Below are 136,075 nucleotides of genomic sequence, written 5' to 3'. Positions count from 1 at the left end.
TGCCCCAGGAATACCCCAAAGGCTGTGGTGAGAGTGAACCCCGGAATGTCCCATCTGCATTATCTGGGTGGACAAGACAACACTTTGGGCCATCATCTTTCATAGGCCATGGAATTGTTGCAAGTACAACTTTTCACTTTTAGTCCTCAAGACGCAACCTGCCCTCATCTATCTCCCAGCTGGTCTCCTGGGATGTATTTATGAATGACAAGCAGCCCATATTGATTACTTAATCTATGTAAGTAGCTGAGCAGACTTAAAAATAGAATCTGAAATACAGAAGGCATTTTCTGTGCTTTCCTTGGCTCCAGTAAGAACACTAACCCACCAATTCCTTTGTTTTGAGAGACCAATAAAAGCATCAGATGGGTTATGATTAATCACTAGAGGCATATCACATACGTACTTCTGAATACAACTAAAATCCTTAGCAATTGCCTCTGTGTGTTATAAACAGGTATATCATCAAAAGAATTGTTCACACACAAAAATATGTTCGGTAAAATTCAAAATAAACTGACGTCTCTATGTTCCAGATTAATTTAATACACAAGGTGTCAACTGAAAAGCTTTATCCTCTTTACAAATTAGAAAAATTAGAGTGCATAACCTTAAATAGTAAAAAGATAAAAAATATTCCTAGGGAGCTACATTTTCTGCAAAGGCTCCCTGAACTTCATCAGTCCTGCAAATATTTTGTCATGATATCTGAAGAGATTAGATACATGAAGAGTCTGAAGATGCTGTGTTTGTTCAGAAACAAACTTAAAAATCTTCCAGATGTGAGTAATGCTGTTTTATTTTTTAAAGCTTTTTTATTTTCTTTTGAAGAACAATGTTGTCTTACAAAAACATTTGAGCAAAATATCTTTTTTTGAAATTATTATATAAGTCATGAAGATGCACTTTAATAATTGCATTCTGGAAGGTATTTGAATACTCTTTCGAGGAAGCTAAGGATGTGGAGATTTTAAACTAATAATTCTTCCTTATATACATATGTATCCTATAAAACTCAAAATGTGAATAAAACCTCAGCAGTATAAATAGGCAATAGTTTGTCGTTAAATCCTAATAAGGCTCCATTGAGTTGGGAAAGAGCGAGGGACAAAAGATGGCATATCTCATGAAGAACTATTTTTCTCTTAGCTGTATGCAGAACGTTGGAGCACAAAAAGCCAAGACTCAGGCTAAGGAAAGTTGTTGTTAGCTGGGGGTACCTGAATGAAATGCACAAAAATATCAGGGCTGAGAACAGTGAGGCGAGAGAGAATACAAACGTGAGGGCTGGAATAGCTGTAGGAGTAGCCAAGCAGAGAGACGGCAAGCTAAGCTAGGAGCCTATTTTCCAGAAACAAAACTTAGGTGTGTGTGACTCCATGGGATCTGTTCTTATGCAAAAATATGTTTCTGAAAGGGGAAAGAAAAGGAGGTATTTGCTGCTTTTTCTAGCTCATAATTCACTTAATAATATGAAAAATATCGATGTACATCTTTGCACAGGTCTTACTTACGCGTGTCTTTACACCTCGTGCTTCTGAAGAATTGCACTGTATAACCAGCAGTCTCAAACGTTCGGGGTTTGGTGAGCTGCCCGAATGAGAGAGCTGTTTTGTAGCTTCACTGGCAGCCGTCATTGCACCTTCTTCACTGGTTGGTAGAACTGCAGATTACTTCAATGGATTTTTAAAAACTTAAATTTGTTTTAATCTCTGATACATTTATCAGTATTTGACATACTGTGTTTTATGTCACTGAGGTAGTTGTGGTATTTGCTGGCTGCTTGATCTGCTGCTTGAGTATGTTATCCATCTGCTTCTGAACGTTTTATCACAATTTTTGCAGACAACTGTCGACATGGAGATCTTTGAGAAAACCTACATGGGACAAGAAGCTGGAGAATGTAAAGAATGCTTTAAATACAACTTGAAAAACTCTGCTGTTCGGTAAAAACAATAATGAAAAGATTCTTAAGGAAAATTACCCTGCTGATATTCCAAACCTTTACATTTTAGTTTTTATGTTTTAGTTGTGACAATCAAGTAAATGTTTTGTTTGTTTGTTTTTAATAGAGAAAAAACTGGATGTCACACCTCTGATAGCGTACTCAGGTTTTGCAGATTCTGTTATTTCTAAAGGAATGGTAGCTTTCCCCGACATAACAAGTGATATTCCCCCTCTAGTGCAAGGACACATTACAAAAATTATGATAAGGGTCTTTTTCTAGTTAGACCATTTTGAGCTTCTAACATTTTTCATGAAACATCCTTGATGCTATGTGTAGGAGTAGAGCTGTTCAGGTTTTTTAGTTTAAAAAAGTGCCTTTAATGGTGGGGGTCTTGGGGGGGACAGGAAGGACACAGATTGCCTTCCTGAATTAGGTAATATTTGAACTGAGACATTTGGGCACTATGTGGGCAAATTGAGAAAACTCTGTATTTAAAATCTGTATACCAATATATCTGCTACATTGTAGGATATGTGCTGACTTGTCCCACATGATAGCCCCTTCAGAAAAAATTTCCTAGCTACAGAGTTTTGGCACTGGACCTGAAAGTCTGTGGACTGTTGCAGATCTAGGACATCACTGGGAATAAAAAGAAATGTGGAATAGCTTGCATGACTGGAGTGGTGCGTTGAATGGATACAGGCTCTTTAGGAAAAACAGGCTGGGAAGGTGAGGAGGAGAGGTTTAGCTTAGTGCTCGGCTGTGGGACAGGTGACAGGTCTGTTCATAGCTTATGGGTCAGGATCGGAGGGGTGGCCTATGTGGGGCATGTTGTGGTAGGTGCCTGCTACACACCAACCAACGTATTTTTACTAATTTTACTAATAGTGGGTTTTTTGCACAGTTTGAGTTTCCCGGCCAACTCCAGAGCCTGAATCTAAAAATAAGACAAAGCAGGCTAAATTTGAAAACTATTGCTTAGTAAATACATTTGATTATGAAGTACCCGTTAAATCCTGTGTATGAAACTCAGTGTCTTTTCCCTGCAAGATTTATTTATGTATTTTAAGAAGAACACACAAAATAGCCTATTTGGACAACAGGTGAAACCAGGTCTCAGTAGAGGCTTTCGTGTATTCTCGCTTACTTCTCATAATGTATGGTACATACCACAGTGACGCATGTAATATCAAAGTTTGTCAGATGCACAAACTAAGGTATTGTCTTCAAAGAGTGGGCTTTCCAAAACTGACAACAAATGTTACATGATTTAAGAGTCTTGAAATAGTCTTTATAAATTTCAACTCCATTGGTATGCAACATTTTCCAGATCAGAGCACTTATAAAAGATAATTTCAAGGACTGCAATCAAGCATTTTAGTAAGGGGAAAAAATCCCACCCTGTATTGTGCACTGTAAAAAGAGATGAGAACTGCTTACTACTATTATAACAGAAGCTAAGTAAACAGGCCGAGAAGAGAACAAGCAGGATCTCTCGTAAATGTGTAAGCTTAATTTTATAACAGAATTTCTTATGCATAATCACTTATGCATAAGATGCATAAATAAAACACATTTTGTGGGCTAAAAGTTATTGTAGCTAATTAAAACCATCACCTTAATTAGGAAGGCATAATTAGGTTATAATATTAAATAGAAAAGTAATTCCTGAAGTTTCTATAATTAAATTTTAAAAGAAACTTAGCAAAGATCTCTAAAGCCATTTGCCCATTTGTCAGAACTCCTTTGTTTCTCAAATCACTGACACGAGATTTTTGATTTCATTTACACCAATGGGTTTAAAAAAAAACCTGTAACTGACCACAGTACATTAAAAATGGTGCAAAATGCACCTTTAGAATGATGAAAAAATGAACCTCCATCCAGTTGTCTACACATCTCTGCTCTATTTGTGGATGCACTCCTACTAATCAGGTGAGTGAACATAATCAGAAAAAATAGCACAGAAGTACACAATAAAGATAATCTGAAGTTTCTTAAAATGCTCTGTATTATTGAAGAATTCTTTTAAATAGTTGGATTTGAATGACTTTAGTTATAGCAAATGGAATATTTGAATTATCTCATTACTAGTCTTCAGAGGACCAATCTCTTCTTTCAAAATGATACTGATGGGTTGTTTCTAAAGCAGTGCATTATTCTTACAGTGTAATTCCCTTAACCTAAGGTCCTCCTTTATTTCAAAGAAAAGTTTGCAACAGTTAATAACTAAGCAGTTTTGCTGCTTCAGTTTACATCAACTGTTTTACAAATTAAAAAGCTATTTAAGGATAAAAAAATAAAGACAGGTGCTCCATGCAGTATACTAAGTTAAAGCTCATCTTCCTTTGCAAAAATTTGGGAGCACATAGTTCCCTCATGCTTCTAAGAAATAATTCTCATGTTTTATCAGACAGCTAATCATCATTTGCTCTACTAGATTAATCTTGCCACTTGAGTGATAGTTTACTGGAGAGCTAGAAATTGTCAAACCGAGCCCGTTTAAGACCCAAAAGACGATCAGAATATCTGAGATTAACACATAAAAGTGTCTTCTACTTGACTGATTTTAGATGTACTTTAATTTTGTCTTCTATAAGTGTGTCAGTGCAAATCGCAGAGCAGTTCTAATAGTAGACTCTCAGCAGTGAAACACTTCTTTTTTTCAAATGAAAGTTGACAAATTATTTATTAAAGCACTGTACAAATTAATTATATATTGTCAAGAATGAAACTGTCAGTAAATCTTAATTGAAGAGTCTTAAAAATTATAGAAGCAAGTTCACTTCTAATTTTGCATAAAGTACATCTCTCAAACATTTGCTTTTGAAATATAGATGCCTGGGAATAGATAACCCATAACTATACCGAGTAACTTAAATTATATTTTAAATTATGAAACTATGATTCTGCATGTTGCTCATCTGCCCATGGACATATAAAAATGTATAGACATACGAAAAAAAAAATCCACATATTTGGTACTACTTTTTTGTTGTTGTTGGTTTCTTTTCTAAAGTAAAACAATAGTTAAGCAAATTTCTGGAGTCAGTGCTGAACACATTACTGGCACACAAAGCACATGACATTCTGTTCATTCAATTAATGGCTTCAAGGATAGTTTAATCAAGTATGTGAAGGACAGTACACCAAGATTAGAGATATGTATTAAATATCCTTTACTTTTTATCTCTTAAGTATTATAACCTGTTTTTAAAATAGCATAAATCAAAATGCAAAGTGGTGGAATGTGGAGTTGGAATGTGGGTCTCGAAGTTGGGCAAAAAATTCTTGACAAGGTTTTCAGTGGCCTCAATAACACGTTATTATAAAACTGAGCAAGTACCTTCCAACTGTTGATTTGCAAAATGTCAAAATTTGATAACACTTTTCTAAAACGCAGTGCAAACCAGATAAGTAAATATGAAGCACGATTTTTGTAGAATGTTTTAGTTTTAAAGTGATCTCTGGTGGTCCTCCAGACTGACATCCATCTCAGAGCGGCACTAACTTCAGATAGATCAGATTATTCTCTCTTTCACTTTATGAGCACCGTCCTTCTGTATTTGGAAAAAGGGGAGAAAAGGCTACTGAGAACTCTGTAGACATGGACAGAAGAGAAGCACTTGTTCTGTGTGTTTGCTGGCGGCTGCAGATCCCTTGTTCCTGCGGCCATGCTGGTCAAAGGGACCACACCTCTCAGAAATTCTGAGGATTTTCTCAGTTTGAGCTGAGTTTTACAGCTTCTTCAGGTTCAGCCTCCTAGTCATAGCGAGGCAGACATTTGTTTGGGATTTTCTGCTCACTTTGGCTTTGTTAGTGCCAGCTAACAGACCAGAACAGCTTTAAAGGTATTTCTGGTTATTCAGCCTATTTACGATGCTGGTGTGTTGTATTCAGTAGAATTAACTCACCTGATGCTTATTCCTTTAGAGAAGTCTTCCATTCCATTCTTATCCTTAGTCGCGAATTTCTCATATGAGCTATCATACTTAGGGCTTTTCAGATAAATCATCTTATTGGAAAATAGCTGAAGCATTGCAGTGACGGACTGCAGTCTCTTTCTGCTGGGGCTGGGGACTGTTGAAGTTGTTACTGAAGAACCTCACCCGGTTGACCTCAGTCCTTGCTTGAGACTCCCGGAGCTCTCACCTGTATATCATGGCGGTTGTGAACACACCGCATGCAAAGAGGTCTTCTTACCACATTTGGGCAGACAGTGAGCGATGCACCCTTTGTTTTCCACTTGAATTTCAGTTTGTCATTTTTCATTTGTATTTCCAAGGATCTTTTTATGATTGCATCTCCCTCCAATTTAGCAGCCTCTGCACACCTCATTAAAGCATTTTCTACTTCTTGCACCTCATTAAACGAAGGCTATGTAAGACTGGACTGGACAACAGTAATGGTCTTTGTCACACAGCATTAGCTACCTCACTCAGCAGAAGCCTTGAACTTTTGTAATTCACCCTGAGTCTGTCTACGTTATGGAGCACCAGTCCCAATGAGTATGCAGTGTTTCTGGCAGACTTTGTTATGTGACATCAAATACTTTGATATCTGGATGTAAACTACACCAACTATTACAGAAATCACTCATTTCATATGCCTTTCTCATCTTTCGAAAAGACGACTTCTCGATCTCAGAGTAGGTAATGATTTCTCTGCACGTGCAGCTATTACTGCCTCTGCTGCGACTGCCAGTAAGAGTCCCCATCATATGATGATTTTTTTCAAAATCTGGACTTCATCCATGAGTATCTGGACTCAGGTCAGGGAGCTAATGTCAAATAGTTTGTAGTAACAATTCTCAATTTTTACTCATAGAGTACATAATGAAGAGAGTGACTTGGAAATGGAAGGTCCTAAATTCCATTGCCATCTCCCTCAGCCATCCAGTCCTCCAGACACACTTTCATATATATTTACTTTCTGTAGGGCTGATAATCCCAGCTTTTCCCTAGATCCTCTTAAGGTTACAGAGTTTTGGGGGTAAACGATTTGTGTGTTGGATAATGAACTTTCAACCCCATATTAAATGATGTAATGCGGTTAAAAACTGCTCTTGAAAGAGACTGAGGTGGATATGCCTCATTCCAAATGTGTGTGACTTAAAGGGTCCCATTATGGAAAAATAAAGGCAGCTTCATAGCCATAATTACTTTAGCTGACATGTTTAGCTGAGCAGCAATAAAACACACATCATATTAATATGTATTGTTAATCTTGCCAATGATTTATATCATGCAAGCTAAAATTACCTCACCAGGTTAGATAGAATGAAGTCAGTGAAAAGCAGCTAAGCTTGATAATTAAGCCAGACAAAGTAGCAAGTAGGTTTTTTACTGCTTAATATATGTTATTGTGATTTATTTAAGTACTAAAAGACAACATGAAATTCCTTCCTTTTAGTTACGATTGGTCCTGCTGTGGATGTGTTCAAACAAAATAGATATTTCAGATATTTCATAACAGTAAATAGACAGGCTTTTATTTCATTTGGAGAGCTGCATTGGAATGTGCTAAGATTTTAGGTTAAGAAATACCTCCAGCCTTGAAATTCTTCTGATAACTCATGGGAGCAACAAACAAAGAGCACTTCACTGTTTATCGGGGTGTTTTTTAATACGTTTCTGTCTGCACTGCTTGGGAGAGGACATTTTTGGTTAGGTGTTTTTCTTGCTATCTTTTCTTATCTGAGGGAAGTCAGCATGGTGGTGACAGGAACTGGCAATCTTTGTAATAACAGAAAAACCAAACTGTGTATTCATCTACTTTTTCCACTTGAAGATAATTATTATTTAGATAAAATGTACAGCATTTATACTTACTGGGATATTTTCAAGCACTTTAGCATAAAATGAGATAATTATATTTCATCAGCCAACAATATCCTTCTTTTCAATTTGGCCTTTGGGACAGTTTTTGTAGCATCATTGTGCAAGATGGGCTTATCAGTTTGTTAAATTTTTTTAAGCATTCCATAATGGAAATCAGATGAGCAATTTCATTTAAAAAAATAGAAGCAGTAATTCAAACCTAAAATTTGGAAAAAAAGGAAATCCATATGTTTTTAAATTTTTTTTTGTCGTTGTTTGACATTCTGTAACAACTTGGAGCAATATCTTAGTTCAAGATTTCAAAGAGAACACAGCTGGCTTTTTAGTCATGGCTACACAGTCGCTTAAGGGCACTAGCACTTACGTTCTGTACGCCAGGGAATATAGGAAAAGACAAATGTCTTCAAAACAAAGGCCTGATTTGATAACCTATTTGCGGTTACTCTTAGTTTTTGTTTATGACTGAGTTGTAAAGGATGTGTTCTTACGCAAGCCTAATTTTTATGAGGTGTTGTGAATTAATGGTTGCTCTTTCGACGCTATCAGTTGAACGCAGGTGCATCTTTGTGCTCGTTATACAGGCCACCGATTTGCTATGGTAGATAAGGTCATAGAGGTTAAATGGTTTGTCTGTAATATGATGAATCGTACAACAGGAAAGAGAATTGGGTTACAACATGGATGTGGGATGAGAAATTGAGATGGAATTGTAAATCTCTAGGAAGCATTTGGATGTGCAATACTGAGAAACAGGAAATCCTGAACATGCGCTGTTCAGCATGAGCACAAATTTCTATGGAAGTAAATTAATTTTAAAGTGCCGAAGTATTTGGATTTTAAAGCTTTGCTGTTTTTCTGGTTCTGGATGATCCTAGATAAAAGGACTTGCAGTACTTTTCACTGAAGGACTTAATATTTGGTTGGTTTCTTATACAGCTGTCTAATCAAAGCCCTTACTCGGTTTTATAATTTATAGGTTTATAAAGCATTTTCAAGATGTCAGATATGAATGCATTTTGGGTCCCAATGTAGGTGATGGAAACAAGGATTGAAGATGGTCAACACCTTGGAAAAACGAATCTCTTAAGAGCCATTTGAAAGTGGAACTGCTCCCAGCCAACAATAACAGCTGGATTTCACAACAGCTTAAACAACTTCCCAGCTGGATGTTGCTTCTGCTCCCATTTCTGCGGACACAGGTAACATTATAGAAAAAGAGTGAGAAACTTGAGGATCAGTTTATGGCATATCTATAGTGCTTATTTCATTATTACTGGCAAGTCATCCATTTCATGGAGAATTGCAGAATCGTCTTGGTTGGAAAGGATCTCCTGAGATCATCCAGTGTAACCCCCTGCTCAGGCAATTGAAATCTCTTGGTGTGTTAGCTATGGATAGAAATGGAGTTAGGTTTTTAAAAATGTTAAACTGAATATTGGATAGGGAATAGTATTAACAGGATCTTGAATTTTGAAGTGAGGAGTTACCAATCTGCTGGCTCCATCACACAGCTAGACCTTGACGGGGGAAGCAGGGAAGCAGGCTGCTGCAGCCCGCTGCTGGGAGTCAGTGTGGTCTGTTGCCACTCTGACTGTCTGTCCATCCTGTCTCTTCAACCTTAGGCTGTTCAGAATCGAAACTGCCTCTAGTTATACGGGTAGTCAGCCCCTGGCCGTGAAGCCAAGTGGCACAGGCTGGCTGGTGTCTGTGATGCCTGTCCGACGCTGTGCGGCACAGCAGTTGGCTTTGGGTCTCTGCTGGAGCCCGTGTGGTGTGCCCATGGCTCTAAGAAACAGCCGTTATTCTTTGTGTGCTCCTCTCATTTTAAAGTTTCTGAAATAAACTGAGGGCAGTTTGTCCAGCTCACCAGGGTGATGTTTTTATAGGATGGAACTGAAGGTATGTATGCATGTTTTAAAGTGCATCATGAGGAATTTTAGGGGTTTGTGAGGATGGAAAAGCTTCTAAGATATAGCATTGAAGGACTGGGTATGCAGAAAAAGACATGTATCCTTATCCATACTGCCCTTTTGGCCGTGTTTTTTGAAGTGAACCCTCCTCCAAACTTTGCTCAGTTAGCTGGAGCAGCCCCAAAGATCCAGGGAGAGAGCGAAAAATGAAGCAGTGTGGACACTGAAGGGTCTGATGCATAAGTTCATTTTCTGGCTCTCAGTTTTTTATCGGTGTGGATGTTTTTCATGAAGTCCAATCCCAGTTAGTACTGTACTGCCATACAAATAATAAATTAATTCCTTCTTCCTAAATTAAAAATAATCTAAGTTGCTTTTGTGGTGTCAGAAAACTTCTGTTTTCTGCAGCAATATTACTGTCTACGCCTCGCTCAGCGTTGCATGTGACACAGAAGATAACAGTGGTCCCTGTCCCAAGGATCTTTAAATTTAAATATTAGTCCTGAAGACAAAATTTGAGTATAAATTGTGCCTTTCCAAGCCTTTGTGCCTTGTAAATGGTTTGAAAAAACTAAATTTACAGGATGTTTGAGAGAATAAGGATTCAGCAGTATTTGGGGTACAAATTTGTGGAAAGTGATTTTGAAATACTTGTTTTACAGCTTTTCTTCAAGAAGTATGTACGTATCTCTTATTTTCAGGAAAAAAAAAAAGAAAATAAGCTGAAATGTACACCTGCTACCTATAGGGACAGTGCTGTGCTCCTACTCGGTGTGGTCATGGACGGTTGCTGTTGCTGTGCCATAGAGCAAGCAAGGAATGCACTCAGTAGATCAATCAGATTGCTCTCTTTGGTATTGTTTACAATAATTGTTAATTAGTTTCCTAGGCTAGCACCTCATTTGTGGTCAAAATAAAATGTGCACCAGATGGAGAGAAAATTAATTCAGAAGTAGCAATCTATTCATATATGTAATTATTCCTTGTAACTCTGTAATGGTAGTGTTTTTAGCTGTTTAAACACCAGCAACAGATAGATCAAGCAGATGACATTGCTTAAACATTATTCAGGGTTTTATTGGGTAAAGGGTAAACTGTTGATATATGATTGCTTTTTGACTGGCTTCTTCCATGTATTTTAATGTGATATTGTGATTAATATTTTTGGTTTAGAGACTTTGAGTTCAAATTTTAAAGTTGCAGAAAATATTTGGATGTGGATAAAGTGTAACTTCTAATATGTTTCAGCATTTTCATTATAAGTCCTACTTTTCCTAAGTTTTGAAATTAGCTTTTAATATTTGGTGTATAGATGTCTTAATGTAAACAGATACATTCTTAAAAATGAAGAAAAAAGATCAGGTTTGAAATGTTTGGAGATTTTTGTTTTTTTCTGGAACTTTCTTTAAATGTAAAGAGGCTCTTATACCTCATGGAAAGCATTGAGAAAGCATGAATTACTTTATCTTTAGAAATTCTATATTTATACTCTGCCTTTGTTTTTATTCCTATGGATGATTTCATGTGGAAGCAAGATTATTGTTACTTTCTTTTATGCTAAGAATTTGATTATTCATGTCTTTTCTCTCTCCCCTGAAATTACAGTTGTTTGTTATTTCTCACCCTTTTGAAATGATCATGATGTTACAAAGACAAAGCTGATTCAGGAAACATATTCCTAAACATAAGTACATATTTAGTAATTTCAGTGGGATTCTCAATGTGCTTGAATTTAAGGATGTGCTTTGTAAGCTTCTCCAAGTGGTCCAAAGTTACTTATTTTGAAATAGTTCTACTAAATCTATTACTTCTATAGTAGATACTTGCAAGGCTTAAGAATAAGTAAATAAAAGTTCCATAAAGAGGTGCAGATTTTTTTCTATAGGTTTTCTGTTTAGAATAAAGGATCGCTGGAGTGCAAACATTTCTGGAGACTTTTGGGTCCGTGATGGAGCCAATGGAGACTTTTGGCATGTTCTTTTCACTTTGAATGATAGTAATAGCAAGATAGTTCAGTACAACTATTTGTTGTGTGAGTTTTCGGAGGTTGCTATCCTTTTTAGTAGTAAAGTTGTTTAGAAAAATAATGTTCTTATGCCTCTATATATTTTTCAGGCTTATTTCTGGAACCAGTAAAAGCTGATGTTACAATTCATATTATTATTAGCAGAGAAGTTTTTGTCTTCTCTCTAACTCCTTAGCCACGAGGGTAGCATTGTGTACAATACACCAGATTTTCACGTGGAAGGGACCCACGCTGGAGCAGTTCGTGAAGAACTGTAGCCCGTGGGAAGGACTCACGTTGGAGAAGTTCGTGGAGGACTGTCTCCCGTGGGAGGGACCCCATGCTGGAGCAGGGGAAGAGTGTGAGGAGTCTTCCCACTGAGGAGGAAGGAGCTGCAGAGACAACGTGTGATGAGCTGACCGCAACCCCCATTCCCCGTCCCCCTGTGCCGCTGTTGGGGAGGAGATAGAGAAAATCAGGAGTGAAGTTGAGCCCGGGAAGAAGGGAGGGGTGGGGGGAAGGTGTTTTAAGATTTGTTTTTATTTCTCATTATCCTACTCTGATTTGATTGGTAATAAATTAATTTTTTTTTTCTCCAAGTTGAGTCTGGTTTGCCCGCGATAGTAACTGGTGAGTGATCTCCCTGTCCTTATCTCGACCCACGAGCCTTTTGTTATATTTTCTCTCCCCTGTCCAGCTGAGGAGGGGAGTGATAGAGTGGTTTCAGTGGGTACCTGATGTCCAGCCAGGGTCAACCCACCACATATGCACTGTGCATCCTTCATGTGAAACTTTCTGTAAAGTATGCAGACTACAAGGTGGTAGTGTCATAAAATACCTTTTCAGATGATACTTTAAATTAAAATGAGGAAACAAAAGACTATGTGAATTTGTTAATGCTTTTAGATCTGTTTTTTCAAGAACTGTTTTAGCTGTCCCACAGGCTTCATGGAATTTGCTTCTCTGTGGCCCTGGAATTCCATCGGTTTGCCATCTCTAAGAGCAGCAAGATACTAGCTATTTAAATACTGAATTTTAATTATTATAGTTCATAGACTTTCCTTTTTGAATGGCGGTATTTTCTGTCATATGTTGTAAAATCTATTACCACTGTGATTTATATTATGATAGATCTGGATTAACATGCTGCCTTATAAATACACTGTTAACTTAAGTTTCCTCAGTGATGTGACTAAGTATCCATTTCAGCTGACTGAAATTAAGCCAATGAGTAAAGCATATGGACACTCTAAAACTGCAGGTTTTTCTAAGACTTGCACCGAATGATGTGATGTGTCTCTGTAAAATACTTAGCAGCAGCACAGTGCATCATAAGAGTGGGTAGAAACAAGGCATTTAGAGGCTTTCACACAGAAGAAAAGGAGTGTGATAAGATTATCATGGGATGCAAAAAAAGGGATTTTATCTGCTGAAGGGTCTGGAGGCAAGGTATTGCTGATTATTCAGGTAGTGGTATCTTCTCTCTAAGAGTGTCAGAACAAAAACTTGCTATTGAAGGAAGGCTACATAAATTGGGATAATCTTCTATTTAGTATCCATTCCTCTGCCCTAAGATGATGTAACACTTGAGAGAGAATGTGAAAAACTTTCTACATTGCCCACAGTGTTTAATGTAGTGTATGTTTTTGGGAAGAAATGGTAACCCAGAAGATGCTACGGGAAAGTGATTCTCTCTGCACCAGTTTCAAAGCAAAAAGACAGTAATACTACATTTCAGCATTCTTTTTCTCTTACTTGAAATTTGTTTTATTGATCTATTATATGACTATTAAAACTATTCTTTTTCATGATCCTGATGGTAGCTAAGGTTTTCCTGTTTTCAACATACTCACAGGAAGTAGAGTTACTTGGCACAGGGGTGGCTTTCTTTTTAGTCACACATTGCTATTGCTCCACTAAAGTGAAGTTTGTTGCACTTACTGTTAATATACTTTCTGTGTCTAAAGGCTTGGAATCAACTTATGTTGTCTATTGATATAAAAGACAATTACCATTTTGATCAGCTTCATGTGTGGTTATTTTTCTAACAAGACTGCCTTATTTTTTGAGTCCACTTGAAAGTGAAGTTAACTGAAGCAAGGGAATCTCATGTCTGGGAAACAAGTAAAGGAAGGTAATAAAGAAAACAGAACCAGCCTGTCAGAGGTGAATAGCAGAAGGGCAAGAGGCGATGCTCACAAGTGGTAGCAAGGGAAATTCTGTTTGGATACACGGGGCGGGGGGGGGGGAAATGCAGTGAGGGGTGTTAAGCACAAGAATTCTTTGTTCCCAGGGCTTGTGGAAGCTCATTCCTTGGAGATTTGCAAAATGCTCCTAAGCAAGGTCCTGAGCAACTTGTTCTGGCTTTGAAGTTATCCCTTCTTTGAGGAAGTGTTTGGATGAGATGATCTTCAGAGGTCCCTCTCCTCTTAAATTATTCTATGATTCTAAGGGTATCTGGAGATAAAGTTCTTCAGGAATACTTGTTTCATGATAGTTGTTCCCAAATAATTCTCTCATGAGACGAATCGTAATCATTGAGCACCTAAATGTTCTGTGGTTGACAAGAACATTATATTTTTTCAGGTAAAAAGTAACTTGGTGTATGAACCCTTTGGTGGCTTGGGAACAGTGTGTTGCACTTTTTGAACATAGTTACATTTTAAACCTATCTGCTGTTTGCCCAACTCACAAGCCTGTTGCACCTGAATTCCAGGAAAAATGGAGCCCTGTCATGGGAGTTCAGGTTTGGTCTTCCCAGCTGCATCAGTGCATCAGTGCTCAGTGTCCCACAGCCTTTGGTGGGCCGGGTCTCAGCACCGTTGTTTACAGATTAGGTCTCAGACACAGACGGATACTTCTTCAAGATGTGTTTAAATGCTCAGTACCCACCAGTTTGAAACAAAAGGAGATCTGGAGTGAGCAGAGGTTTTGAACTTCATTCTCCAGTGGTCAAGGCTAGAATTGAAACCAGTGAAGAGCTCTTTCTGCGGTATGGCTGCTCCCTTCCACAGGCTGTCAAGCGCTCGCCAGCCATGAGGTATGCAAAGCAAGGGGGTCACTTGAGTTTGGATCTGTTGGTTTCCAAAGTTAAAATGGTTTCCTTTCATTGTCTGCTTATAGGCTGGTTTGTGCACTCTGAAAATCTGGTTTATGCACTCTGTCTTAATGTTTGGATAAGTGAAATAATACGAAGAAACTGATGCTTGTGATTTAAACATTTCTTCAACATGCATTTTTGATGTTGAGACCTTAAACAGCATCTCTCTTGCACAGATGAGTCTGTGTCAAGGCTAAGGGTTACCACAAAATATTTGTGTTTAATGTCAGTGTATGTGTATATAAATTTATGTATTTTGGCTATGAAGATGCGTTCTCACATGTACAAGTTCATAAATCTCAGTTTCCAGTCCATTCTGTGACACTAATCCCAGTTTAAACAGAAAAAAACTAAGCTTTTTTTTACTTATTTTAAGGTAAATTTGAAGGTAGCCTTCAAACAGCTCTGAGAAACAACCTTATAAGAGAGTGAAAAAATAAGATTTTCTTTACAGATATTTTCCCTAAGAGATGGACACTATTGGGTTTCTTATGCTCATTTTAGATGTGCTAAAATTATTTAATATAACTTCCCAATAATTTAAAATTTTTTTTCTTCATTAGCACCTGTGTGGCAATTTATTAGCAGACAGCTGTAGGTATCTCAACAGGAATGGAGTTTAAGAGGATGGTTGCATTATCAGATTTTTTTTTTCCTTCCTGTTCTGCACCTGCGTTTCTCATTCATTAGATGAGCTGAGAGCAGACTGTACCTGAGGATTAGGAGCTCCCATGGTTCAGTACCTTGCTAATCTATCAATCAACCTCCTATCTTAGATTTCTAACCAGTAAATACATTTGAAATGTAGTGAGTAAACCTTTTATTGATGCTACAGACCTTTGATTTTTAACATACTGTGTTATTAAACTATGTAGTTAATATTAGCCCGTTCAAACACCATCATGTCATGAGACAGTGCTCTTGGACCCTACAATAACCGAAGAAAAATACCAAGCGAAGCCACTCGATGTCAGTGTTGCTTCACAGAGTTTTGTGCAGCACAGCATCATCAACGGTCCTGAAAAGCCCATTTACAGAGAAGATGTTAAAGTCGAGCCTAAGCCATTTGAGTCAGGTCTGACTTCCGTGTTGCCTGGATGGTCACCTCTATCTTGTGATGATTCCGATTACTCTGTGGCAAAGGAGGTATTAATGTCACCATAGTGGCTCCTAAATGTCCGTATCATGAAGGGATGGAGATTTTAGCTTAACCTGTTTTGTGAAGGCCAAGAATCATACCTTTTTCAATTTAGGTCCACATTTAAGTATTTGATGATAGAAATCAGGAGTACTTTTAAAGTTAGGTATTACTGAGAATAAATGCATTGCATCCAACTGTGGAAGATATATTGGCAAGCTGCGGAGTTTGTGAACTATGTTTGGTTTTGATGCACCAGAATTTCAGGGGAGGGAAGTTCCTTAAATTTCCGTAGTAAATAGTTTACATACTTAAACATATGCTTCTTCTGTAGCCTAGTTTAATATTTTATGTAATACATGTGATTGATAACCTATTTTTTTTGCAAATTCTCAAAATTCAGCAATGCTTTTTTTGAAGGTGTGGATTTTTGTCACTGTTTTTGTGTTGTTCCATTTGTCAGCCCTCTCTTATCATTCCAATAGCTTGTATAATATTCTCGTGTGCTGTGTTCTGCGACGTACGAACTGCACAGTTTGGTCTCTTTGAACTAGTACCTATCACCCCTTATTTTAAATCTGACTTCCATTCTCATCCAGCTGTGCTTTGTTAAACATACTTGGAATTTCTCATAAGATTTCTCTTGGAATTTTAGCCATCTTTCCTAAAAGCACAAGCTTTGTGTGACCAAGATTTTTGCCTGTCTTTTCTTCTTAAGTCTTTCATCTAGTATCCCCTTAATCCTTTAGCCATTGTTATCTGTATTTGACAGAAAGGTAGCAGTATCAAAACTGAGTTCATAGAAAGTGTTGGTCAGGATAGAGGACAAGGATGAACGGAAATTAGTTTCCCCACTGAAGAAAAGGTGAGGAAAGCTCAATTATTATATATTCATATATACATATTCTGGCAGTGGCCAGCCAGCCAGAAAGGTGCATGTAGCTTTGGATTAATGATAGCACATACTTTCTCTTGCCCGGTGAGGGTAGATGGGAGAACATGGGGAAGTGGCTTGGATGCACTGGATGTTCTTGGGGAGCAAATGATGTACATCAACAGGAATACGGGTTTAGTTAATCCAAATTGGTTTAATATTGGATGTTTGCAGATATTTAGCAAGTGATCTGTCTTCCTGAGAAAACTTACAAAGAGCAAGTCACATTATTTCCATCATGGCATCTATGCCTGCATAGGGTACGAACAACTTCATTTAACTTCTATGAGCATATGTAAACGTAAGTATAGTTCTTGAACTTTCCTTTCAGTTTATGTGAAGACTAAAAGTTCTCATGCAAGAGTCCAGTGATTTCCTACAAAAGCTGCTTCCATATGAAGTGGGGATTAGGGCTTCTATCTCAGAGTTTGCCAGAAATTTTTCTTTTTGAGGTTTAGATTGGAATAAAGTGTTAGATTTTTTTTTTTGTAATCCTTTGAGGCCAGAGCTAGAGAATCAAACCTCCTACCTCCATGTATCCACCGTGTATGTAAATATCCAATGTACATAAATGTTAGGGGAGCTGATGAAAATACAGACTGCTCCCATAGATGTTATCCCAATTTTATGGAACCAATTATAAACCAGGTTTGAAAAGCCCACCAGATCTGATCTATGATGCAATAATTCTTTCCTTTTATATACTATCTGTATTCTAAATTTTGACTTACGGTAGTTGTCTTTTTAGCATTGTACACATGTACACTACTAGAATCATACTTTTGTGTATTTCCCAGGAAAAAACAACTATCTAATCACTTGAAAATGGGCTTTAATTATATAAGATCATCAAAAGAGCTAATTGTAAAAAATCTAACCTTACAACAGTGTGTGTGTGAATACACTGACTTAAATGTATAAAAACAAAGATTCCTCATGCTTATCCTTTGGTGTTCCAGAAAACTGGTGTTCCAGTTTTATACGCCTGTTTCAGGAAAGAAGAGGGTCTCATAGTCCTGATAGCTCTGGTACATCGTGATACAGTTTGAAGTATGACAAGTCTGCATAGTCTGGGAGTTTATAGATTATAGCTTTATAGGTTAATGAAAGCCACTAATGGGAAAATGTTTAAATATCGTGTGTGTGTGATATGATATGTGTTTCAGTTAGGATATTGATGTGTTTTAGGAAAGTGTTTTTTGAAGTTTTTTAAGATTCAAATGTTGGACTACCGTGTAGTGGGGTATAGGCTTGCTGTTATGCATACCTGTACATCTGTTTTCCCTTAAAAATTTTGGTTTCTTTGTCTGGGGGGTTGTAAATGATATGTTGCTTTGTGTCATTGCCAACTAAGAGTCCTTTATTAATTTCAAAGTTACAACAAGGAACAATGTTTTCAAGACTAGTGATGATGTTATCAACTCTAGATTTAAAGATAATGCAATTTTTTACTCAGGACAGTAATTGTTGGAATAAAACAAAATTTCCGCACAAATTCCACATGAGCACAGACATCCCAAAGACTTTGCATGTGCAGTTCTGTCTGCGTCTAACAGGGCTTATTTTCAAGTGTTAGTTGTAAGATGTTTGCACTCACGCATGCACACACCCATAGAGAGAAACTATCCCTTGTTGTTGGTGAGGGACAAAAGTCTGTTGATATAGCTAATCCTAAGAGTTCAGATACTAATCTGGGATTGATGAAGACTGTCCAGATTTACTGACTCTGCAAATATGAGGTGGGAAAATTTCAATTACAGACTTTTTCAAACAGCTTCAGCATTTTGATGCGAGAAGTTTGAAGAATGGAGAGTATGTTCTTGTGTGTTTAGTGATGGTTCTTTGGTTTCATAACAGGGTTTTTTTGACTGTTTCAGAATATACAGAGCTTCTAGCAAACCATGATTTTTTTTTTTTAAATATGGGACTAGTCTCTTTTACACAAGTACCCATATTTGAGTACATTTCTGTACATACATATCTATGTGTAGAAATGTATTTTGACTTTTTTTCCCAGTAAATGCTATTACACTTTGAGTTACTGAACATTTTATCAAAACTAAGCAGCCCCTGACAGCTGAGTAACTCTCACTGTAGCTAGAAGGATTCCTGTCCACTTCTGATCATTGAAAGTAGGGAAAGGTCTGTGTTGTGAAACACTTGGCAGCCATAAAAGCCTTGATTATGAAGTCCTTGAACTGCATTTTCAAGCAAAAAGCAGAGACACAAACACACACAAAACCCAAAACACAAACATTAAAAAAAAAAAAAAGGGAAAAATAAATCGATGCTTAGAAGTTTATTCCACTGAACAGAAGTAAGATAAACCTACCTCGTGTTTCTTCTGTTCTTTAAAAAGTGTACATGGTTAAAGGATGGGCAGGGCAAAGGATAAGTATGCCTGGAACAGATAAACATGAGGGTCTGTCTTAAGCAATCTTTTCCTGCTATTTGTTTTCTTCTTTTTTCCATTTGCACTTCTAAGGGGCACAACAGTGGACACCACCTGAATGTCACACAGTAGAATGAACTATGGTGCATTTGCCCTTACGCCTTTCTCCCTATTGCGTTTGGGAACAAAGTCTCATTTTTCTAAAGTTGTTTTGGATGGACTATGCTTCAGTTTTGTTCATCTTAATCTAAACAATAAAATGTAAATTAATTTATATAAATAAATTGGAAATATTTTTAAAAAATATTTATTTTTCTTGCCTACTGCAGAATAGTGATTGGGAAGACACTTCATGCATATGATGGATCTTACTTTTAACTTAAATTTCTTTGCTGTCCAGAGATGATACAAAAAACTTAGTGGAAAACCACTGTGTCTGTGCTCCATATTGAACAAGGCATTTAAATGTCTTGACATTTAAAGATCTTCCATGCTCTTCTTACTTTGTGTCTGAGAACTTTGTATCATACACAAGGTGCATGATGTTATTTTAAGATCAAAAGTTACTTGGTGAACTGTCTTCATTGAGAGAGCCTTTGCTGGGTGGACTACCAAGAGCAGAAGGGAGTAGCTTTGAAGAAGAATGATTGTCACAAGCGTTTTTGGCACTTCCCACGTGGAGCCAATAGCTTGCAGCCTTTCACTGCACTTTGAGTTTGTTACGCTTAAGTCTGAGGCTTCAGCCTCCAGAGAGAATCTGTGCATGTTTTCAGCAGGACTTATTGCTACCTGATGTTCTGCATTTTCTACATAAATAACCTTTTTACTGTCACTTAGAAGACAAAACATTGATGGAGTAAAACAAGTTTGCTAGCACCAGGTTACTGAGGACTTCATGCCTTCCAACCGTGGCCAGAAAAGCTACCCCCAGGAGAGGCAGGGCTGCTCTCCTGGGCTTGGCAAGGAGATGCCTGCTCCGCTGGACACTTCCCACTCATATTAGCATAGCCCAGCCTATATCACACACACACCCAGTAATACCTCATTTTGCCACTGGACTGAGGCCAAAAGCACAAGCATTACAGGGAATATAAAGCGGGAGGTTACTGGAAAGAATCACAAACTAACGTGAGACTAGACCAAATTTTTGCAAAGAGCAGAAAATGTGATCTTTGCTATAAACGGTTCGTGCATTTCATGTAGCTGTTTATATGATTGAAGTGTTTAGTAAGTGTTTTTATTGAGTATAGTTAGAGAGCAGCTGCAGAAATCTTAAGTGCTTCTGTTCATTTTTTTTTTCTCTGTAGTTTTGGAACTGCAAAATCTCAGAAGAAAACTGGAGACTGACACAGATCAGGGTGATTCCTCAACTGTGCACACTTCTGAAAGAGGAACTGCTTTTGGGAGGTGGGAATGATGACAGGAGCAAAAAGGAAAAGAAGTGCAGTCTGGAGGAAGATCCAGGCTGTTCGCTTTGAAGATATCAAAGTCTGGTGTATGAGAAGGCTGCCCATCTTGAAATGGGTGCCTGTCTACAATTGGAAGGAAAATTTGATTCCCGATACGGTTTCTGGGATGATGCTAGCCATCCAACAGGTGACTCAAGGTACAGTTAACTCATTTCAGATTCATGTTTTGAAATCTGGTCATGCTGAATTGGTCTGGTCGTCTTTTTCTTTTTTTTTTTCCTTCTTTAATATTATGGTAAAGCTTTGGTTAAAACAAAGACATGCTTACATATCTAATGTTGATTTAATCTAAATAAAAACATAAGGAAAAATTGTATAGTCTTACTCTTACATGTATATAGTGGATGTGCAAATGTGGATAGAAATGCTTTGTGTATTGTAGCTAATTTCTGTGAGCTGGAACTTTACTATATATCCCACCCCTTTGACAATTTTTCAAAGATTTAATATAGACAATGAGAGAGCAGTAACTCTAGTCACACAGCATATGGTTATACACAATGTTTTATCAGTTAAATGACCACCTTTTTCCCTATTTCCTATGGAAAACAAAATATATCTACATGATAATTGCATTGTAAGAGATGTTGTTCTGGAAGAAACATTGGCATTATACTATTACCTGTGGAAGCCCAGAGCACAGCAGGAAAAATTAACTTTCTGTGTGTAAAGGGTGCTCTTGCCAGAGACATTACCCACGGAGAGGATCTGCCTGCATCCGCGGCTTGCGTACTTCAGCTTCTGTGTTGATTTAATGCTGTATTACATTACCTACCATGTCTCTTTTAAAGCAGCAATACAAAGTAGGGGTGGAGCTAGACTCCATTTGTCAGCTTAAAAAAAAAAAAGAAAAAAGAAAAAAAAAGGAAAACCTCCCCAAAACAAAAGCCTGTACAATGACCTGCAGAAACCTCAAGTCCCAGTAATCCGTGTTTGTAAAGTGATTGCTACTGGGAAATAAATGCTTTTGTTGTTTTTGATGTGTCTTTGATAGTGTCACCTTCTTTTGGCAATATTTTATATTTGTCTTAGGCAAATCACAGCTTCTTATCTGCCTCAGCCGGACTTTATGTCCTTCCCTTATGTAAACTGTGTATATTATTTCTTAACAATTTCCCATATCAGCTATGCTTAAGTAACATTCATGTTGTTAAATTACAAGCACTCCTTTAATAGAATTATGACGGAGCTGGAAACAACCGATTTGTGTAAGTATTCGTACTTTTAAAGTAATTAGGAACATCTGCATTGACATGATTTAACTTTAAGAACCTTAATACCATAACACTGCAAAGTATCTAATTTCACTGGTACGTGCGTATACAACAATTGTAATTAAAATGCTGCTAATAAGAGTATTTTGAAATTCATCAAAAATATTAAGTTAAGCAGTAGTTCTACACTGCTAGTAGTTTTAGCCAGGATTTTCTTGTTTGAGTCTTGTACCAAGAAGTAATTTAATGTAACAGATAAATTTAAGAAGATCCAGTGAAGACAGAAAATATTGGTTTTGTTTTTCTATATTATTTTTAAGTACTCTAGAAATAATTTTAATAATAATTTTAAAATAAAATCCTTATTTTATGCTGTTTAAAAACAAATATGTTGAAACTCTTCCCTCCTGCTGACCTGTTTTCTCTTTCTCCCTCCTCATTACTTCTCAAGATTTCAGAATGATTTTAGGGGATGGAAAAGGAGGAGAGTTAGATACCAAAGCATTTTATCATGTTTGTGGTGCTTTAACTTGAACACCACATATTTATTCAGACCCTGCTTGCATTAGCTCTTTTCCTAGTGTTGTAAGCCTTCCGGTTACCAGGACTATCCTTTAAGGTTTTCACAGAGAGGCTTATGCAAGAAAATAAAAAGTCCCATTTGTTACATAACATGAAGGGAAAAGACCCCAAATTTTGAGAGGTCTTACTCTGTTTCCTTCCACCCACAAAATAAAACAAGAAATCTTGTAATGAAATGAAAGGCAGAAATTCTAACAATGGTAGGAAAAAATTAGTAATCAGTTATAATTGATATGCAGAGCACAGTGTCATTTGGTGTTGCAGCAACATGTTTAAGTAAATTCAAGTATATGGAAATAAACTTGAGTTACGGAAGTATATGGGAAAATTCTGCAGTTGTATTTGTATGCAACAGTTTTATGAGTGATGAAAGCTGCATGCTCTAGGGCAGAGAGCAGTCCAGTAGCTTAAGAATAATTAAGAAAGAGCTTCCAACTAAGCTGTGTTTTTCACAATTTCCTACTGTGGGATTTCTTACTTATCTGGCATTGGCCATGTTCAGACTATTCAGGTTGGCAACTGCTCTGATCTGGGTAATGTGTCCATGTTCCAACTTCTAATCTAAATTTTAGATGCTATAGCTGGCTTCCCTTTGTAAAGGAAGGAAGGAAAGAAGAAAGTCCTTAGTATGGCATAGTGAATGCAACAAAGATAATGATCATAACTGCTCCTCACAGAACTTTCAGAAATTATTTCTGGAGAATTCCTATGCAATAACAGTTTTTGGTGTCTGCCTTATAAATGAGAAAAACAAAAGAGCAAACTAATAGAAATATCAGCAATCAATGTATGCAGATAACGTTTGCTCCCAAAAAGTCTTCTATAATGGTATATGATAGTTCAGAATAGCTGTTATTATGCCATCTTTTATTTTGGATAAAGTTTTAAAGAGCTACTACCATTCATCTTCTGACTTTCAGGGTCAAAATTATTAGTTTTTAAATGTGACTTAAGCCTTCAAACTCCTGTAAGATACCTTCAAACTCCTGTAAGGTACCTTCAAGTCAGCTACTTGAAAATTGAAACTCTTGAGCTCATTTATCAGTTTAGGTTTAAATGTCTTCCATCATGACACACATAAACTAGAAACTATGTCCTACGGTGACAGAGTCTATGAATGGTGTACAAGAAAGGCATGCTACCTGAGTATTTAATTGTCTTTATTTCCATGTACACTGTGGAAGAAATGGACCTTTAGAAGGTTACCTTGCCTAACACTGAGCTAAGGTAAAACCATATGTGCCTAAGGTGTTATCCTTAATCTCTCAATATGTTATCCAATAAAGAATATAATAATTATCAAAGAATCCATAAGAAATTACATAACAATTTCTGCAGAGAGTGAATCTTCTGACGCTACTTTTCAAATGCTTTTGAAACCTGTTTAAAACATGCCCAAGTCATATTTGACCATTCAGCGGGAATCCATTGATCAATAGCATTCAGTACAACGAATGGATCCAGTACTGGGGTGGGGGAGAGGAGACCGAGGAGTATAGGGTGATGGGAAGGGAAGGCATGGGATTATCATGATGTGCTGCTTGGTATTTGTGACGAAAGAGTCATTGCTGAAGCCCAGCCGTCATTCTCCAAGTGTTCCTATAGTTGTTTCATTGTCTACTAAAAATGCCAAGTTAATCTTAATTCATGAGTCCCAAAATTCACTGCTGAACTCTTCTGTCCTATTTACCTATTGAGACAATACTTGTACGGTCTCTTTGTATGTTCTCTAATTTTAGAGTCCTTTGCCTAACTCCATAGAAGGTGGAGAAAGAAGTGTCAAAGATAATTATGTTTCTACAAATTTTATGAAAATGGCCAGTGGAAACAGACCCTACAATTTCTAAAAAGATTCAGTTGGAGCTTGCATTGTCTCAGACTGCAAAGTCAGTCAGCCATGAGCCAAAACCAGTAAAAGAAACTAGGCTTCATTAGTTCCAGTTATCATTTAATATTAGTTCCAACTATCATTTAATAATACAGAGCTCAACCCCTTATTTTTCAGACATAGAATCCTTATTCTTACTCTGATACCTAAGGTTGAAAAATAACCTTTGAATCTAAAATGAACTTTGTCATCCAGTCTTGAAGTTTCCTTTCACAGACAGCTAAGAAATTTGAGCTTTCATGTTTTGGTAATCACTACCTAATTCATCTGTGTTTCTCAAAAATCTGTTATTGATAGACCAGAGCAAGATGACTCTAAATTAACAAATAAATCCTTAATTTGCTTCTTGGACTAGCACTTCATTGCTCTCTTCCCTTTCCCTTTAAAACTTATTAATACCCCATCAACAGTCATTATATGAAGATTTTTCTTTCCATTTCATTCCGTGTTCCTCACCCATACACACAAATTCAATTGCTAGGTCCATGTAGATGTCTCATAAGTGCTAATCTGTTTTTTTCTCTCCAAATTGAAATTGTGCTAATAAAACAAAGGTTCTGCAGTGTAGGTATCTAGTTCTCAGCAAGCCGCTCTTGCATTCCTTACTACTCAATGGAGATCTAGCTGATCAGAGTTAATGAAATTTATGGTGGTCAATCTGCTTGTGAAAGATGGCGAATGACTGCCTTTACATCACTTTTTTTTTCTTTTTCTTTCATTATTAAACTGCCTTTATCTTGACCCATGAGTTTTCTCACTTTTGCTTTCCTGATTCTCCCCCCCATCCTTTGAGGGGGAGTGAGCTGGTGGCTGGGTGGATGCTTAGCTGGTGCCCAGGATCAACCCACCACAAGAGTGATTCATCTGACTAAATCCAATCATCTACTTTGTTAGGGTTGATTGATTATATTGGTAAGATTTCCATTGAGTGTAACAGGGGACTGGCTCAGGTGTAGACACTGCTGATGTAGACATCAAAATTTAGGTGAGATGTGTCTCAGCCGTTATGTCTGTAGCATTGTGGGTAATAAACAGTTCATGTTCAACACGGTTAAAGGCAGGTCTTCCTATTTTTTTTCCTGTAACTCATCCATTGACCTGTCACAATAATACCAGAATTCTTTTTGTGCCTTTTTCATGTGACCTGGACACCACCTACTTCTACGAGAAGCATCTTTTGATCAAGTTGTGTCTGAATTTTTCTCAGTTTCTTTGCATGATAATGTTAAGATGCTTTATGATGCAGTCTTTCCATGTAGCTAAATCTCATAAAGCTGTCATGGTGGGTTTTTTTGTAGCCTTCTGAACATGTGCTATAACCCCTTCATATCTCTTCAGAATGCAGCTGCTTAGCTCATTTTCACAGTTTGTGGTAACTTTTTATTGCACCAAGCAAATTATTCATCTTTATTTTCAAGGCCTTTCATAGGTGGAATCATTTATTCATTACCAAGCTGTTGATCCATCTCTCATTAATCCATTCTGTTAGCCTTCTTCATCCAATCTTGTCCTTTCAAACAAATAACTTTGTGCCTTCTCTCAGGATTTAAATTATACAATGTATGTTGGTTGGTACATGACTTCTCAGTATTTGCTTTTGGATTGTTATTTAGAATGTGTTTCTTTGTGGTTTTTGTTTGTTTGTTTGTTTGTTTGTTTTTTCTGGGCAGAACTATGCATACTGTCCACAAAGACTGGCATCTAGAAGCCATGTAGATAATGCTGCAACCCATCAGTAAGCTTCTCTGACTGTCATGGACTGTAAAAAAAGTAAGTCCGAGACTGTCTGAAAAAGTCTATACAAATATACCCTTTGTCGTGCAGCTGAGTTCATCACCAGAGAAATTATCCCCAAAGTTAGTCTGCTTAAATATGTATATTAGTGTACATAATTTGTTTATGTACATCAGTTCTCTATATAGTTAGGGGACACAAATATATCTGAAGTACTTTGGTTAGGACATTATATAATGTGAGAATTATGTGCTCTGCTTAACACCTGAAGTTGCCTTATTCTTTCTGGATGTAAATTCCTAATGTCCTAACTTCAGACAATGTCAACCTTTCCCCCAAGCTTCTTCCAAGATCTTGCTTGAGGTTTTGATAATTATAATCCTCTTCTACAAGCCATTAATGACCAGAGAGACTCCTGCTTAGACAAATACATGACTTAATTTCTGTTTTGTCATTCACTGGGTGATGATAATACTTGCACTCTGCACTTTTCATTATAGCATCTTGGAGCTCTTTACGCTGTCCAGTAATAGAAAAAAATATGGGGAAGGAAATTAGAAACACAAAAGTGCTTTTGCTTGAAACACAGGAATGACTCCTGCAATACTGTATTGACAGTTTATGGTGCAAAGAATACAGGTTTCAATTGTTTGTTACTAATATGAATGTCCAACATCACAACTGAGTTAGGTCATAGAATCATAGAATAGTTTGGATTGGAAGGGACCTTTAAAGGTTATCTAGTCCAACCCCCCTGCCATGGGCAGGGACATCTTCAACTAGATGAGGTTGCTCGGAGCCCTGTCCAACCTGACCTTGAATGTTTCCAGGGATGAGGCATCTACCACCTCTCTAGGCAACCTGTTCCAGTGTTTCACCACCCTCATTGTGAAAAATGTCTTCCTTCCATCTAGTCTGAATCTACCCTCTTTTAGTTTAAAACCATTCCCCCTTGTCCTGTCACAACAGGCCCTGCTAAAATGTTTGTCCCCGTCTTTCTTATAAGCCCGCTTCAAGTATTGAAAGGCTGCAATAACGTCTCCCCGGAGCCTTCTCTTCTCCAGGCTGAACAACCCCAACTCTCTCATAGGAGAGGTGTCCCATCCCCTGATCATCTTTGTGGCCCTCCTCTGGACCCTCTCCAACAGGTCCATGTCTTTCTTGTGCTGAGGGCTCCAGAGCTGGAGGCAGTACTCCAGGTGGGGTCTCACCAGATGAGAGTAGAGGGGCAGAATTACCTCCCTCGACCTGCTGGCCACGCTTCTTTTGATGCAGCCCAGGATACGGTTGGCCTTCTAGGCTGCAAGCGCACATTGCTGGCTCATGTCCATCTTTTCATCCACCAGTACCCCCAAGTCCTTCTTGGCAGGGCTGCTCTCAATCCCTTCATCCCCCAGCCTGTATTGATACTGGGGGTTGCCCCAACCCAGGTGCAGGACCTTGCACTTGGCCTTGTTGAACTTCATGAGGTTCACACGGGCCCACTTCTCGAGCTTGTCCAGGTCCCTCTGGATGGCATCCCATCCCTCAGGCACATCAACCGCACCACTCAGCTTGGTGTCGTCTGCAAACTTGCTGAGGGTGCACTCGATCCCACTGTCTATGTCATTGATGAAGATATTAAACACTACTGGTCCCATTACAGACCACTGAGGGACACCACTTGTCACCAGTCTCCATCTGGACATTGAACCATTGACCACTGTGACCATCCAACCAATTCCTCATCCACCGGACAGTCCACCCATCAAATCCATACCTCTCCATTTTAGAGAGAAGGATGTTGTAGGGGACTGTGTCAAAGGCCTTACAGAGGTCCAGATAGATGACATCTGTAGCTCTTCCCATGTCCACTGACGTAGTCACTCCATCACAGAAGGCCATTAGGTTGGTCAGGCAGGACTTGTCCTTGGTGAAGCCATGCTGTCTTGAATCACCTCCCTGTCCTCCATGTGCCTTAGCGTGGCTTCCAGAAGAATCTGTTCCATGATCTTGCCTCATGGCACAAAGGTGAGACTGATTGGCCTGTAGTTCCCCGGGTCTTCCTTTTTCCCCTTTTTAAAAATGGGGGTTATGTTTCCCCTTTTCCAGTCGGTGGGAACTTCACCGGACTGCCAGGACTTCTCAAATATCATGGATAGTGGCTTAGCAATTTCATCTGCCAGTTCCCTCAGGACCCACGGATGCATCTTGTCGGGTCCCATGGACTTGTACACCTTCAGGTTCCTTAGATGGTCTCAAACCTGATTTTCTCCTCCAGTGGGCAGTTGTTCATTATCCCAGTCCCTGCCTTTGCCTTCTGTGGCTTGGGTGGTGAGGCTTGAGCACCTACTGGTGAAGACTGAGGCAAAAAAGCCATTGAGTACCTCAGCCTTCTCCATATCCCGGGTAGCCAGGTCTCCCGTTTCATTCTAGAGAGGGCCCATGTTTTCCCTAGTCTTCCTTTTATCCCCAACGTACCTATAGAAGCTTTCCTTGTTGCCCTTGATGTCCCTGGCCAGACTGAATTCTATCAGGGCTTTAGCTTTCCTAACCTGATCCCTGGCTGCTCGGACAATTTTTCTGTATCCCTCCCAGGCTATCTGTCCTTGCTTCCACCTTCTGCAGGCTTCCTTTTTGTATTTGAGTGTGCCCAGGAGCTTCTTGTTCATCCATGCAGGCCTCCTGGTGTTTTTACCTGACTTCCTCTTTGTTGGGATGCATCACTGCTGAGCTTGGAGGAGGTGGTCCTTGAATATTAACCAGCTTTCTTGAGGCCCTTTTCCCTCCAGGGCTTTATCCCATGGTACTCTACCAAGCAGATCCCTGAAGAGGCCAAAGTCTGCTGTCCTGAAGTCCAGGATAGTGAGCTTGCTGTGTGCCCTCCTCGGTGTCCTAAGGATCTTGAACTCCACCATTTCATGGTCACTGCAGCCAAGGCTGCCCTTGAGTTTCACATTCCCCACCAGCCCCTCCTTGTTGGTGAGAACAAGGTCCAGCACAACACCTCTCCTCATTGGCTCCTCTATCACTTGGAGAAGGAAGTTGTCATCGATGCATTCCAGGAACCTCTCGGATTGCTTATGCCCTTCTGTGTTGTCCCTCCAACAGATATCAGCGTGGTTGATCCTTTCAAAAAAAACCCAAACACACAAATGTTTTTTCAGCCTTAAAAAAAAGAGCACAAAACAAAGACATGGTACTTTCTGCTTAAGTATTTGGTCTAAACTGAAACCTCAATAAAAAAATTAGTACTTTGTCTCAGTTTTCCTGAAGGATGATGACTTTGCCCATGTGGGAAATGGTCAAGCGCATGGATATGTAACTGAGATTAAACACAGAGAATGAAACACACTCAGATCAAGGGCTCAGATGGGTAATCATCATCTCAGAATTCTGAAAGAATAGGTAAGTGACATTGCAGATCCAGTAACAAGTACCTTTGATGATTCTGTTAATTTGGAATGATATTCTATGATTGGATCATAGTGAGTATAGCGTTATATCCAAGTTACAAGTCTCCATTGCAGATGAGGGACTGGACCAGATGCAAGCAATAGAGGTGTATTTCCCTTTAATGATAACAAATAATATTTACATGTATAGCAATAAAGGATACCAGAGTGATTGATTCTGCTACCCAATTCTGAAGCAAGGCTCTAGGACAGGTAGGGTTTTGTTGCAGCATACATGCACAGCCTTTATCATAACAGGGCAGCCCTCCCATCTCTCTCTCCATTGCATCTCTCTCTCCATTGCATCTCTCTCTCCATTGCATCTCTCTCCTCTGTCTCTCTCCGTTGCCTCTCTTTTTCTTCCTTCCGGCAACGATCACATGTCTGCTCACAATTCCCTTCACCTGTTTCTGCTCTTGAATCAGCTGGTACTCATTAGGCCACCTCTTAATTCTTCTCCACATCTCCCCCTTTTTTGTTTATGGTTTTGAAGCATTGCCAAAGTCCTATCCGAAACTCCCGATTCCAGAATTCTTCTCCACAGGGGTTTGCTTCAGATTTATATATGCATTCTAAAGACAACTCTGCTGATGCTCTCAGCTAGGGTTGTTTTAATGATCTGCTGGAAAATAATTAGCCTATTTGAAAAAAATGTGTTGTTAGGTAGGTTAGGAGCTGCAAAGAAGCTGATGACCACAGGGTAGTGCTGACTGTTGGTCCATTATCTGAAATATAGTGTGTAATTTTGGTTGCCTCTGTTCATGGAAGATAATTTCAAACTTCTGTAGGAGAAGAAAAGGCTAGGAAAAGGATCAGAAAAACAAAGATTATATTTGAGAGAAGACTTAAATGACTTGGACAGGTTAATTAAAACCTGAGAAGCTTTTTCCTTATGAGGAAAGGCATTTAAAGAGTTGCAGTACATGAACAAACGAGTATAAAGTAGCATGAATATGTTTAGATTTAAAATCAGAAGTAGTTCTAAAAATATTCCATTAAAATACTGGGATAAGAAGGTCTATCTCCTTATCACATAATTCCATTCATAGATGTACTAAATTACATGTTTGCCTCTCATAAGAGGGAACAGAACACAGAGCACAAGGAGGTTCCTTCACAAGTTTGTGTTTCCTGTCAATATCTGCTGCTGCTCAAAAAAATTGGGAAGTTTTGAACTGAGGTGTATATATTAATAAGTTAAGACAAATGTGTGGTTTTTTTCAAGCTAACGTACTGTCACTGTATTTCTGGATTCAATCTTTATCTTGTTAAGTTCCTGGTATTTGCCTCATTTCATAAACATTATGCTATTTGTTTTGAAATAAACATCTGTCCATGTGCTATACTGCATATACTCAAAAGTTGCCCATGTGGAAGCACAAGGGTACAAGATTTGGACTTTCAAATTTATCAGATTTGGGACTATAACAGTGTTTTTAATTTTTTTAAAAATATATTTTTTGTAATCAGCTAACACATGGATATACTTCATATAGAATTTATATGTAGTGTTATACATTTGCTGCCTTTCCTATGACCTATCATGAACAAGAAATGCTTTGGCTCAAGCGGGTTTTGGTGGGCTGTTTTTTTGGGGCGTGGAAGGCCCTTGAGACATATTTCCTCTAAAAGTGAAATATGTAGATGGCATCTGATGAAATTAGTATTGTTATTCCTGCCAACTTCTTTTTTCATTCTTCAAGCCCAATAATAACTCATTGAGGATTGGTGTGTTCTGTATGTTTTAATTAAAGTTAATTTAATCTCGAGCTGGATTTATTGCTGAACAACAATTCCGTAACACTGGCTAGAGACCTTGCCATTAAAAAAATGAACTATACTGCCTTCATGCATTCCAGAACTGGTGCCCAGTGTTTTGAAAGGCATGATGCCAAAATCTTATATATTTTTTTTTTTTTTTAGCTTTTCATGGAGGAACCCCAGCTGTGTCTTCTCAAGGGTGATGGTTGCTGGTTTTTTTTTCAGCCTCTGACCATAAATGTAGACATAAATATACTCTGAGCAGACTAACTGGAGCTAATAATTTTATTAAGGGGTAGAGCTGTCTTGTAAATACACATCTGGCATACAAATAGCATGTGTAGATGAAATTGAATAAGCACGTTTGGAAACAGAGCCAGAAAAATCTCCTAGAGAATGCATTAGAGAATCCATGTAGTTCATAAATGATTTGTGGAAGAGAGTGTCCAGCTGAACTCTGTTATAGTTCTCCCATACAAAGAATAATGATGTAAGCTGATCATGAAATGTAACATGTTAGTAAGTAAATGTAGGGCAATGTTTCATATTTATAGAACTTTCCAGCAGAGGAGAAAGGCACTAATGCTGCTGTGCATGCAATATTTCATTTCTAATATCTATTAAAATTCTTCCAAGTTACACATGTGCTAATACAGACCTGTCTGACAGACTACTAGAAATGTGAATTCAGCTTCTGAACAAGCTCTGAATTCTTTGGAGCCTAACGTCCAGGTGCACTTGTTTTAGTATGACCAGATAAGCTGTGCAGATGCCCGATCCCTGCGCCTGGGAGGTGCCTGAGCACCATGGACAGAGACCGACAAACCCAGGAAATGTTGATTCCCTGAAGGAAAAAGAAGAAATGACTTTATCTATAACCTTCCAGGTCAGAGAGATCAGGAAAACTCTTAGTGCTGAGATCCTTGCTGAGATCCTGCAATTTGTCAAAATGGATGCCCTTTTCATGGATTTCAAAAAGTCCGGTTCATCTTGATTAAGGCCTGTCATTAGTCATGATTGGTCTTTGTTTCTCCACAACGTTGATGCTTCTCAAAAGACTACCTCATAGTTACCTGCTTGCCAGAAACTTCTTATGTGTTTCATTCTCTGTTTATTCTTACTGAGATGCAGAGGAATTTCCTGATAATCCACTTTCAAAATGCCTCTTTAATTTTATTTTGGAGATGGCCAGATTCTTCAGGTATTATGGCTGACCAGTGTATAAGAGTTAATAGAATTCTCTGTATAATAGTTTATAAAATCTCTGTGGTGTTCAGATATTGTCTCAAATTCATCCTAAAGAAGTCTAAACATTTAATCTCTGATTACCTCTCAATAGTCATAGCTTTTTTCCAGGAGATCCATTAAAAGAAAAGAAAATGTTAGATTATTTTTCCTGTCTGTTTTTGGGTGTATCCAAGTTTTTTTGTGTATAGAAGGGTCAAGATATCTTGACTAGAGAATTCATAAATGGGTCACGCAGTCCACTTGTTTCTTCTGCCATAATACTTGCATATCCTTTATTTTGAACATCAAGATACAAGTGTCAGTATCTGGAGATCTGCCAAGTGGCAGAACAGAACAGTGCCTTCTCAAATACACCTTTGATGTAGTTGTCAGATGGTACACTGGGAGAGCTGCACTTCAGATACTGTGAAATACTGTGAATTCAGGTACTACAACTAATTCAACTGAGATGCTTAATTCTCACCAGACTGAAGGAGACAGTTCCGTGGGATGGAACCACACTGAAGCTTCCTTCAAAAAAGAGAGAATGGTTGCTAACTCAACATTGTGTGGTCTCTGAAAGATTTATGGTACATTTTTCAGAATCTGTCCTCCCATCTTGCTTTTACATTCTCCATTTGCCTCAGGAATGACAGAAGGATTAAGGAATGATTTTAAGACTCTTGGTACTTTGTCTTTAAATAAGTCAGACAGAAGGTACCATCCACATGTATAGCCCCAGCAAATGGAGCCATTAGGAAGCAGAGATCTTGCAAGCATGAGATGTATGTGTGCACCATTGAGAGAACCAATACTGAGTTTTCCAGGTTTTGGAGGTAAATGACTATTATTTCCAAAGGATTATTTGGAAATGATCTTAACAAGCCAGTGTCAAAGAATCTTCCAGAACTGTAGGTTTGTACAGGAAAATTGTTATGAAATATAATAATAAAAATGTTTTCTGTTTTTTTTTCTTCTGTAAAAGTTGGCTATCCTGGAGTTAGAAATTGAAGCCTGCAATATGAATCATTGGATGTCTGATTTGTTGGTTCTCCAAGAGGGATTGATAGGAGACTCATTAAATGTGTGTTAATTCTACGTTTTAGGGCATCTACAGGAAATACCTTTATTATTACATAATTCAGCTTTCTGAACAAAGGGGGAAATTGTCTTTTTCTGAAGCATCAGAGAGTGACCACAAATGCAGATAGCATTTGGAGTGGGATAAGGTGTATTAGTGTCATTTTGGGTTCCCTAAACTTGGGGTTTGACCATCTTAATATAGTCTCATTTAAGAATAAAAATTTGCAGTAAGAAAATTTATTTGAATATATATCCTACCAGAAAAACTTTGAAATTTATAGCTTTTCAGAGTAAATACAAATGATAGAAAATTTGAAACTCCTCAGATCGATTATAAACTTACTACTTTTCCTGCTTCTTCATTAAATTTCTGGTTTGGGTATCATATTTCCAAAAGACATGGTATATAGCTTTCCTCATATGTATATATCGTAAGCTATTTCCAGATGCAGAAAATTGTTAACTAGTTGACCATACTCTGATGATTCATAGCTCTTTCTATGGAAACTTTTTTTTTGATTGCTGTAGTTTTTGCACTAGCCTCATTAACAGAAACTATCAACTTAATAAACTGAGACCTTTCTCCTGTGCTAGGACATGGCCTTGTTTCTATTTCTATCAAGCTTGTTATTTTGTAGTTATCTGCATTCGACATTTACCAACAGTGGTGCAACATCTCTTGCTTTTCAGTGTGGCGTGCCAGAGGATTGTTATGCATCTGGTGCTAGTCAGAGACCATGGTTTTCAATGAAACTGTGTCGCACAATGTTATGATAAGGAGATAGTTAAAACAAAGAACCACAATATTAATGTACTCTATCCGAACTTACTGTTCATTCTTTGTTTGCATTTCTTTCCACGGAATTTATATTCTTATTTGAAAACCCTAATGTCACTGCCATGGAGGCTTCTCCACATTACCAGTGAAGATTATGTGGATCCTGATTTTATGATCTATTTCTTTTGTGTATTATTACTGTTTGGAATTAAAAAAAAATTAAAATAATATTTCCTGTCTTTTGACTAGTTCTTGAGCATATGGAATGCATTGTAACAAAGTTTAATATGAAAATTAATGAAGTGAGCTGAAATATACTACTGATTATATCTTTAAAAATATTTGAACCTTTGAACATTATATGCCTAATCAGAAAGCCTGAAGTCTTTACTAATTCTCTTATAATGCCCCTCTGCTCTTGCACACGATTGACATGCTTCAGTCATGGGAACAAAAAGCTAACAAACAGAGCCAGGTCTAGAGTCAAAGGCTGGTAATTTTAGCTCTGTCCTGACTGCCGTGACCTCACCATGAAAAGAACAAGACACCGCTTCTAGAAACTTAATACAAAAAGACCGTGAAAGGGAAAAAACAAGGGCCGGATTTATGTTTAGATTATCTGCCTGTGAACAAGAGATAATTCTAAGTGGCAAGTCTGTGAGCAAAGCAAAATTCCTCTTGGATGCTGGAGGTTTGCTGGGCAAGGTAACCCCTTTTCCACAGTTTAACAGGATTTATGCCAGATTTCTGCTGGCCAGTTTTTCTGGCCAAAGGGGTTCATTCAGGTTGTGGCTCTCTGTTTCCCTCAGCCTTGTTCAGAGAGCTGAATTGAGATGTTGACACAGTTTCTGTGTGCGTGACATAGGGCTGGGTTGAGCTTCTTGTGCTCTACCCACAACATGTACAGTTTACGCTGGATCAAACGCATTCTGCCCATATTTGTCAAATGTTTCAGATTCAGAAGGTCTTAGGAAACATAAAAACAAAGTAAACACATGTAGAGAAGTGAGAATTGGCTTTTACAGCCAGATGGTGACAGAATATTTTGCGGTAGCTGAACCCTTGTTTTCCTTGTAAATGTTGAGAGGAAAGAACAATGTATACTGTTCTTAATCCTGGATTAACTGGAAATACTGAATTGTAAAAGAGCTAGTAGTTGCTGTTCTGGAAATATTTTAGCTTAGCCTGCAGTGTATTACTATACCCTTCAGTTTTGTTTTGTACAACTTCTAAGCTAACCTTCTCTTGAACTGATAAAGTTACTTAGGGTGAAAACCTATTAAAAGTGAACCATGTAGACTTTATAAGGAAAACTTCAAGGTCCAAATTTAACACACTTGAGGCACAAACTTAAAAATGATATGAACATAACCTGTTTTCTGCAAAATGAACTTGATATTTCAAAATGTATCTTTCAAAATTGTTAACCTTTCCTAGCGAAGAGGGAGTTTTTGTGCTTCCCTTGTAATAATTGGTGGAGTCCAAACATTTGAAAAAAAAATGCGAGGAGAGCATGCAAAGGGACTCACTGAGGTGAGTTCTTTATGCATTGTTAGCTGTTCTGCAGTGTGTGAATAGGAATTTTTGGAAATAGGAATGTTTTCACATGAAAATATTCTATATTTGTAAGTCTCTGATTTAGTGTTAGAGAATTCCTTTCACTTAATGAGTATCTTAAATGTAGAGAATTTTGCTGATCATCTTAATCAGGATTTATAGACCTCGTCCCAACAGTGCTTGTAAAGTACATACATACCTGGCTCAGCATTCAGTACTGAATCTTGTGTATTTCCCTTATGCTTGTCCACAGAGAGAGATCACTTCATTGCAATTATGTTGTTACAATTAAAGTGTGGCTGAAGTTACACTGATTTTTCCAGTTCCTTTAATTTTTGGAGAGTAAAATAAATTAACCTTCCATAATGCTTTTTTGCAACACTGGCATATCTGTGTGAGTTGTATTCTACTAGCGAATTAATTACAAAGTTTTTGTTTGTTTTTGGTTTAGTTCATAAAATCATTATAATGGAAGAGCTTTTCAGTGTTCAACAAATCTTAAAAATCTCGTTCTCTTTTTATCTAAATTTTTCCCCATGCTCACTTTTGTCTGGATAGAGTCATGCAGTTCTCTCCTGTGCTGTTTTTATTCTCCTTAGGCACATCCTTCTGTGTTGCTCTTGAGTCAGAATCTTCTCTTACATCTATTGATCATGTGAATATGGATGTAGAACTACAATTTCAAAGATCTTTCTGGTTCATGATAATGGTGTGCTAAGAGAAAATAGCAGAAGTGTTGATCAGTAGATATGTTAAATTAAAGACAAAAGAGCAATGAAGTCATCTTCTGTTTAAAAGAAGGCATCAAAGTTCTAAAACAGATATGTTTTAAAATATTTCCTCGCCTCCCCAAGTCATAACTGATAGTGCTACTTTGCTGAGCGCTGTGTGGATAAAGACGATCCATGTAAGATCCATCTCAGCAAAATCTTCACCATGAGGTTTTTCTAAAAACAGGTGAACTGATAGGCCTTCTCTGCTTCACAGGGAACTTGACACTTCTGGCCTTTTGCATTTTATTGCCTCCCCCCACCACACGCTCTTTGTTACAGACTCAAATGCAAATTCAAGAAGAGAACTCTTGAATAAAAATGTTTGGAATTGCCACTGAAAACCTATAAGCAAAGATACTCTTTGGCAGTCTCCATATTATTAAAAACCCATACACCAATGTTTCAGGTAAAAGAATGCTTTCTGGAGCATCAGGAAAATTTGATGAGAACAATTAGTCCTGCACATTTAATCTTCTTTGGAGATTTCAAATGTACAGAGAAGGCAACTCCATGTCATAGATCTGAATGATCTCTGTCACAGACCATGCATGGTCATTCACCTGATACACACACATATATGCTAGCTTAGCCTGGTCATTCAAGTTGAAGGTGGACTTCAGAAAGGCACCTTGTGTGTTACACAAGCCAATCCTGTCTTCCCTACTGCACCAAAAGGTGTTCACCAAGATTTACAGAAAAACTCTGCCAGGCAATTTCTCCTACTCCTAGTTTCTAGGAGAAAAAACTGTGAAATGGCAGTAGAGGCTGCTGGTCTGAGCCATAGTCTGGGGAGTGTCTCTTTCTGCTGACTTGTAAGCAGTCGAGGCAGACTTAGGTTACTAAAGTTGAACAGCATCCAAAGCTCTGCTTTGCAGGAATGTCTCTGTTAAAAGATGATTTCTTGGCGTATTATGAGACTTTCTAAGAAAAAGATTGATACTGTCCTCTATAGCTAAACAACGAAGGTAACTAGTAAATCTGTAAAGTTAAATCTTAACCAATTCAGTTCATTCTCCATCTCAATAGGAAAGTCAAATACTTTCTGTTTCTGGACTAACAGCTTTACATTACAAAAAAAAAGAAGTTAATATCTAAAGGATTAAAAAACCCAGGCACTTAAAGACAATGAACTCTGGAATATTTTTTTGTTTAAGAAATTAGAAGAAGCAGACTGAAGGGGCTCCATCCAAACCAAAATTATAGGTTTTGAACAGTTTGTAAGAAATAACCATCTGACCGCCTGGAGCCCTGGCAGTCTCAAACTCATGTCTGTGAGGGTGGGGGTGAAATCCTCCTCCTGTGAGGACTGTCTATTAAAAAAATGTTTGGAACTGCTGATGGAGACAACCTGGAAACATGGTAGCTGGTGCCATAGATTGTATCTGTGACCCATTTGTTTCTGCTGGTGACCAAGACTCAGAAGAAAGTATGAGGATTTTGATGATGATAGATGAAAAACCTTCCACAGTTCTTCCTAGTCTTCATTGTACAGTAGTTGGCTTATGCTCTAGGTTTTTGTAAATGAAGGTGGTTTTTTTCCTGCTCTTAATAAAATTGTAAATGTTTCCTCATAAAAAAAAATTGAATGCAGAACAGTTTTACCTTCATATAGTGAAGTAATTCCATTTAACTTTCTATAGGGCTGGCCTTTGCTGTTCTGTCTTCAGTGCACCCAGTTTTTGGTTTATATGGCTCTTTCTTCCCTGTCATTATTTATGCCATATTTGGAATGGGACGTCATGTTGCGACAGGTAAGTGTCTATTTGCTAAAAACATTTTCAGAAATAAGGAATTGGAAACAGAACATTTTTTTGTTATAAGATCAATGGAAGGAAAATTATCTAAGACTAAACAGAAATAAGATGGTTTTGTGCTTCTTTTTATAACTATTTTTTGCCAGTTTAAGTACTTTAAAGAGCCTCATTAAGAATATATTGGAGTTACTCCTGCCGTTATAATTTAATATTGCATTGACACTTCCTTTGTAAATGTAGTTTCCTAAGGGCTTTTGTATTTTAACTCTACTTTAGAAATCTGCTTCAGGCTAAGACTTTAACAAAGGTCTCAGCCAACAAGATATATGCAAACAGGAATGAAAAAGGCACGACTGCTCTTAAAACATAGAAAAAACACATTACTTCTCACCTGTCTAAAACACAAACCCTGCATTTCTCAGAAAAAAAGCTTTCTGTGCCTTTCACCTGCTATAGTAGTAAAGCTAGGGATTTTCCCAATGAATTCAGTACAACTCCTGTCCACTTGCAGACTAATTAGGTAGGCAGCCAAAGGTGCTCCCTGGCTACTATGCTAGTAGTTATGAGTTATTGTTTACCCTCAGCAGAGCCAACAGCAGCTGCAAGAGTTGAATGACTTTGATCTCCTAATAGGTTGGCGAATGTTCTGCTTCTGACTCCAAAGAACCCAAGTTATAGACCAAAGTTGGAAATAATACTCATGAGATTGAACCACAAGTCCTTTGTTGTGCAGAAGTGGGCACTCGGTGGCCTCTGAAGTTTGCAGGAAGGATGAGACAGACTCAGTACTAAAGCACGGTAGGACTGGGTAAAGGGAAGCAGCTTCTGTGGTCATCAGAAGATTTAAGCAGGGAGGAAGTATGTTTTCCTTGTGGAGGAGAAAAACTCCTGCAAGGAGGAAAGATGGTTCTGGGAAATCACCCAGCACTCTGCAGAATCTGATTGCTCAAGTTTATGCACTGACAAATGTTTTAGTCAGAAGTTAGCCACATATTTCGAGCACTGTTTCTGTTCAAAAATATTCAGTTAAATTATTAAAATTGCTGAACAGCTATAAATTGTCTTACAGCAAAAGGAAAGCTGAAAGTTTGTTTTCCCTAAAGGCACAGAAAGTATTTGAGCCTTTTGATGTCTGAGAAGGATCTGTGGATGCTGTTAGTGACTTGATGCTGTAATGAATAACGGCATGTACTCAGCTCATGTAAGAAAAAGAAGCATTCAAAAAAAAAGTGAAAATTTAGAATTTGGAAAATAATTTTGACACTTGAGTAGAGCCAGATTAGTATACTTTTTTGAACTTTTTTTTCATTAAATATATTAAAAATTAATAATTTAGCAGTGTATTGTCAGCAGTTTGTTGGTATAAGATTATTAGGAAGAAAAGAATCCATCATATGATCATATATAAGAAAGTAAATAAATAAGTATCTGACTGACATAAATTCTAGTAATGAAAACAGATGATAAAATGGGTAAGTACAAGCAGCTAAGTCTGATGTTTTATCCATGGGTGGGAATACTGTTTAGAGAAAGATTTGCTGAGAGTCCCACAGCTCCATGGCTGCAGATTCCTGCAAAGTCCCTGGTGTAGAAACCTGTTCCTTTCACAGGTGTCTATTCCAGAATTTAATTTTAAGAAAGAAAGGAAACAAAACAGTTCTCTTGGTATTGTGAAGATTTTTTTAAATAAATGTGTGTGACATATGCTGTTGACCCTTTCAGTAGAAATGTCTCATGCACTCATCCCACCAGCCTCGGTTAAGGCGTTATGGTGTGTAGGTTGAACTAGAGCTATACTGCCTGCCTCAGATCCCCAAATGCTCCGTAATTCCTCACGTATATTGGTGACAATCTCTTCTCTTACCAGCATTTCCTGTAAGATCAATGGCACTCTCCGTATATATACAGGCTACAAAAGTGCCCTTTGTTAGTGAAGTTAGTTATGATAATATGAAAAGGAAAATTTATCAATGGCCAAGTTCTGTCAACTTTTACTCACTTGAAATGTCTCTTCTGTGACACAGCTGATATAATTTGAAAAATGACTCACCTAGGCAACAAACCCCTACACCTTTTTTTTGACTACTTTTAATATAATTGATCTCGGAGGATCCTCTGAGGCAGCTTCATCTGCCATAATACCACACATAGACCTCTGATTTCAGATAGAATTTTATGTAAACTGTTTTCAAATGCAATTTTGTAGGAGAAAAATAAAGTAAAAAGGAGGGAATGGGTTTCAAAGAAAAAGGAGCAATTTGAAAAGCAAGATGTCTACAAGTATTCTGAATGTTGCTTGAAAAAAATGTATTTTGTACTGTATGAGTGTCAGTAAGTACATGGAAAAAGTAAATGCTTTGAATAAGATATCAGAATGGTCAAACAGCTACTGATAAAGTTCCACACCAAAGATTGCTAAAGAAACTAAGTTGCCCTTGTGATAGACGAAAAGTTCTTTTGTTAATTATTAGCAGGTTAAAGGATAAGAAGCGAAAGGTAGGACTTAGTGGTCATTTTTCAGGATGGAGGTGTCCCTGGTAGGTTCTCAAGGAATTAATGTTGGAAGATTTACTCTATGAAGGCCAAGGTGAAGGTAGAACTGCGTTCACCAGGTCCTACCACAGTAGAAAGAGAGAGCTCAATGAAACTGATAAGAGATTACTTTAAAAGACTTTAAAAGTATAGATTAAAGAAAATACTACAGCAGATGGTGAACTTTTGGAACCTGCTCCCAGAGGACAGAAGCAGAAAATACAAGCAGGTTCAAACAAATTCATGAATGCTAGTCCATAAACAAAATCTAAAAGGGCCAGATAAGGATGTGCTTCCGTGACACAACAGCTATGGATGCTGGGGGATTACGAGGGGAACGGCCTGCAGAAAGTGGCCAGGCTTGTGTGCTTTCCCTGGGTAACACCTCCGATTGCCACAGCTGGAGGCAGAGTACTGTGCAAGATGGACCATTGGTCTGACATAATAGGGCATTTCCTATGCTCTTAGAGCTCTGCATGATGTGTTTGTGCTTTTTAATATTGAATTATCACCCTTATTTATCTGTGTGTCATTAAACTCGCTTTACCTCTCTCAGCAAATAAATGTTTCTCTCATAATCTGCCTCCATTTATTAGAGTGCAGACTGTAGAGTTTTCGAACATACACATCTGCTAACTATAATGGGCTAGGTAATATGTATACAGCGTGAATTAATTGCCCTAGAAAATTGAATGGTGAACATTTGGGATCCTCAGACAAAAAGCTGTTTCATCACACCCAGGGTGAGTTAAAAGCATTTCTGATAACTTGAAATGATTGTGAATTGTGTGTTCGAACCTCTTTTGTTAACATGTCTAAATGAATATGCTCACAAAAAAATTGACATTTAATTCACATGCGCAAATGGTATTTTACATGAAGAAATGTGTGTTACATAAAAAGGTTACCTCAAAAATTGTTCTTCACATGACAGAAATGCACAAAACGGCACTTTCACTCCTAATGTCCAAGTTTTAAAAAAGAGACCGTGAGTCATGAATATGGACAGATATGGAATTATTGGAGACTAATGCATGGCTTTTTTTATAGGAACTTTTGCTTTAACTTCTTTAATATCTGCCAACGCAGTTGAGCGTCTTGTTCCTTCAGTCAGCACTAATTTCACTACAAATAATAATTCAGGAGTTTTGGGCCTATCGGAGTTTGAAATGCAGAGGATTGGAGTTGCAGCAGCAGTTTCATTTCTAGGAGGAATCATTCAGGTCGGTGGTGAACACATATTCTGTATGTTATGGATGCATTGCATTTGTGACAGCTATGACTTTTGTAACACTTTTTTTTTTCACTTCTCTGAGAAAAACTGACCATGGGTCTGGTCCGATGTTCATGAATGATGAAATTAATGTGTTTTAAGAATTTGTTGCTCCTTTGCTGAGATGTAGTAATTGTCAGTATACATGCTCCTAGGGTGTTGCAATATGAAGTAAAACCACATTCAGTCAGCTCTAATACAATGTTCAGTTGCTGTTGGTGCTCCCTTTCCTTCTCCTTCAGAGACAAAACATGAATCAGCTCCTGGTAAACATTGACATATTCCTGAGGTTTTCTATTGCTCTTGGCTTGAAAAGAAATACTATACAATATTCAATAATTAAAAACAGTAGGGAAAACATCTTTAAATTCTCTTTAGAGTTCACACACCCATCGTTAAAGTGAAATAAATTGGTAAAACAGATGTCTTCAAATGATTTTCCAAAGCTTACTCAAATGATCAGAGGTCTTTTAAATTTTTTCTCTTTTCCTATTCTGACCACAAGCACTGAGTTCCTTTATCCATTGCCAGTTGCTTAGGTCTTCAAAGAAGGCTTCCCTCTTTCCTTGTAAATATTAAAATGGAAGAAATGTTCCAGCACCCGACATTGCAACACCTCCTGGGTACCTGGCCTCCTGAAAGAAACTCGGACACCTGCGCTTGGTGCTTTGGATCCCTCTACCATGTAGAAGATGAGCGAAGGAGCCCAGGATAGGATCTCCAGTGCCTCACACGCTTAGCAGGAACTGGGGCATATGCTTATGTTAGTCAGTAGGAAATATCAAGAAGCATGGTCATTTCTGTTGCATTTTTTTTATTCTTTTATTGGTTACAGAATTATGACTTGGAGTAGCAGCATGAAGGAAACCCTACAGACAACATATGGAGTAGAGCTGATGGTCACTGTGCCTGGCTGCTGCATGTGCTGTCCCGTTGCACCAGTGTGTGCAACACAACACTGCATCATGTACAGGGTGCTTGTAACAGCAGAGTCCTTTGAACATGCACAGAGCTCTTCATGTGGGAGTGCTGTACTCACAGCCTCACAATCTCATATGTTGTCCCCAGAAAGGCCAAAATGCCTCAAGCAGGACTTCATTTGGTCTAACTTCAAAATCCAATGCAGAAATGTTTTCCTTAGCTGCTGCAGAATTCCATTAGTTGTGTAAATCCTCTAGACCTCTTACTCTTTCATTCTGAAAAGTCCTGCTTTTTCATGTGACTTCAGCCACACCAGCTGACTTATCTCAGCTTATGTCCTGTTTAAGTCTGATTGGAATGAGAAGAATTAAAAACTCCTCTGCCTGCATCTTCAAAGCAGGTCTCATAGGGAACTGTGCGACGTGCATGGGCTCCTCTCCCAGGGCAGTAACGTCACTTGCATTAGAGTCATACTAATACAGCTGATGCTTGTCGTGCTGCCCCTAGTCCTTTATGCGAGTTTAATGGTTAGAGATCAGATTAAAATACTTATTTCCTAGAGGAGTGCCTTGAAGCTACTGATACACGATATGCAAGTGAAAGTCTGGATCAAGGTTGCGATTAAACTTTGCCATCATCCCAGGTGCTGTTAAGCGTGGAAATCCACGTTTCTCATCATGATTCCTGGCTAACAGTTGCTGCAATTCCCAGATAAGGTGACAGGGCACATCTTGCTGGTAATGGAGAGCTAAGTCAGTGACCTGCTTCTATTTATCAGATTAAACTAGAAATTAATGAATAGCCTGGACTAGATGAGGTACTCTGGGACAAGAAAAATAATGTGATGCATTTTGCGCTGACAGTTTTCTATTGAAGACATCCTGAAATACAAAAAGAAGTGGAATTGTCAGTGTAGTTGGTAGTTCAGATGGTACTTCTCTGGGAAGGGAGTAGACCCGGTGACTACTATAAGACTGTTTTTTTATACTGAAAAAAGTAAAAACGCAGTGCTCTAACCAGCCACTAATTGCACAAAAATGACTGATGTTATAACTATTCCATACCTTGGGCAGCTTCTACGTGAAGGATGAAACCTCCCTCTCCAAAACAGGTGGTTCCTTCTTAGAAATAGTAGGTAAAGACATGGACCTCCTTGGCCAGAAAAGCAATTCGGTACAATTTTTCCAGTAGCCTGGCTAAGTACTCTAATCAGCAAATAATGTTAAAGAAAAAAAAGGAAAAAACATACAAAATAGTGAGTCATGGAGGGAAGGCAAAGAGAAGAGGTGTGTTTTTGAGATGAACTGCTGTTGGCTGCTTTCTGTTTTGTGAAGACCATAAGTGTGCGTGAGGCAAGCTCTGAGCAGGCTTTGTGAATCTCAGTGCCATCTAGACAGGAAATAAATTGGAACTGGTTTCTGATCATCAGACGAGAATAGACGGAGCTTATAAGATTTGAAATTTGGGGCTTAGCTGCTTCAATTTTTTTCAAGTAATAAATTTCAGATTCCTAAACTGTTTTTTAAATCTAATGTTTGAGGGACTGTTCATAAAAGGGGGAAGATATTTAGTTATCTTAAGAGGCATTCGGAGGAGGATAACATAGTATTAAAATAGAAAATAAGTAAATATAAAACAAGAAGTATAATTACCAGAAACATTTAATATAATACATTCACAGAGAATATTTCATTTTTAAAAGCAGAATGGAAGGTATAATGCAGATTTTTTTATGTTTGTGTAACTGTTACTCTATAAAAATAAACAAGGCAAGGAAAGCTAATCAAGTTAATGGAATTATTCCCTGATATTAAATAACTCAGAGGTATTGATGGGAAGAGGAAATGACAGAACATAACAGATGCCTATGGAAGAATTTTGTAATTAGAATTGGATGATGCCTTTATGGCATCAAAAAATTCTCAAAAAAAGCTTTTGGATAAGATTTTTTTTTTCTATTAGTATATTATATGTGCAAGAATGCTTGCATAAATATATGTGTCTATAAAAAACCTCAACATGCTAAACTGAAATTCAACATTAAATTTTCTGAATAAATAGGGGAAAGCTGCTTGCAGTTCAAAGTGAGAAAAAAAAAATTATCCTAGAAAAAAAGCTTTATTTTCTTAAGAACTGCAGTGCTATAGATTTCAGTTGTGCTACTCTTCTGTAAATGAGAAATAGCTGGTTATCGTATTCCAGTCTTCTACATTTTTACTGGTTAGTTTTTCAGCTACTGTATTTTAATAACTTACATATAATTCATTGCTGATGTACAGTACTGGAAATAAAAAATGTTTCTAGTTATCAGGAGAACAAATTTACATGGTCTATTTTCAGTTTGCTTAATAATGAAGGAGCACATTTGAATATGAAGTGTATTTTTGTAAGGCTAATATTCTTGTCCAAAGCTTTGTTTCCCTGTGGGGAAAATTATGCTGCACTATTCTATGTTATACATAGTTTTTCATGAGGTACAAACATGAGTCTTTATTATACAGTGATAATCAGGAAAAGAGTTCATTTTTCTTTCACAGTGGAAATAACTTCTTGCAGGCTCATATTCTGTATCTTGAAAAGTCCAGCTAGGCTGGATAGGAGTCCTGGTTCCCACAATTACAGTACAGCATGCTACGTGTTAGTCCCGAAAGACCACAGAAAGAAGTCTCTTTCAGGTCCTGGAGTGAGGAAAGCTCACTCCACACACCATCAGAAGCTACCAAACACTCTCAAGCCACCCACAATGAACTTAAGAGCTGCAATTCAAAAGACCAAAAGCTACCAACTATAATGTCTATTGAAAGAGGCTGAGAAGAGTCAGCTGAACTGTCAGTGTCAGTCAAGCTGAACTGTCCGTGTCTGACTGTTGTCTCCAGACGGTCCATAGATGTCTTCACTTTTGCAACCTCCAATTTTGAGATAACCAATACAACATACTAAATGAGAGGCTCACAGTCTGTACTGTTTCCTTCCAAGAGATATTCCCCATGGCTGACCTCATCTTCTTAGCCCATGCAGCAAATGATCAGAAAGAGTACCACCACTTTTTTTTCAGTTTAACGGTGAAAAAAAGCTGCACCTTCCAGAATGTGGAGTTTTGAGGGGTTTAAAATTCATTCTCCAAAACTGAATTCATGCAGCAGGTAACGTGATATCAGCCTTTCAATTACTGTGGACCGAAAGTTTGAGATTAGTGATTTCCAAAGAGCTGTTACGTGATAAAAATTTTTACTGGCCATAACGTTAGATTGACTACACAGAGAGAGTGGAATTTTAACAATAATAAACTAAGCGCGTTGTCATGGGAAGAAAGTATTGTAAGTGGACAAGAACCAAAAGGGCTTGAATTAATGAACATAGAGGGCTTTGCTTTTTGCAATTACTCCTTTCTCTTCTCCTGGCTAAATCCCCATTCTTTTCTTCTACTTGTCAGAGTAAAATTATGGAGCCGTAGAGACAACTGCAAGAAAAAGTTCCCTTTGTGTTATCTTTCTTCCAGTCAGAACTTTAGTTTTCACTTTTTTTCTATAATTTTTTTTTTTTTTAGAAATCCCACCTTCCACCACTTCTGTCTAATTACTTGGTTTTATAACTTGTTTCCATGATCTTTTCTCCTTTACTGCGCATTAACTCAAGGCTGCTTTCCTTCACTTTCTCCTGTTTTTTTTTCCTTTCTCTGACAGCTTCTGATTTCATTCATGTGAATTTAATCAAGAATGTATACCTGGTGAAAGCAAAATTCATCTCAAGAAAGTTTACTTCTTAATGAGTCTTTTTACATGGTGTGATGCACTGAAAAAGCTGCACAAAGAAACTAGAGCCATGTGTCTTTCAAACCATTTTTGTTACTGTGATTGTTCTGATTGTTTTCTCTCTGAAATATTCCTTCATCCCCAAAGAACTAAATTTTGAAAAATGAAAAATTCTGGAGACAATCCTAAAATATGTGAAAATTTTGTTCCTTTTACAGTTTAAGAAAAGCCCAGTATTAGTATAAATAATGAAAAGAGAAACCTATTTGCCTTTGGCATTTTTTTTTATTTTATTTTTTTCTGCTCTGACACTTCACTGTCAGTTTTGCCTGTAGCTTGTCTGAATCAAGAGGGAAGAAAAATCATACAATATATCAAAAAATAAGATGAGAAACCTGCAAAAATGAGCATCACGAACACAGCGAAGATAAAGTAGATTATTAGAAATTTCTTTAAGAATATTGATCTTTCTACATTTTGGTTATTGCTGAGTGGGTGAAAGATTTTATGACATAATGCAATGTGATGCAATTGTGTGCTGTTAGCTCAGCTTAGTTTCAAACGGTGTTTGTCCAAAAAAGCAGTCAAGCTATATGCCTGTTGCCCAGCATGGAGGGTTAACTGGAGAGTTGATCTGGGCCTGTATAAATGCTAAAAATTTTAAGTATATCTGTCAAGAAAACTCACATGCAACTAGATTGGGAGGCTTGTTTCAAAACAACTTTTTGCCCCCTCTTAATATAAGCAGTTTCTGTACATTACTCACGTTGTAAAGACAACAGGAGTTTCCCATACCAGCTTATGCTGAAAATTACACCCTCCTCCCTGGATGTTTTTTGTTATGGTTGCTTCATTGTTAGTCCTTCACCGTGGAAGATATATGGATGCACATTACATTTATTTAACTATAATGTAAATAAAGAGCAGGATGTACATTGTGATGAAGCATTGCCGTTGTTTCTGGAAGTCCTGAGCTACCTTCTGCATTAAGAGACGGGGGACCAAACGTAGGCTGCTGCTTGTTTAGCTGAGCGGCTAGAGAAATTGTTTCCCTGAAACCATACTCATGGTTTGGATGTATTTTACATAACCCACGGTTATAAATAAACAATAAAAAGTATGTTTGAAATGTGACCTTTTAGTTACTACCTGTGAAGCATCCCCCTAAAATGCTGAAGATTTAAAGTAAAAAAATTAAAATAAAGAAAAAAAAAGTAAATATGAGAGTGATGCTGAAGTTGTTAAGTTCTACAATCATGGCACCATTTTCCTGCAATTCACAGTAGTAACTTTCTGTGAAATGCTAATATTAACTAATATTTCTCTCTGATATTATGTAGTTCACAGAATTGTCTCTGTGCCTTTGATTCTACAGCTAAATAAACATCCATCTCATTCTCTGGAAACTAAGCTATTACACTGTTAGAAATTTCACATCCATACAATACAAACTGATCTTAGAAAACAAAAAAAAAATCACTAGGGAAGGGAAAATTTAATTCTTATTGAACTTTGCTACTGTGAACAATGTTTTAAATATATGAATAGGCACACTGTTAAAACAAACAGCTAAACAAAATATTTGAAGTTAGTAATTATTGGTTTTAGGCCTGACTAACTAAATTACTACTCACTGAGGATATAACAACAATTATCATTATTGGGGTCCAATCTTGAATGGCAATCAATGTTCTGATTGTTCGTAGTACAGAGCTGTCTGCATCCTATTAGTGGGAAATAGAAAAAAAAAATCTCAGCTTTAATCTCTCAGATGGAAGAGGAAATTGCTCACTAGAGGTTTTTGTGGTAAATTAAAAGCTACTCACTTTGATATTTTCGTTTCTTTTGTGCTATTGTACTCATAGCTCACTGCATACAGGTGGGATTTCTGGTGAAAAAATAAATGGTGTTCAGGCGTAAAGAATGATAACATTTGGAAATGTGTCTTTTAGCATCAGAACAAAACAAAATAAAGCAAAGGAGGCTTTGATATATTCCAAAAGGATGATATTTAGTATGGTAAACACAAAATAATCCTCTTGGAAAGTACCATTACAAACAACTCTGTGCCAAGAGCATGTAACTTTTCAGGCAGAAGAACAGCAAATGCAAAAGATTATAGAAGTAAGAAACTGCTTTTTTATCTAATGAATCTGCAGAACTCTTCGTAAGGGGAAAAAATTTAAATGTAACTTAATATCTTAATATGGATCAGAAGAGGATTAAGTGTTATGTTAACCACAGTAGCATCTGTAGCATTGTACGTAACAACCTTGTTCAAAGAATTAAGAGCTGTCAGATCTCATTCTTCAGAGGAAAAGATTGATTGCAGTCTGGCATAAGGGGAAAAAACAGAGTAGTACACAATAATACTTTGGGTATTTGTCCTATATTCCTACAAAGTATCTACAATTGTTGTAGATTCAACTGTAGTCCAGATTCCTGGATTAGTGGGGAATATTATACTTTCATTATATGCCTGTACTCTGAAATAACTTCTTGTCCTGGTTTCGTCTGGAACCAGGACACTTCTGTAAAAGTAGTAATAAAGCTGAAATAATCTTCAAGGTCAAATATAGCTGAGCCAAAGTCTACTCTTTTTTTCTAGCAGAGAAATCCAGTTCGTATATGGGATTGTGTTTATGAAATTGGATGTTGCATTTTTCTTCCTGTTTTAAATTTTCTGATTGTATATGCATATTCTACTTTAAGTTAGTTCAAGTATTTCTCAGATGCACAGGACATAGATTTTAAAGTTCTCTAAAATAGTTTACTTTTACTATAAGTTTATGAAGTCTGTTCATACAGAACACATAACTGTATAAACATCCTTGTTTCTCTGTAAAGAAGATAAGTATTTTTATATCCTCCATCATCTGAAGCAACTTCTTTTGCTCCCTTACCTGAATACCTGCAAAACCAGAAACCTCAACACATGAAGCTGATGCTGATGTAATTAAAGGTAGTGGACTGGCGATATTTGATGTATTTGATATTATGATATTGTAGCATGACAGCACCAAATATCACGGTATATTGAACGGTACGTGCAGGGTCAGTGGGATATCAGGAGGCTAAGGATCTGCCAGAGGAGCAAAGCAGTTGTGTGACTGTGTGGGAAGGGAAATCTGATGGCACAGCAGCCTGGGGCAGGGCAGGGCTCCACAGGATGACGGAGCTCTCACCGTGGGACTCATCTCTCCCTAGTTTTAGCACCTAATAAATTTGGTAGCTGTTGAAAATACTAATGTTGGGAATCCTGATATCGACATGTTGGCAATCGGTAAGCTGGACCAAGATAACGGCCCTTTGCCTACTCAGGCTGAATAGCAGCGGAGCAGGAATGAGTCTTAGCACCACCCTCACCTTTTGAGTTGCTTTACTTCATGTTGCTGTGCTGAGTTGATGTTTTTATAGTGTTTATTGTGCTCACGTATTTGAGTGGGAGAGAATACTAAGCATTGCATGAAGACAGTTTCTCTGAGTCCGCTTTTGTTACTGAATTAATGTTAGAGTCTGGGAAACTAGTGATGTGAGTAAGATAATCCAGGTAAAACCACAGAGCTTCAGTGGGTTCCATCTTCAGCTATAGTCGTCCTTCAAAGGACTTTTGCTTTTTATCTTTATCTCATTTATCTTATAGTTTATTAAAAGGACCCTGGCTCATTGTCCTATCATCAGGAAGCTGCATTTTATTATGATCATTGATACTCATGCCTTTGCCTTTTAGGTAGCGATGTTTATGCTGCAGCTGGGCAGTGCCACTTTCTTGTTAACAGAACCAGTGATAAGCGCGATGACAACAGGAGCAGCTACACACGTTGTGACTTCACAAGTGAAGTATCTGCTGGGAATGAAAATGCCGTATATATCGGGACCACTGGGATTTTTTCATGTGAGTTCAGTAAAAGAGATGGGTTATTCCATTAGCTACCATTTTCTTAAATAACTATGCTATTTGGTTATATATAAACATAAGAAATTTGTTATGCATGCGTGTGAATGAACAGAAGATATAACACCAAAACCTTCATCTTGCTAGGTCTGTTTGTAAGAACAGACTAGGAAAACTTGATGAAGAATTAGCAGGAATGGGTCTTATTTTGAAAGGATACAGTAATCAATATAAAATATGTGTATTACAGCATCAATAACTCCATTTATTATCCTGACCAATTACACACTTGTACAGGGAGGTTAACTCTTTCTGGATCGGCATGTGGGAGAGATATATCCAAATATCATTCTAAACATATTTTCTTCATATTTTGCTCAATGAAACCTGACCATCATTGTGATAAAAGGAAAATGACCCATGATTTGTGGATCTCCTATGCAAAAATTACTCTAGATATGTTACTTATTGCTTTATGCTTTGCCATAAACACAGCAAGTGTACAGCTTTAAGGTAATTTTTATAAAAAGCATACATCCTTTTATACAGTATCACGGTTACTCCCTTTGAAAAATAGATGTTGTTGGCCGAAACCTTAAAGGGCAAATTCGTATAATCTTATTGCATAAAAGATATGAGAACATATTCTTTATGGTAACTTATTCCAGCAAACTCTGAGTTTAGCTGCTGTGAGCATAATCTGTTGGCAGAAGCGTTACTAGTATTACAATAGTATCTGTCAAAATGATATTTTGCTCACAATAAAACTTTATTTACTTGCTGAGGTGATATTTACATTGCACTGATAGCCATAAATGAATTGATGGAGTGAGGCTAGACAAAGTGAGGCTTCATCTAGTTAGCCACTACATTTGGACACCTTGTTTAAAAGCACTGACTATATCTTCTTGCAGTGCTCTGCTTTTTATTTTCTCCTATTATTTTGGGAAATTTGTCAATGTGAACTCTGTGACAAGATGTTGCTTTTTAGAATGCTATTTTGTAGTATTTTATAAATTTGATAACAGTTCATATGGATAATCCATTGGTAGTTTTTTACAGGATCTATTTATTAATGAGAATTAGGGGCACGCCACAGACACAAGTAATTTATCTTGTAGGGACATAACTAAAAGTGTCATAGCCATTTTTATGAGTAGTCAGTTGGCCTGTGAGACTATTACAAATGATTCATCATATATTAAAATATTTTTTAATTCTTTAAAAGCCTTTTCATAAATACTTCTTAACATAAAATGTGACTAGCCTCTTTTTCATGGTGTTTCCATGGAGACTATACTTACATATAGGAATATTGTCATTTTGTAGAGATGACAGGTGTTAAGTACCACAGCCAAGACATAATCAAAACATACATTATGAGCAATAATAAAGAACAGCAGTGATACAAAGAAATATTTCCACGTTGGTGTGCTGATGATATCATAAGTGAGATCATTCAAATGCTTTGAAAGAAATCTATTCCCTTATCCCTTGTATTTTTTAATGTATCTGAAACAAGTTCTTTGCCCTTCACTTCACTTTTGAAATAAATCCCCTTTGAACATTTTCCAAAGAAAAATTTTCCTGATTTTTTTAAGGTTCTGAATTGCTCTGTAGAATTGTGTGGAAACAAATGAACAAACAAAAAACCCTCTGTACAACTTAAAAGAATAATAAAAAAGTCTCCATATTCATAAGGGACAATTTTAGCATACAAATATTTTAAAAGGTTTCTGGTATCTGTTCAGACTTATGGGTTGCTTTAAGAAGGTCCAGTATCTCAGTCAGAAGCACCAGATTTAGATTTTAACAATCTTTTTTTCTGTGATGGTAGTTTTTTATGAAAATTATACTGATTAGATATATGTTAGTGTGCACATGTAACTAGAGCGTGAAAGGCAAATTTGACATGTTGCTCAGGACATGTTCTTTACTCCAAATTCTTGAAACCCGAAGATTTTTTGGTATTTTTGCTTACATTTTTTTTCTTTCTCCACTCCAAAACACCTCCCACTCACAAAGCCGATTGCTTTGCCCTAGGCAGCCTTTGGGCTGGCAAAGCAAGAATAAGAATGTTTAATAAAGTGTGATAGGAGAGTTGAAAGTAAAGCAAGCCAGTGAAATGGATTCTTTATAACAAGTGAGGTCATGATTAAATATGTAAAAACGAGCTTTGTATGTGGAGAACAAATCTACTACACTGGCATTGAGCCTATGGGATTTTTGTGTTTACACATAGTTTATGTAATTTATTAAATTTCATTTTCCCTGTACATGGTTTGTAACACTGCAATAGAGCTGCACATTGCAGCATCAATTGGTATTTTGCAAATGGGAAAGGCAAGGTGAAGGTGAAGAAGAAAAATGGTGAGGGAAGACTACATGTGAGATCTAATTTTTACAAGGGACAAGAAAAGTGTCATCAAGTTTTACTTAGTATCTGAAAACAGAAAAACATATCTATGTTTGCCCTTTATCCGTGTGTAGATATATTTATCCTTCCACAAGTTTCTGAGAAAATGCAACACCGCAAAATGAGCCCCTGCAATGTAACAAACCTACTTTGCAAAAGGAGTTTGTGGTTGTGTTGCAAGTTTGTTGCAAAATCCTTGTGGTTGTGCTGCAATTAGCTGAAAAAACCTTCATGTTCCTACTATCAGTCCTTTTTTTTCCTTTTTTTTCCAGTTTGTTCTCTATACAGTTCATAATAGTCACCTGTACTTTTTTTCCCCACAGTTACCTGTACTTTTTCCCCCAACAAATTCTTTTGTTTGTTTCAGCCTCTATACTCATTTTAGAACTAATTTTTTGGGTTTTCATGTATACGTTAAAAAAAAAGGACTCAGAGGATTTCATTATTACATCAGAATACACATTTTTCTAAAATATAAACCATTATAATATTCATTATTATCCTATGAAAGTATGTGAAAATATAGTGGAACTCAAAGCCATTAATTTCCCATGAGAATAGTGTCATTCAGTGTCTGTACATATGTGTGTGCAAAGTAAGAATATTGCTTTTTTAACTTATATGCATATTTACATCAATTGCCAAAACGTTCACTGATTCCTCATAATATTGCCAGATTATTTCCATTAAAAATTTTTACACAAAAGTAGCAATAAAAATAAAAAACAAGAGGCAAACAGCTCAATTAATATATTATTGTCATATTTTAAAATTTTGTTAATTATGCAATGACACAAAAAATTGCTTTGTACACTGCAATATCAAACTAAACTCTGCTACAGAATTTCTAAATTATTTCAGTAAGTGCATCATGAATATATGTAAAATACTGAATTCATAATGATGTTTGTGATGAAAACATTTATAAATATTTCTTTTGAATCAGATGTCAGTGCTGTTACAAACTTGAGCTTTAGGTGCTTACATTTACGATTTACACTTTCACCTCGGATGAGTAGAGTAACTGACTGGACAGCATGAACTGTATAGTATAGAGAGATAGCTATAGTATATGTTAACCACATTCATGTTAAGAGGCACATACTCTTTTTTTCTGAAGAGCCTGTGAGTGGTTTGTGAAATCGTCTCCTCGCTTTGCCGGTCATACCATGAAATGGGTGTTTTTAGGTTTTCAGAAAATGGGTACCCGGGAACAGACTAGTCAGTGGAAGCTCTTTAGTCTGTTGTAGTAATTGATTTAATATTTATGTATTACTGCCAGAATTGTTTCAGTGTACTACAGGCACTTCGGGGATAGGGCTGTTCATGCTACTGAACTCATATGAGCTATGAAGCATCTGTAGTCCCATTCTTTTTCATTTATTGGCTGATGTACTGAAGGGTACGATTTGAAGAGAAACACCAAAGAATACACTGGGCAGTTCATATAAAGTGTTTGTTGCAAAATCTGAAAAAGCTATGACAAAGGTCTAAAAGATTTGGCCATATATTTTAAAAATTAAATGGAAGCTTCTTTTTCAGTCAATTTGTAAAGAAAGACAGAAATTCTAAAAGCCTATGCATATTTCTTTGTAATCCTTCATTAAAATTATATTTATTCACCCAACCTTATGTCTCACTTTGGCTAGGAAAATTAAATTCAATGCCATAAACACAGATAGCTAATGCTGACACTTTGAAAGACACCATTCATTTCAAAATACGCCCACATCTCTTTGACTTCGACAATTAGGAATCAATCCATTTCTTCCCTTTTCTTACCACTTCCCCTTAGATCTAGCTCAGCCTTTGGTGAGTCTGTGGGCACAGTTTGCAATATAGTTTTCCAGATTGCCTCCTTTTGTCCTAATTAAACACAGCTTCTGCTTGGGCACTGCACAAGTCCTGTGCTCTCTTGAAAATGCATTCTTGGAAAATTATGGGTACAGAGACTAGTCCCAAACCACTCAAGACACAATCCACGTTGTCTGATTACAGTGGGCAATATGCGGTTAAAAACTGTAGTTTCATTACCATTCTTCAGATTTATAAAATATATGGATCATATTATTTAACAAGTTGATTTTAAAATGTTTTCCTGGGTTCTGAGAAATATTTGTGCTGGGTTATACTGTGCATCCTTAATCAAAAGTCCAAGGGCTAAATTTCAAAGGACTGGGCTAAATTTTCCTGTTTATGCGGAAAATTACATTTTGTCTTTTTTTTTCTGCAACCTTTTTAGAGGTCTTTTAATTGTTTTTTTTTTCCCCTTTACAGATTATGAAAATATTCTTAGAAAGGGTGAAAAAGGAAAAATCAGAAAGTTATTTGTAATTTACTCATTCTTCAAAATCAGCATCATCTCTTCAAGGAGTGACAGAATCAGAATAGTGGAAAAAATTGTATCATCGTATTGACCACCTTTCTGCTAGAACAGGGTTCTTTCCTAAGATAATTTTTTTAGTACTTTTTCCTGTCCAATATAAATATATGTATTTAAGCTCCAAACTGTCAAACCTTATCAGCATTATACATATATTTGAGAATAGGTTCTCTGGGGCAGAAAATTATTAATCTTTATTTTGATAAAACTACAAGTGTCGCTTTTCATTTATTTTAGTGGTCATCTTAGTTGTTGCCAGAGAAAACACCTTTTTTATATTATTATTTCAAGCCTCAGTTGCTTGATTTTATTATCCTTAATGCTGTGGTTTAAAAAGATGCTACTTGTGATACAGTCTAAATCTATATCCTAGATTTTAACTTCTGTTCTCTAAATGATTTACATTTCAGGCTACACAACAATTCCCAGAATATAAATGCAAAATTCAAGGGGTTGAGCCTACCTTGTTTTTTTCCCCTGCAGCTTTAGTAAGCATGTGTATTATATCCATTTTCATGCCTTTTTGCTCCTCCAGGCAATAGACTATTGCTTTTATTCATGAGGCCTGAAAATAACTTGTGATAGGGATCTGATTATTTTTTTGTTTATGGGGACAGAAGTTCCTTCTAATTTTCTTCAGCCCTTCTAACCATTCCAGTAAACTTGTGAATTTTTTCATTACTTTCTGTTAATCTGTAATGATACGGATTTAAGCCTCATTTTCTGGACTCTCAAATTCAGACTAGAACTGAAATAACGGTTCACTGATAACTGTGTCATCTGTGCTGGTGTGAAGGCAACTGCATTCTTCTGAGTCTGTTATTTACAACATTGTATTCTTCATCAGAGATCCCTGTTACTCATCACCATTGGTCATTTCATTCCTATTCCATATTTCTATTCCACGTGTTCCTTATATTCAGCACCATATTTCCTTTCTTCATCATAAACCCAACTATATTGTTCTAACCATGTTTTACAGCATGTTGCACCACGCCTTCACCTTTGAAAAGCTGAGGGCCTCCCATTTGCACCTCCATAGCTCTGCTCCAGTCTCCTCTTTCTCTTTTAACACTGCAGTCTGCCTGTCACGTGCAGTGATGTAGCCATTCCCCAACATCCCAGAGCCCGCTGCAGCAGAACTTTGAACCTCGTGGTCCAGCGTGCCCCACCCCTCGCACCCTTGCACCTGCAATTCCCGCACCTCGCCAAGGAGAGTTTCCCCTGGAAAGCAGTTGCCACTGATGTGTGAATCACCCCTTCTTCCCCTACACCCTTTTTACCTCTTGTTTTGCTGCTTTTAAGTTGTAAGTTTATGCTAGGGAAAGAAACAGGGCTTAGTAGATAATATTAGTTATTTAACTAGCCATTAACATACGTACACAAAGCTTGACAGCTAATTAGTGTGTGCAGCATCAGGACCTGATCAAAGCATGCAGCATGGAGCACTGTTTGTGTGATGGGCAAGAGCAACCAACAGGGAGATTGAGTGCGCCCTGCTGAAGCTATACAGTTACTCTGGAAAAGTATTTGGATGTATCCTTCGTGCACTGGAGAGGATGCCCTGAAGAGGACGTTCTTCTGGGAAGATGCCTGTTGCTTCTCTTTCCATCCAGCCACTACTGCATTTTTCTTTCCCTTTTTGTTCTTCCTCTCTCTCCTTCTCTTTCCCCCTCCTTTCTGTCTTTTAAAACTTTTCCTCAGAAGTAACTTTTACTGTTAGAGTTGATGGATGTTATGAGCTATGGACACTGCAAATAAATCTTTGTGCGTGTAGGCTTCTCAACATGTTTGTGCAACACTCATTTATCTCACTGAATTTAATGAGACTGAATAAGAAAAAGATACATATCACATTTACTGGAATTTTCTTGCTTGTTTCTACCAATAGAAATTTGTAAATTCATAAACAAATATTCACTACATTTTTTGAGTTTTCAAACGTCCACAGTATTTTAACAATAGTAAATTGGTGATTTTCTTCCTTGCAAAATCTTAAGTGTAGGCCAGTTTGTCAGATGACTCAGCTCCTGTAGTATTGATTCAGCTCTCACAGATTATTTGAGATGTCTGAAGTTGTGTAGAATATGCCATAGCATGTGACCCAAAATAATATATTTTTTGATCTGTGATTGTTACTTGCCTTTCACTGTAGATTTATGCCTACGTATTTGAGAATATCAGATCAGTTCAGCTGGAGGCTTTACTTCTCTCCTTGCTGAGCATTGTGGTGCTTGTTCTTGTTAAAGAACTGAATGAGAAATTTCAGAGAAACATTAAAGTTGTTCTTCCCATCGATCTAGTTTTGGTAAGTACAAAATCAAACATCAGACTTTTTGCTTTAGTGGTTTTAGCTTTCAGTGGTTCAACTAATCTGTTGAAGTTTACTGTGTTGTCTATAGTTACCCACAGCCACACCTGCCACTTATTAAATGGATAGCTAATTTTCATGGCCGTATGTTAAATATAAGAACAGGAAATAGTTTGGCTAAATAATTAAGAAAGAAGTGACATACGTTCCCAATTTGTATAATATTTTTCATGTGTTTACTAGTTTTTACATAATCACAAGAACATGAAGCCTAGAATGCTAAAGTGTAAGAAGTTTGAAATAGAAAATGAAAAGTAACGGGCACATTGTAACTCCAGGCAAGTCTTGTGCTGGGTAGTTGTGGCTTAGATGTTGCTTGTTATTTATCTGCAACAAAGTTAAATACCTAAGCTATTGCTCTCTGTAATTTTACTTACAGTTTTCCTTTCACACAGCATACGCTAAATTGAAATTAGCTATTGCATTGTAAATCCCTGCTTTAAGGATTAAGCTATAAATAACCAGCACCAGGACAGAAGATTTCTGTTTTTCTCTAGACCTCTAAAAGAAAATTAAAAAAAAATGAAGGGCAGGATCATCACAATTACTCTTCTTTTGCTGGAAAAAGTTATTTACAGAAGAATAATTTTTCTTGGGCAAAATGCTGGAAAAGAAGGTAGTGTGGTTCTGGTCCCTGCTCTAAGATCTGTTTCTGTGTTGCTTTTTAAACAATACTGGATAAAATGTACCAGCAAACTGAGCATCACGGACTAGAACCTGTGCCTGCTCTATTGGGATTTGTGTGTCCATCTCATAAAAAGTACGGGAAGTGAGCCTGAACATCCTCAGGCCAAACTTTCCACTCCCTCCGCAACGTTTATACCTGCAGGAAAAGAAATATAAGAGGCAGCCACATCTTCTGCTGTGTTTTATGCAGAAGTCGATACTGCCAGTTTGGATTAGATGTACTCGGAGAACATTAGCTGAATCAGACCACTCAGGAGTACCTAAATTATGAGTTATTTTAAGCTGCTCATGTGAATGGCAGCGCTCTGGGGGGAGTGCTGCATAGAGGCAGTTTGGACACTGATTGGCAAGATTCCTGAGGCTTTACAGAGACTTGTACAGATCCCTTTCATTAACATAGAGTGTCCAAACTCCACCATAGTCCTTCTTCAGCCATCTTTTCTAAATTCATTATTGTGTCCAGATCTTAGTTTCTTTTGAGTCTTTTCCACATTTGCAAAAATTTTCGTAATAATACTTCCCTGTCTTACTGGACTGATCTAAGGATAAATGCATGAACACTGTCATGTGCTGAGGTATGGCAATAATAGGGACCATGTGAGAAGCTAAAAGCAATAGAAACATAACATCTTCTTCTGTGTTGAATCAACAGATAATTGCTACATCCGTTGCCTGCTACTATGCTGATATGGAATACGTCTATGGGCTAGAAGTTGTGGGACATATTCCTGAAGGGTAATGTGTTTTTTATTATCTTGTGGCTTTTAAATATGTTTACTTCTGAGAACAGTCTCTGAAGAGGTCAAAGTAGTTTTCTGAAATAAGAAATGGCAAAAATCTATTATGTTCATTTCCAACCTCCTCAAAGACTCACAATTCAACCCCGTGTTAACAAGGTATATCTGTATAGATATCATTGTAAAAATGCAGACTTTCTTGTACATTTTCACAGCTTTTTCACTACTTTGTGGAATAAAAAGTAGGTACTAAGTACCTGATGATGGCTGATGGATGTATGACAGGAGGTCAGAGCACTCTTTACAAGATTATTGCAACCTTTGAGGGTTGCCTTGGGTTATTGTAGCAGAAAGTACTTGCAATGAGATAAGGCTTGTAGATTACTAGGCTTCGTTCTTCTCCACTCACTTACATAGTAATTTTAGAAAATGTGGTTTCAGAGGGAATGTAAAGGATTTAGATATGCTTAATCTAGAAAAGAGCATTCTGACTACAGATAGTGATACATTTTTCTCCATGATCTTGAAGAGAAGGAAAAGAAAATATTCAGTATAATTAGCTGGAAAGAGAAATTAGATTAGATGTCAGAGAGAATGTTCAAACTTTAAGGGTTGGTAAGGAATAGCACAGCTGTTGTGTAATCTGCCTTTTGGAAATTGCAGGGTTTCCCTAAATTTCACAAAGTACAAGTCCAAGACAGCATGAGTGCATGTGTGGCAGCTTGCGCTCATAGAAATAAATTAAGGGAAGTCACCGAGAAAGACAATTGTTTTTAAGTATTTAGGGCATGCTATTACACGTTACGTGTCTGAGATTAAACAGGGCTAAGTGTGCCCTTTTGATATGTGTTATGAACAGCTAAACTGTATTTGTGCAGCTCTAATCAGGAGCTTATTTTCTGTCTAACCTCACAGGAGAAGATTCTGTAGTGTTGAAAAACATAAACAGAAGCCTGGATCATTCCTATATATTTTTAGGCACTTACCTGCCTTGTCAGTGGAGAGCGTTAGAAACCTTCAGAGCACGGTTTGGCTCTCAGGCGGTGTGAGTTGTGCTCTGGAAAGACTGCAGTCTTTTCATGGAGTACAGAGACAATCTGGGGTGATTCGCTTCTTAACTGAGGCATTTCATTGCAGTCACCATTACAAGGTCTCTATTAGATGGAATGAATGTCCATACTGTCCATATCCTACAGGAATACTGAATTGTTTAAAAGGTTTAAACTTCACAGGAAAGCCAACTATAAAAAAGAAGAAAATATACAGTAGTTTCTTTTACTGAGCATTAGGGAATGGTTGCTGATTTTATCTGTCAGTGGGGGATCTAATTTATAAGGATCCCTTCATAATTTCTGAAATTGAAGTTTACAAATGGAATACTCCATCTGAAAATGTTTCATCTTCCTGTACAAATTCTCTCCTGCAGTCTCCCACAGATCTTATCAATCTAAAATATTGAAAAATGTCACCTTACAAGTATTAAAAAAATCAGCTGTGCATGCAAAGATTATTTCTCTTGTATTTTCATGAATTGTAGGTATATCAAGGTTATGTTCCAGGCTTTGCAAAAAGGGCTGTCTTTATTTTTTATAGGTTACCATCACCGAAAACACCACCCATGAACGTCCTGCCTGAAGTAATCACTGAAGCTTTTGGAGTGGCACTGGTTGGTTATGTAGCATCACTAGCTCTTGCCAAAGCCTCTGCTAAAAAGTTTAAATACACTGTGGATGATAACCAGGTAAAGCTTTTTCTCCTTACCGTCAGTAAGTCTTGAAATTGCTTCACCATTCTGGAAACGTATTGTAGATGAACGGCCAGTAAGAAAGGGTGAGTTCCATACAGCATCCTGAGGCCTTCCAGTGCTTAGAGTAAAACCGAACTCTAGTCCAAATCAGCTCTGCAGAAAGTTGGTTGAGCTGCTTCTTTGGGGGAAACACATCCTCCAGGACAATCTCATAATACTGCATTTGGTGCAGCCAGCAACCAATTTGGGTGTTAATGCATTTTTCCAGTGTTCTACGACAATACAGCTTCTCCTCTGGCAGCTGAGCTCTTAAAGACCAGCTAAGATGTTAAATCAGCCACTGATTAATGAAACAAAGCAGTTCTAAAAATAAACTAGACATTTATAGCCCCAGGACAGATCTGATATTATAAAATGAAGCTTATGCAAAGTAGAAGTCTCATCTGAAATAAAGGTTTATTTGTATAAAAGAAGCAGAGTGGGTTCAGACAGTGCTGCCAAATTTGCAGCTATAGGAGCTTTCTGTGCAGAGTTGTACTTCACAGTGGGCAAGCTTAAGTAAGAATTGGATGTTTACTTTCTCATCTACCCCACTGCTGGTCATGGTGAGTGGGTAACTCCAAGCCAACTGGAAATCTGTGGAGACAATTATTCAAGCACTGTAATAAGAAACACTCTATTTTAAATAACTGGCAATAGTGCTGTGTGATGAAAATGCTACCTCCACTTTTGTTGGAAGTCGTTTGGGATAAATGACATAAGGTTGAATGAAGAACAGTTGGTTTTGCAGCTGGAGGTCTATTTGAACACGCTATCTAGACAGGTCAGTCTTGCTATGTCAGTGCATGTGTTTTACCACTCTTTGTGTCATCGGACAATATGGTGGGAATGTTCTTGTCTACTCAGGTCTCTAAAAATTTTTTCAGAATGAATACATTGTGCCGTGAATTTCTGTTGATGCTGCAGAGCCGTGTTTTCTAGGGAACAGAGGGAAAATGCTTTGCGCTTGATACAAGTCAGGCTTCAGGGCAGTATGCTGGATTGTCTCAAGAGCACAGCAACCTATATGTCTTTCTGCACCTTTGGAAAACTTGTAGCTTACACAGCTTAATTACTGAGGTGTTGGAAACTATGTGTATGTCTGCACTGAAACATGGAGAAGAAGAGCAAAACCTCCATGAGAACAAAGGCTACAGTGGCAGTGGGGTGGTGTAGCTGTGTTACACTGAGGGGCCAGGCACAGGGCTCTGCATGGTACCATGTGGGTGTGCAAGGTTGCCTGGGGAGCTTTAAGGTGGTGCTGTCCTGTGCTGTGAAGACAAACTTATGATCAGGTGTTGCCCTGTCTGGATACAATGCTATTTGTGTCCTAAGCAATTCTAGACTTTCTATTGAGGTCTTTTCTTAGACAGTGCCCTCAGGAGATGAATGAGCTCCTTATAGTCTGGGGAAGAAGACTGATGCTAGGTGGCCAAGTTAGGGTGCTTTCTTAGAAAACACTGTTCAGCTCAGACTGTAGATACAAGATGGCTTCCCCACTTTTTCTTCTATAAATCTTTGTTCAGACATGTCTGCATTTTGACTGTGAATAAACACCAAGTATTATTTGTAATGAAAGACAGCATGCAGATAATATTGCTACCATACTTCACTTTCACTAAAGCATGCTCTAAAAGAAAAAAAATCAGTGGCTGTCTTTTTCCAGTAGAGTCATAAGCCAGAAACAACCTGGACACGGTCCAGATCCCACTACTTGAGAATCTGGCCTGTTAAAAAGCAGATGTGGATCAAGACGTAAATATTTTGGCTGAATTTCATCTTCAAAACTTAGCAATGCCATTTATTCTGTGAACAAAATGTGCCTCCTGCTTTTGATGAATCTGGTTCAGCAGCCCTATCATTCAAATTAGTTTTGAGTTGTGAGAAGATATATTATTGGGAGATCTTTTATCATGTACATATGTGATTTTTCTTTCCTCAAAAATATGGCCATCCTTTGTCATTGCTAATATTTACATAGGGGACTCCTTTGTTGGCAAGAAGCATTGAAATGACAGAACAATAGGAAAAAAACATATTCTATTTAACAACTTTGCAGGAATTTTTGGCTCATGGCCTCAGCAACGTGATTCCTTCATTTTTCTTTTGCATACCAAGTGCTGCAGCGATGGGACGGACGGCACTTTTATACAGTACGGGCGCCAAAACACAGGTAATGGGTTAGACTGAAGTACGTAGGAGAATTAAGGCTATGATACTGCTCGCTGGAACTTGTACTGATTTACCCATTGTATTTCCCTATTCTCCTTTTTCCTCTGTCCTGGGAAATGACTCTGCTCTGCCATTGTTAACAATCGGCATGAAATTTCATCTGATCAGCAACTGTCTTACTAGAAAAGCTGATGGTTCCACTTACTCATTTTTACCCATTTAATTCAATATAAAATCTAAAGTCTATGGCAGTAAGGAGGTCAGGAGTTGTGTTTTCAGCCTGCAGGAAACTACACACAAGCCCTTTCAGTTTTATGTGAATTTGTTAGCACTGTAACAAAAGTGCCCTCTAATGGTGTTTAATGGATTTAATGGTACAGGCTAAGCTGAAGTTTTAGAAAAAAATCGGATTTAATTTAGTACTTCTATCTGATTTTCAAAATAAAGTGAAAATAACCTTAAGACCTGCTCCTAAAAAACCCAAGCAATCTCCCAACTTGTGCCTTGAGACATGGTGTACGTGTCTGCCCTCAGTATACATTGAGCCACAGAGATGACATTCAGATTTTTGAGGACTTTTTGGGCTATTTCCTACTGTTGGAAACCAACCCCAGAAGTTCTTATTCCAGTAGCTCAGAAAAGAGGGAACTGCAATTGATGAAAATGATAATTGTGACCCTGTAAGGCTGTTACCTGTCCAAACCATGCCCCTGAACAAGAGAGGTAGCAAACTGCTGATCTGTGACCTTTGCACCACGTGGGCCACCGCAGCCGGAACACCCCTAGGGCAGCCCCCTAAGCACTGCCTCTCCCTCCTTCCTCTGAAACTCAAGGGTCCATCAGTAGCATCCTGCCATATAAATGTTATGTCCTTTGAAATTTGTTGCTATTGTCTTTTTATCACTGTTGCTCTTGCCTGTGTAAAGGACATTAATTACAAGGAAAAGGGTAACGAGGTACAAAGGACAAGGCTAAGTACAGTCTATAGGTGCTGTTTCTTCTTGACCATCTCTTGCAATTATTTCTCATGCAGATACCACAATACTAAGAAATGATACAGGGCTTTATTTCAAAACTCTACAAGTTAATTACTTGCTAATTAGCCTACACAGTACTCTGAATGCAATTAATTATAATGAATAATTTATCCAATAATAATCTTTGAAAGCATTTATATGCAAATAGTTTAGCTACTACTTTGCTATTAGCTATTTCATATCTTTGAGTTGGATTCAATGTCATACTACGTGCCCTCATCAGACGTCCTCTTCTGTTACCTGTTCACGTATTGTCTGTACAATTTGCAGTTGTACTGCATCATGGCTTTTCCAAGGAAGCTTTAAGGTAACCTGAAGACCTATACCTGAAGACCTATAACCTGAAGGCATTTAGGGTATCTGAGCACTTTAGGTCTAGTATATGTAGGCAAAGACCCTAATAGAAGGTTATTCAATATACGAAATGGAAAAAGAAACCACCATAGTTTGATTTCAAGGTAGGAAGTACATGGTAAAAATAACAACTCTTTGTTTTATCCATTGGTTTCACAATATAGCAGAGCCTGCATCCAAAAGTTATAGTGTGGCCAGGGGTTAGCACTATGAGAGTACTTTAATAAAAATAAAATTCTCTTTCCTGCCTTCTCTTTTGGAAAACAATACATCCACATAATCCTCTACTTTTGAGGCTGACTAGGCAGAATGAAGGGATGAGAAGAACATCACTAATAAATGTTGGTCAGATCATAGGCAAAAAGAAGAGGGAGGGGTTGCTTTGACTACATAGAGAGAAGTCAGTTTACTTTGGCATATGTTATGAAAGAAATGCAAAGAGCCTTTTAGGGGCTCAGAGCAGTCCTTTTTTCTCCAACGACTATACCCGGGGTTCAGTGATGTCATTTATTCTTCAGTGATATCTTTTCCCGGGAGAAAACAGAAGTGAGGGACTGTATCATGGGCTAGAAGTATCCTTTAAATAGAATCAACACTTTTTTTTTTTGCTTTTTGGGAAGGCAGAAAGAGGGAGAAGTTCCTTGTGATTTTACTAGCAGGTTTTGTGTCCCTTTTTTCTGTAAACACTCTGTCTATCCTTCTTGATGATATTTTTAAGTACACCATGGCTTTAATTTTCTAGTGTTTTAACAACTTGTCTGGTTTTGTTTTTAACAACTTGTCTCTTAAAATGAAACCTAATTATTTTAGTAAAGAAACATATTATCAATGTAAAAATAAAGTGAGCATCTGTCTACTTATCGTCAAAAACCTTCTGTGAATCTGGACTGTATCTTAATGAGACCAGAAGTACTCTACTTTGTGAGCAGTCAGAGTGGAGTAGGAGACCGCAATTTTACTGTAGTTTTCCATCAGATTAATATAATACTGTGAAGAAACATATAATTCTTAGACCATATATTTGTCTGGATTCATGTCACCTGCGTTAATTATAATTTTTAATATATAAAAAAAATTCTTCCTACATTTTCTGAAGTAAAGTCCACTGATATTAACATGAAATCATTGGGGGTTTTTGACTTAACACAATAGTTTCCTTTTAGTGTTGATCCCAGTAAAAAAAGTTACAAACCTCTTGTGCAAAAATGACAACACAGTTCTCCATGTACAATTTTTGCTCAGTGCTATGACAGATCTGTTATTTAGTGCAACATAGGGTGCATGGCTATAAATATGTTGCAGAATGACAGTGGGTGCTGTGAAACTTCTGGGATGAGATATTGCACACACACGCTCCATTTAATAACCGAGTGTGTAAGCGATGCCGTGGTCTGTGTCTGTGTGCTGTCAGCAGGGTCAAGCACAAATGTTGAGATCTCTCACTATGTTTTCACTGTAGTTGGCTGAAGGTAATCATCAGAGATTAAAACTGAAATTATATGCACCTGCAATCCATAGGTACATTAATAGCTAATCTTCAACATCTCATTCTTGACTTTGTCTACAATATTTGATAATTTCCACACATTTAAATATTTTTTTTTGTTAGACTGAATGATCTGCTTTTCTTGTTTATTGTTTTAGGTGGCTTGCCTTATCTCTTGCGCATTAATTCTTGTGGTGATCTATGCAATTGGACCTATGCTGTACTGGTTGCCTATGGTAGGGTACTTATTTTCTTTTTTAAAGATTATGTAAAACATTTTCTAATGACTTAATTTATTTCAGAAAAAGATAGTACTACCTCTAAAACAGCTCTATTTAATTTCAATGGGAGAAAGAATAGTAAGGGCACAGCAAGTCTCAAAATCATAAAATACAGAGGTGACAACGTAATACATATAGATTTTACACAAATATATAGTTGCATATATAGGCTATCACATAAGTATATAAGAAAGTATTTCCCTTTTACTTACTTTTGGCATGTAGTTTATGAAAAATATACATTCAGATCGCTGTGGATTTGTAAATTGACAAAGTGTGGTAGAAATTAATGAAGATCCACAATTTTTCTCCAGTTATGAATATGATGTATGACTTTGCTTTTCAAATAAATTTGACACAAATGACTGTAGATAGTGATCTAAGCTTAATTACAGGAAGATTATGAGGTGTTCTTATATCTCTGTCATGGAATACATCTTCTACGCTAAGACTCTGTAAAGCAACGTGGTGTGTTTTCACATAAGCTATATCTAGCTTTTGATATTACAAATTAATAGTTACTTTTAACAAGAGACATGTCAAAGATGCAAAATACAGCTCCAAATTATCCATAATTCTGCCATGTTTGTACATGAAATTTTAACTCAACTGTGTTTTAAATTTACTTTGTGCTATTGTTTACAAAGTGTCACATGAAGGTTCTCACTTTTCAAACACAGATCTTCTTATAGCTTATTTTAACCATGCAAAGTAAGGACACTTGAAGAGGGGTACATAATATGTCTTTTTTCTTACTATACTGCTTTCGTCCCTTCATTTTTTTATATGGTTTATATGTAAATTTTGACTGGTTTCCTGTAGGCTTTTTTCCCCATATTTTAAAAAAAAACTTTTCGTATGTTGCTTTCTTGATATTTTATTTCTTTTCTACTATGCTTTTTCAGCCCTCCCCACCTATGCACTGCAAGTCCATCACTTTGTACTCCATCATTTTTGGCTCCAGATGATTTCTTCATCCATCTCCTCCTCCTTTCTGATTTTGAGAACAACAAATTATTTTGTTTGCCTCAAAGTTAATGGATTTTTTGTTCTAGAGGCCTTCTCTAGGTGGTGAAGAAGGTGAAGAAGGGGAACTAAAATTCTTCACTGTGTAGAAGTTGAGTCCTGATTTGCTTCGGAGTCTCCCAGACTATGGCAGAATGTATTTGGTCTGGTGACACTTGGAGAGTCTTGGGAAGTCCTGAAGCTTCTGTCATTTTTTCTCACAATTAGGTGGCCTATAGATTGCCTTCAGGGGAAAAAAAATGGTTTTGATACTGTTAAGTTTGTGTCACAAGGACACCTGTGCTTGTCCCATTTTTGAAACACTAACTTCATTTTTTTGATAATTTAATTACAATATTGACTGCTAAATTGAAGAAAGAGCATTGTTTTCACTACCAATTCTGTAAATGGCTTTTGTTTTTTATTTCTTTACAGTGTGTGCTAGCAAGCATTATTGTTGTGGGCTTGAAGGGGATGCTAATGCAGTTCCGTGATTTAAAAAAATATTGGAATGTGGATAAAATAGACTGGGTAAGTGAAACTTAATCTAAGGAGGTTTTCCTGAGACCCTTTAACAAATACCTGCTAAATAAACTTTAATAGTTCTACGGTCCTAGAAGAGAGAAGTGCAAGCCATTATTATTAGGGTTTTTGTGTACTATCGACTTATTTTCTATCTCAGAATAACATCATCTGTAATGTCAATTGTATTAAAAAAATGGAATTTTAGCAAATGATAAAGAATCAAACCTAATTTAATGCTAAAAGATGTGTATACAGACAGATCAGGTTAATCTGAGCAGATGTGTGTCTAATTTTGTGTATTTTCTCTGGCTGGTTAGCACGCTTTTCTTATTGTAGTATTATCAAAGAGATTCTGGTATCTTTGTCCTCTGGGCATATGGAATGACCGTACAGGACAAACAGAACTGGAAACACTAGAGATGCAGAAAGATACATGTCATAGGGTGCTGTAGGTAAATTGGCTTGACTCTTTCAGATTTTGCAAACAGAATATCTATTGTTTGATCATAATGAAAGATTCTGCAGTATGAGAGGAGGAATACATCAGAAAAAGCAGATAGATGGAAAGAGTCATAGCACAAAAATCTAGTTTAATGCAAAGTCTGAATAGTCTGACATTTGCATAGAATTCCTAGCAAATATTAAAGATGAGTCGATGTTTAGGAAGACTTCTAGATTTCTCTTCTGTAGGAGTTTTTGAATGTATTGGTAAAGCCTCTAACCGTTTACATAAATACATATTGACATCCCATAAAGCTTTTGCAGCTTCTGTTTATGCAGTTTCAGTTAACAAATATTCAGAAAGGTATTTTGGCTATATCCTTCTCCTCTGTGGTGGGAGATATAGGTTACTGGAGGTAATACTGGACTTTGTTGAACTCACCAGTGATTTAGTATTTACAGCAGTAATAGTAAGTATAGACTTAATAAAACATTTTTTATAGAGTACTGGATTTCAGTATGGAAAGCAAAGCTGAGTAAACAATAAGTTTGGCTATGTGAGATTTTTCACATTTTGTCACAGTTATTTTTTTTGTATCATCCAGAAGAAAAGCTCTATCTTTCATGAAATCTTATGTTCCTCAAGCAGCAAAATTCTGAAAATATTTTCTACCACTTATACTGTATTTGGTCTTCAGCTTAACCTAGATTTCCAGTGTCCCAAGGGGTGGATGATGTGTATCAAGAATTATTTTGGGGACAGTGGACTTGAGAAAACTGGTAGCTATGGGAGAGAGATATAGCTTCTCTATCAGTGCACTGAGGTAATAAGTAGTTAAGTTTTTCAGCAGGATATTCTGGAAGCTCAGTACTCTTGATGCTCTTCATAGATCAACTAGCCTAATTGATTTTTGCTTTTGTGGTTTTGGCAGAAAAGGATGGGTGAGTAGTTAGTTATTACATCTCTGACATCTGTCATTATTTCTAAGAAAGGTTATAGACAGGGAGAGTTTGCTGGTTTATCTTTTTGACTGGACATACTTTAACAATGATTTATCTTCAAGTAGTTGTACCATCAGTCCTTAGCCTGAAAGGGTAAATCATCTTGCTTTAAATAGCATCATCTAAAGTAAGGCTATAAAAGTTGATCTTACATTGATGCCTGGTCTGAGGAGCCCCACCAAGCCCAGTGATTTGAGTAACTACACTGGTGTTGATTTTGGCCTGAAAAGATCCACCCCAGCAATTGACAGCACATTGGAAATGAATCAGTGCCATTACCCAGGTTATTCAAAGTGGTTTGAAGATAGAAACTCTAAAAAATACATTTGGAAATAATTAGCAGCTGTCCTTTCTGGAACTGATTCTTTGAAGGGCATGCGTCATGTAACATAGAAGTCAGGTTTGTTATGCTTATAGGTCTGGCAAATGAGAGTGCATGGAAACAGAATATTATGGCTTTTGTTACCTTGTTCCTTTGCACTTCTTTAAGCTTCTCATTGAACACAAACAGGCTGAGTAATATTTATTTGTTGATTAGTTCTTTATAAAACATAATCCTGTTGAATGTAAAAGGTACAGCTTGAAAGGTACGAGCTCATCAGTTGAGCTTGATGATCTTCATGGGTCCCTTCCAATTCATGATATTCTGTGAGTCTATGACATCTCTCCTTTCAGCCATGGATTGCTTTTTCCTGCAGATTTAATGTTTAGGAGCAGCTGAGTTCAAAGGAGCAGCTAGGCTGACAGACCTAAGTAGCTAGTACTAAATATTATCAGCTGAATATTATTACATATATTTATTTCAGTTTTCTTTAAACTTGTTTTTTATCAACCCGCAGGAATATTCTGTTTTTACATCCCACCTCTCAAATCACATTCAATTTCTTTCCAGCTAGAACCCCACTGCCCTTATTCCAAAGAGCCCTTTCCTGCCATTCACAGCACTCATATGAACTTCAAAGGTCTCTTGCTTCAGTTAAGGTCTTCTGTCAGTCCCTACACCTTCTTGGATGACTTCAGTAATTTCAGATCAATAATGGCTCTATTCCACTATATATGTAAATACATAACTATATGCATAACAGTATTTGTTCTCCCTCTGCTGTCTTCATCTTTTGGCTGTTTCCAAGGTGTTGATTCCTGTGTTATCTGTGTTTTGTACATTAACCTGAGAACGATTTGTCTTGAATTTTTTGCCTACTTTTGGGGAACTACCAGGAAGCTGATCTGGAATCCTTCTGTAAGTGTATCTCACTCTCCAGGTCCTCAGATCAAAAGTTGATTTCCATATCCTTCCTGCAAGCCTAATTTCTTATGCAGGACTAACTTCCCTTTTTTATTCTCCAGCTTGACAGTGCACTTCCCTAGTACCAATAAAAAGGCCAGTGAAGTTCTTGTTAACTCTTGTTTTTAAGGCTGAGCATCCCAGATGAGCTGCAGCCATTTAAACTAGGCAAAGACTACTGCCTGGTAATAGACTGCTGAAGAAAAATGTTCTTTTTGCCGTTAACAGTTGGATTTGAAATTGACAAAAGATGAGGAAAAAGTATCTCAGAAGATGACCCTCCAAGTGAAAAATGACAATAGAATTGTCACGAATTAATTACGTAACAGGGATTTGGGGTATTCAACAGACAAATACTATAGCATTTAAAGAGAAAAAAATGTTAAAAATTGTACAAATGACTTTGCCAGGAAATGACCACAGCTGAGGCAGAGCTGAGTTGTATACCTGACTTGTAAAGCAGAAAGAATGGCAACAATTTATGGTAAAAATTACACATTCCCTCCATGGTGCTGTGATGGGAGAAGTAGTTATGGATGTATGAATTGTAAGTGTATGCACATATATTAATATATAAGGATGTAAGGAATGCTACTAATTCAGAAATTAAAGTAGATCCAACAAGGAGGTTCTCACTTTTGACAAGTGTCCTCCAAGATCTTGCCAGTGTGAGTTTCTAAGACAAGGAGCCGCCACTCTGTCAATCTATTTTGTCAAAATAGACTGGAGTAGGGGGCCCAGAGAGGATGTTCCATGGAATTTTGGAGCTCACTGGTGCAATTTCATGTATTTTTAGAACTTTTTAATATATTATCCCCAGGAGGGAGATGGACTTTTAGATTTGTTCATGTATTCATCACATAGGGGCCCTGATTCATGAGAAAGCACTGAGGGCTTTGCTATATAAACAATTTTCCAAAGAGTAGGAAGGCATCTCTTCTATGATGATGATTTTACACGAAGGCTTCCAGCTTTGGACATCCTAGGGAGATTTTCTATCCTTCCCACATTAGTGAATATGCTACCCTGAGTTATATTAGTTTTGCTGTAGTTAGTCTCAATGGGGTGGGAAGGAATTTACAAATGCTTAATCTATTGAAAGTGTGATTACCATATAAATTCTTTTTAAAGAATAATATTTATATCAGTCCATCTGTCTCCAGGGCAGTCTGTGCAAACAAATACCTTCTCAACCGTTGTGTGTGGAATGCTTGTGAAAAAATATATTAAAGAACTACCATATCACTTTACTATTAAGCAGTTCCTGTTTTATGGCTGGAATGGTCTTCACTTCCGCACTTGAATCGTAAGTTTTGATGAAGGGTGCCCTCAGGACATATGCAAGCATCAGTCATTTGTCTGCAGAAGGTCGTGGGAGCATGGGCATGCTACGCAGCCTCCCTGGAGCCAGAGCCTCCTCCTGGACTCCAGTATCTTCTCTGCCAAGGCACCTGCTGAATGAACAGGACTTTAATAGGATTCTTCTTCTGGCTACATGCTGGTGACTGCAGCAAGGGCCTCTGTATCTGAACAAGTCATCACAGCCTCGCATTATAGACAGTACAGAGCTGGTCAATCAAGTCATTTTAGGGTAGATTCATCTCTTCCTGAAGTAGGCAGCAGCGTAATCAGGTAGGAGTCAGGTGAATTGCATCCTAAATTCCCCTCACTCTGATAACCGGGTCTCTATTGATTACGGTGGGAATTTATACAGCTCACCCAGCTGTAGACGTCTGTGCAGGAGATAGTTAATGCCAAGTGAAATGAACCCTACCCATACAGGCAATAGCTGTTTGCAACAGTTTGCAACAAAAACGGAAGTTTATAATCTGGTTTCGAAGTCGTACAGAAACATTTAGTATCACAGTATCTTAGGATTGCATTGTTTAGCCATTGGCTCAGAGAGTATTCTCCCACTTCACCTATTTATATGCTTTTTTTCCCACCAAGTTCCCATTTCACACTCCCCTCAATGGTGGATGGGTAGACCTTATGAAATGAAAAGGTCTACATGGAAACACACTGACCACAGAGTTTCGGAGGCAGCTGCTGTATGTACAGTCACAGTACCTCTCAGTGCTTCTTATACTTTCTGATATATGCAGAATTCAACATAAATCCATATCTCCTACTTGTTTCTTTTCTCCCTCTTTAGAATATTTTTTTTTTAAATTAATACAGTACAAGCATATTTGGATTTTGTTTTGACATGAGAATAACGTGCCTATAATACATGATTGCTAAGATTTGAAGACTGATTAGAGTCTATCTGTCCTGGAATATACAATAACCATCTTGAAGTAAGTTGCCAAAGAAAACTTTGATATTTTTATGACTTCTTTGTTGAACCTTGTGACAACCCATGAATTAAGAAAATGTCTATCAGATCAACATAACTTCTTTCTACAAGTTTGATGCTACCCTACCTAAAAAAGTACTGACTCCAGGCCAATACAAAGCACTGAAAGGGTGATTGACAGATGAGAATATGATTGTTTTGGCTCATCCTCTGCAACAATGGCAGTCTCTGGTTACAGTTTAGATGTGGGATATGAGGCTGCTTAGTACTCAGCAGTACTTAAACATTTTTGGCTTTGATTCTTCCTGTGTATTGGGTTTTCATGCTTTGTGTTTTCTGCTGAGACAGAAGAATTTTGCAGGACTTGCAGCAGTGATTTAGTTAGATGTGATGAGACTCAGGTCTGCAGCTGAAGTGGATTGCTTGATCTCAGGCATTGTCAAGGGCTCAGCCTTATCAGGACGGGCTAATTCTTGATCCCATCTGAATTTCAGGTTTGTAGTACTTCTGTTAGCCCTTTCATGTCCAGCAAGCTCCTTCATAAATTTATATCGGATTTGTAAATCTTAGAATTACTTTCTCACTGATTAATCAGAACTCAATGTTTGTTGCTCATAAAGGTATTCTTTGCAAATATATACAAAACAATTTGTATAAGATGTCATAAAATATAACTGGAAGTTGAGCACTGTTTCAAAGAATGAACTACCTCTTTACTTAGCAGCCGTGCCGTGGAAACCTTTTGCAGTAGTTTAAAATTTTGAAGATGAGGGAGGAAAAGGTTTCTCAGTAGAGTCATGTAACACTCCGTCCTCTGTGAAGCACAAATTAGTATGGTATGGCTTACATTTTATAATTCATAAAATAACAGTTCTGAAATCTGCTTGAGCAAAATTCCTGTGGTTCGGCTGAAAGTATTTTATTGTCTCTGGCTTTCCTGAGCTAAGTGAAAGCATCAGAAAGGATAATTTTAACACTGATTGTGCTGTTGTAATGTGATCTTTTCCTCTGCAAACATTAACAAGAAGCACTGTAATTGTTGAAACGGGCACCTGTGGAGATCAGTATATCCAGAGGAGTGAAAATACCTTCCATTTTTCTTTAACATTTTTTATAGAAACATTAGGTGGCAGTCTTTGCTTAAAGCTCCCTTAAAGAAAGAAATATGTGCTGACATTAGGTTGGTATAAGAAATCAAGTAATTTGTACTTTTCTCCTTTTAATTGTAAAATCTGCCATATACATCATTGTAGTATGGAAATATGTGTGATCATTTCTGTTTAGAAAATGATTAAGAAAAAAATTTGAAATGTTAAAATCTTTTGGGTTTTTAATATTTTAAATTCCTTTTCAAAGTGACTTTTGTTTCAGATATGTTTCTTTGTATTTTTTAAAATTGTATTTAAAATGAATCCAAAGTTTTATTAATCAAATATTGAAAGATGGGAAGTAATCTGAAATCTCACCCTTTCCATGTGAAGAAATTCATTCCCCAATAATTTTTATTTGTTACAGAGTTGGTTTAGTCATCTGTACTCTGATAAATGCCACTTTTAATTAACCTCCTTGCAAATTAGAATTCCCACTTACACAATTAGTGGGAGAAAAGCTCTCTGTACGTGGCCTTTAGGGTACCCCATTGTGTAAAAGGAAAGGAGGATTTTAAATGTGTGCAGTGAAGAAGGTGACAAAAGCTTACAATGTGAAAAATAAAATACAGGCTTTACAAAACAACTGAGTTCATTCTGAATTATGCTGTTAGCGCAACTACATATGCTATTTTAAGTAACTGAAAGGAACGTCTGTGAGCATTGGGATGACTACTGTCATGTCACGTGTGTCTTCCCATGGGGAGGCATTATTTTAATCGCTAATTTAGTCTTCAATATTTGCCAGTTCAAAGATCCAAATGTTCACCTCTGTGAAACCATCTTCATTTTTAAAATCTTTATTTCTGATTCATAAAATGTACATTGTAACAAAAATTGAAACTAATCGCCTCTTTCTGTTTCCCTCCTTAAAGAGCATATGGGTTAGTACCTACGTGTTTACAATATGCTTTGCTGCTAACGTGGGACTGTTGTATGGCATTGTCTGCACTATAGTAATTGTGATTTTCCGCTTTCCCAGGTGAGAAATAAATTTATTGAAATTCTAGTTCTAGTAGCACATTGTTATGTCTTCTTTCTGGCACATTGCTTCAGGGTCAGGATAGTAATCTGGTACACTAAATTTAAAAATGAAACTTCAGTTTTTTAGTTGCAGAAAATTACTAGATAAGACAATTCAAAAGGAAAAGTCACACCTGTGCATTTACTGTAGGCTAAGGATCTCTAAAACATACCATAGCATTATTTTGTGATTTCTCTTAGTATTAGACATCTCTATCACTGATTAGGTGAAGGTAGCATAAGATCAACAGAAATATCAATAATATAATTTTTTTTTCCAGTAGATATTTATTTCCTGGAGAAAGTATTTCTGGCAAGCTTTAGTAACTAAGCGCCTTTTATAAACTCCTAGATAGTATGTTGCACAGAAGTTGATAATTGACATTTGCACTGCTAATATATATTAATGAACTTGCACAACTATTCAAATGTATAATGAAAAGTACATTATAAATTCTATGTATGAATTAGAAAAGCCAGGACAAAGAAACTAGAGCCAATACAAATTCATATATTCTTTTCCATATATTCCACTTGCTACTTTGGATCATAAGTAAAGGAAAATATCAGTTGAGGTTCATGATCACTTTGTGCTACGAAGTTAATCCATAGCTCACCAGTCCTGCAAATGACTTGCTGCTTGCAGGCAGTTGTTTGCATGAACATTGAATCTCACTGAAATTAAGTACAATATAGACAGCTTGATTCAATGCTTGTTAAAGTTAATGGTGTTAACCATTTGTGCATAGCTCTGTTCTCATAGAATAAGTTGCAGAACCAGCATGAAAATAGCTCAAAATTGCAAGGCAATTACAAATTATGGAAGATGGTTTCTGCTTGAATCAATCAGTACCTTTTTGGTAACCTTCTGCTACTCAGCAAACTAAAATTTTGGTAAATTCTGCTAGTAAAGGAAAAGGTAAGTTTTCATGTTGTTTACACCCTGTGCCTGGATGTCTGAGGTTCTGCCACAGCAGAAAGGGAGAGATATCTGACACAAAATAGCACGATCTTCTGTTGTCTGATCTAGCAGAGACCTCAGTCTGAACCTGCACTAATTAAAGTAGATAAGACTCTTCCCAGTGATTTCTGTGGTCTTCAGTCAAGTTGCACATGATTGTCCATGCAATCTAAAGGCACTGAACAAGCTAACAGCCTTAAAAACTGTACTGCACAGGTAAGATTAACAAGAGAACATGCAGTAAGCCATCCAGTCGTGGGCAAAAGTGTCAGCAAAAGTGAAGCAAGAAGAATACCGTAGATGATTTATCGTGAAGTTTCTGTTCAGATGCCAGAGTATTGGACGTGGTACATGTTATGCATCAGAATGCATTAAAACCAGCAGCAGCTACGCCTCAGTTTATGCAAACAGGAGAGAACAGCTGACTTTTGCAAGCCTCATTTAGCCAACCCCAGTACCTGCAAATACTCCTTGCACGTTGACGCATTAAATGTTTGTATTCTGGGATTATTTCCATTGCCTAGCTTTAGGCACAGAGCTCAGATGATAACTAGTTTCATAGTCTTCTTGTTCTGCAGTTAAATGTGTTCCTGCAAATGATGTATCAGAGCAGAAGGTCCTACACTGAGCTGCCTTTTCAAGGCAACTTTCTCTTTTCATTGGCTCTGTAGAAAGCATAGGGATACTGGCTTTTCCTGTTAAGTCCCCCACTTTGATAGATAGAGTGCAATGTTCTGCTTCATCATACAAAGATGTGTCAATTTTAATGACAAATAAAACTTCCTTAGTTTTCATGACCCATAGCTATTTGATGTCTTTTTTTTCCTTTCCTTACAATATGATTTTGCAGGTAAAAAATATTAATTAAACTTCTGTACTTTTGAAGCTGTAGATTATATATTAGCTACCTTTACTTGAGAATAGCTCTCTTGCCAGCTATAAAACACTAATGAAACTTAAAATTAAGATTTTATTTACCAGAAATTTCCATTATTCATATTGTCAAAGTGATATATTATAATTTTAAAATGTGCTTTTTACATTTTAACTGGATCATTATCATAAAAAATAAACTCTATATGAACAAAAATACATACGGACTACATCATCGCAACTTCTATGCTGTAGTTTTGGGGTGTGTGTCTTCCTGTTTCTGTTCAAGACTACTAATGATTTACCTTACAGATTGTCTCTGTGTATTGATTACAGAGCAAAGACACTGAATTTGAAAAATGTGAAAGAAGTGGAATATAAATACAAACCAGAAGATAATTGTGTAAGTTAAATTATCTTTTTTTTGTGTGTGTGTTCCACTAATTCAGATTTGTTTATTTTCTCTAGTTGGTTACCGGACTGTAATCAGTGAGTCAAGGGAACATTTTTATGAAATGACCACTTGAAATCTAAAGCCAGTGTGACGTAGCAAATATAAAACTAGTCTGGGCATCAGAAATTGGAATATTTTCCCAGTTCTGCTGCTGGTCTGCAAAGCGAAGTTAGGCAAGTCCTCTTAGATCTGTCTATCTTAGTTTATTTGTTACTTTTAAGTTAGGAATTGCTCTTTGTAAAAGTTTCCTAATTCCTAAGTCTAAGGAAATCTCTTGGCAGCAAAGGCAGGGTCCATCTGAGCAGACAATAGCTGTCTCTGTATTCTTATCAAATTTCCTCATTTCCTGAAAATCCTTTGATACTCTCATCATCCACAATCTCTTTTCTGACCCCACTTCTGCCACCAGCCCCTTGTGATTGGACTCTCCCAGAGGACAATGTGTGCAGCTGGGGAAGGAGGGACAGCATCATGAAGTTGTCACAGACTACTTCACATGTCTCACCACCCCGTACTCAAACAAGGGTACCTTCACGTGAAAAATGGATGGAAGAATCTCTCTGAAAGACTGTGCTTTTAAAATTTGGCTTCTTACAAACTTAAACCTACCAGTCAGAGATTTTAAATTCTTTCGGTTATTTTCATTTCAATTATCATCAAAGTTTCTTGTGGTCAGGCCTATGGTAAGAAGAGACGGGTGATGACCCAGGGAGGTGAACTCCCTCCTCCGAGATTAAATGGTAGCTCAGCAGCCAAGAGAGAAGTAGAACCATGTGTCCTTTCAGCACAGAGTCCCGTCACTAGGATATCCTGCCTTCTCCATCGTGGCAGTTTCTACTATGTCCTCTTTCCTTTCCTAATGCTTATGAAAGGGTCTTATGTATCAGTAAGCAACATGCTCAGCAGTTATTGCCTCACCATTAAGAAGCTCTCCTTTAAAGAATTTAATTTTTCTCGCAAATGTTTTCCGTCAGAGCTATCTTGGGCTCAAAATCTGAATGTGGCTCAGGAGGGTTTACTGTTTTGGCATGCTGAACAATGCCGGAATGTGAAAGGTACATGAGAACGGGGAGGACTCTGAAATGTCAATTAAAAACATGGTTGTTGAGGCTGGCCCAACTGTCAATTGTTATATCACTTTTCATTCTTAAGAAATATGTTGGAGTAACTTTGTCAGAGATGGGTAACCAAAATTTGATTTGCCTGCTTTTTGTCATATCAGTTCATAAAATATTTTGTACAAATCCCTATGCATCTTTTTTTTAAGCTAACTGCTCCCCTGCTTTTTTTTCCTTAATCATTAAGATTAATGCCAGTAACCAAGTAATAACAAACTAGTGTCTGCAGACAGTGGGGAAAGTAACGTTTTTGTTAAGAAAGCAAATTGCTCAAGAGCTTATTACACAAAATAAAGAAGGAAAATATTTTTAAGATTTAGAAAAATGCCTTTAATTGAATTTAGAGTCACTGGGTTGCAGCAGGCATTTAGGGTAATTTTTAATGTATGAATGTTAGACTGATCCAAGTTCCCCTGGTAAATAACAGCTTAGACATAAACAACAGGACTTTTAATCATGAAAATATGTAAGCTTAATGATCTACCCTGCCATTAAGGTCTGTGGATTTATAGAGGTTATTTCATCAATAGGAGAAAAGACACTTTAATGTGGAAAAAATCAAGAGGGTATTTAGAAGCTTATGTGAAACACATTGCATGACAGGCGTTCCCCGAACTGGATTCTTACCCAAACGTAGACAGTGCTATGCAGAGTGCACGGGGCAATTGCCAGTATCCTTCTAAGTGGCAGCAGGGCTAGGCCACCTGAGATAATTTTCCTTCTTTCTTGGCAAGGACATGACAAAGAGGAAGTCCATTTTTCTTAGAACAGTTCTTATTAAGAAAAGAGCTAGAACCAAACCAGAACCAGGAATAACTGAGCCAAATTTGGCACAGTTGTCCTTGTCCATCCTAGAAAAAAGATTGTACCTAAGTCTGCCATCTGCTTCATTTGGCCTTACGATTTGAGCTTTTCAAATTTTCCACCTTGTATTTTTGGAAGCTTATTGTTTATCACCACAGGCTTTGATCTCTGCATATCAGTCTTCCTTTTTCTTAGTTTTCATCTTCCACTTTGCTTGTTCTGTTCTGATATGGCACCAAAGTGCTCACTTGTCTCCACACCAAGCTGTGTATAGCATCTTTTTTAAGGGAATCTGTGGGATGTTGGAGTATTTCTCCATTCAAGTCCACATTGCCCTCTGTTTCACCCTTATTTTAGAGTTTTCTTTCATATAATCTTAGCCATTTTAATTGCCAGTTAGGCTTTGCCACTTGACTGACCGAGGTATGTTGGTGATGTGATATTTACCACAATCACATTCATAGGTAAATTGCGCAAAGTCCCTATACATAGTCTGGGGTTCATTGCCTCAGTTTTGGATGTTTGAAATGTTTCCTTAGTCTGTATGATGGTCGCTGCAGTGGTGTCCAACAGATCATCTGGTTCCCAGAAGGCCGAATAGCAGTCTACAATAAGGAGGTAGTTTGTGTGGTTTGTGGTGAAGATTTCCACTCCTGTTTTGCTTGAAGTTCTGTTGGGAAAACTGTGTATCTTCAATGTAATCCCGTGCTTTTTTGAGCTACTTAAAAAATGGCCTGTGAGTCAGCTCCACTTACTTGTGCTTTAGTGTGACCTTGTTATATGTCTCTGACTTTTGTTAAGAGGAATAGAGGCTTTTTGAACCTATACTCTCTTGCAAATTCTTGTTTTTTACTTTCTGTTACCCATTATCACAAGTATTTCATTTTTGAGAGCTAATACTCACAAAAATCAGATATTTTATTTCAGTAGTAAATGGATATTTTCTGTATCCAGATCCCTTACTGCACTTAGTGATAGGATACTTTATTGCATATAGCACCTTTGTGGACTGAAATCCTTTTGGAGAACTTCTCGGAATCAGATCTGTTGATCTGCCCTCACGGTCTGCTGCTGTCTTGCTGAGGTGTTGTCAGCTGCAGTGTTTGTCCATTAAAATCTCATCCTGTTTTCATTCTTCCAAAGTGGGCAAAGTTTTTTATGAGACTGTTGAAGCTGACATTCAGCGATACCATGTTTTGCATGTGAAAACAACTAGTGGGAATCCTTGCTGTGCGATGCTCAGGTTGTGTATTCAAGGATCCTCTTTTCATCTCACCTGGAAGGAGAATGCTCTGAACTTCCACATCTAACATAGAGATCCCTGGTTTCCATAAAAGACATACCTAAGACGCAAATTAGTCCTATTGCTTTTTTGGCAACTGGCGCTTATGAGCAGTGTTACTGTAGCTATTTAAGAATATCTAGTTGCATGCATGTCTGTCAGGTAGAAAATGCTACTGAGAATACTAGTAACTTTTACAGGCCACTCATGATCCTGCTTATTCCTGTTTACAGCACTAGATGCATAAAAGCTTAATACAGTTATTTACTGGAATATACATAAAGAACTTTATAAGTAGATGTAATGTCTTTTACTAGATCAAATAGTACCACTGGAAAAAGTGTAAGACCCTAACGGCTGACAGACTTTCCTCAAGTCTGAAATGGAAGCAGCAGAAACCAAAGCAGCTGAGAGCAGTTGCTCCACATTGAATTTGGTCTGTCTTGGACCTAATCTTCCTAAGGAAAAGAGAGACATGGTTCATAACCTGCAGAAAATAGAGAGCTCGGTAGAATTAGCTTAACTCTACCTGCCTACAAAATCAGTATATTTATATTTAAATATAAATTTTCTTACTGGCTTTTGAAGATGTTTTATGTCCACCTTGAGAATGAGAGAAAAAGTACTTGTTTTGTGGGAAATGTTCCCCACTGGTACCTGGGGATTTCCTGACCTTTATCTGATGTCCTTCAGAAATCGTTCTGGTGTATAATGCCTGTGTTTTGGGTTACACAGTTTCATTGAAGGTACCTGGTGAACTGGATGAAACTTGTTCAAGGAAGTGTAGAGACAAGAACTGGGGGTGGCTGATGGTTCTCGTGTAGATTATTTATTGTGTTGGTTGTAGATATGTGCTGGCAAAGTTTTAAATGTGTCGCTCAAGCTTGGTCTGGATCCACTAAGTATTTCCATGGAGAAATATCTCTGTTGCACTAAAGTAATCTTCAGATAACTGAGATGAACATTTTCAGTGTTCCCCAAACCACCCGCGGTGTTTGCTCCAAAACCTCATGTACTTTTTCCAATACATAAAGAAAAGATATTCCCTGTCTGCAAACCTTGTCTTGCCTATGTTTGGGGATCATACCAACTGAAACAGTGCTACTATTATTTGCCAGGTAATAGTCCTTAGTATTATGTATCATAATGAATATGATTTTGCTTTCATGTTAACTTGAATTAAGGATAATTTTCCATATAAGTTGCTTACATTTCCTTTTTTACTTCACTTGTGTGTGAAGACTGATCAAGACAGTTATCTGTTAAATCATTATCACAACCCAAAGCTCCATCTAGGTTGATGTACAGGAATTTTCAGGATTTTTAAAGAAATGACTTTGTTTTTTAGTCTCCAAACCCAAGATAATCTTCTCAGTATTTTGTTTATTTCATTCCACAGGAATCATTAAAACAGATAAAGATAGTTTCAGTCAACAACCCATTAGTCTTTCTGAATGCCAGAAAATTTCATGCTGACATGATAAAGATAATCCAGAAGGATAACACAAGCAGCCAGGCATGTGAAGATGTAAACAAGGTAGGATGTGCTATATGCTTCAATAATCATGGTGACAGTATTGAAGATCATGATTGCTTTCCTTGTATTTCTTGGAGAATGCAGTCAGATACTGAAACAGATATAAAAAAGTAATATTTCAAATTATTAATTTAGGATATAATAAAATTAATTATTTATTATTATTACTCGAAAAGAATATCTCTACTATGTCTATATATGATCCTGTAAAAGACATTAAAGCACTGATCCAAAGCTCTTCAAACTTTCTGACAGAACTTACATAACCTCAGCTAATATAAGATTGTGATTTTAAAAAGACAATGAGTAGCTACAAATCTACTTGAATAAAATGTGAGTTTTTTGCTGGAGGTGAGTCCATGAGAGATAGACACTTCATTTGTTTCTAACTATAAATAATTCCAGGAGAATTAGGAAGAAGGTACAAACTTGCTAAAGTTTTTCTCATAGGTCGTGTTTCTTTTTCATTTTCTGCACTGATTGTATTGGAAAAATAAGCAGCATAAAAATTATGTATAACTTGGTTTTGGAGAATATCTCCATAAGTAGTTTTTCAAGTTTATCTGCACATAACTACTGCAACTTGCTACAATGCTCCCTAAAAGGGAAAAAAAGTCTTATTTTTTTTCTCTCATTACAATGAAAACATTCCAATGCTGTACAATGCTTACTCTAGGCAATTTCATCCAGTTTGGCAAATTGGGCTGAAAAATTACAGTCATTTCCTGGACGAGTTGTTAAGACAACATTCAGTAATGTGTGTCCACTACCTCTCCTGTCTCTTGCCAAAGAGCTATGTTACCCATACCTACTTTGATGGGTGGCCTCTCCTCGTTGTACAGGAATTCAGCTCAGAAATTGTGCTGCTTTTTTTGCTTGGTTGTTCTAGGTTAAATGATTTGGATTAGTATCATAACAAACTCCCAAACAGAGAGAAATTACTTGGGATTTGCATGGAATTAATTTATGAGTTAATTTAATAAGTGTAATAAGTTAGTACGTTAACATAATAAGTTAATTTATAAGTTATTTAGGAGGGAGATTTTACTTGTTGTCTCTTCTGTAAGGTACTTGGCAATACTTGCCTGAAATACTGTGCATAAATTTTTTTTTGTGGAATAAAGGTCTTTCTGTAGCATGTAATGGGAGTGAAAAAAATTGCACTTTGGATTTTGTTCCTGTGCTGTATTTCTATTTTTAACTCATATTTCTACTGAGAACTTAACATTTATATTGAAATCATTATTAAAAAAATTCTCCAGATAAAGGTAATTCTTTAATAAATTTATATGTCAAAAATGTTTTCACTAAAATATTAGCACAGCAGATGAGATTGCAGCAAGTAGAAAATGAATCAAAAGTTAATCTTGTAAGATCACTGACTAGAATTTATCTTTTCAAGAACATCTTTCCCATCTTTTGGCCTCTCCTTAACCAACCCCTGCTTCCCCAAAAGCATCATGCTCATAATATGCTTTCTAGTGGGTCCAGACATGACAGAGGTTGAGTCATCTAGAAAGAAAAGCAAGGAATCCGTTTGGTATAACTTTAGAAGAATACTGAGAGACATACTCAGCAAATATTTTATAGCCAATAGGCTGTTGCATACAATATGATTTTGGAGAGAAGGAGTTAACTTTGATATTGAGAAACAGAATTCTTATGTATTGCATTGATTTTCTCTGGTTACTATACATTGGACTAGTTTTCCTTGGTATATTAATAGGTTGTTACTTTTATTTCAGTGTGAGCAGAACACATTGCTCTGTTCATTTTCCAATGGAAGCTGTCATGGTGAGTTTATTATCTATAAATGATATCAAAAGCAAGATGGATTATTAGTGTACAAAATGGCTCCACGCTTTTCTATTCATTTCTGTGTGAACTCAAGTTGTCTGGAGACTAATATTTTCAGTTAGACCAAACATTCAATGAAGCATGAGTGCTAAACAGTGTTAAAGTCTGTTAACCTTGGCCTATCTTTATTCTGTCCTTGACTGACTTTTTAAGATTTCAAAAGCAGGGAACCCATGAAAATACCTTTTCTGCAGGAGTCCCTGCTTATTTCTCATGAACCACTGTGTACATACTGAGACAGGTATGCAGTGGGGGAACCACTTCCCGCGTTACTGCCTGGATTGGTCTTCAGACAAAGGCCTAAAATGCTGTCTTGTTAAGTTCTGATCTTGTTTTTTTGCATTTACAGTGGGACTTGAATATTAGTATGCAAAAGTAAAAATAGGATAAGATTAGAGCCATGTTAAATCTTTAAAGCTACTTAGGAGAAAATCTCAGAAAACATCAACTGAATTATCAGTGACACTATGGCCACCAATATTGTACTGTATATCAGTAGAGGAGAGAATAAAGAAAAAAACCTGAGGGTTTGCTTTCAATTAAGACTTAAGCTGGATAATTCCACTCTTCCCACATTTCATAACACTTAAATCAAACCAGAGCACATACATTCCCATGGGAGAGCTGCAGCAACCTTTTGCAGAAGATACTTTATATAGATGACTTCATTGTGGATGGAATTAAAACACCGTGTCTATTTAAAACACTTATAAGCATTAAGGCCACAATAGAGAATCTCATTTGGTGGCTGTTGTCTGAATGTTTACATTTATTAACTAGACTCATGACATTTTAATGATACTACAGTGTTTAATTTACTTGGGGGTGACAGAGTGTTTTGCTGTAACACATAGCAATGCAATGATAATGGCTACCAACACTATACTATAACATGCTAAAAGAGTGCAAAGCACTTTATATGTGAGGAGATTTTTGGAAGGTCTTGGCAGTACATATTTCAGTCTTCTTTTGGATGAACTGGTTTCTCATGTTACAGAAATTACAGACAGCACAAGACCTCTTTTCTGATTGCTTAAATCCTGCCTTGAGGACTTAAATGCTCTGTTGTTCCTTGTACCAACCAGTCTATGATGACTCTTCATGGGACCTTTAAAATAAAAAACGGAGAGAAAAAAGAAAAATCCCTATAAAAAGGAAAAAAAAGTGGGACTTAAATTTTCAGGAAGGAGGGGAGCAGGAAGACATAATCCTTAACCCTTACGGCAGTTGTCCTGGAAAGCACAGCAACGTACATCTTCGTCAAAGTCTTTCTCCCTCTGGGGAATACCCATTTGCTATATCACCACCAAATTAAACAGCTGCTGTTGCCCTTGCCACTGGTTCAGAGAGGCAGCAGGTCTGTACCTACCCCCCCATTCAGAAGCCAGGCAGCCTCTACTGCAATGCAGGATGGCAGCTGGGTGGGAAGGCAGCACAAGTAAGTAATAGGGAGAAAGACTACGTTCTTTTGTTTGAGAGGCAGAGGAGGTGCGTAGAAAGGATTACAGTGAGCAGCCTAGCAGATCTCATAAATCCTTTCTTGGTTTCCATCACAGTAATGTCAGCAGGAGGTTTCCTTTGAAATTCTGTATTTTTGTTTGGTGTGTATCTATTAATGTACGTTGGACAGTACAAAGACGGTAAATCTCTGGAGGTGCAAGTCCAAAAGGCTCTGGCTCTCAGACTACTGTCAGAAAGGAATTAGCACCGTTGTAAACCTACACCATGGGGAAATTCTAAGTCCCCTCAAGAATTTGAATTTTTTTCCTCTGCTCTGTCAAAACCATTTAGCTTAACCCATCTTTACATTCAAAATTCCTTTTCTTCATCTTTTTATTTTTTAGTTTTGTGCATTATGATAACTAATATTTGTTCACAGAGCAATGTAAATAAGATGTGCATTATTTTCTAGTTTTCCCTTTATGAAAGTCAGGAATCATTTATCTATGTGCTAGTTCAGGACGCATTTAGGAGTTCAGGAGTGTGCTTAGTTTAAGCACAAGGTGGCCTGAAGTTGAAGAATGAGTATAAGACAAATCTTACCAACATCTTTTTTTCTCCATCAATACATGATAGTATATAAAAAACTGACCAAACAAAAAACAGCACAGTAAAACGCTAGGAAAATGAAACACTCCACTTTACATATTTTTCTTCCTCATAGGAGGATATTAGTTAAGCCATAGGTAGGCATTTAGGTACTACAGAAATGAATGTCATATCAGAACTTGAGAGATATATTCTCTGTGTATCCCATGTAAACTCTTCCAAACAAGCCAAGATATTATCCTGACTCATTTAGAAATTCAAATCTGAAGAAGCAATTCTTTATTTCTTGAGAGATTATTCCTGTCTAAAACATCTCACTAGTAATATGTTCTGCCCGTCATCACTTCATCCCATTGCTCTGACGGTCCTTCATTTGTGCTTCTAAAATGTGCCATTTGCTTGACTGATACTCCAATACGTAACAGTAAATTTTTTGTTGTGATAGTTTGGACTTATTTTGTTGAACTATCATTATTCTTATATGTATTTCTTGATTATTCTCCCTTTTAATTAAAATTTTTCTTTTATCAAATATGTAGGTGAATTGTTGCAGTCATGTCACAGTGAGCGATGTGTTTTAATATTAGACTGCAGTGGACTGAATTTCTTTGACTACACTGGAGTCTCAGTGCTGCTTCAGGTATTCATGACATCAGAAAAATTCTGTACATAGAAATATAATTACATATACAAGTTATTGGGGCCAGCCACTAGTCACCTCACCTATGTCAGTGGGTAAACATGTCACTCGTGGAAAAGAGGAATACAGATTTGGTATTAAATTGCACTGTGTCTATATATGAAGTTATATAAAAAATAATTCTAAAGATTTTGGGTGATATTCAGTGCAAATGTAAGTATCTGTATGTAATGGAGATGAGTTTCTGAACTTTTATTTTTTTTAAATTTTAAAGATGTTTTAAGTTACATTTGACCCTCTTGTGTCAGTTAATGTCAGTTGCAGTGGAGCCATGTGTGTTACCCCTTTAAAATTTCAGCTTTTAGTTCTGTGATTTTATCTGTATGTCCTGTTTTCTGCTAAGCCAGAGGACTTAATGATCTCCATGTTTTCTTCTGTGGGTTACATACCTAGCAGGCTGGGTTCCTCAGGCATTGCAGGAGCTCCAAGAAGCTCCCAGAAGACCAAAACCAGTAACCACATAATGAGCAGTTCTATATAGTTGATGAAAAATAATGTTCAAAAGCTATTTCTTACATTTCCATTGGGTCTGGCGTTTAATAGATGTGTAATGGGTACTGATTTAAGTGGGTATGCAAGGTTTCGTTCATATAATTTTTCTGAGTAAGATAGAAGACGAGATTTGAACTTGGGTCTCAGTCCAGGCCTTTTCTTATCCTAACCATTTTCTCAATTGACTGCAGTGATTAAGCATTGAAGTAAGTGTCACCTTAAAAATGTTAAATTAAAACTACATATAGGTGGGGACATGGTCAAAAATAAAACTGGAAAAATTAAATAAGGTGAGTGGGAGTTACTCCTTATTAATCTCACCTCAAAATGTAGGGCATTCAATAAAGTTATTAAATAAAGCATTAATTAAAAAAAAAAAAAGATTTGTGAAACTGATTTCCAAAAGATCTTAGAGACCCCAGAAGTAAAAATTATATCGAAGATGTGTTAGACCAATTTTTGAGAGGTAATTTTCATCAACTGTGAAATGCGCAGATTGGGAGTGCAGCCTCTGAGTGAATGACTGGTCCAAAACTGAGTTACCCAGAGGAGGAACACACTCAACGTCCTCATTATTACACTCCTTCCCGAAATATCATCACTGCTGCTAGAGTTGGAGGGGATTTTTAGACTGAGTCAGGCTTTTGGTTTATTTTTAAAAATAGGGTATTCTGATGTGGTTCTAATTGAATCTCTTCTCTCACAATTGTTCCACTTTACATGGATTATTTAAGCATTTTTTGAAGCAGGGACTGCTTTGGATGTTCCTCATCTGCCAGAAAATGCCCTAATCTGGTTCTAGAGTTTAACTTTTTTTTACTTTCTAGCTTATTGAATATTTAGTCTCTGTGAAGTCGAACATTTTTAAAGAAAGAATAAAGAACAACTTGCTGCAGAATGTAGCATGATGGTTATGTTGCTTTTCTGATAGACTGCTGGAAGTTTCAGAGTTTCGTAGGTCCGACTCATGCCTTTGTGCACTGGTAGGTAAGCATGTGGAGAGGAGATGGGGAAACTTGCTGAAAAAGGAAAACGGAAGGAAAAAAAAATCTACAAAATATAATTTAAAAAATGCTAAATTGTTGATCAGATTCAGATTTAATTCATTTTATCACCAGTAGAGCTGTAGAGTACTTTGAGGAGGGGGGTAGGGAAATTAGTGTGGATTTGTGGTGTTTGCATTATAGAAGGGCTCGCTCTGGTGGCTGCTGGCAGTATAGCTTCAACAGCAGCACTTCATCCTCTCTGCCTGCTTTGAATATGTTCTTTTTGGGTATTTTATTCTCTGTTGGTATTTTAAACAGTTTTTTTTAATATCATGTTTTCACACATATAGATTTACATGGACTGTAAAAACAGACACATCGATGTGTTGCTAGCACACTGCAAAGGCAAGTATCAGCTTACAGAAAAATTTTTAACATGATGGTTTATATATCCTCACTACCTTATCAGTGCTCATATGTTTGTTTTATTGCAGCTTCCTTGATAAAAGCAATGCAGTACGGTGGAAATCTTGAATCTGAAAATCCTGTCTTCTTTGAATCCGTTTCTTCGGCAATCGATGCCATTCAAATTCACAAGGTGAGACTTACAGCAGGGGTAGGTGAAGTCTGGAGGGTTTCTTGGATGCTCATAGCAATTTGTTAAAGTCTGGGGAAATCTTATTTACCCAGTGAATCTTTTGTGTAGAAATCTTTTATCTGCCTATTCTCTGCAACTGCTCCTCAGCCTCTGGACTGCAGTTACCAAGTTTTTCCTTCCAGTCACCATCTCTCCTTTAGCAACAACTTCTTGGTCTTCTATGCTAGATCTGGAGGCGCTGTGTTGTGGTGCATTAACCTGGGCGCATTCTCCATTGGAAAGCATAATGTCATCTAGAAACACCTAACATAACATAACCTCTTGGTGAGGCAAATTAACTCGCACCCAGTTCTGCGTTACTGAAACTACACTCCTCCGTTCCTCAGCCTGGGTTGCTTAAAGCTACTTCACACAGCACCGCCTTGTTCTGACTGAAACGCTTCTGGATCCTTAGCAAGTTTTTTTTGAGCTAATAAGCACTGCAGCGTGCTGTGTTGGCTCACTGGCGGAAAGAGGGGAGAGGAATTGCACGAGGTGGGAGAGCGAGCTGGAGGGAGAAGGAAGGTTTGGCTCAGAAATTGAGGCTTGAGGCTTGAACATGCATTTGCTTGAACATGTATTTACTCGCTCAATAATTCTTGCATTCCATGTTAAAAGGCTGTAAACCTGGGCCTTCCTCATAAACCATTTAAGCCTTTTCCATTGTAATCCTAGCGTAAATGAGCGTGCATTACAAGTAATGTGCTTTCCCATGGTTTTATTTATGATCCCAAACACGGCTAGAGCTTGGCCCAGAGCCTTCTCCAAGAGACATTAAATTCATCATGGTCTGTGGTTTTGGTTGTTTTTTCTCCACTTTATATTTTACTAAATAAATTAGAGTTGCCTATGGACAAAATCACTTTCCATTGATTTATCCAGATAAGGTGAGTTGGCACAGTTGGTCTAGTGGATTGACCAGAAAAACATGTTCTCTTCAGAGCTTTTCAACATTTTTTATTTTGTTGCCCTGCAAGAAAAAAATTTACTAAATGGTAACTGCAGGGCAAAATTAATGGGGATGACTATTGTATATTTTTTCTGGGTCTGATTAGATGAATTAGGATGATTGTTGTGTTATAAAATGTCTCCATTCTTTATAGACATTAATTAACCTTCCTAACATTCTTATAAGATAGTTATGTGCTAGCATTCCCATTTTATGAAAATGGGACATGGAAAGACCGGGATAAATGTCCAAAGTGAAAAGGGGGAGTTAGAGCTCAGAAGCCCACTTTTCTAGGAACTGATCCCATGTTTCTACCAGAGCTGTTAAGCAAATCCAAACTCTGAATAGTGGCTTAGCAGATTAGTCTGAAAGGCTTGTGCGCAGCCTCAAATTTTAAATGTAATTATGAACAGTGTATATATGCCACTGATGCTTCTTCAGAGTATACAAAGTATGTGATTTGGGTTTTTTTTTATGTGTTCCTTGCATTTAACACCTGAAGATAAGATGAACAGGAGTAAAAAGGCAAGGTGAGCACAATAGCAGCACCACACTGTAACTAACACTGTCTATGTACTCTTCCTGTGCCTTTTTAAGATGCTGGTGTCAGCAGGAATTTTGAGTGTTTACATGAAGGAAAAAAGGCAGGGTAGGGTAGGGTAGGGTAGGGTAGGGTAGGGTAGGGTAGGGTAGGGTAGGGTAGGGTAGAAAAGAACAGAAGTTGGAGATTTATGGAAAGTGATTCATTCTTTTGAAATAGTCTTTTGCTGGCAGAAAGGTAGAGACAAGAGGGCTTCATGGTTCCTTTTCATCTCTGCTGCTGTTCAGAAATACAAAGGGACTCTTATCTACATCCTCCATGGATAATGTCATGTAATTCTCATTTTTATGTTGATAAGTTGGTAAGAGACTCATCTGTTGCTTTATGTAGTTCAGTAACTTTTTGACTTATTAGTCTTTATAATGGTTGCATTTTCAAACTAGCACTGCTTCATTTGCTAATTTTACATTATATTCTAGGAAAACATTATAATACTTTTTTTTTTTGTTTCTCCCAATTTAGAATTACAGCAAGTTCAGTGAACAGAGTGAAGTGTGATGTCAACCCATTGAATATGGCTAGTTTGATCTGCTCATATTCAGAATGAACTACACCATGGTTTCTCCTTAGCTTTTTTCTCCAGGGTATCTCATAGATGATCTTTTGTATGCCATATATATTTACTACATCCAGTAATGACAGATCTGCCATTCAGAAAAAAATCTTTCAGATGCCATCACTCAGAGAATGTTCATACAATTGTTCTATAGTGGTTTTATATAATATTTTTGTATACATTTAGATACAAATTATTAGAAAGCAGACACGAGGTACTGACTGTGTTTACCAGTAAGGTATATTCTTTTAAATATCTTCTACTGTAACGTTAGTTGTAATATGCATCTGTAGTTTTGTGCATGGAATAATGAGACATTATAAATTCTTAAAACCAGTGTGTTATAATTGATACAGTACACGCAGGAAGCCGTATACCAGTACATACTTTATTTCTAATGACTTTACTTACCCTTTCTTCTGTTCAAGACAGCCATTTGCAATAACAGCATCACATCACAACTAACATACTCTTCCATTTCTTGTACTTGGTTTTGTATGCTTTTTAATGCCTGCCGAGGTCAGTGGGAGCACTGTATATTCAGAGAAGGCAGAAGTACGTTGGCTAAGTGCACTGGATAATCTCCCCCTTTAGTAGTTGTCATGAGTTATTATTATGGTTTGCTACATTTTCAAAGCCACAGGTATTCTTTAGCTCAGATCGAAGAGGAAAAACTGGTAATATTTTTCCAAAACCTGTTCTTGTTTCCAGCATAGGGTAGTCTGCATTTCCAGTTTGAGCTGTGATTTGTTTGGTGTTGAAATCTTCAGCTGTGGCAGCTGAGAAATGACAGTAGAGAGACACATAAGGTGTGTGCCACATTTCAGCCCCAATTCTGGTGTGCAGTACTGTGTGCAAGCACACAAACGAGGTGGAGGAATGCACAGGCTGACTATTTGGCTTGTAATTATGGATTGCTAGCAATCATATTAGATTATACTATTGCATCAGTACCATATTATGTGGCAACATGTATGACTTTTTTCCTCTTGCTTTTGATGCTATAAATGAACACTAGCAGTAAAATGTAAGAGTCACGCAAAAACCAATCCAAAAAAGAGAAAAGATGAGGAGTAGGATTTTTTCTCACAGGCTTAAAAAACCTATGGAAGCTAAAAGGTAAATGAATGTGGCAGAGCCGCAATGGCCATCTTAGCACTACAGAGAGGAGAGAAGTACAAGGGTACTTTGTGCAGCTGGAGTGTATAGGCAAAATCTAACGGTAAGCATCCTGTTTTCAGCAGCAGTTACAGTTGTATGCTTGTCTGGACTCTCCTTGCTCTCTCTCTGCCCAAAGCAGCTGCCTGCGGTAGATGAGGTGGCTCATGGAGTGATTTTTGCATCTCTGCATACTTGTGTTAAGGCATCGATAGGCTTTTCTTCTGGTCTTGGTGATTCCACATTACCAGAAGACAACAGGAGGGGTTTTTTACCCTTTCAGTTATAAGTGACTCTCGGAATTATTCCCCACTTTGTCCCACAAATGACCAGAAGTGTTCTGTACATGTTCTGCTGAGCCTGCTTTCATAAATCCTATGTAAAGGGTTGATTAGTAACTGTGAGAAGCTTGTTATATACAGGAGAAATAAATTCTGTATGTTGTCCCAAGCGCATTCATTTCTGATGCTGTCGTTGATTGCAGATGACTCGTTATGTCCTCGGACTGAATAACAGGCTATAACATTTGATTAATAATTTCCTCAAACAGTTTTAGTAATTTATTAACATTTTAGAAACTATTTACATTGTACTTTAATTGTAGGAGCATCAATTGTATGTCACAGCTGAATGGACATCTCTACTTAACTGCAAACTGAATAAATGAATAAATGAATAAATGGTATGTTTTCTAGTAAGTTCAGTATTTATTCTTTGATGGCTAAATGTTTTTTCTGAAAATTTACAGATAAGTTGATTAATGAAATTGTTAAAAATAGGGTCTTTAGCAAAGATACTATCTACCAGGAGACTTTCGGTTTTGTTCTGAATGATCTCGTAAATGGAACAACACAGATGCTTTTAAAATTCTTTGTTGTGTTAGCCCTTGATGAAATCCTCTGCATCTCTGCATCAAATTAACAATTTTGTAGCGCTAATCAAAATGGCTTCCACTTTCTATTATTTCCAATAAGAATAACTTTTCCACAGCTAAATGGCTGTTTTGAGATGGACATTTATCTCCCATTAGCTCAAAGACCTTCAGTGTCATTTGAAATTATTTCGTCAGTGTAAGACTTCAATTTCAAAATGTCTTAATGCTGTGATTACTGCTTGATTGTCTCTCAGGGCAGAATCAGGGATGAAATACATTTCTTCCCTTAAAACATTTAATCATAACTGTAAATTTCCTAACCTTCCAACACTGGGCTTTGGGATACTTGTAATATTCCTGTAACGTATTTTACCTTATATAATTAGCCTAAATTTCTTTCTATTTCTGAGAATACACATTGTTAATTAGATTCCCTTTCCGGCAAGTGACGCCACTTGGGATAGTTGTTTCTCAGCAGAACAGAGCATTTAAGGGACCCATGAAGATAGCAGCTCTTTCAATTGCTTCTAAAACACCTGTACTGAGTTTAAGCTCTGTCAGACCAGAACTGCTTTACAGAACCATGGTTAGTGAGTGAGGGAGGGTCATTTCTTTTTTTACCATTGGACTGGGATGGCAAATTACTTCACTGATGCAGTTTCTGTTTCTCACCATCAACCCTCTGAACTATTGACGTTTACTAAAACTGGTGATGGCACGTAGCCTGTCTTCAAGTGACCAGGATGACAGGCCGTCAGATTTCATACACCAGTGACTGACCGCCAGGAGATCACCGGTGGCTCTGCTGCTGGGCTGGGAGTTGCTTAGCATCTTGCCTGAGTTGCTCTCTGCAAATCTCTGGTGGTGGTGTGTTTGCTTCACTTGCAGAGTCAACTGACAAAAAACTGCTCAATTCTTTGGTGAAAGTTTAAGGAAACACTCTAAACCTTGTAGATTAAGTTTTGGAGTTTGCTATCAATTTCAATCCTTTCCTCAATGCTACTTTGTATAGACTGTCCACTGGCTTCCCTCCATCTCTCAGGAAGAATTACTATATAAATATATAGGAGCTTAACCCAAAACATCCCAATTAGCTTCACTAGAATAGAGTAGAATAGAATAGAATAGAATAGAATAGAGTAACACAGTTCAGTTGAAAGGAACCTACAACAATCATCTCGTCCAACTACCATTATTATAAAATAATAGAATATTATAGAATAGACCATATTTATTCTTCTGATTTGGAAAGGTGAAGTGAATCAAACTCACCCTGTAGCAAAGAGACTGCAAAAAGTCTGCGTCTCCTTACGGCAGTGCAGCCCTGGTCTCGTTACCCACATGGAGGCGAATTACAGCCAGTAAGAATAAGAGGTTTAGTTATTGTGGCCTCCTGAGGCAGATATTCATCTTAGTACCTTCCAGCCTTATTTACGTCAACATCCCTAGGGAGTTTTCAGAGTAATGCAAAGTTTTATTAACTGTGCTTGCATACATAAGCTTGTGCACTGTTAGCAATAAGGACAGAGTCCTGCAAAGTGTGGAGGTCTCTCCATGCTTATTGATTTCTAAAGGTGTGAGAGGTAGTCCACACCCTGCAGCAGAGGCTCAAGGAAGTGTCTCATTCACTAACAGGTTTCGACTAATGAAACCAATGAGTTTACTACTCTGAGAAGTAAGCAATTCTGAAAATCTAACCATTTTCTTTAATTCCTGTATGTATACTTAGATGCTCAGATTTTACATTCCTAAATTCAAAATGTACCAATCATCTAGCTTATGAAAATCAATGTTTCAATTTTGCACATTTTGGTCTATTCTGCACTTCATAGGAAAACATTAATACAAGATTGTTTTCAAGAGATGGCCCAATATTTTCAGAGTTTTTGTATTTGCTTCATGTGTTTATGTCCTGTTTTTTTAGCTATTTTTAGGAATTAATTCTAAATGTTAGATAGTACATGTGAATGAAGAGTTTTCCACAAAATTTAAGATGTGCTAATTGGAGTATGTTACAATGGGGATCTGATCATATGCTTCTTACAGAATTTGTGTTTCACACGTTCCAAAACAAAGCGAGCAATGAGGGGAAAAATAGAGTGCAAACTGATGTTAAGAAATGAATATAGTGACAATTATAAATAAGGCATAAAATATGTAATAAGGAAAAGACTGTTAACATTATATTTATGCAAATTAAATGTTCCTAATTCTCATCATATGTCTTTCATTTTAAAGGTTATTTGCCCTGATTCTATGATTCAAGTGTCACAAGGTCTGACTTTAGCTGTTTTGACATAATTTATTTGACAGCTCTGTGTGTCATAAATATATAATGTAACAAGGAAAGGTATCTTCACTGTTGAATGAAAACATTAATGCGTCAATACTGTGTATGAATACTGTTTGACATTTACTAGTTACAAAAATAAAATATACAGTATGCCTTGAAAATATGGCATTCCTATTTTCGGAAGATACTTTCTTTGTCTACAGAAAGTAGTGTCTCATAAATAAAAGAAGGAGTGCAGTTCCAGAATGGATGCTAAATGGTGCTTTCATCATTAAGATGGATTTTTAGTAAAGATCACGTAATCTGTATGTTTCCATATGTTTTACAATGCATTTAATTATTTTTTTCTTGTTTCATTTCTGAGTATTAGCATATGCAACAATAAATTTATACAGAAATAAATTGAAATATGAGACAATTTACATGTAGAAGGAGGAAAATGCCCTCATTATTTCAATATTTAGCAGCTTTTTTTTTTTACATTCTGTACTAACCAGTCTGTAATGAGATATGTTGCCTTCTCCAACCTCAAAATGTATTAAATCTTAATAAGGAAAGAGGAGAAATTGCATTACATTCAGAAGTTTGACTTCCTCACAGTTCTTAGGGTAGTATGGCATCTAACAGACGTTTTTACCTCTGTAAGAGATATAGAAATCTTGGGCCAATTTTTCCAATATTGCCTCTATGCATGCACAGTCATTTGAATACGTCTTTTTAAATTGTCATTTGCATCTACAGATGGTGCACCTCATATCCAATTTGCGCATACTGATGGTATTGCTTATATAAAGTCTGTGGCTTACCCCAGTAGAGAGGAAATTATGGGTAAAGCCTCCCACCCCCCCAATAATTGTGTTGGCGTTAATGGAAAAGAGATTGACATATCTTTAAAAATTTGGCCTTGAAAGTAGCAGCTTAATTTTTCAAGCCTGGTAATTTATGAAGGCGTTTACCTCTACCTAAATTAATGCAACCTCTACATTTTTGTTTTTACAGTGGTTTGCAAAAGTATAAGCAATTTGCAGTGCCATAAACTCCTAGTTGCTATACAGCTAAATATTCTTAATGATATTCCTCATGATAAAGGCTATTTTGTAGAGTTATGCTTCTCAATTACACTCACACAATGGCAAGGAAACCACTTTGGAGTGCGATGGCTGAGCAATCTCATTCTATTCCTTCCCTGATCTGGAGCTTAGAAGTCCAAGATCAGCTCTCACCAGGGACTTGAAAAGTAGCTTGGGGAGCAACTCCTTCTGTAAGGGGAATCCTCTGGCTCCACGGCATTTCAGAGGAGCACGCCATGCAAAAGCAGAGAAATGGCTGTTTGGTTAATTTTTTTCTAATGTACTTTCCAATAATAAAGAGATCTTTTGTGCTGGATACATTCAGGTTATCAAGGACTGAGGAGAACCGAGGGAGTGGCTCATAGTGCTGCATAGGTTGTCATAAAAGTCCATGCTGTTGCTTTGACTGACGTGGTGATGGTAAATACTGCTTATCCCCATTGTGCTTTGACTGTAATGCTGTCACAGTTTAAAAAATGTAGGCAAATCTTAGGTATTCTTAAAAACTCCACAATGCTGAATTAAGCTGCACCCTGTACATTCACTTAAATCCCACAAAGCATGTCCCACTAATTGGATACACTGTCTTATATTCCATTTGAGAGACAAAATTATTTGATCCCTTAATCGTTACTTACAATTAATAGTTGTAAGTTTTTGGTGAATGTACTTTTTGCACATTTTTTGCTTTGTTGAGTAAATCATAGACTTTATATAAACAAAGCCATCAACAAATATGAAACTTAGGCTGTCATTTGTATACTCAGGTAGTACAGTTAAAAATGCTTGCTGCTCATCAGTTAAGGAAATGAGGTCTCTATTAGTCCACAGGCAAAGTGGCGGAGCATCACAGTGATAGGACAAGAGGAAATGGCCTCAAGTTACACTAGGAGAGGTTTAGATTGGATATTAGGAAAAATTTCTTCACCAAAAGGGTTGTCAAGGAACAGGCTGCCCAGGGAAGTGGTGGAGTCACCATCCCTGGAGGTATTTAAAAGACGTGTAGATATGGCACTTTGGGACATGGTTTAGTAGTGGACTTGGCAGTGTTAGGGTAACGGTTGGACTCAATGATCTTAAAGGTCCTTTCCAACCTAAACAATTCTATGATTCTATGATTCTATGATACATAACATCCCTTGGATGCCTTCAGATTTGAACAACTTGCAGCTTCTGGGGTGACTGAACCAGTGTCCTGGTTTTGGCTGGGATAGGGTTAAATTTCTTCCTAGTGCTGTGTTTTGGATTTAGTATGAGGAGAATGTTGATAACACACTGATGTTTTCAGTTGTTGCTAAGTGCCCTCCTAGTCCAAGGACAGCTCCCGTGCCTACTGACTGAGCTAGGTACACGAGATGGGAGGGAACATAATCAGGACAGCCAGCCCAGCTGGCCAACGGGGTATTTGATACCATGTGACATCATGCTCAGTATATGAATGGTAGGTGTGATCCAGGAAGCAGAGATCTCTACTTGATTATCAGTCAGTGTGGGTGGTGAGCAATTGCATTGTGCATCATTCATTTTGTATATTCTATCATTATTATTATTATTATTTTCCCTTTTCTGTTTTATTAAACTGTCTTTATCTCAACCCACGAGTTTTTCTCACTCTTACCCTTCCAATTCTCTCCCCGTCCCACTGCGGGGCGGGGGGGGAGCGAGTGAGAGGCTGCGTGGTTTTTGGCTGCTTGCCAGATTAAACCACAACAACCAGTAAACTGATAGAAAAAGTATATGAATTTAGAAATAGAGGACTGGAAAGGACCTGTTCCATCCCTGAGTTGTATTTTCTGTGTGATCTGGTAACCATGTTTTATAATCTTAAAGAATGATCTTTAAACCAAACTCATGATTGCCTGGGACTTGACTTGCTATTTCAAACATTTGAAGCCTGGGCAGGCCATAATAATTATAGGAACAATTCATCTGTGGTAGTCTGCAGATGGAGAGAGTTTTCAGAAATGGAAAGTGGTATTACCCAAAGAGCAACTGCACAGCCCCACGCTGAAGTACTTCACACACCTGCACTCGCAATTACCTGCCCTATTCCTGACGACTTTCATACACCCATGTTCCTCATGCAACCTCTTCAATCTGTAAACTGCTGGCACAGACTGTAAATCCCCCTATGAGCTGGGCGGAAAAAAATCCCTGTCTTTTGTTCTCTTGAACAGAAGCAGGAAGGAGCAGATGATATTTGCTAATTCGGTCTTGAGAATAAAGTAGTTGGCAGATCACATCCATCCTGCATGCTCTCTATGGCAAAGGGAGAAGTGCAGTGTTTTGTTAGTCCTGCAGTTTTGAGGAGGACTGTCTATTTTTGTGCATCACATATCAGACACTGAACATCATGCCTGCCTTAGGATCCAGCTCATCTGTGCTATCAGTGGTATTAGAGTATTTTGCTGTAATGTTTATAGCTGATTTTCCATTCTGCCTCGGTGGACCTGCTGTGTTTACATCTCTATTAGAAAAGTCCTTTTTAGAATACATTTTAAAATAGCATTATGACATTTCCTATCCAAGAGAGTTTAGTAGTCACAGTACTGGAATTGTTAGTTGATACTCCAATGTGATTAGTTTATACCCCAGTATGAACTAATAATTTCAAACACACTCAGCATTTTGCTTCAAGTTCCTTTTTCTCTTTGCTCTCTCTGTGACTGTTTTTAAATCCCTGTAAGTTCATTCCATTTTGTTTTATCTTGGTTCCTATAGCCAAATTCTTAATTCAGAGTACTTCCATAAGGGAAGACATGTTTTGAAAGAATGAGAGCAACCCTGATAAGGAAAAAAAGTGCATTTTTTTGGTCTTGGAGTGTTTCCAGGTTTAAAACAGGTTTTGGAATATTACATTTGAAATCTGCAATTTGTGATCATTTTCATTTTATTTTCAGTCATAAAATTGTGTTTAAATCTGCCAATCATAGCTCAGGTTCAGTGCTGGCCTGGCTCCACTGTTGCCCTCATTTCACATCTCCAGTATGCCTCTTCTTTTCAGTTCCCAATCCCATGAAACAGCGATGGTGACCTGTAGGGGACCTGTGATGCTCTGCAGACCAGGGGATTGCTTGCTTCGCTCCTTCCTCCTTCCTATCTCTCCTATCGGCAGACACTCTGCTCTACAGACTGGTGGGTGTAGTAGTGGCCAAACCACACGTGAGATGGTGCAGATGCGGAGCTGGAGACCAGGGCTAAGATGCTGGTGGGCTGGGAGGCTGTGGTGCATGGGATGGGAGGAGAAGGGCACTGGGGTGGGCAGCGGGGTGTGGGAAGAGAGTGTACGGGGGAAGAAATCTCAAGGGTGCATGATATTGTGCGTGGATGAAAAAGCTGAAGAGCACATGGTGCAGCTGGGATGTCAGGCTGCGTGGGGGTGCTGGATGAAGGAGAGGTAGACCGTAAAAACTTGAACCAATTGCTATTGGCAGATCCTTGATGAGCATGCGAGGTCGTTTTCTTCAGAAGTGCAGTTTGCCTCACACAACGATAGTTTTCTCACACTGCCATTGATCCTGCTAATGTGGTTTTAACAGCATTTCAATTACTTCATAACAGTAAAAGAAGAGGGTGGGGTTTTTTTCCAGAGTAAGACTTTTTCAGACAAAATGCAGCATTTATAGATGTTTCATCCATATAAGCAGGAAATATATGTATAAGCAAGCTCACATCTGCCTCTTTTCAACCTCACAGACTACACCTTTTCAGAGAGACAGGTGGTCCATAAGGAGGAGCAGGTGTGTCCTGAGCGTTACCACCTCCATATTATGGACAGTCATTGCAAACATTGTGCTCCAAGCACTTCAGTCATTTCTCCATCAATGTCACCACTCAGATACTTCATCAGGAACCAGCAGGGGTAGTGGCAGCTCCGTTCATGGCATGCATCCAAGAAAATTTAGGATAGGACTAGAACTGTGTTAACCAAAAGAGAGAAAGGTAAAGGCAAAATACTTTCAGTCGAAAGATTAATTCGAAGCTAGGAAAATAGTTTTAGAATAACCAGTCAGTTAGGACTAGTCAACAGTTAGCTATGAACAATGTTGATAGTTTCATGGGGACATGGCACTCTGTGCTTTGGTGTGCGCCACCACTCTGCCCACACAAGGGAACACCGAACCAGGTGGTACAGTAGAGACGTCTTTAGTACCCTCCCTGCACCCCCACAGCTGCACTGGGGTACCCCCGGAGATGTGTGGACACTACACAGAGGACTACTGCAACCCACTTAGCAACCAGGCTTTAGTGTAGCCAGAGGCATTATTGTACTGTTTATCAGGAGAGAGAAATCCGTGTGGGTTTGGACAGCTGCTGAATCTGCCTTCTACGTGGTCCTCAGCTTAGAAAGGCAACATCCTGTCTGCCTGGGCTGCGTGCACCAAGGTGTGGTCTGAGAGCTTAGACCGAGCATCGCCAGATCGATGAGATCCACTGTGCCCAGGTCTGGGCTTCCCAGTAGAAGAGATATGGCCATATCGAAGTGAGTCCAGCAAAAGCCACGAAGCCTGACATAGGAGGAGAGGTTCATAGAGCTGGGGATGTTCAGTCTGGAGAACACAAGGCTTAGGGGGATCTTATCCATGTGTATAAATACCTGATGGGGGGAGTAAAGGAGACAGAGTCAGATCCTTCTCAATGGAACAGGACAAGAAACAATAGGAACAAACTGAAGTACAGGAAATTCCACTCAAACCTACTTCTACTACGAGGGTGGTCAAACACCGGAGCAGGATGCTCAGAGAGGCTGTGGAGTCTCCATCCTTGGAGATATTCAAAACCCAACCCAATGGCCCTGAGCAACCTGCTCAGGGAGCTTGGACAAGAGATCTTCAGAGGTACCTTCCAACCTCAGTGACTCTCTGAGTCTGTGTGACTGTGGGACCACAACGACTTTGGCCAATTAAAGTGTGCCTTTCTGCTACGTGTGCTGGCTGCCACCCTGCCTCTCACCAGCTCTTGTACAGGCACCTGCATGGCAACCCTTTCCCCTCTCCAGATAGGCAGCAAAGGCTGATGTACCTGATATGGCTGGTCTTAAACACTGGCTATCAGCCAGTATAGAAACAAGCACACAGGCAGATGGGGTCTGAGCAGTCTTATGTGAATATTGCTCAAATCTAAAACATATCCTAGTTGCAGAAGTCACGGTGCAATAGCCCCCATCTCCTAGCCCCAACTTCACGAAGGTAGGTACTGAGGACTTTTCTGCTAACAGGGTAAAAAGGGCTCACTCTTTCCGTTTCAAAACACAGCTGGAGAAGGGCTTAGACTTTCTGTGCCCTTTTACATGTCATCATGGTTCAAACAACCTCCTGAGAGCTGAGGTGTCCAGATTTAATCACTGTTTCTGGCTGGATATTTTCAGCCACACATTTCCTGTTCCTCCCTCGGGAAAGTGCCTTAACTCTTCTATGATTTCTCCTTCCTATGGATGTTATCCTGCTGCATAGAAAAGAAGGCAGCAAGATTTATCGGCGCCAAGGGCAAAGGCAACAGAGGGCATGAGCTGGCGATCTAAGGTGAAGTTCCTAGGATCTGGTCTTTGTAATGGTGTTTTAACATTAAATATATAAATTGTCCTGGGAAGAGAGATTGGTGCCTAGGAGCTCCACGCTCATTTGACTTCCCCAGGCACTAAAATAGAGTCGGTCCTTTTCCCAGACTGCCCGTTTCAGGCTTGAACTCTTTGTGGCATAGCTTTGGTGGAAGGTATCCTCACCCACCAGTGGGCAGGGTATTCCCCTGAAGGTAAAATGGTAGATTTGAATCTTATTAGCCTCAGAAGGAGATTGTTTCTGGATTTCTCGTCTTATATGGTAAAAACTGGGCTGTTGTATTAGAGGAGCTGCCCTAGCTTACGTCTGAAATGAGGCCCACAACTATGTTTTGTTAGCTCTCTGCTGTTGAAATAGGGGAAACACTGAAGGATCGAGGGGAAGCATCTTTACATTTCTGCAAGGAGTAAGGGAAGTGCCTCGCTGCTTGGCCACGTTAGTGGTGGGACAACTCTGGTGACACCAGAGCCTGGGTACCAGCTAAAAATAAATAAAGTGTTCTAATACTGCAGCACCCCCCAAAGTCAGGAGCAACTGCCAAAACCTTTACCAGGCGTTGGAGGTGATGCCTCTGCCCATGCAGTTGTCAAAAAAGATCTTTCCACAGAAATACTATTTCCTTTAGCAAGTACCAGAAAAAAAAAAAAAAGTGATGTTTAATTCTGTGGTATGTAAAGTGTGTCTGCATCAGTGGTTTCCTCCCCATGGAAAACAGCAGGTAAGTTTTGGTAAAAGTCAAGCTTAAGCTTTTATTTTTCCCCTCCAGTTTCCTGGCATTTGAAAATTTAAGATAGGTCCTTAATGTTATATTAACATAGATTTTTATGTGTCAATTAACAGATAAATTCATTATGAAAACTCATTTAGGAAAGGGCTGACACCAAACAAAGCCTTGAGGCAGCTGTGGAGTGCTGGGATGCAACATCTGCTCCATCAAATTCAGATGCTCAGATGCTCCCATTCCTCGGCTGTTTGCTGCTGCTCTGCGGCGTCTCAAGCAGCTACTTACCTCCCCGGGACATACAAGTTCGGACACAGACCCACAAAGGCCAAATGTGTCCGTTAATTCTCCCACGCATAACCAGCTAAAGTAAGTTGTCAAAATACACAACCCTTTGACATCGTGAAATAAAAAAATCTGAACAAGTTACATGGCGTGTTGATTTGTCATGGGAGATTTCCTTTTGTTGACTTATTTACTCAGTATTGAATTTGACATCCAACTGAAATATTGAATCTACCTTTGGAGCCCACCTATTTTCTATGTTATGAACCTCATTTGGTAATTCAGCTAATGTAAAAATGCCTTCCATTACTAGCGGTGGTGCTTCTCATGACATAACAGAAAGTGACTCAGAAAGTAGCATATGCTGTTATCACCCATAATAGATCAGCCACATCTCAAAGATTGGAAGCCAAAATTACCATTTGGCATGTCTGTAAATTCAAATATACCGTCTGTCCCAAGTTGAAGATTAAAGGATTTTTTTCTATTTTATATATATATCAAAGGCTTTGCTTTCACTACTGCCATAAAAAAAATTTCATTTAGTATTTGTATTATAGTAACTCTCCATGGGTGTTTAATGTTGTTGCAGAGCTCATCAGACTGCAATTTGTAAAACACATCCCCTTCTGCCTCTCTGCAAATTGTTTCCTCCACATTGAGGTTCAGTGCTTCCAGAAACACAGAGCCGGGAGGAGGACCCTGGGAGGCTGTTGGGCTGTCTCTCTGTTCCAAGGCAGGACCCACTAAACCACTCCCAACAGGTATTTGTTCACAAAATGAAAGGCAATGCTAAAATATTATACATATATACATATATACATCTCTCTATATATACGTAGTGTATGTCAAAAATTCATGGTCTGGCATTATTTGACTTTTGTTTTAAAGGGCCTATAATTCAGAAAAGGACAATTACTGAGGAGGAACCTTATCTGCACACTTTCTGAACAGAAAGCTCCTCGACAGCAGGCAGATTTCCATGCATACACATGGCAGGATCAGACCTTTCACGGGTAGCTCATTTCTGTACCTGTAGTTGTGGTGCATTTTCAGCCAGCACACAAACTCCTTTTGAGGGTATGTGGTGGGGTTTTTTGCCCAATTGAATTCACAGACTTTTTTTCAGGCAGCCTCTGCCACTCAAGTGTTTTTGATGAAGGCTTCTTTTTGACAGCTACAGTTCTAAAAGGGACAAATTATGCGTCCAGTCCTGCAAACCTGTCTGCAATGAACGCCTTTAGAAATCAGTGGAGCTTTCACATGGCAGATGGCTCCCTAGGATTGAGCTCTACATAATCTTGCGATATTTTAACTGTGGATATTTTAGTGGCTTTTTCCCTATGCACGACAGCATGAATTGCTTGCTGCTAGAAAATGTCATCAGACCCTTTCTCATTCCACAGTGAAACCTTCGGATTTTTTTTTGAATGAGCAAAAATATTTTCTTTTCTTGTTGTACAGGACACTCCTAATGATGAAAAATATTTCCAGATAGAAACAGTGACAGTAGAAGGGTAGAAGGGCAAAATAGCCATGTTATGTTTCAAAATAGATGTAAAGCCAAAAGGAGGGAAAGGTTTTTCTAAAAGCCTTTAAACAAATGTCCTACTATTGAAAATACTTCTGTCCCTTAAAATCCTTGTGGAGGACTCTCTCATGATTTCATGTGTGGTGTCATCTGATTTCTCCTACAGTGCAATAAATGCAAAAATGTGATAAATTGACCGGGTTAGGCTTTTTTGCATTTGCTCAAAAAGGGTAGTTACTTAAGCGTAAATTCAATGGTTACTGCAGATGAGTCCACAGCCAGCCTGCCTCCTACAAAAACACAGCAAAAGAAAAAAAAAATCAATGCAAACCTCTCTCTGTTTTGCCAGCATTTGTCTCAGTCCCAGAGAGAATTAATTCATTATCCCTGGCCAGGCCTATATCTGCATGTAGAGATTGCAGCGAATTACTTTGCACTAGTTTTGTTGATAAACTTCGTGGTGTTGATACTTCTCCTTGAAGCTGGTCACACAAATGGCTAGTGGTAACAAGGCATGTTCTGACCAGCTACTATAGTGCTTAAAATGGACTTGCACGCCCAACAGAGGTTTAAGTTCAAGAGACCCGTCAGTGAGTGAAGCAAAGATTGTCTGGCTCCCTGGGCAGTTTATAGAATGACATAGGAGCCCTATTCAGACAGTTTGCATTCCCAGCATGTGATTCCCGTAGAATGTATATGTAGCTATGCCCTGTAGTCTCTGGCTGGTAAGATTGATTCTGCCATCAATTTTTTTGAAGGTAGGTGTAATTCTAAGCATGTATGTCTATATTATAGACCAAAATAGGTAGTCTGAATACATCTCACTCCTCCCTAGACTTAGTAGTCTGTAATATCATTTACAGCACACACAAATACACAACCCCCTTTGTATGTTTTTTCATTCTGATCTTGTGAATAATTATTCCCTTCCAATGTTTCCACTTGTTTTCACTAGGCATTCATCCTTCTTTGACCCTTCACTATGATGGGTATTCAACAAAACTAAAATTAATGTGGCTTCCTCATTTCCTTCTTTATATAACAGCATAATCAATAACATCAACTGATCTCTGGAGACAGGAACTGCTAGTTAACTTTCCTTGCCACTCTTAGTTGCCTGGCTTTGCAGGGCATAAGACACCGTAAATTACAGAAAAATAGTCGCTATCCTTAAAAATATGGTGATACAATAGTGATTTTAACAGCAGGATGTTTTGATTCATTGTTCATATTCGTTGTTCACATAATAAACACTTCAGGATTTGAGTCCGGGCTATTGAAGAGGGGTTTTTTGATCAAAATAATTCTTAACCATTGGACTAACGATACCCTGAGCCAGACACTAGATCATGTCTGGAGGCTTGGGGGAATATTCAGAATCCCACCTGAGGTCTCCATGCAAATTTCCTGTGCTGCCCTGCCTGAGCCTGGAAATATAAATGGGAAAAAACCTCCCCCAAAATACAGTACTAGGCATGATATGGGATCAGTGTTTCCTTTGCAGGATAATATTGTATCAAACAGACAAGAGAAAGCTATAAGAAAGGAGAATGGATAACCCAGAATTTGCTTTGGCATTTGAGAGTCATGAAGGTTTTTTGCATCTGGTAACCAGCACAGTCAGGGAGGAAGAGTGCTCGTTACTGCACCAGTGACAACAAGTCACTGTGAAGAGTTAATAAGCCCATGTTTAGAAAATTAGGGAAATGGGACCTTGAGGAAGCACTCTAAGGCATAACATGCAAAGCCATTTTTGCTAATCAAAGAGTCATTGCAAACTTGGCTGACATTTGCTTTAATGAAAGGCTTTCATTGTTATCCAGCTCCTCCACAGAGTTCGAAACTGTGTAGCTGAACTCCAAATTGTCTAATATTTTGTGTTGAAGGACTGGACTTCTTTTGCCAACAGAGAAATCAATGGATTATGAGTTCCCATTCTCCCAACTCTGCCCAGCCAGCGTGGGTGACCTCTTGCTTACATTCATAGACTTGTAGACCTAACTTAGTTCATGAGGATGAAAAGGGAATTAATTTTGTTATAGGATGAATACATCAGAATGAGCATTCTTTGCACAAACTTACTGAACCAGACCAGTAAGTTCCTCTCTACATTTCACTTCAAAATGGCTGCCGTTTCCTAAATACACAAGCACTGCTCTCCATATTTCGGAGGAGCCTGTTTTTTGACATCTTAACGTATTGTCATCTAAGTAGTAACTTTCACATACACATGTGCAAAGCAATAGTCCAGAAAAAAGGCAGTCTCTTAGTCTCCTTTTACATTCCAAAACCTAAGTTATATATTGGATTATAACATCGAAACCGATATATCCATTAAAGATAATCTCTGCCAGGGGTCCTTAAAAAGTTTAGTTAGTGTCACTTACATCAAAATTCAGTCCCAAAGGAGAGAAAATAGGGAATATTTATTATGAGAGGTAACATGTTTTGGAATTGTCATAATTTTTATAATAATTCATTTTGTGGAGTCACATCTGTAATAAAGGCAATGGTGTTGTCTTCTCCAATCCGGGATTTGAGGGGAGCTAGTGCTTGCAGTGGCAGAAAAGGCAGAGCATCCCTGAGACACCAGGGATCAGTTCATTGGTCATCAAAAGATATCATCGAAGAAGTGCCGGATTCATGGATTGACCCCTGAAGAAGAGTTGACGTGCCTGAGATATTCCCTGCCCTGCCTAGAAGGTGAATTCTGACACTACCCGCAGCACTGTAAAACAGAGATGGTTAAAGAGAGGATAACTATGTCAGAACAAATTAATTCATATATTTTATTCTGAAAAAAATCTTTATTTTCATTCTTTTAGGATGTATTGGGGAGGGGAAAGAAGCTGTTTTGATGAAAAAAAAAAACCCTTGTTCCACCAGTTATATTGATTTGGTGCCTAAAACATGAAAGAAAAGTGCTTTTTGTCTGCCAGTGACAGCAAATATATTTAGATTTTCCATTTGAATTTTTGTACCATTAACTAAAAGGGTGAACATGCTTGAATTCTTTTAGTAAAACTTCCATGTTAATTGCAAAATAATTTTTCACAAGGGAAAACATTTTGATAGAAAATTGTCAGTTTAGCTTGATGTAAATGAGAATTAAATCCTTCCATGTTGGTGGAGAGTAACAATGATGTAGATGAAATTATAATCTAGTGGGGAAAAGCAAGTTTAATTTATGGGAGGCAAGAGCCTCAGAGGCTGTTCGGCTGAAAATCCTTAACATCCTTCCAGAGGCTCAGTCTGAGTTGCATCCAATGTTTTAGCTGCTTACGAGATCCAGATTTTAATTCAGAAGACGGAGCTGTCTTGACCAAAACTTCTGCGGTGTCGTGTTTCCAAGTTGTTACCCATTCCAGGAGATGTTAACACGGGCAGGCTGTGAAGGGCTGACACCTTCCAATACTTTGATGCTGTTCCACAAACATTGACTGAGCTGAGCTGATTTTATTTTTATTCTTTTCATCTTCCAACATGATAAACAGGAAATACAGTTAATTAATCCATGTATTTCATGGACTGTCAATATTGAAAAAAGATGAGTTTTGTTCAATGTTTTGCAACTAATTCTTATCAATGTTTAAACCACAACAGACCTGTACAGATTCTCTGCTTCATTGATAGTGAGTTTGAAGTATGCACAGCTATGCTTGGACACTATTTCCAAGAATGAAATGAAAAATAAAAATATTCTTAATCTAAGAACAGAAACAATGTCATTTGATTGCTCTATTTACACTAGATGCTTATAACAATAATATTGATTATACAATTCATGCATTATTATACAATCATAATTAATACTATTGATTCCATTAATTTGTTGGTATTTAAGTAGACTCCTGCTGAAAACTGTTTGCACTTGATTTGTATCTGAAAATGTTTTAAAAAAAAGCTGAACTAAAACTGAATAACAAACTGTATAGGAATTTCAGTGACTAACCAGACTTGTGACTTGCTAAGAGTAGTACTGCCTAAAAACAGAACAGCTTCCTGATAAAAGTGCAGTTTAATTATTTTCAAAGTACTTAATCTATTGATTTTGAGAAAATGTACCATGAAAAAAGTAAAACCAAGATTTATTGTTTCTTCAATTGGTTTAATTTACTATCTTATTCAAATGCATTTACTATCATATTATATGTAATGAACATTTTAATATAACATAAAATCCAAACAAAATATCTAAAATGATAATTGGAAACTCAGAATATTTACGATTTTAAGTTGAGGAATTTTTATGTTTTTAGAATGATGTTATTGAGGTCAGAATAAAATAACACTGAAATAGATTGCTTCAATGAGCATGTACTAAATTTTCTGGAATTTTTATTACAATTTGGAATTTCAATTAAATTTTGGAATTTCAGCTCACCATTTCAGTTAATTCAGAGCAGAGAAAAAGGAAAATGTTACTCAAAATTGAACAGCAATGCACAATAAATGGAATTAAAAACTATGAAAAAAGAAGATGGAAAATCTTGGTCTGTGAGGTTGCACTTATATGCATAAAGACTGACATTACTTATTATAGTAACAAATCTGCATATATGCGTATGTTAAATGAAAACAAGGATTTTGATATGACAGTTAAAATATTAAGGGGTTCTAATCTGTATTGCCTTAGCTTGTAGAGTATATTTATCACCTTTATGAGGACACAAAATTTATACCTACTCTTCACTTGACCCGAGCCTCTAAAGCAAACGGATTACCATCAGTTCAAGTCAGTTTATACAAAGACTCTTTTCACTGACAATGCACTGCTCCAGTACAATAACTGAACAAAGGCCTCACATAAAAGACTTTGTAGTGTATTTTAGCATACTTTATATAATTTTGATCTACTTCAGTATACTTTGCATACCTTCTCTGTGTTGATATTATTTGAGTTTTAACTACAATGGACTTTGTATGAAACTACAGAGGAACCAAGCAGAGAATTAAAGAAAAAAAAAAGAAGAATCCCTTCCATGCTTTCATTTGTGGTCAGTCACCACTGTACTCCCTCTCATTTCTTTTGAGATTTGTAGCCAAGAGCAGATCTACGGCCATCTGTTTTTAATCTGCTATTCAGGATGATAGTCTGTGGATCAATGAACTCTAGCCATAGTCTATAGAGAAACTGCAAATCTTTTTGGGATAATTTCCAGAGGATAATAATATTCACAAGAGACTTCTTTTGCCTTCCTTATCTCCAACTACAGTTTTTCATAAAAGAATGGTATCATATCTGCCTGTTCCAACAATTGCTTCTGTCATGATGCATTATTGCCAGCGAGCTAAACAATTGAAGTCATAAATCTTTGAGCTTTTAACTATGCTACCACTGCCCAAAGGAGATTTTGTGAGACAGCAGTGAGCTAAAGAGAGTCAAGCGACTAAATGCAAGAGGGTAAAATGGGACAGACAAGCTTTCCTTCTAAAATATTGTTTGGATATTCTTGCAAGAAGAACATAGTATGAAATAAAGTTCCTTGGCAAGTCTGGAATTAAACAGGGTGCACTTGCTTCACTTAATGCCCAATAGACACTAACCATACTGACATAAATGAGTAATTCTAATGACTGTACATTACGCTGAGAAAAACCTTTCAGCAGGAAATAAAAACTACTGCTTGCTGTCCTAGTGCCCATTGACTTGGCATCTGCTGAGAATAAAATGCACAAGTGCATACACTAAAAAGTGCTAATCTCCCTGGCTATCGTACAGTTCACCTGATTAGCACTCCCCTACACGCACACTTCTGTGCGTGACCTGCAGCCATCCTGCCAAAGCCAAAAAATACGTGGCTTAGTACGCCTCTGAGGGGGGTCTGCAATGCTGCTGCTTCTCCGCTCCACTTCCCGTCCTGAAGAATAAGTGGGGAGGGTATTTTGAACTGAAGGAGATATAGGTTCTCCATTCCCAAACTGAATTCAATATAATACTGCTGGACAACACAGTACTCTCCCCAGAGTTGGCTGAAATCCCTTGACCCTAAAGGATGCTCATTACCACATATGCATTGCCATTCCTTGCAGAGGGGCATGGAGGCATGACAAGTCAGCCTACCAAACTGCTCCAACTAAAAATAAATAAGCAGCAGTCCTTAGCTGTTAACTCTCCCAACGCGCTTTGTTATTTCTTTCAGAAACCTGTCCGAAATGAAACCAGCATAAACTCAGGAACACTTTCTGATCTGAAATGCAGGCCTCCTATCAGAATTGCATCACTGCATTTAAAAATGCTTGTTGATGTGAATACCCATCTTTTCAAATTATTGTTATATACCCCATGTAAGCTGCAGCATCCTCATGCGCCTTGAGAAAAACCTAAGCTGACCATTCTTTCAGATTCTTGCAACATTATTTAAGTATGTTGAGATTCTGCATTTTAAATATGAACAGCTGAATTCTCCCCTTAGATACATAAGTGCAATTCCCACTGAAATCAATTAAAGCTGTCTTGAAATCTCACGGAGTACCCTAAGCTTTATATCCATTTATATCTTGGAGTTAATTGGAGATATATCATGTGAACTGTCTAATAGAATGATGAATCCCCCCCATTTCACTATCTGGACAGAGGGTTTGGATGCTTGATCCACAGCTTTCACTTGCTGTAAATTTTCAGAACCACAACTTCTCTGTACACCTCCATTTGTATAAATTAGTTCAATTTCATGGTGATAATCCTCTTTTTTGTGAGCCTTACATGGATTTCCTGCCAAGAAAGAACGAACTATGGGGAAAAAATTGTATTTTATGTTTTAACTGAGGCTACTCTTAAAGAAAATACTTCTACTCTATAATATTATGGAGAACATTTTACAACAAAACAGATTTTATAGGAAAACAGAAAGGCTATGGAAAGTATTTGCCAGGGAAATGACTACATTGATGGAAATTCAAATTGTTGGAGAGTAGTGCTTGCCCTGTCCAGGTCAGTAGAGTTTTTGCCACTGATTTTTCTTCTGGGCAGGATTTCACTCTGCTCAAGGGGTGGGACTTCTTTCTTGCCAACGGAATGTTTAGAGAATTTGAGAAAAAAATGGAATGGAAATTTCTTCAAAAACATTATTTCAAGAGTGCCTAGAAACACAGATAAACATGTTGCTTATTCTAAAATGACTTTTTACTTCCAAGCTGTCTCTATTTTCTATTAAAAATAGTAATGATTCTAAGCTTATATAAAATATTCCAAATTAATTACAAAATATTTTGTCTGAAGCAAGTTCTGAGATATTACTTTCACTGTTTTAATAGAAATGTTTTCTTGGTTTTAACAGTTTTAATTTAGATTGAAGTAAAGTTAGGTTGGGGTGGAAAATCTGTTTTTAAAGACATATCTGGTTGGGAGATATAAGTACAGGTCAGAATCTATCAGTAGCCCTTCTAGATAGCCAGTGTGAAGCACTGTCATTGAGAATGGGAGTGTGAGGAGTTGTATAACCAGGAGGTAGCACCTAGAGCCAGGGACAGGGGAAAGCAGCTTTTCTGTCTTCCTTTCGTTTCTACGACAGAGCTAGTTAGCTTCAGCTTCACATAAGAAATTGCCTTCCTGACCATACTTTTAATAGAACAGCCATAAACTTTTAATTAAGAGATAATCTGAATGAAACAGAATATTTTCTTAGAGTAATAGTCTCCTGCTGTCAGGCAGGCAAGGTGTTTACTGAAATGAGATTTATCTTCAAAGCAGAAGATATCAATCATGTGCTATTACAATAACAATATTATTTCTTTTACCAGGTGCTTGACGGTGATGCAATGATTTTGATTGATGGATGTCAGTACACAGGAGAGACAGTGGTTTAATGCGGTTACTCAATAGCAGACCTCTGAATAGTTGAAATCATAATTACCCCTTCTGGGGGTCAGAAAACTAGGAAAATTTTAGAAAACCGTGGATATTTCTTCCATAGAACAAATTTTCCATTTAAAATACCATATGATTAGGATACTTCTTAATCAATGGGCTTATAAGTACTTAATTACAATAATTTAAAATTCTTTCAATAAATTCTTCCTAGCAATAAACCAATTTTACTAATAAAGTATAATAAAGAACAAATAATTTTTTACATTCAGCCTCAGGGTTTCATCCAAGATACATGAAGTGTTTCTATGAACACAGAATGCACCTGCTGCAGTCACCCAGTTGTGTATTTCTGGGTGTGACTTCATTTGTCCACAAATTTCCTACTGGGATTTCCGTTGCCAGGGGTATGAGAATCACAATTATCTCTTAAGATCGGTGAGGAATTGTGTGTGTGTCTGTGAGGTGGGGGAGACATTCTCCCTCCTGGTCATCACTCAGGGCACAGACCTGCCTAGTCTTACTTGTGTCATCCATTTCCCCCTTAAAAACATGCACAGTTCATTCATCCTTTCTCAACATTTACGGAAAGTATATGAAAAGATACTCCTTTAAAGACAGATGGGAAAAACCAGTTTTCTTTTATGCTGGCCATTTTGTGCTGAAAGCTGTAGGCAGGATATACTTTTCAAGAAAAATGGTAAGAACTCTAGCTAGGGTTTCCCCTCTTTTTTTTCAATTTATTTTATGTCTTGTTCCTGAGGACTTGGTACGTCTCGCAAACCACTGAATCTGCCCTAAATATTGTGGTTTATTAGTTTTCCAAAGTTTTGGGCCTTTCTGCCCTGAACAAAACAATATAATGATATGGGGTAAAAGTGCTTAAGCATTTTTATCTTTATTTCTACTTCTTTAATTAATTTACTGGGGTTTTAGCAACTGTGGAAAAATGTTTGATGCCTGTAACCTGTTAGATATGATGGTGGGTTGGGAGCCTTACCAGAAAAAATTAGAAATGGTACTCATCTCTATTTTCAGAAGTTTGTTTAGTTGACTCCAAGTCCTCCATGCGTTCAAAGAAAGATAGATATAGATATAAATATGAATAAAGTATTTTTCAGTTTGAAAATAATATTTTGCAAAAGATGGGGCATGACAGGTCTGGCATTGTCTGCCAAATGTAGATCTGTGCTGTGAGTACCTAATGAAACAGTCCTGCTAAATTCAGTGCTTGTATTCCCTAAACAGGTGACCAAGAGAGGTAAGGGGCTTTGAAGGTCTCCAGAGACAGATTTTTTTCTGGCAAGATGAAGCATCTAATGAGCAACAGCCTCCCCTCTGGGGGCCTTAAAAAGAATCTAGGGCTTCCTATTGATTATACAGGATATTGCTTTAGCCAGACAGACAATGCCAAAGTTTAAGTGCCCATCTTTGGTGACCCTTTTGACCAAATATTGCATCCCTCCTGCTCCTGCTGTAAGGAGGGAAGGACAAGGACAGGGACAGGGTGCATGAACTGGAGTTTTGGCTTTCACCAAGCATTTTCCTGGCACACATCTTGCTCTCTGTGCCTACTCTGGTATCGACCCCAGCGACTGTGGGCTTGTGTTGTATATCAACCCTGCTATAGGGAGATATAGGGTTGTACTGAAGTTCGGGCATAAAATGAGGAGCTAGGATACGAGTGAGAATGAACACGGGACTTCCGTTCTGTTTTTAAACCTATCTTTGTTGTCTTGCTAGGTGGGATTGAGCAATCTTGGTGTTTCAGAGCTTCAGAGAGCTGCACGTTTTACCTCCCCCCTTGCCCGGCTCTGCCCCACAGCGTCGGTAAGGATGCTGCTAGCCTGCAGTGGGGCTTGGGCAGCTGCCTGTCCCCTGCAATCGACAGCCATCAACCCCGTCCTGCTCCTTTCATCCACGGGGAAAGGCAAAGCAGACAGCTCTGTGTCCTCGGGGACTGGCAAAGGCGAGCCCCCTCCCCGCTCCTCGGCTCCTGCCTGGGCAGGGGCCCTCGCCGCTCCCACCGCCTCCCGCGCTGCCGGCCGGGAGCGGCGAGGGCCGCAGGGAGGCTCTCGCCCGGTGCCTGGCAGCTACAGCGGCTCTGGGGGCCGCCGGGCCCTGCGCGGGGGCACAAATGCTTCCTGGCGCCCTGTCGTTCCCGTCTCGATCGGCGCCGCCGCCGCCGCCGGGTAGGCCGCCTCTCCCTCCCCGGCCTCTCCGCCGCTCTGCTCGCACTGCAGGCGCAGCTTGCCCTTCATTTGAATAAAACCATCATCAAAACCATTCGGTTGAGTCAGCTATTAAACCACTTAATTCCAAAATCCATACCATGGGTGATTTAGAAAGGACAATTAAAGAGCCAGAGAACAGTCTCTATGGTTTTTTTATTGTGAACTTCATCAGCCCGGAGTGCCGCTTGCCATCCGCTCTGCTAATAAAAGTCTTGATACACAAATTGAAATAGTGTTTTATAGGTGCCTGCTTTGCTTCCCCTCCTCTACCCTAGTCTGTCAGAAAATGCTTTCTTGGATATAAATCACTCTTTTATTTTATTTTATTTTGTTCTGACTGCAGATTTAGGGCTAGAACAAGAGTGGCCATGACATAACCACAGAGAGAGAAAGGCAATGAAACAATCACCCAGCAGGAGCTGTGTGGCTCTTCACAGCTGGGTGCAAGACCAGCCCTGGGTGTGTTGGGAGCTTAACACCCTTCTCCTGGTCAAAGTAAAGCTGCAGCAGGGCTCGGGAATGAGCCAGCTCCATCACAGCTCTGCTACTGCGACAGCAAACGCTGAACACAACCCCTCCTCAGGACGGGGACCAAGGATTCAATCTCACCCTTGCCAGTCAAAGGCAAAGAAGATAAGACTTACATCTGCAATTAAACTGGACAAAATTCTGCTTTATTATCTATTAATTCCAAAGTAACAAAGCTGAGAGGAGGGTGACTAAAACAAGAGAGTCACAGCAGGATTAAGCTGAAGTTGATCTTTTGTTCTCATGTTGTCCTCCTGGCTGCTCAAAAAAAAGTTAATATCATGCTAATGTTCCTTTTCATAGACATTGCATAAAACTTGCCTGTTCGCATCCTCTGTCTGAACAGTGTCTGAACGAGAACCTGGCCCAGATCGTACGTTCTGCATCTCCATCTGTGCTGGTGGGTCAAACTGCACTGTGAAAAGAGCTCTCCCGTAGCTCCTCGTATCCAGCTAAACCAGTGAGAATCTGAAATGCCAGGAATTTGGATTGAACTCAGCTTTCCTTTTGATTAAAAAAATCCAGACAAACACACAACTGAAAACCTTCCCCTCTTTCTCCAGGTGAAAAGGAGGGTGAGTTGGAGCAGTAAGAGGGAAGGGCTTTGCCCTCGCTGCCGGAGGGGAGCGGTGGGACCGTGCTAGAGCAGCAGGAGTGGGACCTGCCTCTCATGCCTAGAGTGAAACTTAGCAGACAGAAGTCCCCAAAAAGGGCTAATCTAGCCCACAGCAGAGATCCCTGACTGTGGGCCTTTGTGGAGACACTTTCTCTCGTGTTCTTCTCTTTGACAATTTGCCATCCCAGACAATTGCCAAGGCAACGCTCCTCACTGGGTAGCATTAGTGGAGGTGTGTTTCCTCGCAGTTTCCACAGCCGTCTGGTTTTCTACTTCTCTCCCCCTTTCCGTTTCCTGTTGGCACTGCATCCTAAACTCCTAACCTCTTACACACATGCTCATTTTTTTTTCACTTGCTGGGAGGTGCTGCACAATGAGATCCATGTAGTGAGAGTTCAGTTGCTATATGTTGGAGCACTGCATATGCTAGCCAGTTTTCTCACCCACACCCCTCTCCGTGGGATTTCTCAGCACACTTGCTTCCCAGCTCCTGCACTCAACATGTGGTGCAAAGTGTAGTGGAATATCCGGGTCTGAGGCCCTGCAGTGTACGGGAGGACTCTTCCTGACTTGTATTAATATTGCTGCCAGTGAAATCTGTGGCGTTTTGATTGCTTTGGATCTCCAGTGCCGAAACGAGTTTCTCTCTGCTTCCCCATATGACTCTCCTTTCAGCTTTTTGTCTTCACATGAAAGAGAGGGCAAAAAAATTCTTTTGATGTTTTTGAGAATATTGCAAGATATTCTGAAGAAAACACCATTTCATTTGCTCAGGCTCTTGTTCATACAGGCTTTCATGACTTCCAGGATTGACTATTTTAATTTGTTCCTGGTGGTGTTCCAGATTGTTTGCTAAACTGGCTGCAGATGGTTTTGAATGTTGCTGCTGCCAGAATTGTTACTAGGACTTGATCTACAGATCATATTTCTCCAGTCTCACGTTCCCTCTACCCTGGTGCCTGTTAAGCAGCATATGGCTTTAAAATTCTTTTACTGACTTATAAAGCTTGCAGTGGCCCTGATTCTCTTTACCTTCCTGACCTTTTAACTCCTTAGACTTTGGCTTAGGCTCACAGCTTATCTGATGTAATGTCCACTGACAGTTCAGAGCCAGCATCCAGAAACCAGGGTCGAGTATGGCTTTGGGTTTTGCTCCTTGTCATGCTTTTCTGTAACTTCAGTAAACTGAAGGGAGTGGGTTGTTTTTTTGCTTCTGTTGCCTAATATTCAAATGGTTATCCCAAGCTTTACACCAAGCTTTTCTACATAGATTTACACACAGACACAGGCACACACAAAGTCAACATACAAACAGCACACTGTTTCTTCAAAATTCAAAACTGCAAACAAAAGCAGTTTGATTCCTAGCTGGTGTACAAGAGAACTGGTCTAATAAATTCTGGAGAGCCACTTCACCGAGCGAAGAGGAAAAGCTCCTTCTATGTGCATGACATGAAAAAATTTGGAACACAACCTTCTTTTATTTGCATGCCCTTCAAATACTCTGATTACTGAAAGCTCAGGAGTGTCACTCAGCTTTCTATCAACTTCATGTTGCCTCAGCTGAAAAGCAGGTATGCAAAAACACTACCTTGCCTGGGTATATAGTCACATGGTATTTGGTTCCCCCTTAACCATCTAGACCCTGTTGCTGGTTTTCATCCCTGTCAGAAGCAGAACGAAGGGCAACAGAAGGGAACTGGGTTCTTTTCACCTTTAGCTGGATGTGCTTATAGAGCTTTTCTTAACAGTGGTATAGCACATATGCACAGTGGGTGAAATTTTGTATTTACAGAAATCTATGGGAATTTTGTCGGTGGCTTTGTTACAGCCAACACTTTAAGGCGTGAGGTTTAGAAGCAGCTTGGATTGCTAAGGTTGGCAAGTGCATGGAAAGAGTTCTTGCTGTCAGCAACCTAAGTCAGGATTGCTCTGGGGGCCACTGAGATGTAATCAGGGTCTGTCATAATTTTAGAGCTTCTCTTCCAGAGAAGAGCAACTCTGCAAGCCTAACTTCTGGCATTTGTTTTTTGAGGGTTAGTCCAGGGTGGATTCCAGCCTTCCTGCTACCCTTGAGCCCCTCTGGAACACTGAGATGTTTGTCTCCATCTGGAAGGAATTCAAAGTGCTCCCTTCTGCTCCCACCTCAATCTGCAAAACCAGACCAGGAACCCCAGTGCATTCCACTCCTCTGCCTTCACTGACTGCAGTGCAGTTATTTCTGAGAAGATACATAGGAGTTTCTTTCATCTGAGTAGTTCTGACTTTACAGATCTCTTTTTCTTCTCAGTCTCCCCAATCTGATTCTCTTGGTGAGCTGCTATATCTTTTGTACTTACTCCTTTTTATTCTGTCTTTCTACAAGCTCTCTTCTGTTCTATTTTCCCTATGGAAAACCATCCCAGCCTTTTTTGCTTCTCTCCCTTCTTCCAGAGTTAATCATAGTTGCATATTACATCATCCTGTAGAAATGTAAAAAAAAAAAAAAAGAGGAAAAATTTGACTAGGAAAAAAAAGAAAAAAAAAGGAAAAAATAGAGAAATTTGAAAACTTATCTCCACTGCCCGTTAATCTGACTGCATTCTGGCTGTTGCATTCTGGCTGTTTTGCTTTTGTATTGTTCTGTCAAGAAACATGGGGAGGAGAGGGAAGAAAGAACGGAAATATCAGCACTTCTTCATAAAAATCCTTTTCTCAAGAGAATTGTGTATTTTATGGAAAAAGAAGTCAAAGTTCAGGTTACTTTTTGGAGCATAGAATATAGTAATTTTATTCCTGTATGGTAAATTTGTCAAGGGAGAATTGTAGTGCTCTATAAAAAGTTAGAGTGCCCTAGTAGAGTTTATGAAGTATAGGGAAAGGAACTGTAGCTATAGGGCAGGGAACATAAGACACAGGACATGGAAATTCATTAAAGTTCATGAAAATTTACAGCTGTGATGTTGAAGCCAAATGACTTATGAAGTCCCCAGGTATACGAGCAGGTCAGCGATAAGTAGAAATTAGGAGTTACTTTTCTCCTGTGTGTGCACTGGTAAGACTAATATGAGACAATGGCACACGGGTCTACAGCCAGCTTTTAAAACAAGATATTGAGCAACTGGAAAAAAAAAAGAGTAAAGGAAAATGAGGAAAAAGAGTAAAGAAAATTATCTGAGAGCTAGAGAAGTTACTTTGCCTTCACAAACTTGAAGCTCAGTATGTTTATTCAAGTGAAAAGATGGATGTTGAAGTAATCTTTAATCAAACAGATATGGCCACAGCAAGAGTTGTGGCTGGAAGCTCTGGCCAGATGAATTCAGAAGAAAACACGAAACATGCTCGGAGCAGCAAGGGCAAGTAACTGCTGCAACACAATACCAAAAAAACAGTGGTATTATTACCTAAACAAGTCTGAATGCTTTTCTGAAAGACTTGTGTTTACTCAACACAAGTTTTACTTTAGTCACACATATTACTGAGCTCACTCAGTATGTGAAGACTGGATAAAACGTTGTACTCTGGGATGTGGCAGGAGAACAGACTAAACAAGATGTTGGTCCATCCTGGCCTTAAACTTTAGCAATCTGGGAGATGACTTACTGTCACCCCTTGCTTCACACATAAAGGTGGAAAAACAACCCTAGGGATTATTTGTCTTTGCTTTTAAAAAGAGGAAAACAATGAATATCAATCTTTTTACAGAACTAGTTAAAATGCATTTTGGCAGATCATTTCAGTTCCTTTGCTTGAAGTTAAATGCCTTAACATTTGCAAATAAAAATGTCTAATTTTGGTCTGTTGACTTGAATATTTTAGTTCGGGAGTCAGAGGGACTCTGATTCCTCGTGGAAACTGTAGTTCCCATTTTTCCACTGTGTTTTGGGGTCTCCAGCTGAACTGGATCTTGTCTGATGTTTCAGCTTCAGGAACTTCTATGGTGTGGCTCAGTAAAAGAAGCTTTTGCAGAAAGAAAAATTGGGGCATTATCGGAACTAAACTCCTATGAGGCATGGCTATGACTTTTGTGGCCATGAAGTAAAGTTTAAATGTTCTGGTCTGGAGTGTTTTACCTAACTAAAACGTTTCCCTTGGAGTCAGTGTTGCCCGGTGAAGACTCAGAAACTTCAAGAAATATTATTAATATTTCCTCGCAGTAAAGTTCAGTTTTGCGGAAAATGCATTTTCTATGAGAAAGCATTCATGGAAATTTCCTGACTAGTTTTGTTTAAGAACTAGAGAACCAGCTCTTAATTGAAAGGGGGAGAGTGCCAAATATTAACACCCCCAGGGACAGCAAAACTGATTAAATACGTGTCTAATGTTCTGTTTTTAATCCAAGGGAAACTGCATCGACGGCATACATGTTGTTTTAAGTTTTTTTCATTTTTATGAAAAAATGTCTAAGTAAAACAGCATGTTCTTTATGCTGGGGTCCCATTCCCTCGGGTTACTCCCATCGTGCTCATGGCACATAAGCGCTGCTCTTTTCTCTGAGCAAGCAGACACGCCAGCAACATGAGGGCTAGAAGCAACAATGAAGAAAACACTGAAGTGGTCCTCGTGTGCGCCTGACTAACTGCTAGGTCACGAACCACGGTCATCTAGAGACCTGAGCTCTCTTATACAGGCATGGTTAGAGTTTCCATTGACTTCCCACGCGGTGCTCACTTTTACCTTTACAATGCTGGCTGTGGCAGTGAAACAATCAGGCCATGCTAAGGCCACAAAAAGACAATTGTCCTCAGTGACTTATCCTTTTCTGAAGCTACAGCTGTTACCAACAGCCCCACTGGATGACTAAAATGGATGGCGTGGGATACTAAAAATGGCAAAGTTTTGCTGCTGAAGCATGCAGCTTTTTTCAGAATCACAGATTGGCTGAAGTTGGCAGGGACCTCTAGAGGTCATCTGGTCCAACCCCTCCTACTCAAGCAGGACCACCTAGAGCCGGTTGCCCAGGACCATGTCTAGATGGCTTTTGAATATCTCCAAAGATGGAGACCCCTATGGGCAATCTGTGCCAGTGCTTGGCCACCCTCACAGTAGAAAAGTGTTTCCTGATGTTCAGAGGGAACTTCCAGTGTTTCACTCTGTGCCTATTGACTCTGGTCCTGTTACTGGGCACCACTGAAAAGAGCCTGGCTCCATCCTCTTTGCACCCTCCTTTCAGGTATTTGGACACGTCAACAAGATCCCTCCTCAGCCTTCTCTTCCCCAGGCTAAGCCATCCCAGCTCTTTCAGCCTTTCCTCATAGGAAAGATACTCCTGTCCCTTAATCATCTTCATGGCCCATTGTTGGACTCTCTCCAGCATGTCCATGTCTCTCTTGTACTGGAGAGCCCAGAACTGGACACAGGACTCCAGGTGTGGCCTCACCAGTGCTGAGTAGAGGGGAAAGATCACCTCCCTTGACCTGCTGGTAATGGTTTGCCTCATACAGTGCAGGATACCATTTGCCTTCTTTGCCATAGGGGCACACTGTTGGGTCATGTTCAAGTTGGTGTCCACCAGGACCCCCAGGGCCCTTTCTGCAATGCTGTTTTCTAGCTGGGTGGCTCGCAGCATATAGTGATGCATGGGGTTGTTCCTCCCCAGGTGCAGGACTTTGCACTTGCCCTTGCTGAACTTCATGAGGACTTCCTAGGTGTTACCAGATAATAAGCTTTACTGGACAGAGACAAATTACATTAAAATATAGAAGATAATTTAAAGAAAATAATTCTGATCAACACTTACTGCTTAAGTATCCACCAACAGCACTATTATTAGAATCATTAAAATATCTCACCTCCTGCTATACCAGATCCACCTTTTCCAGAAAATGTTCATGTCATTGATCAATATACTCTAACAATCTAAAGATGTGGAGCTATCGAGACTACCCTTAACACTGGAATAACATTACCAAAGCTTTCAAAACTTTGCTGCCAAGAGGAGAAAGCAAACATCTTGGTTTTTATCCCTTGACTTACTACCATTGCTGCACATGCTAAGGCACAGTGTACCATCTCTGAAAGCAAATCCACATTTCTGTAGTAGAGACCTTTAACTTACTGACAGTGATCAGATGGTCTATTGCAATACAGCCAGGTGACTTAAGGAGATAGGGATGAAAAATTGCCTTAACAGCTCTAGCTTCTCAATGGTTTTAAAATTGTAGGATGGGTTATAGCAATGTTATTGTAATAACTGTAATATCAGCTGTCTTAGTGCTCATTAAGTTACACCAAACTACATGATTTTTCTTGAAATATATTGCATATTTATATGTATATGTGTACATATTCAGTTTTTTAAAATTAAATTTGTAAGATGGCCAGCTGATATAAATCTAGGTACAGTGCCACACTCTTCACTGGTACTTATTTCCTGGAAAGGCTGATGGATAACTCTGGCAAATATATTTGCTTAGGTGACTCAAAGGCTGAAAGCCATCTTTATAATCTGAAGTGTTAAATACCTTTTAAGAAAAAAATGTCTCATCCAAAAGTCACATGTAAATGTAGGCAAAGGTAAAATCAAATCTGAACCTCTTTTACAGTACAGAAATGCAGAGCTGAGGTCACATTAAAACCACAATCCAGTTCTGTAGACAACACCCTGAGAAAAAACAGAAATTCTGAGAAAAACTCATCCATCCATAACGAGCAGGTTCTTCTCATCAGTGAACACAAAACCAGAGAAGCAGAAAAGACCGGCAAAGCATTAGTTTACTTTTACCACGAATTTGTGGATGACTAATTGGAGAGCACTGTGTGACAGCAAGCAACAAATGCTCAGTGTTTACATCAAGTAATCCAGTGAAATGGTCAAAGACAAGCCAAATCATTTACAGGAGGCTTTCAGTGTGGCAAAGGGTTTCAGAGTGACTTTGCCAATACACAATGCTAAGCTCTGTTGGAGATGTTGCATGTAACTGATTCTCAGCGACTGATCCTGGTCTCCGCATAGAAGAGTAATGACCACGTCTATCTGCAAAAAAGCATTAGGTTTCTGGCTGCTGTTATCTCTCAAATAGTTAGGAACATGGAGTTGGGAAACCCCCCTGGGAATGCCAAATACTGTCTCTAGCAATTAAACACATTAAGTATTTCCTTTCATAAAGACACCTTTAAATTATGATATAGAGCTAATAAATCTTGACGTGACTATAAATTAAAAATGGGAAAAGATGGGAAACCTCTTGAATAGCAACATTAGAAGAAAGATAAACATAACAGTTCGGTGTGATGTGGACAGGTAGTACATCTCTGATCTGCAATGCTGAAGACATGCCTAAGGGAGGAAGCTGAAGAGCTGCAATGATTGGCACTTGTTTCCAGATCTGCTCCTGGATTAGATTAGGACTGCCGTATTTGTGACAAGGGTTTCCTGGCCAGAAATATGTGTGCATGCACCACCCAGATGGCCTACACATGGACTGGAAGTGCATCCCAACCTCAGCATGTCTGATGTACTGTGCATGTGCTATGCAGCTGTGCACGCATAGTCAGTCAGATGGATCCAGTATACGCTGCATTTACTCTGTCATCTGCACAGTCTATAAACTACCGGCGGAATCAGGCATATAGCACATGTACACAATGTAGGATTTCTGGTTGCTTTTGGACTTCCTACATCCTAAGATTCAGCATGGAGGTAGAAAGGGGACAACCCAGACAAATGGGGAACATTCTTTCTTACATATGATTTACCCAAAGAGTGATTTTGTAGAAGCTGGAAGATACCTGTTGTGCATTTACGGACTGGGATGCAGACAGTGTGAGCAAAACCAATGCTTTGTTCATCCAGTGAAAGAAAGTAAGTAAGTGTTTAATACATGACTCCTGGACCAAACTGAGAATGAAATCATATCAAAGCAAAAATGCACCGATCAAGCAATGCAACATAGCTCCCAGATGCATAAACCTTTGGAGTAAAATAAAACCACATGATCCCCATTCATAAAAGCAGCCTTTGGTGGCATTTGCTCTGCCTTTGACTTGCAAACATTCAAGTGTGAAAGCTTTTGTTCTTGAGGCTATCTGCAGGGCTGTGAATACTCCTACATGTACACTACTGGTATTAAAAAGTATATAAGTATGCAAACCTCTGTGTAAATAGGCATCTACTATAGTGACTGTCTTGAATGCTTCTTTTCATTTTGGGAGTCAGGAAGCAGACAGTATATGGTTTTGATGAGCAAATGCAGAGTTGGAAGAACGGAGACGATAAACAGTTCATATAAACTGCTATTATACAGAATTATTTGAAGAAATGTGAAAATCAATTCTGTACTTTGATAAGGCACTGTCAAGGAAGGAGAATGTAATGGAGATGATACATTGCTCATAGTGATAGTTGTTTTCAGCTGTGTGTAAGTTAAAATGTTATTGTGCACAAGGAGAGATGCTTGAAAGATTTACAGAAAGGAAATTCACAATAAAAATGCAGTGAGCATTTTTGCCGATAACAGAACCTCTTGCAGAACGTTTCTTTCCCTTGTCATTTCAATTCAAGACCTAAATGTTATTCACTGACACGCAAACTAACAATGACATTTTAAAGCTTGCACAGTGCACGTGCATCCAGCTCCCCTAGGAAAAGTCAGGCAAACACCTGACGCCTGCTGGGAATTTCGCTGTGGGTGCCAGACAGCTGCTGCCCATCAGTGTTTCCAGGTGTGCTTATTCGGTTGGGAGGTCGCTCCAGCTGCAGACACAATCATAGCAGGGACCCAGGCAGGCTGGAGAGACAGAGGACATGCTCAGATTTTGCTGCTTGGGCTGCCTTGGTTTTGCCCTGATTTAGAGCACCTGGCTTGTTGCAGGATGCAGATGTTTGCTCTGTTGCCCAAGAACCAGCACTTCATTCCCTTTATAATGAGCACTGTGACCTGGGGGAGTTATTAAATCTCTGGTTCAAAAGAGTCTAGTTTTCCTCTCTTTTTGTTTCTCAGCTGGCAGTCTAAAGTTCACAAACAGATTAGTGGAAGGAGTATATAGAAATTAAAAACTTAATTTTCAAACTCCTCTGAGTCAAATCTAATTGACAATTTGAATTATAGCCTGCGCTGTTCTTTGTTTCATTTTTCTTTAGGGAAATCCCTGGTTATAGTTTTGCTTTGTCCTTTACTATAATTTTACAAGCCTATATTTAAAAATTATTCTGAAGCAACTTCTAGAGTCTGAAGCAATTTTAGGACTACTGCAGTAGTGGTGTGAGACCAGGCAACATTCAAAATTGAAGAGATTATACCTTACTCAGGAGAATACCTATTCTTTTTTAAGACCATCAATTTAATTAAAAAACACAGGCACTATATTAGCAGCAAGCTTATGGATCACCATATGCCAGTCAAACATAATGAAATACATGCAAATGTTAGATGGCATATTCTTTTGTCTCTGAAATTAGCAATCTCAGTGAACGCTCTCCAGTCCATGTAGGGGGATTTACTTATTTATTTAGCTTTATATTAAAAAAAGTGCCTATCCAAGTGTGTACCTTTTGAATGATAAGAAAGGTTATAAATAATCCATTGGCAACAATGCTTTCTTTATAGCTTATGGTTTGGCATTCGCACCTTCCATCAGGGGTGTCTGCATCCTGCACAGCATTGACATGGAGTTGAGATGCCCCCTTTTCTATAAACATGCTTTTGCCTTTGGAGTTTATTTGCATTGAAGGGGAAAAAAGTCATGAAATTGAAGCCCTGGAGAAAATCACTTACGCTCAAGAAACACATTTCAACCTTTCTATCTGAACAGGTTTGTTTTCTTTTCCAACTTCATTCTTCATCATTGTCACCCATCCACTTGGCCATTTGTATTTGGGAAGTCAGGGGACAGGAGAACATTTGCTTTTTGTATTGCTGCCATTGACAAGAGCTGTAGCGGAAACTGGAGAGCCATGATGTAATAGTTGCCGTGACTATGTGTCTCTGGGAATCTTAATAAAAGCAAACTAAATTTAAGTAAGGGACAGCCTCACAATTGAGAAATATGCAAAAAGCACAAAATATATTGGGGAAAAAAATCCAAAGTGTGAATCTGATATGAGGAAAACTGCAGAAATAATCTTTCTGATTTATACATCTGAAAAGAAAATAGAGTCTTAAGACAAGTTCTTAAGGATGTCACCAGTATATGACATTAAGTTTATGCCAAGGGGAAGGAATTCTGCAGTTCTTTTCTCCTATAGAAATATGATTTTGATTCTATTGCAAGGACTTTATGGAGTTCTGTTGGCATCATTTTTGGTACATTATCTTAAATTATTACAGCTCTGTCTAAAGATACTATTTCTATCAGTACAGGATCATTAGAAGTTCCGTAATGACCAAAGTAATATAGTTTAAAAGTGTCTCATGTGAGGAAATTACCTTTTAAATCCATATATCAGAATAATTTCTTTCTTCATGAATATGACCATTCTTCGCTCGATTATTATGTTTGCTAGTGCTCTCAGCTTACCCTGGAGATATGCCATCATATTCTGATCAAGGTCTATTTCTTCAAATACATTCTGGTAACAGTGGTAATCAAAGTATTTCCAAAGATAGTAAATCCTAAAGGCGTTTATGACAGAAATGGCTAGATTCTAGGCCTGATGGGACTTTGTTTTTCAAAAGCCACTTTTCACATCTATTAAAAATTATTATTATCTAAATTATTTTCTATCATTATTATCTATTTTAAAATAGCCCTAGTCTATTTTGATTAGCATGAAACGAAAAATAAAAGGTCACATTTATTAAATGTCTTCAATTTCCTGACACCAGAAAGCTTATTGCACTTGTGTTGTTTGGGACTATCTAATCAATAGTTTTTTTCATAGCCAAAATTTGGATTGTTCTTGTTAAGTTATATAGAAAAAGAGAAATTACATCCAAGAACGGGTAATGACAAAAGATACACTTTTCCTCCAGTTGAACCACAGGATGTCACTGTTTCTCTTTCACAAGAAACAAGCTTCAGATGTGAAAGTAGACCAGATTCTTCTTAAAATAACAGCACAGAAATGACATAAAAAGCACAGAAATTAAGTCAGACGTTTCCTTTTGTATGTGTGAGTCAACCTAGGCAATGTGTTTCCTATGTAGAATAACAATTTAATATTCAATTCAGTCTCATAATGTACCAAGATTGATATATTTTTGGTACATCCCTCCAGACAGAACTGACACATATCAATATGTCCCATATTGCATAAAGAGTCAGGCAGAGCTGAATAGAGTTCAAGAGAAAGTTAATGTAAGACATTAAAACTTCTTGTAGCCTTCCCTATTTAGCACTGAATTTCTAAAATTTAGCACCCTTCACTACCACAAAGCTGGATCTTGACAAACACATGCTGCTGCTTGAGATTTAATATGATCCCTCTACAAGATCCTTGGTTGCCTTCTTATGTAGGGTTGCCCATCCTGTGGCCCCAGTGGGATGCTGGAAACTAACTTAGAGAGGCTTTAAGAGGTCGTGTGCTTCAGGCATTATTTTTCAGGAGTCTCCAAGGGCATTGCAGAGTAAAGTCCTCTTCACACAGTCATCCTGATGCTTTCTTTTACACATGGAAGTCTTTCCTCATTGCAGTACATGAGGGAACTCCCTCGCTCTTTCCAAGTCTCTTCCAAAGTACCTTGTCCAGAACTCCAGTAATATTGATTTGCCAGCTCACACAAGCCAAAATGCTGTTTATTTACTTACTCTTGGCTATTGATTACACTTTTAGCTTTCTTGGGCAGTGGTCTTGTTCCTTTTGAATTTCTTCTCTATCCTGAGCACACTGCTTGCACACAATAAATAATGAAGGCATTGTATTAGTGTCATAGATTTTTCTCATACTGTAAGGTCTAGTGGCATAGGTTTTAAGAAATCTTGTGTGTGGGAGACGACTGCTCCCTGGTTTTTCTGGAATGGCTTGTGTAAAATGGAGGCATTCTGGCACACTTTACTCACCTCTCTGATTTCTATCCTCTTCTTCTCACAGCTTCAGTAAAAAGGACTCTTCTATTTTCATTCCTTTTGTGGGATGACATGTGAAATATATGGAAAACGTGTAGGAAGATTTTTCACAATCGCCAATTTCATCCCTGCAACCCACTGAGATCTCGAACTGAATCACACCCCATCTTCTACATGTCTGAAATAATTCCCATGCTATTCTTTAAAATGGCAGCCAGAAGTCAGTGAGAGGCGGGTGCAGTGACATGAAACAGAAGAGAGTGCAGTACCTGCGGAAATCTTTTTTCTGAAGTCAGGGACTAGATCATCTGGCATCTCTCTCTGAAGTCTAAAATTTCCTATCACCGAGGAGCTCCTAAAAATAATTATGCTTTTAATCTTCATTATAAACAATGAAGGTACTTTGCATGAATCAGTCTCACTAGTTCTCCTTCCAAAAAAGAGAGGAGCTAGCAGTTTGGGGTGAGGGATTGTGTGGTGGTTAGCAAGACATATGGTGTGCAGCATAAGGACCATACTGGATGCAACTGAAGGCAGTAGCAAAATTCCCACCCACATCAGCAGATCTGAACCTGGCCCATAAACACTTCTTTATTTGACAAACCATAGTATAAATGCCTTTCTATTTTATAAATGGACTTTAAAGAAGAATTATGAATGCCATTGAGCTCTCCCATGCCAATGGCACCCTCGTTGCCATAGGAACTAATGTACTTGAAAGGTGGGGCAAATGTATGGAAATTAAGAAGGGTTTGTAGGACAGGTACCTAAACCAAATACATGGTGACAAGCATTTCCTAGAAAAATTTCCTCTGTTTTGGGGAATATTTAGCTGAATTAGGCAGAAGTGTCTATAGGCTGGAGGATAGGGTTGTGGTATTTTATCTATTGATATGAGCTGGCTGGATGACACGTTTGTTCCTTGAGTTTCCTGTTTCCACAAACTGCAACAGAAACTGCCTCTAAGCACTAAATCTGTGCTCCCACTGGGTCAGCTTGTGCTGCTCTTGCAGAGTAACTGGGGGTCTGACAACAGTGTGGACAGACACATCTTCAATAGCCTCAGCAAGGCTAAAACATGAAGATGTTTTAGCAGAAAGGAAGATGCAACAGCATGGATATCTGTACAGGCTACCAGCTAAACACTCTTCTTGTACGACAAAAGGTAACCGTATATATACCAACTAAACACTCTTCTTGTACGACAAAATGTATAATGTAAGAATAGTCTTCACTGCAGTATTATTGGGGCTGGTTAAAACATGCCATTTTTGCTGCTGTCATACCTTTGGGTGCAGTACTAAGTTGCTCTGTGACAGCACTTTTACTGGAGTTTCTCTCCATACGCACTGCTGGCAGAATATGCAAACAAACACACCAACAGCCCTAATTCACACCAGACAGTAGAGTTATGGCAGTAATATTTTTTACCTTTTCCGAACCATGTGTCAAATTTTACTTTGCTCTGAATTGAAAGGAGAATTTTCTCCGGAAGAAAAGATAGGGGAGATCCTATTAGATAGAAGACAGAACACCGCAGGGAGAGTGGCAGGGTTACAAAGTTCTCCAGTGTCATCTTTTTAGCTGTATTGAATTTTTTTCTAATTTCTGTTTCATTTCAAATGAATAAAAATAATTTGTAGGCCTTAGGACCCTCAGGGATACTGAAGCCTGCAGCAAATATAAGCATACTTACCACTTCAAAGTGAGCTGGACTTTCTCTTACAGCAGACTGGTTAGCATTGCAGGGGGGAAAATTCCAGGGTATTTCTCACCGGAGATGAGTGTGGAGGAAATGTAGTTGGCTTCCAGCAGAAAAAAGGTGTTTTTGAAATGTTACCTTTTTTATATAGGACTGTTCCCTTTAATATCTTCTCAATCCTCTGTTGTCCAGACAGTCAAAGCTTCATTCAATACTGAGCTGCAATGTTCAAAATCTCTCCAAATTTGGGCAGATGGACACTGAGGGCTTTCAAGTGTTAAGAGTTCTGGTTTTGGTAATTTTATGGATTTGTGGAAAGCTGTAAAGGGATAATTACTACAGGATTTTTTGACACACTATGGCTGCACTAGCAGATCCCAGCAGAGATCTGTACCCAGCTGTGCCATGTACGTCTCTGCAGATTCACATGATAGTAGACGTGAGGTCTTCATCAGTAAGAGAGCATCTGAAGCCATGTACTTAGTGCTTTCTGCATCGTTTACATATTGTTCTGGTGGTGAAGCAAATTAAGAGCTTGGATGGAAAACCTTAAATTTAACTCATAGTCTAGCTGAGAGTGATGACTGGAAAAAAGATTTCATGGAGTTTTAAGTGGCAGAAATTGGAGGGCCAAACCCCTTTTTGTGCAGCTGGAGCAGTGGTACCGACCCTTGGAGGGCACAGGTGTTTGATTGCTGTCTCCTTCAGGTGTTCTGCCAGAACTTCAGAGGCAGAAAATTTGTTTGGCACTGATGACATGTCGGCAATTCCCAGTGTCAGACACTTAGTAACCTGTCTACCTCAGGCACCTCCAGGATAAAGCAGCAAATGAAGAGAGTAAGTCTAAAGGAGTGGAGATAGGTGCCAAGTCCCTTCATGTTTCTACCTATAACTGAAAATTTCACAGATAATTTTTCCCAGCTCCTTTTTCTCCAATATCAAGACTATATTGGATCAGTAAACGATGTCTTAAAAAAACCCTGATTCCTGTTTAAATCTGTCTGAACAGCTGAAAAATGCCATTTCTATTGTGCTGAATGAGATCAGTTCTAAACTGGGGACAATTAGCAACAAGAACACAGCAAACATCTTGGTTCACTTCAAAACCCATGCTGAAGCCACATCAACAGTTTCTTATATTTCTCTCCACTCAGAAGTACACAGGCTACATTTCTGAAAATCAGAACTTCACAGGCCTTCTGAAATAAACAGTGCAGAAGAGAAGGGGAGAAAACGGGTGGCTGGAGACTAATGTCCTTGCTTAAGCTAGCAGGTCTCATTAAGATTTTGCATAACTTTCAGCCAACTCTGAACAAAGTCCAGCACTCAGTGATACTGTGCTCATTTATTTTATGGGCTAGATCTCTATGGGCTCATAAAACAAGGACTGGATAATGCTTATTCTCAGATTTATTATACTTCATTTTCTAGTACAAACGTACAAGAAAATACATCTAGTACTCCAGGCTTTTTTGTCATAAATCTAAAATAAAATCAACTTAAAACCCAACTAATTTCAACCATCAGCAAAAAATATCTTTCATTCATTCTTTCAAGGCCTTCCCTGCAACAACCCTCATGTCTTTAAAGGCAAGCACTGCACTGGGAAGATCATTAAAACCTTTTTTTTTTTTTTTTTTTGACCGAGTGGAGGAAGCAGGTTCAAAGGAGAAGACTTCCCACAGAGAACAAATTATTCTGTGAACATCTGAACTACTGGAGTCAGAGTTTCTACTAAGCTGTGTCTTGAGATTGACTTTGGTGTCTGAGAAGGTGCTATTTTGATTGACATTTGGGGGAAAATTTTTTCTTTTTTGTTGGGTTTTTCCCCCTTTTTTCCCCTGTAGCGAGAGAATCATGAAATCTCCCTCCATAGTAGATTCTTTGGTTGCTTTCACGTGAGTGTCTTGTAGGGTCTCTCTCTCCTTAACTGCTCATATTCTTTAAAGATGTTAATTACCTTTGAAATCTCTGCATCTGTGTCAAATTTGATTGAATTGATCCAGACAGGTCAAAAACCTTTGTGTCTGTGTGGGAAGCTGGACTTGCAAAACAGACTCTAATGCAGGAACCCTGATTCTTTAATAATCCCCCTTTCTAAGTGATAAGGGCTGACCAGTCTCTGCTGATCGTAGCTATGGCATTATCCCACAGGTGTGGGATCCCGCCTGTACATCAAGATATGATGGTGTCATAGCTTGATGAGCTATCCAGATACAAAATGAGAGGTAACTTGCAAGTAGGATCATTTTACAGAGGAAGCCAAGTTTGCTCTCACTCACACTCACTCCCTTTGCCCTGTTGTGGTACCAAAGCTGACTTCAAAGGTGGCTCTGTCAGGCATCCCATCACCAGTGCTGCCCTGGACTAAATGGTTTCCTTTCCCACACTGCAGAGTGACTCAGACAGTGCAAGATCCTTCCTTGTTACCTACAGACGTTGCCGTCCCTCCACACTTGTCTCAAGACCATCTTTTAAAAAAAACCTGCTGACTTCCCAGACAACCAAGTCAGAAGTCTTCTTTGATCCACTTTCCAACCTCCCCTGCCCAAATGTCTGGTTTAGAGATCTCACAGCAAGGTTGGCCCGGAGATGGGTACCACCACCCGGCTTCATTCATGGTGTAGCACCAGCTTATGATTGGTGGTTAGAATTTGATGACATCTTGTGAGATCCAGTGGTTTATTTTTGTGTGGGAAACAGAAAAAAATGGAAAAGTGGCAAATGGGCAAATAGAAGGAGGAGGTGAACTCAGGCGGGATCACCTCAGGTCTGAGCATAGCAATTCCCTGCTCTTAAAACCACATCCAGCCCAGAGTGACTTGTTTTGAAGCACTTAAAAATGCAACTGAGTGGAAATTGCTGAACAAAACATGTTACAATGAGTGTGGGTGTTTCACTGAAGTGAGAGACACGTTGCACTCTGTTTTGTCTACTGACTAATGCCGCAGTCTAAGGGGTAGGCATCACGTCAAACAGATGAGAACAAGAAAACTCAGTGGCAACCCCCACTCACCCCAGCTGTGCTCTCTTGGCTCTGTTCTGAACATGGTGATCACAGGCTGGCAGAGCTGTTGTAGAAAATGAGGTCTGGAACATTTTAAAACATTTTTGAGTGAATTCTGTTTATTAAACACCATGAGACCTTTTACATTAATTTTCAATCCTTTCAATAACTTGTTTTCCAACAGCACTAAATCACCCACCTCTTCTTCAGATCTTAATTAGGCCATCAATTAGGTAAATCACATCTGCTTGTCCTTTTCACCATGGTTCCCCATCTACAGTAGCTCTGGATATTTTAGAGTATACATCCACGTTGGCAAGGCAAGATTGGCATTGCTCCCACTGCTATTGCCACCCACCCTCTGTTTTCGCAAGGGTGCACACAGATGCAGCAGGGTTGAGGATCACTTCTGCTGCAAATGAGTTGGGTTTGAACAAGGGAGTTACTCTTGGCTGAAAACCCCTTAGTATACGCAAGTATAAACAAAATCAGCAATAAACGTGATCAGTTTGCATGACTGTGTACTTAGACTAACGATGAAATATTTGCCTGGGCTTAAACGGCTGCCAACTGCTGTCACTCTGCATATTCCATGTTGTGCACAACTTTTCCATAGCACAGAGAAGCAGGCACTGTTTCAAAGAGGATGCAGGTGTGGACTCACACCTGGCATGTAGGAGGATTTACCTCCTTAGCCCTGCAGGCCCACCATGATGCTGGCAGATGAAGTGGAGTGTCATGAACAATTCCCTCTGGCTTCTCAGTCACACGTACTGTGCACAGGGTGCTGGGGACATCCCTGCAGAGCAGGCACTCGGTCCTGCCTGCAGCCCTGCTGCAACTCGCTCTTGCTGTTGTTGCAGGCACCCAACCATTTACCTCCCTTGTTCACAACCGGGCTGAGCCCACCCAGGGTCTTTCATCAGTTTATTAGTCTGGACCAGCCTTACATTGTGTGTCTTAAACTCTTGTTGATGTATATGTTATCAAGAGATCCTGAATCCTCCTGGGCTGAATCTCTCACTCGTCAGATGGTTTTCACTTCATTACTTCACAAGTTCAGGTTTCTTATGTTACTGGACACAACTGAGGAAAGTACGTTTAAGTGGGTGGAGGTTGCAAAATCTGGCTTTGAGATTATAGGTCCTGACTCTTCTCCTCTGTGCTGGTTTTGCCTGGGATATAGTTAATTTTCTTCACAGTAGCTAGTATGGGGCTGTGTTTTGGGTTTGTGCTGAAAACAGTGTTGATAACACAGGGATGTTTTCGTTACTGCTGAGCAGTGCTTACACAGCGGCAAGGCCTTTTCTGCTTCTCACACCACCCCACCAGCGAGGAGGCTGGGGGTGCACAAGAAGTTGGGAGGTGACACTGCTGGGACAGCTGACCCCAATGACCAAAGGGATATTCCATACCATAATGATGTCAAGCTCAGCATATAAATCTGGGGGAAGAAGGAAGGGCGGACGTTCGGAGTTACAGCATTTGTCTTCCCAAGTAACTGTTACGCGTGATGGAGCCCTGCTTTCCTGGAGATGGCTGAACACCTGCCTGCCCATGGGAAGTAGTGAATGAATTCCTTGTTTTGCTTTGCTTGCGTGCGTGGCTTTTGCTTTACCTATTAAACTGTCTTTATCTCAACCCACGAGTTTTCTCACTTTTACTCTTCTGATTCTCTCCCCCATCCCACCCTGGGGGGAGTGAGCGAGTGGCTGTGTGGGGCTTAGTTGCTGACTGGGGTTAAACCACGACATCTTCTGAGCTCCTTACAGTGTCATTGCCACTAAGAAAATATAAGTACAGAGTGGATGTAAAAACTACTATGCAAAACTCCTCCCTCAGAAAGAAATGTACTTATTACACTTCCCACACTTGGAAATTACTCACCTAACATGAAAGGCAGTGTATAATTGGTCCTTCATAGTTAATTTGCTTGTGGAACATAATAATAGTGTGCATATTACTGAAGAAGGCAGATTTTACAAGTATTCCTTTAACAACTTAAAACAGTTGGATGAGACATTTTAAAATTACACTACACTTTTCAAAATCCAAAAAATAGGTTTCAAATTTTAGCCTTCAAAAGTTAAAAAATTACTATATTAAGATTCCTTCTAAGACTATTTTGCTGCTATGTGTGTGCACTTTGAAGCAAACGATTTATATGAACTTAGAACTTCTCTGCTAGATCCATCTCATTTGATGAACAGGATCAGATGCGCTGGTGTACAGTTATGATGCTGTAGTGAATGAGGATGCCGTTAGCTGGAGGATCCTTGTTAAAGAATTTGGGAATCCGATTCAGTAGGTTGCAGACAAAGAAATTATTTCATCATTAGTTTAATGAAATGCAAGTTTAGAGAGCTGGATCCTAAATCTATGGCACAGGATTCTTCTGTGATGCTGGGCAAGTCACATAAAACCTTATTTTCCTCTGAGGCTCACTAACCTCTGTCTGCTCCTTGTATTCTGGACTCCCAGTGCAAGTTTCTGAAGGCCAGGTTAACAGGGATGCCATGTGCTCATGAAGGTAGGACTGGTGGATTGGAGCCATGAGAGAACATGCTATGAGCTAAAAATTGCTGAGTCATCTGAAATATCAGGACCTCATCATCTCCAGTGTTCATCCAAAGGAAGGAGCTTGGACTTGTCTGTGATTCAGTTCCTCAGGGGTTAAATAGTTGGTGCAGCAGGAATGCCATATAACTGAGATTGGTAATGTCTGTGGAAGAACCAGAAAGAAGAGCTCCATGAGAATTAAAATTGTATTCAATATCTAATTTGAATGATGTCTGCTAAATAGACCTGGGAGTGCATGGCTATGTATTGAAAGGGAAACGCTGAAGGTACTGAATGCGATCCTCCAGAGTGAAAACGCTGTGGCTACTTCGTTACAGTGCCAAACCTGTGCAGTGGCTGTGCAAAGAGGAACATCGCAACTTCACACGCAAGATTAACATCTTTGGTGTTCACCTATGCAAGATCCACACCCCAAATTCATTTGGCCCTGAGTAAGTTAGGGAATATCTAAGGCATTACCCAATTTCTCTTTCTGAGGTAAAAGAATGACACACACATGACACGCCAATCACATCACTCCATCAACTTCTGGAAAGTAGCAGGAGATACTGTAATGAGGGAATGAGCTCCACTGGGAGCTGAGGTACACTAATGGTCCCAGGGCTTACGGCAGCATAATTTTGGAAATTAATCTATCTCTCATTTTCTTCCATGTTTTCTTCCCTATTCATTACAACCCTTCAGTCTTCCCACTCTTCTTTTGAGATGGAAATGATCACAGGAGCAAAAATCACACAATGGGAAAGTTACCACCAGGCAATAGGGCATCAAAAGTGCTTTTCCTTCCTCTTGTTTTGGCAAAAGAAACGCATTCCCAGCAATCCTTATCTGTCCTGTGACGGGGCTGTGAGGACTCTGGGAGCATCCCCCTCTGGGGGGTCTGGCTGTTAGCTCAGGGCTGGCTCAGGGACAGGGCAGCCTCAGGTGGTTCCTTCCTTTGGTGACATGGGGAGAGGCTCCCAGACAGCCTGTCCTCCTGTCCCAGCCTTGTCCCA

At 38.4% G+C, this 136,075-nt stretch overlaps 1 protein-coding gene across 1 annotated transcript; it reads left to right on the top strand.

Moving 5' to 3' along the window:
* Positions 1–20,587: 20,587 nt before the first annotated feature.
* SLC26A7 (solute carrier family 26 member 7) lies at positions 20,588–92,009 on the top strand. Its single transcript, XM_075140632.1, has 18 exons — positions 20,588–20,873; positions 38,408–38,518; positions 42,104–42,276; positions 50,730–50,894; positions 57,849–58,001; positions 59,404–59,486; positions 61,082–61,229; positions 63,334–63,447; positions 66,482–66,559; positions 68,045–68,140; positions 75,185–75,291; positions 77,479–77,569; positions 82,224–82,361; positions 84,107–84,155; positions 86,807–86,907; positions 88,796–88,850; positions 88,940–89,043; positions 91,095–92,009. Exons 1-18 carry the CDS (start codon positions 20,681–20,683, stop codon positions 91,128–91,130), a joined length of 1,995 nt encoding a protein of 664 aa, XP_074996733.1. The 5' UTR covers positions 20,588–20,680; the 3' UTR covers positions 91,131–92,009.
* Positions 92,010–136,075: the final 44,066 nt, after the last annotated feature.

The sequence above is a fragment of the Calonectris borealis genome, chromosome 2 (assembly GCF_964195595.1).
Source record: "Calonectris borealis chromosome 2, bCalBor7.hap1.2, whole genome shotgun sequence".
Lineage (NCBI taxonomy): Eukaryota > Metazoa > Chordata > Aves > Procellariiformes > Procellariidae > Calonectris > Calonectris borealis.
Note: the sequence above shows the minus strand (reverse complement) of the source record. Positions and strands in the feature narration are given on the sequence as shown.

What these genes read in the sequence shown, in the direction of transcription:
- SLC26A7 (XM_075140632.1), top strand. Translation starts at nt 20,681, where the DNA reads ATGATGACAGGAGCAAAAAGGAAAAGAAGTGCAGTCTGGAGGAAGATC. An exon ending in CATCCAACAGGTGACTCAAG is followed by an intron (nt 20,874 to 38,407) that starts GTACAGTTAACT and finishes AACTTTCTATAG; the next exon opens with GGCTGGCCTTTGCTGTTCTG. An exon ending in ACAAACCAGAAGATAATTGT is followed by an intron (nt 77,570 to 82,223) that starts GTAAGTTAAATT and finishes TTCATTCCACAG; the next exon opens with GAATCATTAAAACAGATAAA.